The following is a 144,179-nucleotide window of genomic DNA, read 5'->3' as shown; positions in this document are numbered from 1 at the left end:
GACTTCCACTTCACCCTTCTTTTGTAGGTAGCTATGTCTCTTCTGCAGTCATTGGTTTACTGACCCCATCCTCAGCTGTCTTCCTTGTTTGTTGAGGAACATTTGCCTTATAAGAAAACTCAACAAAGATAGTCTGAAATTTAATGTGTGTGAATAGTTTTATCTTTTAATAACACAATGGTGTCATTTTCTTGTACTGGAGAGAAAAATTTTCCATGAAACATGGACGGGAATATTTGTAAAAAGTCATGTACACTTCACAGTATGTCAAAATGCAAGTAGTCCAGAGTAACTGAATTTAAAATGAAGAATAATGGCTCTAGAAAGTATTCAGCCGAGTTGTGAGTTCTGAGCATCTTGTAGCTGTTCTTAAAGTTACATCTGGGTACGCCACAGACAATTTCTAAGGTTTTCCATCTAACCATTTAAATAATACTCATGTTCTTTTCTCATGAATGGCAAGGTAATGAATTTTTTGAGCAAATGATATGTAGGCATTGCCTGCTGTTTTGACCAGCTATTATAGTTTCAAAATATTTATGGAAGTTTTTTCTCTCCCCAACCAACACAGAAGTTTGGGGGATGAAGCCCCTCATTACCTGCTCCCAGAACTAGGTAACAAAGGGATGGCTGATAGCTTTGCATTCCAACTTAAAGGCTGAGGAGAGGACTGGGGGAAGAGATTTTTTCTAAGTTTTTGCCACACTTCTCTCTTGTGGCTGCTGTGTGTGCCAGCCACTGTTTTGCTGGGCTGGTGGAAGCACTGGGATGGAGCTCCTCTGGCTCAGCCCCTCAATTCTGCATGCCCTGTGCCCTTCTTCTAAGAGAGAAGTCACTGCTTCCTGGCTTCACTGCAGACTCCTCAAGGGGCCAACACTCTCTGCAGAGGAGTTGCTGCCCCATTCCGCCCCACCCACCCCCCACCTCCCTGCAACACTTTTTTGTACAAAGGACGGTAGGAGAGGGTCCTTGCACGGCCCACAGGAAAGGTTTCATCACGTCCCTATGGCCGCCATTCCCACATGAGTTTCGGAGCCAGAGCCTCTTCCTGGTTGCCGGCTGTGCCTCACTGGAGCCCTTGAGGGGCTTTTGCAACCCTCCCTCTGCAGGCGTGACATCACCTCCTGCTGTCTGTCAATATAACTGCGCCAAAGGGACAGATAAGGACTTGATTTGTTTGAAAGTTTTGGTTATGGTGTTGCTGTTTGGTCTATTCTGGTTATATATATTTGCAGTAAAAACCTGTTTTCTTCAATGCATTTTCTGATTAAAGTCTCTTAATTTCAAAGGTTGTGGCAGTTTTTGGGAAGAGGTTCCCTTCCCTAAGAGACATCTTAGTTTTCTTTTAAACTGAGACACCAGCTAATGGCAAAATTATTTAAAATATAAGGTGAGAAAAGAATAATATCACCGCTTCCAGAAATTTTTAAAAATATTGCCTGAATGTGGAATAAATTATATAGCAAGAGTATCCACTGTGATATTACTTCAGCAAAGACAGCTTGGGTCATTGTTTTTCTATACTCATGTATTTGGAAAAAAATCAGTATTTTGCTGCTGAGATGGAGTTAGGTCCTTTGCATAATTGACACCATTCAGTCACGAGTTCAAAGTAAAATTCAGATTGGAAATTCATAGTGAGAAAACAAAGATATATACAATACAAAGTAATTGGTTTGACTTGGATCAAGGAGTGTTGTTTTTGTACTTCAGTGTTTGGAAGTTCAGAAAATTTGTTTTCCTTGTCAGTGCTAAAATAACATATGTTTGACATAAAGTACAGAATAGTGGAAAATATGTTCTCATTAGCAGTACCTTGTGAAAATAGAGGAGCAAGTGTCACTGGGTCTGTTATAAGGCTTGTTATTACTTGGAATGTGTGTCCATTGGAAATTTAAATGACTAGTCTACTAATATTTAAATTTGCAGAATTGTCCCTTTAAATTTTTAAAATTCTCTCTCAATTCACCAACAACTTTCTGTCCTCCATCTTTAGTCACAACTACCTTGAATATCTGTGAACACTAGTACTTTTTCAGTGTGAGGGAAGAACAATGCATTTTTTAAATACAACAGTAGTATAGTGATATGGATTGGTGCAGTATACTCAGAAAAGAATCAGGCCAAAAAACAAGTAAGGTTAAGAGAAGGAGCATCTTCCTTATTCCATTGGACAAGATATTGCCCATTATTACTAAATGATTTATGGATCAAAGTATGATAAGATTACTTATGAACCTATGGTGTTGAATCTTTTTGTAGAATTTATGGAGAACTGTTTTACTAGAAAAAACAGAAAGGATTGTAGTAAACTGATACTTTGAGAACTGATCCATAATCTGACTCTTATGGGAGTGACTTGTTGCAAGTGAATGCTGAAGGATATCCTTGACTACAGAACATGTCATTTGGTGGCGGATTCAGACATGAAGAAACATAATCAGAAGGGCAATGAACATCTCATTTCTGTAACTTTTCATGATATACAGCTCTGCTACCCAGAAGGCATTCTTTCTTCCTCCTGCAGAGCTGTTGTTTGCAAACTTTAGTAGTTCCAGTCCCATCCAATTTTGTCAAGTAAGTAAAATATTAGTAGCATTTTTGAAGAAAAAAATTGCTTATCAGTGCTCTGTATTTTAAAAGGTATAATAGTACCACATATTTAAGATGCAGAATTTTCGAGGATAATTCTTTTCATTCTTGGTCTCTAAAATACAATCCCCCCAAGCATCTTATCTCTGTTGGCATTATGGATTCTGCATTTTTGATTCTTTCTGAGTTAGGGTCACAAGAAGCCTTTCAGCCTCAATCACCAAAGCTATCTCCCTGCTGAATACTCTTTACTGTAGGAATATTTTTAAGTGACAGACACCAAACTCTTTACTTTCTCTGACATATATATATTATGTGTATGTGTATTCTAATTAGCAAATTCATCTGTGCTGCACCAAACTAACTCTTATTTCTTTCTTGTATTTCTCTTTCAGCATCATTAGTTGCCTTGCCACTAACCAAACATAGTAGTGGTTAAAAAATAAAAATCCATATCTCACACTAATCAAAAATAAATATGAAATTATCTTGTCTGTGTACAGCAGTTGCAGAGACCCTCAAAACAGAGAAAATAGAATAATTGAAATTAAGGGAAATGGGACCAGCTTAAGTTTGCATTCATCTCACTTCAATGCCACTGGAATTTAAGCATGTTCTTCAGTAGTTTAAAGAAAAAGGTTCTAAACCAAAACTAACTTGAAAAAATTGTAATTGTCTACTATTGCTTGAATGACACTTAGCAGCACCTCTCTTAGCTTATTACTTCTGCTAGTTGGCTTGTTGAAGAACACAGACCAGGTAGAAGTGCTGAGTTATTCTAACATCTATCTTGAGTTAAAACTAGTATCACATGTGCATGACTGAAGGTTTTATTTCAGTCCTTTCCTCAGAAAGTTAAACTTGCAGTTTAACAACTGCTTGTTATCTGTCCATGGATGAAATAGTGAAGGAAATATAAATGCCAAGATGGTCTTTTCTGTGAATTACATAATAAAAGAAGTTCCTTGATCTAGTTACAGAATTTCAGGTCATTCTCAATTATGTTAATTGCTCAGCTGGTAATACAGTAGTAAAAGTCTGTCACTGGACCTAGCCACTAAAAGCTTGAGTAGCCTGAATGCACTTACAAAATAAAAGAGACAAAGAAACCTTAACAACCATTACCTTAGAACGGGTGCACTAATCTAAATAATGAATTTCACAGAAGGTTGTGTTTTCTTTTCAGATTTTATGCAAAGCAAGAGTCACATATTTTGATACAGTATGAAGGAGTTGGGTATCTCATTCCAAGCGATGGTACCCTGCCTTGGGCTGCCACTTTTACCTGTGTGATCTGCAGGCCAGTTCTTGCTAAAAGAAGGTATTGCTGTGGTTGACAGTCACTTTTCCATCCAAATAGTTTCTGAAATGCTGCAGGCCTCAGTCCACCAAGAACCTCTTCTCATTCTCATAAAATCAGGTTTTGGAATAAAAAAGTGAAGGTCTTTGAAATATGTAAAGTCAGATACATTGGGTGCTTAAGGCAATGTTGTCGTTCTATTTCATTATCTGCATAGATATACTTTAAACTCTATAGAATAGCCAGGAAGCTTTCTGTCTTCTTTCTACCTTGTATGTGGTTGTCTCAAACTATGCATCCCTTATAGAGACAAGGTCTGAAGAATGCATTAAAATATATGTGCATAAATGTGATTTTTTTTTTCAATCTCTGTTTGCTTTTTCATATTATTGCATTTTTTTTGAGAACTTGCAGTGAAATGAGCTTTCAGGCTCACATATTTTAGCCTTATGGTCTGTTATACGGAAGATTCTTTTCAAGTTCTGGTAAGAAAACTGCAATCTTTATGCCAGAATGTGATGTGACCATGACAAATACCCACGCTTTAGGTAAATAGTTGTGGTTGTCAAACTTCCTGTGTTTTCTCTGTGAGTATAAAAATGGAAATTTCTGAAGTTTTTGTCACATCTAAACTGTTTAATTTTGAGATTTGGACTGAAGAATAAAGATCTAAAATAGGTACTTGGAAATTTCTAGAAATGCTGTAATGATATCTTGATATGCATTTTTAATACTAACAACCTTTCACTTTGCATCTCAACTAAGACTACATACAAAATTAAATATCTGTAGCTCTTTCTGCAGTAAGTGTGAAAACTAGACTGCACATGGGTGTTTTTCAGGACACAAGTAAAAGTTAATACATACATGACAGGGTTTTTTTTGCTTTTCATATAATTTCCATTCTGTGCACAATCTGGTTTTGCCTTTTGTACAGCTGAGTTATTTGTTAAAACCAAGCACGAGTAAGAGTCAATTCTAACTGTTATGTATGTGCAAGCAATATTCATAAATGGGCAACCCTAAATTTTCTTCTGTCAGTTTCTGTGAAGATGGACATAGAAATGAGCATATCCAAACAGAAATGGATTTAAACCCTCTACCTCCTCAATTTCATTTGAATTTCTCTAGATTATGTTCAGTACATCTCATGGCTCTCCAACACTAAGAAATGCTGTCAGTACCAGTGGAAGAAATTTCTATGGAAAGTGCTGTTTCTATCAAAGATCCTGCATTTAAGTACAGTGATACAGTCCCAAGAAATACTTCAAGCAGAAGCTGAAGTAACTTATCACAGGGAAGTTCCTAGACTCTTTCTTCCTCTCTGAGTAGGAACTGAGATGTGAGCCCTATCAATTCAGACAGACATAAAACTATGCAGACAGATTGTAAATAAACACAAGTACTGTCCTGGAAATGTTTGTACTATGGTGTTCCAGTAACTCTGTCTACTTGGATTTGTAGGACATTGATAAATCAATAGATTCTTGGAACAATGAACAACCATTTTGTGTAGGTAGTAGCTAAACCTCCTCAATCCTTCCAATACTAATAACCTTAAGTGCATGCATAGGACATCAAAGAACAGGTTTTTCAGAGATTACTGTTTTTCTGAATAAAATATAAGGGCACATGTCCCATGGAACCATAAAATTTACCAGCATTGTTATGCTTTGATAAAAATGGTTTTCAAAGGAAGTTGTTTTACTCAAGTAAGTGGGGCTTTGTCCCAAAACAAGGCTGTTTAGTGAGTTTCTGGGCTTTGGTAGTAGTTCCAGTTTGCTTTTGAAAGGCATTCAGGTTCCTAGCAGGACAGCCAGAGGCCCAAGATCTCTTGATAGCATGCCTGCTTAAATATAGGAGAGGTTATTTTTAGTCATGTTTCAGTTATGCAGCCCTCTACTGGTTATGTTTCTTTCTAAATTTGAAATTAAAAACAGTATTGTGAATCTCAAATGGTACATTAGGGCTTATAACTTCTATCTCCTAGTTTCTCCCATTATAATATATAACACCATGATGAATGCGTCTCTGAAGACTGAAATGTTTGAAGGGTGCTCTGGAGCTCCAGGTATGCTGATGCATGGCCAATGCATACATGTTTTGGGACTCTTTATAACTTATATACGTTGACATGCATCTGTACCTTGCTGGCATCACAAAAATTCCCTCATCTACATCTAGGTACCTTCTTTCTACAGTGAAGGTACCTAAAGCTTCCTAAAGCTGCTACCCATGTAGTCCTATGTGGTGAAAAGAGCAGAGACTGAAAGTCAGGCAATGAGAATGAGTTGAGATCTTGATTGTATCCTGATGTCCCAGTCCTGGCTTGCTTATCATCACTGAAAAACACATACTCTGTTCCCTGGATCCACATTAACTTATTAACTGAAGCAGCTAGTCTGTGGTTATGAAGAGTGCTGCTTTTACTGATACCTTAATTAGCACCTATCGCCAGCATAATATTCACTTTATCTCAGTCTAGGTTTGAAGTTGACACATGGTTATACTTCAAGAGAAGAGATGGTTATTTTCTAAATCTATTTTGAAATTTAAAAAATTGCACATTTAAGGTCACACAAGGTTTGGACTATATGGAGGATTTTACTGTACATGGTGCAGAAGGAGAGATTAGGTGCTGAGACCAAGGCAGAATTTTCCCCCTTGTGGAAAGAAGACAGAACTAACTGCTTGACAAGGAACTACCTGTAACTGCCATGAAAGGAGCTTGTAAAGTTGATGGGACTCTGGGCCGGCACAGCTATGGGATTGTGACAGTAAAATTCTGCTGCTTTTGTTTGAGTCATCCCGCATTTGAGATAGCGTGAGTTTCTTTGCAAATGAACAAGATTGGCCAAAAGCACTCCAAACCCTTCAATTAGATGGTAGTAAATTACAAAACTTCAAACCTTTGACTTTCCTCTCCAGCTGAGGGAGTAAGCACCAACTTTGTCTGAATCTTTTAGCAAATGTCCAAAAGTAAACAACTTTCTGGCAGGTATGTGGAAGCAGGCCTTGCCATGATCAAAACTGGATCTAGGAACAGCAGCATCACATGTGCGAGATGGAGAAGCTGACAGAGGTGTGTGAGTTTGCATTTTCTGGGTTATCAAGAAGAAATGGGTACATCTGCTGAAACAGTTCCCTTCTGTATGGATGCTCCCACCCTTACGTATCAAACCCATTCACAGAGCAATTTATATCCGCTGTGAATGTATATAAACCCTGGTAGTGTTGTGTTATGTAATGGTTTGTATTGATACAGCGTTGAACCTTTTTCTCTCTCCCTTCTGTTCTGTGGCTGTAGAAATAACCTTCTAACTGACCTGAATCTGTGAAATAGACTGTTTGCACCATGTATCTCGTGTAAGAATGAAAGTGTAATAATTTAGACCACTTTTTAACAATTCATGTTCTGTTGTACTTCAAGCCTGGGAATTTCTGACCAGATGAACTCAACCCTATGAATCCATGCAGAATGCCTCTTGCTCAAAAATCAAGCTGTGTTTTGTAATCTGCTTACCAGATTTGTTCTAAATATTTGTTTTGTCTTTTGGAGGAAGACTATTAGTTTGAGGTATTTCTTTTCAATCTCATCCTAGACTGCTCTTTTCTAATGATCAGATGCCAAAATGCAATATGCAGTATAAGATCAGAAGGTTCTAGAAGCTATGTTAAAAACATTTGATCTGTTAGAGCTTAAAGGAAAGAACTTGATGGGACCATCAAGTATGGTCTGGTTATGCCACAGTATATTCCCAGATGTACTTGTTGACAAAATGTAATTGTTGACAAATAATTTGTTGCTACACTTCAACTGCACTTCATGTAGAATAATCCAATAGTCTGGGCTTTCAGATGCATTCCTGTGGCTTTCAGAAGGGTGGTGTATTTATCATGCCAGATAGAGCCCCAGTGATTGTTGAAGTGGGACATGGGTGGGTCTCTTCTACTTGAAATAGTGAGCGAGTGGGTGTTTGAGAGTTACTCAAGATAGCAAGAGACACAGCTGTCCGCAGCTGCTCCTGCCTAGGAGGAAGAGAGGAAAGGGGAAACATGCCAACCTGGAGCAGCTATTTGCCTGGCCTTAAGGCTGGTATCTGTTGCTGTAGAACCAAGCTCAAGAGTAGCTCAGGAGTAGCTCAGTCTAAGAGCAAGGGCAGAGAATGGATGGACCAGACATGCCCTTCTATGTTGGTTGTGCTCATTAATAAATACTTAAGGAATATCACTGATCTAATGCCCTACAAGATAACTGTCTGATCCCAGTGTGAATACTTCAACCAGCTAGTTTATCATATCAGGAAATATGTTGCTGTGTGTAAAACAAAAACAACTATTCAACAGTGCTTCTATTCAAAATTAATTTAACATATAAATTTTTTTTTATTCTCTCTTCTCCTTTCTTTCTAGTTCAGAGGGTAAGGTTAATTACAGGCATGTCTGAAGCTGCAGAGAGTACTCAGGGAGTTTGCTCATCACCACTCTGTCTCAGAGGGTGGTCCTGTGGTGTAAAGGAGAGCACTCTGGACTCTGAATCCCAAGGTCCTGAGTTCAAGTCTCAGTGGGGACCGTCTCCTGACAGTGAAATGTCTCCCTGACATCCGATCCCGTCAGATCTCAGATGTTCAGCAGGGTCAGCCCTACTTGGTACCAGGTGCTGGAGACAGTCCTGGGTGCTGGAGACAGTCCCAAGGGCTTCACTGTCACTGTCCTCGCTCGCTCAACTGTGGCAAATGAACCTTAGGACTTAAACGGTGGGGCCAGTTCTGCGCACGCTGTGCCTCACCTAAAAATTCCACTGTGCAGGCTCAAAGGGCACACCCATGTGGGGAGAGCCCTTCCCAAGTCTTCATTCACGAAGTCTGGCCATACATACATACTCTGTCTCAGGTAGGTGATAGTCTCCAGAGATAAACTAAACCACAGTCATAAACATCCCTGGAATGCACAAATGTCCATATGAGATCACAGAGAATGTTGAAGAAAGTTGCCCCTCATGCTAGAATATGGTCCATTGCCTATTTAAATTAAATTTAATTCTGAAAAGAGGATTCATGTGAGATTTAAACAGTTGAAGAAAGATTTTTAGCACAGCCATGAAATTTATCTTTCCCTCTTGACATTGATCTCACCACAACTATTACATTGATCTCCAGGGACATTGTTTTCTCAGTTTATTCCCAGTTTCTTGTTGAGAACATTTTCAGAATTTATGTAAATAATAACCATATTTTAGAAGAAAATACGTTGCAAAATATGTACTATTATGTAGCAATATAACTATTACCCATCCCGTGTAAAATGTACCAGTCTAAGCATTTTGATCAACATGCTCAGAAATTATGATTCTTATAATTGAATATTGCAAGCGTGGACCAGCAATATTCCTGCATTATTTTGCACCAGGTGGAAATCTTCAGCTGGGCAGCTATAGACTACAATAACAGCAAAAGCAAATTGATGGAAGTACCAATGATCAAAAGCAGAATGCTTTTTCTCTTAGGATTCATAACTGCAAAAATAAATGGAAAGGCATTATTTTTACTATGAAACCAACAAATAAATTCACAAATAGTAACTATAAGCACAACAAAACCAGCAGATTCCAGGTCACTTATGAGAAACAATGAAGAAATTGATTTTTTGATTTAGTCATGTGAAAAACCTTTCCTTTCAAATATTAGAATCTGTAAAGCTGTAAACTAGTCAGGGAAATGCTGGCTTAAATGTTATCCCAAGCAAAAGTGGCTCAGGAATTCTGTTATTCAAAATATTGTGGTAAATTTTATCATTTCCCAGCTTCAGGGAAGGCAAGGCAGTAACTAAAGACAGAATTATTTTCTTCTGCTTGCGTGTTTGTTTGTTTTGACTTTCTTCTCCTGTAGATGAATCTGCCTACTTTCTGTGATTGTTAAGATAATTTTTTATTCAAATACCTAATTTAACAAAAGCTGGTGAGCATTCTTTACTATTTGGTCATTGACTATTTTTTAAATTTTCTAATCTTGTTTAGTTAAATCTGCTGAAGTTTAATTCTAAATTGAAGGGTTTATTTGATAACAAAATATAAAAATGACACTTGTGCCTCTCTGGTCACATCCACCCAAGTATCATTATTATCAAAACAGCAGTCATCCCAACATCCTGTAAAGCAGCTGATATGATCGATATTAATTGTACTGAGACAGAAAGCAAGATATTATGGAAGTGTCTGGAAAGGTTGCCTGTGAAATCTGCAGTAGCGCCAGAACCTGAACACAAATGGTTGTGTAATTTGATTCTTAAGCCGATGGTCACCAAACTATGGCTCTGAATGCACTGAACAATAACAGTAAATACAGATAATTCACAAACCCATAGTGTCTTAAAATCTTTCCTGTTGGAAAAACTCATTTAAGGGATTGCAAAATTTATGCTGTCTTTGTCTGAAATATCTGGAAAGCACCATCTTTTCCTGTTAGTATGAAACATAATATAGGCAAAAGTCCTGTGGCTGGTAATTGTTAAATGAGTTTGTGCCTTCATGCATATGTACTTTTCTCTTCAGAGATGAATGAAAAACACTATTATAGCATGGGGTGTTAATTACATGTTCACATCACAGAATATATGCATATTCTAAAAAAAAAGAGGAGAGGAAATATATATTTCAAGAAATATTACATGGTTCTAATACATGAAAAGAACATTTACTTCAAGAAAGATGAAGAAGTTCCATTGCACACATGACAGCAGACATAATGGAGAACATGGGAAGGATGCAGAATCACTACAAGAATCTTCTAGGACCATTTAAAGAGACAGGAATTTTGGCCAGTTATCTTAATGATGTACTTAAATACTCTTGTGCTTTGGTTACTGCACCTATTTTTTGGGGCATGTTCTCCTCTCCTTCTCTGAGAGTCTTGCCCAGGCAGATTATTCGTAAAAGCAATTTGTACCTATGGTTTTAATCTCTGTGAGAGATGGAGCCAGAGTTGTTGGGTGGGAGGGAAAGCAGCAGTACCTGGGCCAGCAGAGCAGAAGCTGAGCAGTAGGCAACCAACTTTTGGACAGAGAGCTTAGGCTGGATTGAGAAGACAAGGAAAGACTGGCAACTCAGGATGAGGAATCTAGGGATACTTTTGAAAGGAATGAGGTGATCCAGAGTGAGAGAAATTGATTTTTTTTTCCTGCAGCCGTATAATTCTGAGTTGAGATACACAAGCAGTCTAAGGATAAGCAGGGACTGGAGCAGAATGAGCTGGGGGCTGTGTGTTATGTGAGGGTCTAGGAGGGATGGGGTTACACTGGAACAGCTTCACTCTATTCCTACTCAGACAACTAGGCATTCTAAGGTTTGTGGACCAGAGACAAACCCCATAACTTGATGAAACACCCAATAAAGGCAGGTGACCAGATACCACCTTTACTTCTTTTTTGATACTGTAAACTTGTTCTGTCACCAGTATATATGTCAGGAAGGAGCCATGAGGTAATTGCAGCACCAGCTAACAGCCACTGAATACACAAAGAATGTTTTTCTGGCTGTTTGTCACGTTGTGGGTGGACCCGGAGGACTCTCTTGCCCAGAAGAAACACTGAGGCCAACAAATAACTTTCAGGGCAACTCTGGTTTGGCAGATGGGGTGCTTCTCTGGTCACCTGATCTGCAGTGCTGAGCTGTGGCAGTGCGAGGGTGTGCAGGGGGTACAGGTGCTGTACTGCTCATTGTTGAGCCCCGGGGTTATCACCACATAAACCCAAGCACTGCTATGCTTACGTCAGTGTGACATCATTCCTTTGGCTGAGCTCTGGCAATTGTGTAGAAGTGGACATGAAGTAGTTTCTTTTGCTTTAACCTGACTGCCTTCATCTAGAGATACACGATTGCTAACATTTTTCTCTCTTTAAATATTTTATACCTGTAACATAATATCCAACAAAATAAAGATACCTATTTTTAAAATATGCTTGCATTCTCCTTTATTGTGCTATCCTGAAAGACAAGCTGCCTGAATGGTTTATTTTTGTGCACACTGATCAGTTGAAGAGTCCTCTAAACTGCCCATCTTACCTTTCCAACAGTCAGTTGCATCTTCCAAGCACTATTTGTTGTATGAACAAGTTGTGGCTCATTCTCAGCATGTGTCCTCCATCTCAAATAACTTGAGAGTTCAAACAAGAACTTTGATAGAGAAAGATTTTACTTAGTCAGTGCAGTTCCTACCAATATTTATACATACACATACATGTGCACACACACACAGACATACAAACACACATATACCTAGGGGAGAAAAACAAGCCATTCTAAAACTAGAATATATGTCCTGGTTCAGCAGGAGGGACCAGCTAACCCTGTGTGGGGGTGATCAAAGCTGTATATTCTACCCCCTCTATTCATTCCCCAAGGTCAATGGGCCATTAGCAGCAGCTGCCCAGGGAGCCATTATCACTTCACACCCAGCCTGAGGGGGGCGGAGCTGCCAATGGGCCATCAACAGTTCAACACCCCCTGGCTCCCAGAGTTAATCACCCATTGTGTGAGTCCCCGCCCAGGGGGAGGGACTGAGAACTCCCTGAGGGTACATAAGTGGTGTGTAAGAAGACCTCGGGAACTTCTCGTGGGATCCAGAGGAGCAGCAGGACCTTGACAGGAGGAGATCCCCGCTCTCGCCCAGACCACAGCCCTCGCCTGCACCAACAGGTTTTTCTTTTCCTTTTGCTCTGGACTTGGGGGAACCACAGGGGTCTCAGCACAAGGGCAAACAAACCCCCTTGGGTTTGTGCCCCAGGACACTGGGTTATACTGCTGGGGTTTTGTGAGTTGAAAGCAATTTCCCTTGTGTGTCAGTGTTGTTATTGTAATATTATTATTAAATTTTAGGTCTGACTTATAATCTCTCTCGTGGTGAGTTCATTTCCCCTGCTGGTTCACCTTTAAACCAGCACATCTTTTGGCGCCCAACGTGGGGCCACGAGAGAGAAGTCAGAATTACAATTTCATTTTGTGTATTTGGATACAGAAACTCCCTGACTGCCATGTTGCTTGATGTATTCATGTGGATGGTGTATCTGGGCCTGTTCATATTTCGACACATGGGGAACCATGTGCCTATTTTGATGCTCTCTTTAATACCAGGGAGAAGGATCAAAATTGCTTTATTAATATACTATGTTTATTTTGTCATAACATCAGAAGCAATGAATTTCATTGTGAATATATATTCAGTCTGGTGTGCCTGTCCTGGTTTGGGTTGTTACCTCTGGGGTCTCATTAAAAATAGCACCCAGACTGTGGGGAAAACAGGTGGAGATGGTTACTTCCACCTTTTCACCTCTGCTTCAACAATTATTGAAAATATTGAGCTTCCTTCTGATGCTAGGGACAGTATAATCCTACTGTTAGTGCTGTTAGTGTTGCTTTGTCTCCTCTGTACTGTATACACCATGTTTAGGGTCAGAACTGGGCTTTCTAAGGAGACTTGCTGGAGGCCTGTCCTGGGAGCGGATGATGTTGAGTGGCACGGGAAGTGGGAAGATATGGGCCAGTATTTGGAGACGTTTTGTCCTCAAATGATCTGGAAATTCACCCCAGAACAACTGCAGGATCCTGCCAAAATGCTAAGCTATGTGAAAGGAAGATGCTGTGGTAGTCCCAGAGATGTGCAGCTCACAGCAACCTGCTGGGCCCTGGCCACTGCCTACCGCACACTGCTTGGTGTGGTACAGCATCATCAGGAGGAGGAGAAAAGGAGCAAATCCACAGGCACCATGTCCACCCAAACCACGGCTGAGCCAGAGAGGAAGAGAGATACATCAACTAGCACCATGTCCACCCAGACCATGACTGAGCCAGAGAGGAAGAGAGGTACATCAACCAGCACCATGTCTACCCAAACCATGGCTGAGTCAGAGAGGAGAAGAGATACATCAACCAGCACCATGCCCACACAAACCACAGCTGAGGCAGAGAGAAAGGGAAACAAATCAACCAGCACCATGTCCACACAAACCATGGAGGAGCCAGAAGGACAACAGAAACCGATAGCAGTTGCCCCTGTCCAGAAAAGAAAATCAAAGACCAAATCAGTTCGTATAGTGAATGACGAGGAAGAGTCAGGACCTTCATCTCAAGCAGAAGAAATGGAGCCAGAAATAATCACCCGGTCCCTATCCCTGGGAGAGCTGCGTGAGCTCCGGAGAGAGTTCACACGACAGGCAAATGAGTCCATCTTGACCTGGCTACTTCGAATCTGGGATGCTGCAGCCAATGATACAATTCTAGATGGGAGTGAGGCAAGGCAGCTGGGATCCTTTTCTCGAGATGTTGTCATTGATCAGGGCATTGGAAAGAGACAGGAAACTCTCAGCCTCTGGCGGCGACTGTTGTCAAGCGTGAGGGAGAGATTTCTTTGTAAGGAGGACCTCCACGTACAGCAAGGACAGTGGAACACGATGGAACAAGGTATCCGGTGCTTAAGGGAATTAGCCGTACTGGAGATAATCTTTTCAGAGGATGAGAGATTCCCTAAAAGTCCAGATGGTGTCCAGTGCACATCCCAGATGTGGCTAAAATTTGCACGACTTGGGCCAGAAATGTATTCTCACTACCTTGCAACATTGCAGTGGAGAGAGGGAGAAGACAAGGTGGGTGCACTGGTCAGCAAACTCAGGATTTATGAAGACACTGTCACTGCTCCATTACGAGCCCACGTCTCAGCTGTGGAAACAAAACTGGCTGAACTGGAAGAGAAGATTAAGGAAGGACTCTTCCATATCTCTCCAGAACAAACGAGAGTCTCTGCCATCAGAAGCAGGCGTCTTCCAGCTAAGGAGAAAGGGTACACTCCACGCGGCAATCTGTGCTTTTTACCTCCATGAGCATGGAGAAGATATGAGGAAGTGGGATGGGAAACCCACCTCTTCCTTAGCAGCTCGGGTACGTGAATTGCAAAGAGGCACAACTAACACAGGGAATTCTTCAAGCTTGAAGGCTGCTCCGGTCTCTCGTGGGCAAGGCTCCAGACAGTATAGAAATGATGATGTTATGCCCGATCCTCTTGAAGGAACCTCCCGGTCATATTCACAGGGAGAGCGCAGTGAATACCATGACCAGAGCTAGGGGGGCCCTGCCTCTAGCCAGGTAGAGGAGAGGGACAATCGGGTTTATTGGACTGTGTGGATTCGGTGGCCTGGCTCATCAGACCCACAGAAATACAAAGCTTTAGTGGACACTGGCGCACAATGCACGTTGATGCCATCAGGATACGTCGGGGCAGAATCCATCTCTATTTCTGGGGTAACAGGGGGATCCCAACAGCTGACTGTACTGGAAGCTGAAGTCAGCTTGACTGGGAAGGAATGGCATAGACACCCCATTGTGACTGGTCCAGAAGCCCCATGTATCCTTGGCATAGACTACCTGAGGAATGGATATTTCAAAGACCCAAAGGGACTGCGTTGGGCCTTTGGCATAGCTGCTGTGGAGACAGAGGAAATCAGACAGCTGAGCACCTTGCCTGGCCTCTCAGAGGACCCTTCTGCTGTGGGACTGCTGAAAGTTGAAGAACAATTGGTACCGCTGGCCACAGCCACAGTGCACCGTCGGCAATACCGCACTGACCGAGACTCTGTGACCCCCATACACAAGATGATTCGTGAGCTGGAGAGCCAAGGGGTGGTCAGCAAGACTCACTCACCCTTTAATAGCCCCATATGGCCAGTACGAAAGTCCAGTGGAGAGTAGAGGCTGACGGTGGATTTCCGTGGCCTCAATGAGGTCACACCCCCCCTGAGTGCCGCTGTGCCGGACATGCTGGAGCTTCAGTATGAGCTGGAGTCCAAGGCAGCCAAGTGGTATGCCACCATCGACATTGCCAATGCCTTTTTCTCCATTCCGTTGGCAGCAGAGTGCAGGCCGCAGTTCGCTTTCACCTGGAAGGGGGTGCAGTACACCTGGAATCGACTGCCCCAGGGGTGGAAACACAGTCCCACCATTTGCCATGGACTGATCCAGACTGCGTTGGAAAAGGGTGAGGCTCCAGAACACCTACAGTACATCGATGACATCATTGTATGGGGGAACACAGCAGGGGAGGTTTTTGAGAAAGGAAAGAAGATAATCCAGATTCTCCTAAGAGCTGGTTTTGCCATTAAACGAAGTAAGGTCAAGGGACCTGCTCAGGAAATTCAGTTCCTAGGAGGGAAGTGGCAAGACGGGCGTCGTCAGATTCCAACAGAGGTGATCAACAAAATAGCAGCTATGTCCCCACCGACCAGCAAGAAGGAAACTCAGGCTTTCCTAGGTGCCGTGGGCTTTTGGATGATGCATATCCCTGAGTACAGCCAGATTGTAAGCCCTCTCTACCTTGTGACACGGAAGAAAAATGATTTCCAGTGGGGCCCTGAACAACAACAAGCCTTTGAGCAGATTAAACAGGAGATTACCCATGCAGTAGCCCTTGGGCCAGTCAGGACAGGACAGGATGTGAAGAATGTGCTCTACACTGCAGCCGGGGAGAATGGCCCATCCTGGAGCCTCTGGCAGAAAGTACCTGAGGAGACTCGAGGACGACCGCTGGGATTCTGGAGTCGGGGATACAAAGGATCTGAGGCCAGCTACACCCCAACTGAGAAAGAGATCCTGGCAGCTTATGAAGGAGTTCGAGCTGCCTCAGAAGTGATTGGCACTGAGGCACAGCTCATCCTGGCACCCCGACTACCAGTGTTGGGCTGGATGTTCAAAGGAAAAGCTCCTTCTACCCATCACGCCACTGATGCCACATGGAGTAAGTGGATCGCTCCGATCACGCAGCGAACCCGGATAGGGAATCCTAATCGCCCTGGGATTTTGGAAATCATCACCAACTGGCCAGAAGGTGAGAGTTTCGAATTGTCCTCTGAAGGAGAAGAGGAGCAGGTGACACGAGCTGAGGAGGCCCCACCATATAACCAGCTACCAGAAGAGGAGAAGCGATATGCTCTCTTCACAGATGGCTCTTGCCGCATTGTAGGGACAAGCCGGAAATGGAAAGCAGCTGTATGGAGTCCTACACGTCGAGTTGCAGAAGCGACTGAAGGACAAGGTGGATCAAGTCAGGTCGCAGAGCTGAAAGCTGTTCAGCTGGCTTTGGATATCGCCGAACGAGAGAAGTGGCCAAGACTCTACCTTTACACTGACTCGTGGATGGTGGCCAATGCTCTGTGGGGATGGCTGGAGCGCTGGAGAAAGGCCGGCTGGCAGCGCAAAGGGAAACCCATCTGGGCGGCTGAGATGTGGCAGGACATCGCTGCCCGGGTAGAGAAGCTGAGCGTGAAGGTCCGTCACGTAGATGCTCATGTACCCAAGAGCCGGGCTAATGAGGAGCATCGTAACAACGAGCAGGTGGATCGAGCTGCCAGGATCGAAGTTTCTCAGGTAGATCTGGATTGGCAGCATAAAGGTGAATTGTTTCTAGCCCGATGGGCCCATGATGCCTCTGGTCATCAGGGCAGAGATGCGACATACAGATGGGCTCGTGACTGAGGGGTGGATCTAACCATGGACAGTGTCTCACAGGTTATCCATGACTGTGACACATGTGCTGCCATCAAGCAGGCCAAGCGGGTGAAGCCTCTATGGTATGGTGGACTGTGGTCGAAATACAGGTATGGGGAAGCCTGGCAAGTTGACTACATCACACTTCCCCAGACACGCCAAGGCAAGCGCTATGTGCTGACCATGGTAGAGGCAACCACTGGATGGCTGGAGACATACCCCGTATCTCACGCCACTGCCCGGAATACCATCCTGGGCCTTGAGAAACAAGTCCTGTGGAGACACGGCACCCCAGAGAGAATAGAGTCTGACAACGGCACCCACTTCAAGAACAGCCTCATAGACACCTGGGCCAGAGAGCACGGCATTGAGTGGGTGTATCATATCCCCTACCACGCTCCAGCTGCCGGGAAAGTTGAGCGATGTAATGGACTGCTGAAAACAACCTTGAAGGCGTTGGGTGGGGGAACTTTCAAACACTGGGAGCTGCATTTGGCAAAGGCCACCTGGTTGGTCAACACCCGGGGCTCCATCAATCGAGCTGGCCCTGCCCAATCAGAACTCTTGAATACTGTAGATGGAGATAAAGTCCCTGTGGTCCATATGAGAGGTATGTTAGGAAAGACTGTTTGGGTTAGTCCCACCTCAAACAAAGGCAAACCCATCCGAGGGATTGTCTTTGCTCAAGGACCTGGTTGCACTTGGTGGGTAATGCAAAAAGATGGAGAAACACGATGTGTACCACAAGGGACTTTTGAGCGAGAAGAGTTTGTAATGTTTCATCGTATATATGTGTATATATATGTATAGGTAAAAAGGGGATTAATTTGGGAATGACTAGATGGAGTAGAATTAGGGGCGGATAATGTCCTAGTTCAGCAGGAGGGACCAGCTAACCCTGTGTGGGGGTGATCAAAGCTGTGTATTCTACCCCCTCTATTCATTCCCCAAGGTCAATGGGCCATTAGCAGCAGCTGCCCAGGGAGCCATTATCACTTCACACCCAGCCTGAGGGGGGCGGAGCTGCCAATGGGCCATCAACAGTTCAACACCCCCTGGCTCCCAGAGTTAATCACCCATTGTGTGAGTCCCCGCACAGGGGGAGGGACTGAGTGCTCCCTGAGGGTACATAAGTGGTGGGTAAGAAGACCTCGGGAACGTCTCGTCGGATCCAGAGGAGCAGCAGGACCTTGACAGGAGGAGATCCCCGCTCTCGCCCAGACCACAGCCCTCGCCTGCACCAACAGGTTTTTCTTTTCCTTTTGCTCTGGACTTGGGGGAACCACAGGGGTCTCAGCACAAGGGCAAACAAACCCCCTTGGGTTTGTGCCCCAGGACACTGGGTTATACTGCTGGGGTATTGTGAGTTGAAAGCAATTTCCCTTGTGTGTCAGTGTTGTTATTGTAATATTATTATTAAATTTTAGGTCTGACTTATAATCTCTCTCGTGGTGAGTTCATTTCCCCTGCTGGTTCACCTTTAAACCAGCACACTAGTTTAATGTATTCTTGTGTAGTTTTGCTGTGGTTGACAGCTACTTTTCACAGTGAATGACAAGAGCTGGGAATATTTTTCTTGTGTTGAGAAGAGAATGTTTATTAATGGTTAACATCCTAGCAGCCATGTTACTGTAACTGTCCTGTATATGGTGTTGTGAGTAAACCACCTGCAGGGCAGTGTGCCTCCTTCATAGAGATACATAGAGATTATCTCTCATTTTTTGCCATTACAACCATCAGAAACATCTAGGCACGGGTAACACACTGCTTTGCTTTAGGCAAAACCAAGCTAAACTGTCCTCTGACTTCCTGTCTTCAGCCTGTCCTCTCCTTCTTGTTTCTGGTCCTTCTTATTCATACTCAGTTTACCAGTTGAATAGTTCATCTTTTGCAGTGTTCTCTGGAAAGATCTAGACAAAAATCTGAATTGGCTTTCTTTATAAAATGAGACTCCTCAGGAAGGTCTGTTGTTAACATCTACAACCATCACAGTAGACCAGTCACCCACTCTATAACAAGTATTTTCAATAAATCGTTTATAAGTCATCTGAAATTAACTCCAACTCACCTTCGTTCAAATATGAATACTTGATGTAAACAGAACAGAAGAGACATTTTAAAGTAAAGGACTCCGAGCCAGATTTGACTCTCAGTAGCATAGTTCTGTGTCATAGTTCTTAGGCTAAAACAGTAAAAAGTGGTGCTTGTCCCTGTGTTCTTCCAGTAAAGAGAATTCTGACCTCAAATATCTGGCATTCACAGGGATGCTTTTGAGCTATAGCCTCAGGGGTATAGCCCTAGCCAAAACACTAAATTTTTTAATAAAGGCTAAATCCCAGTCCTGCACTATGCCACAAATTCTAGACTCTGAATGACCAGAGAAAACGGAATGAAAACGTCAGAAGGTTTAAGAGTTTGCTGTGATGAGACTCGCCAGATTAACAAACCGGGCCGGCGTCAGTGCTGGAGCTTGGCTGCTTTCCACTTCAGCGTTTTCCCACGAGAGGGCAATGTAATCCCTACCTTCCGTCCTTCGGTAGCAGAACACATCTAGAGCTTTGACACTCCACACATTGCCTCCTCCACTGACAACTCCATATTATCTGTGCTGAATTGTTCTTACATAAATAGATCTATTTAACGTTGTGGTTATTAATCTTCAATAAATGGTCTACCACTTTTAGGCAAAGACTGGAACATTAGTAACTGGGAGGCTGCTCGCTGAAGCATTGTAAGATGAAAAATTGTTAGTGCTTATGTGAGCCTTGAACTTGTGTGTTCCCTGAAAATATTTTCATTTACTTTCGAGATATGTTTATAAGAGGAAAGCAGCTTTAGACTTTAGTGCTAGCCTGCTATATTTTATCAACACAATTATTAAGCAGATGAAAGGAATATGAGCCCAACATGTAATTGTTACTGATGGAGAGTTGTAGGGGGAAGAGTTTAAGAAGCAGATAGGAATTACTGTTCTGTGATTTGGCAAGTCATCAGTGCACTGGTACACACTTATGTAAGTTGTCCTGTAAACCAACCTCATGTTTCATTACTCTGCTCTAAGGGCTCTTCATATGTAACAGGAAAAAACTGTGTGTTTGCCTTTTGAATCCAAGGTGAGTTAGTTGTCCCCTACCCACAACCCCCATACCTATCAGTTTGAAGATTACAGTTTTTGGAGCTGGTAAAAACTTCTTTTTGCCTTTACAGGCAGACAGGACAAGATAGCAACATAATCCATCCCAGTGATACCAGGTTTTTTGCCATCTGGTGTGTCAGCAGTGCAAGCACAATATTGCAACATCCAACTCCTCCACATCATTCTCTCCTTACCACAGCAGCAGAAAGGATAAATGGTATTCCAGAAGAAACACCTCAGCAGAAATCCATGCCAGAGTTACTTCTCTGCATCTCACAGAAGTTCTTTAATATCTTTCAGGAACTGAGTGTACATGAATTACCCAAGAGAGTGTGTGTCATGTCCAGCGATAGGTATCAGGGCTTTCTGGCTCCAGGCCTTCTGTTTTGACACAGCCCTTTGGAAAGGAAACTGTAGACCTATCCAGATGGTTAGTCTTCAGTATTGCAACTGTTGAAGCTTACACAATTCTTTTCTTTCCTCAAAACATGCATGCTGCAAGTTTTAAAACGCTGATATCAAGGGAGGGGGGAGGTGGGAGAGACTATGAGGGAAGCATTCCAATTTGAGTTACGGCATTCTCATTATTCTAATTGAGCTACACTTTTTTAATAGCAAAAGCTAGCAGCTCAAAGTGGAGAAAATACTACAATTGGAATAATTTATTTTTCCCTCTGATATTTTTTGGATTTGGTAATTCAGGGATCAGAAGTGATGTTTTGAAAATGCTCCCAGCAGATGCCTTTTCTGCATTCCTTGATGCCTCCTGCCATTGTAAATCATGTTCATTCAATGCAGTCTTGGCTGATGTGTTTATTAACGCTCTGCAGTAGTGATGCTCTCTGAAACACTCAGTTGTTCCTGCAGATGTGCGATGGAAGAGAAACACTGTTGACTGAGCAGGAACAGAAAAATATTGTGGTCTCTTTTGGCTGCTTTGTGGTTTCCATTGTTTGAACATCCCTCTATATCCATCCAAATCCTCTTCTGCTAGCTGAATAGTGTAAAAGATTACAAGGGGGTCATAAACATCCATACAGTTCATGTTACAATTGTCGTACATCTCCCCTCTTTTTTTATCTAGACAGTGTTTGTTAGTTTCATTCTCCAGTATGGTAAAAAACCTGAACATATTTATAGAGCCATTTCTCCCTCCTTTCCCTCCCTTTTTTTAGATTTTTTGCTTTTGAGCATTGTATTTACTAGAAAATGCAAAGGTAATTTTTTGCCACTTACATGCAGTTCATCAGTTGCTTATTAGTTTCATGTTTTGTCCCTAGATGGTTCTGTTTTCATAAATGCCAGATTGTATTGCCAGTGGCCATGACACATGGTCATGAGTCTCCCAGCTAGATTTGGAAAGTCATACTACTGCAAATACACTTAAACAAGAAAACTGAGTAGTCCAAACAGTGACACTCTGGTTTTGTTGAATGTTTTTGAAACCTCCCTCATTTTTCTAGACTGCTTGCATATGCTTCAAAACAGAACCTGTTGAAATGAATCCTAATGTACTTGGGAAAATATGGCCATTGAATTAATCAAGTGGGGGATTTTTTGTTTGTTTGTTTTTTTGTTGGGGGTTTTATTTGTTTGTTTTGTTTTGCTTTTTATTGAATTCTGTAATCATTAACCTCTAAGTTGCTGGAAAAGAAATCTAGATAAAGGTGTCAGTCATCCTTATTTGCATTCAGCTGACAGAAGCTGACATGTTTTCATTTTGTCTTTCATTATAGTAGAGGAATTAAAATGCACACTTGGTTCCGTTCTTTAAACAGACCACGATACTGACCTGGGAAATACTCAGTTTAAAAATAATGATTTTAAAAGAGGTATATATATCAAAAAGGCAAATGTCATTGACAGAAGGTCTGCAAATGCAGCACACTGTTATGGTTCTATGTTTCTGAAGTATCTGAATTTCATTTTTGTTTCTTTTAATTACATCAGTATTCATCTGAGTGTTTGAAACACAAAACCTATGCGTAGAAAGCAAGAATATAAAAGAAGTGTTATTTCTTTAACGTATTTGCAGTAAAAGAGACAAAAGGTGTGTGCAATGGATCATTCAGCCTGGTGACCATAATATGCTGGTTGTTACTGGTGCAATAGTTCTTACTGATGCTGCCATTATCCTTCAAAAGCAACATCCTAAAATATCAAAGTTGTGATAGTATCATAACTCACAGTTTTCCTATCATGGCAAATAAGAGAGACAAGTCTTTCTTGCCAAAACCCAGTCTTGCCTGTCTTCTATCATGTCATTTCCTAGAGCACCAGTGACAGTTTGTTCTCATTGTTTTTTCCCCACTACCCCCTTCCCTATCTTACAATGATTGGGTGTGGCTGCACTAGAGGATACATTCATGATGCTTTTTTTCTAGAGATAACCAGTAAGTGGTTACCTCTGGAGTGATGCAGAAGACATGACAGCATCCTCCTACTTCACTGGCAGCTGGAATTGTGCAAGTCTGACTATTCCCTTTCTGCTGTGTGTCAGATGGAAAAGGTGGTAGCTGTATTTCTCAAAATGGTAAGCCACAGCTCAGTACTGGATAAAAGTGAGTTGAACATAACAGACAGTGCCTCTAAGTGCAAATTAAAAAGCAATTTCCAATGACACTTTTATTGACAAGCAAGATGTTTAGTCAGCACAGATAAGTTTTCTGCCACATGCTGTCAGGTGTTTCTCTTTGGTGGTTGGCCTCTATGAGTTTGTAGCATTTGCTGGAGCCTTGCTTGAATCATGAGCATAGGCTACTTCTCTTCTGCTCTCTACCTGGTCACTACTCTTCTGGTGAAGTGCAACAGAGCAATTTGCCTACAGAGAGATCAGAACTTGATGAGTGGAGGGTGGGGAGCAGGCATCAGGTTCCTGGGGAAAAGAAACCCCAGCAACAAGAGATATGTTAAAGGAGCTCTATGCTTCAGGGTTTTTTGGATGAGGGCATCAGTGCAGAAGGGTTAACACACAAGAATGGACTCAAAGCCCCATATCCTGCAATTCTTGAGAAACATCTTTGTTGTATTCATGCTTTGTGCACCAAGGATCACTTCTTTGCTTAGAGCTTGAAGTGGTGAAGACAATTTTATAAGCCATCCTAATTTTATTGCTAGCCTGTGGAATTTAGATCAGATGGATTACACTTAACAGTTAAAATCAACAGTTGATTAAGACTGTGATTACTGTGATTCAGAGTACCTTAACAATGTAAACTGCCTACAAGATGAAGCCTCAGCATTCTCAAGGAGATGTCTTACTTTTGTCATCTAGCCTGTGTGAACTCTCCAAAAATATAGTGTGAATATAAGAAAGCTGTGTCATGGCCTTTATTATAGCAATAAAGTGCTGGTTTTCACAGAGAGTTGTTTTTTTTTTTTAAGCAGTGCGCTCATCCTATTGTATTGTATGTTCTGCAGTCTGTGTGGCACTCTCAGGAACATTATATCAGGAAGTACAGGTGGTGATTTAAAAGCTATGACTGAAGTGAGATGAAAATAAGAGACAGTTTCCGTTATATATATTATGTATAAGGTATATATTTTATTGCTTTATATTATGAGTCTGTTCTGTGACTGAAGACACAATGAGAGTCACTGTCTCGTAAAGGAAAGCTGCACAAACCAGTGATGAGGGGAAGATACCCCAAACTATACTGGTTTATTTTCTTTCCAGTTTCTAAAATTCACTTGCTCTGTGATCTTAAATGTATCTTCCAGCTGCTGTTTTCCATGAATTCAATGTGGATGAAACTATTTTTCATTAAAAAATGCTTTGGAATAAGAGGATAGAAAAAAATGTGGAAATCATCTTAGGAAGAAAAGGTGACTCATTCTTCTCTGGTATGTACAGTAGCAGTAGTCCTTACCTTTTTCCCTTAGTTTTACACTACTAAAACTTGATAATAGAGTTGTGAGGAGTTTCTTTCTTTTTGTTCCCCAGACTTTAACCCCTTTTATTGCTTTCACTCCCTGAGACCTATTTTGAAACTTCTGGCATAGCTTTAGCATGGTAACACAATTTAAAATTGAAACAAGAAAGCCACAAGAAAAACCGCTTTTGAAATGCACACAATAATACTTGTGCCCCATTGCCTTCTCTCCAACTTGAAGTAAATGAGGCTGAATCTAGGCAGTAAACTTTTTTTCTTGAAGATAGATTCCCTCATCAGTCATAGCCATGCTGTGTCATTCCAACCCTCATAAAATGGGACTTCTTTGCTGCAAAGTAGAGAGATGACTTTGTGCTCTGCCTCTGTTCTTGGGTTCCTCTGAAAGTTATGAACAGCAGCATATGAACTGAGGGGATGGTGCTGATGTCTGCTTATGGCAGGAGTGACACTGCCACTTCTCCTCCCTTTCTGCTTTCACTGTGGCAATAAACCGGGTGCAGGTGACTACTTCCTTGACTGCTAGCCACAAAAGTGAAGCCAGCCCATAGCAAGAAGAGGACTTTTGTTTCTTCCATTAAATGATTTATCTGCTCCACGGAGAGCTGACAAGGGATCAGGCCTTCTTCTGCAGCTAATTTGGAATGTTTACAGGTGCTGGAAAAGATCAGTGTTGTGTCCCATGTTAAAAATTCTCAGTTGATCTCATGATATCTTATATGCACAGAATCAACAGAGATAGCAAACTGACTTCCAGTCTTACTATACAAACAGGCAGAAGTATCCATTTGGTAGCTGTAAAGAACCTTTCATTGCACTTACAAGAATGCCTTTCTCACTTCTGTTTACCTGACTTCAAAATTACTTAATTTCCTTCTTCTTTTCTGAATTTCAGGAAAATGAGTACATTGATTACCCTCTGAAAAAGAAATCTGTGGCTCTAATAAAGTGCAAAATCTGTAATAACACTTTCGGTTTTCCTATTTAGATGACCAGAGGATGCAGAGCTTTCTTCCTTTGATGAGAAGTCTGTCTGAGCAGCTACTTCACTCCACGGTTGTCATCTCTCCCTGCTCTAGTTTTCTATAGCCAGTCTGTCCCTGGTAAGGGCAACCTGGTCCATGCTGTGGGAGAGGGTGTGGAGCTGCACAAACAAAGACAGTCCACTAGAAACCCTAAAAACTGAAAAGCAACATCCTTAATGGAAGGTACAAGATTGGACCATCTCCATGCCTCCATTGCAGCCCAGCCACTACTAATATGAAAAAAAACTAGGGAATTCTCCTTCCTTACTCCAGAATGGGCACCATATGGTATTGCTTTAGGAGAAAAAGTGGGTAAGATCTTATTTCTTGCTAGTTTTTAGGAGAAGAATGAAAAAAGTATTTCTAAAATTTCATCAGTTGGGATGCTTGATATTGCAACCATTCTTTCCTTGTCAGTGCATTTGTATCATATCTTAATATTATCTCTGGCATGTCTTTTCCCCACAACGTGATGGTAAGATGTGGACCATACTTTCAAGGACTATACTCTGACTGAAAAAGAGACCAAAAAACCCTAGTTTTGTGAAATTTCTAATTCTGCTTTGCAAGATGTTGTTTGCACAGCAAGGCCTCTGAACAGCATGAAGTGCTGGAGTTGCTTTGGTCTGGTACACACTGTCCTAGCAATTATAGAAACCAGTGTACCGTGGATTAGAAGCCATGCATAAAAGGAAGCTAGACACTTCAATGGGATGAAATGGTAAGGATCCAAGATTTTACAAGTTTGACAGGTCATGTCATTGAACAAAGAAAAGGCGCAAGTCCAACAGTGATGAAGATGCTTCAAGACCACCCGAGGGATGAAGTCAGGAGACCACTACCCAAATTCCAAGCCAAAAGGAAAGCTCCGCCAAAGATATTGCCCAGTCATTAATATGAAAATTAGAAGGTGTTAATTATGAACTTAAGACTATAAATTACTTATTTTTCACAAACAATTTAGGCAAGCTTTGGTCCAGTATGAAGTGGCTTGCATCCAACATTGTCAATAAATACCTGCTGCTAATGTGTTGTAGTTTGGGATTATTATGTAAATTCTCTCCCCTGCCACTTAACTGCCCAGGCCAGCGGTTAACAAAAGAAGCAATTAACTGTTGATCGCTCGGGTGGGGGCAGGTTTGTCTCTCTTTTTTTTTTTTTTTTTGGATATTCTTCCCAGTTTTGGCTCGGCGGAACGCGGGAGTGGGGGCTCCGAGGAGGCAGCTGCCCTGCTGGTTACTGCTGGGTTTTTTTCCTGGCTGTCTTGCCGCTGCCCACCTCGGACTACTTTTTTTTTCGTGCCGTGCTGCTGCTGCTGCCTGCCTTGGATTTGCTGCTGGTTGCTCGTACCTTTCTGCTTCTTGGACGGGGAACAGAGGGGGAAGAAACTGAGTCCATCTGAAAGCTCACTGCTGGTCTGTCTCACTGGAGAGGGACTGAAACTCACTCTGCAGCCAGCCGGGCTGTGACATGGACACTTAAGTATAACCTTTTCTCCCGGAGAAAAAACCTGCTTGGTTTTGTTGTTGTTTTGTTTTTTTCTTTCTCTTGTGGTGTTGGGGAAGTGGGTTGCACTAGTCTGTTTACATATATATATATATATGTAGCAGTTATCCTTCTTGTATTAAAATTCCTTTTCTTAAATTTGATAAAGAGTGGTGTGATTATCGTGGAGGAGGCCCCTCCCCTGCTTGTGGGTAAAACATTTTGGTTTTTTTTTTCCCCTCAAACCGAGACATAATGGAATACAAAACTTTCCTTAGCAGCTCTTTCTTGCGGCATTTTTCACTATCACTGACTAAGAGAAGTGTAACATACATGTTGAACCACTGCCTGAGGGAACACTCTAGGCCTGTGGCAAAATCAGGAGGAGGAAATTCAGTGGCAGTCTTTTCACTTTGAATGCACGTCAATTCAAAGATAAGAATAAGCTATCACAAAGAATACAGCAGTTCTACTACAGAGTAGTAAGTAATCCTTTTATGTTCTAGGTGTGAAACTGCCCTCAAAATGGCAGCTGCTGTTTGAAGAACAGTTTGAAGGATTCATGAATCATTAATATCTGCATGAAACTGCCTCTACCACACAGAGTATGTTTTAATAATTTTCTTCACACTGTAATTCTTGAGACAGACAGTTTGCAGAAATGACAGAAAGTTGAGTGCCACTGGGCAAGCCAAGCCTTTGTTGACTGGTGGGGTGTTGGGGTTCTCAAAGTGTCTTGAGTATTTATACTTTCATGGTTCACCTCTGAGGAAAAGAGCCTAAATTGAGATCAACTGGCTGAAAGACTTACTTCTGGAGAATTCAGGTAATTCTGAGAAAAATAAAAGTCACAGCCAAACTCACAAAACCTGTAGTAACTACCCAGAATTGCTGGCAACTTTATGTGTAAGATTTGTGTACTAATAGCTCAGTTCATGTTTTGGTTGACTCACAATAGGCAAATCATTTATTTCCACTATTCCTGTGTTCCTGTGTTGTTTTTAGCATCATACAAAATATTCCATGCCTAGGTAATTTTTCTGAAAGCAGACATAAATTTAACAAGAAAATCACATCTCAAGTGGTATATTTGGTTCTTGGAGTAATTTTATTAAAAAAACCCAACTATAAGGCAATAAAGACTAAGGGCTTTGCATAGGGCACACAGTGAATTGGTGATTCAACTGAAATAAGATGATTGACTCTCCTGTCTCTTTTTTACCTGAACTATTAGATCCTCCTGCCAGTACAAGTGGTCTACATAACTTGGTAAGGTTAAAATGTCAGGTCAAGTCCATTTTGACTGAGCCATTCGTGGAATGTAAAATCTACGATGAAGTTTGTATTTTACCATGGATCTTCAGAAGAGTTCAGTACTGAGACAAAAACTAATTGACAACAAGTTATGATAAATATAGGTCAACAGTGTACGTGGAACTTCTAATCTTCTGCTAGAACTTCTAAATTGGTTTACTATCTCCATATAACAGATGTGCTTCATTCTCACTAGAAAGGTTAAACTGAAATGGATGCATCAGGATTAGCTAACACTCAGTCCTGCTAAGCAGGACTTGTTGGAGTATGCAAAAATAAAACTACTTAATCAGCTATTGAGAATGATGAAGAAGCATTCATTATGTTTGTGCAATTTAGCATACTGAAACAATACTCTGTAAAGAAGATACAGGGACACAGGGCATGCCTTGCTCTTAGTGGGAGGAATTGTTGCACCATGTGCATTTCAGATCAATATAGCTTGCATACAGAGCAGCTAAGGCAAGGTGTCATTGACTTTAGTGCACACTAGCTCCTTCAGGCATAATTCATCTCCAGATAATCTTGTTGCAAAACTAAGAACTAAATGCCAGGAGAGGAGAGGAGAGGAGAGAAGAGGAGAGGAGAGGAGAGGAGAGGAGAGGAGAGGAGAGGAGAGGAGAGGAGAGGAGAGGAGAGGAGAGGAGAGGAGAGGAGAGGAGAGGAGAGGAGAGGAGAGGAGAGGAGAGGAGAGGAGAGGAGAGGAGAGGAGAGGAGAGGAGAGGAGAGGAGAGGAGAGGAGAGGAGAGGAGAGGAGAGGAGAGGAGAGGAGAGGAGAGGAGAGAAGAGAAGAGAAGAGAAGAGAAGAGAAGAGAAGAGAAGAGAAGAGAAGAGAAGAGAAGAGAAGAGAAGAGAAGAGAAGAGAAGAGAAGAGAAGAGAAGAGAAGAGAAGAGAAGAGAAGAGAAGAGAAGAGAAGAGAAGAGAAGAGAAGAGAAGAGAAGAGAAGAGAAGGCTGTTACAGTGGCTATGGGGTTTTGAGTTACCCTTCTGTGTAACAGAGCGGCCCAGGGGTACACACTATACAGTGCACTGGGTGTCAACTGCAGCTGAGAGGAGTACGTGACAGGATCCCTGAGTACCCATTTTATTACAAACTCTTTTTTTTTTCTGTAAAGCATTTGGTGTAAGGACGCACATTCTGTTGCTCAATAAGAGATCTAGGGGCAAAGATAACTCTTTCTTTTGGATATTTTTTTCCTTCTCCTGACACCGAAAAACATAAAGAATTTAATTTTTTCCACAAGATCTCTGAAAGGAGACTTTAAAACTCTCCTGACTGCTCTTCGTGTCCTCCAGTAAGTCAGCTTTGCCTGAGTTTCCTCCTCATCTTGACTACAATTCTTATAGGCACCAAGCAATCTTATAACCTCATCCCCACCTTGGCCTTGCTGGCCTTTCAGATTTAGAAAGGAAAATGGTAAAAACTCCAAGCAGCTCTGAAAATAGAAGTGAATAAGAAGAATCCCATAAAATTTCCATGTAAGTAAAAGGAAGTCAATTGGATATGTAAACTAGAGCAGCAGTTTACCCTCCTATCCCTCTCCTTTCACCTCTCAGGATACCCTGTGAGAATGGAAGTTATTCTCCTTTCCCTTTTCTGTTCTTCCCCTTCTTCTGCACAGTCAGATTGTTTTCCTTTGCATGGCTAGAATAGCAATCCTCTCCTCTCTGTGGTTTTTTCTCACTCCCTCAGGTCCGGTCGAAAATACATTTAGATTAAGATAATTAATAAAGTCTTTTGTGTCTGACATAGTGAGTCTGTGTCAGCAAAATTTGGTCTTCAGAAAGAGTTGCAAGAGATGTTGTGACATCAGGAGTAAATTACTCTTTGAAACAATTCTGAGAAAAACAGCCTGCCAATTTATGACTGTTTTACATTTAAAGCTTTAAACTTGATATTTCAGAGTACTTTTTATTTCTGAAAAAATGCAATAATTTCCAAGCAGCAGGAATGTTTCTCAAAAATAAAGCATTTAAAGCTGCAGTTAGTCCCCAGTAAAACACAGTAAATAAACTAAAGCGGAAGTGGAATTTTCCACTTTTGTAACCATCAAGGCACCTTTCTGTCAGACAGACATTACCAAAAAAGTACAATGATGGACTAGGGTGGTATTAGATGTTAAAGAGCACTCCTACCCTTGTAAGCATTGTATCTTTACTTTTTCTATGATAATGGAAAATAGCAAGACATATAGGGTACCATGCAAAACCTGAGGAAAATAGACTGAATTTACCAGTATTTCAAGAAACTAATAACCTGCTGAAACTGCAATGAGTCATTTGTACTGGATGTTAAAAGGTTGTTGTGGCACGAAAAATACATAAACTTGCCTCAGTGTGTTGCTGCAACACAACACTATTTGAAATGATTTACTCTGACCTTGATTTAATCAAGAAGTACTCAAGAAGAAATCCTGGTGGAGTTACATCAGACCAACTGTGTGCTAGAGAATGGGAATAAAGAGTTGTTTATCCTTTAATTTTTTTCAAAATACACTCTAGATTTTCGTAGCGCCTGAAGTAAATGGAAAAGGATAAAATGGATGGCAGTGTGTAAAATACACAACCATCTGAATAATTAAGGCCTAGTCAAGGGAGAAAAAGGCAGACTTGATAATTCTGTGGGTAGAGCAGATCTACCCAGCAGTACCTAAGAGCAGGACCTGGCCCTAAGCCACAAGGTACAAAATGCCTCTTATGAGGATGGGGCAAGACTGCACAGGAAGCAATGCAGCTGAACGTGCTAGGACTTACTGGTGCTAAATTAATCCAGGGAGCATTTGTTTAAGCAAATGTAAATTAACCATGAGGTTACAGCTTTCAACAGCTATTAGCACAGAACATAACTTTATTCAGTGGCAAGAAACAGCAACAGACATGAAATCAGGGATAAAATAGGCCAGTAATTTGCATGCTTCCTTGGGAGTTAATCATAGCAGGCTATCTCTGGGCAAGCCACATCTGCCAGTGCCTAATAGGGATGATATATTCTTACCTCAACTCAACAAAGCACCAAAGGTTTTACTCCCAGACAATGCCCAAATACCTGAGAAAAGGTGTCTAAATAAAGTTCGAGTCATTCCCTGAATGATTTTATACCACATGGAAAGTCCCAGGCCTGTATGCTTTGCTATACCAGAAACATTCCTTTCGCAAGTTATATCCATCTTAAAAAAAATAAATAAAAGTACTTGGCCATCATCAGCCCAAAGAACTTGCAGTTGTTCTGCCCAGGACAGGAATAAAAATATAATCAAAACCAGCTTGACTTTTTCTCCACTCCCTCAAACAAGCTCTTTCTTTAGTAGTTTTGTGCCACTATATCTGATTCTGCTTTCCAATGCTGTGCATTTCTGGCTCTTCGACTCCTTCCCAAGTCACAAACCCAGGCATTTCTTACTTTGCTCTTGTTGTCTGCCTCTCTGTCTCCCTGCCTTTACTGCAGTGTTTGAAATTCTGTGCTTTTCATGGTAGGAGATCTTCTTTTCCTCTCTGAGGACAAGAAATTAATAACATGATGACTGTACTCCTTTCCTGTACAACTCTTACCATCAGTGACATGCTGTGTAAGGGGTTGTCTTAAATGTCTATCATGACATTTCCTAATGACATATATTTTGCTTGATAAATTAAGCCTATTTCCAGTAAGGCAATGAAGACATAAGTCTGAGCAGCTTCTTATTTCATTGCCTGAAGTGCAAAATTACTTTGTAACTGAACTCAGAAAACTTCATTTAGCAAGCCAGGCTATTACAGTGGAAGATTATGAAAATACATTCAGGAAGGAGACAGGGAAAGAACAATAGAAACAATAACATGGGAATATGTTCAGTTTTTAACTCTGTCACTTCCTCAAAGTCCACTGTAAAGACTAACAAAGCGGGTAGTCATACAATACAAGGCTTGGGAAGGCAATCCAAACCTTGGGAAGGGTGAGGATGTTTTCCTGGGGAGCTGAAAGAGAGCCTGTGCAGGCTGATGGGTAGAACAGGAATGCAGCACTGCAAAAGTATTCCATGTTGGGCCCTTTGTTTTTATTATTTACTCATTAAAGCCCTTAAAGAAACTGGAATGTGGAGAAACTTCCACCCTTGCAAGGGAACTGTGGCTTTACTTGTCCATTTCTTCCTCCACATCCGGCAAAGTGTGAGGTCTCCAGGGGTGACTATGCCTATGGTTTCAAGAAATCAAACAAGTGAAATAGATATAAACTCAGAGTAACCTCAGTCAGAGCATGGGAGAATACAAGTGTGACCATGGGCTGGACTGTGCTGAAATCAGTACATGAACTCCATACCAGCACCATTCTTCTAAGATGTCACAGATTTTTAGGAAACAGCAAGTACTTTAGAATGAACATATTCCTTTCAAAGCTGGAAGGTAGAGTTGATCATTTGCCAAGGGCCTTATTCAGTGGTAACTGATAAGTAAATTGTAAATGCACCGACTGCAGATGTGCTGGGGACATGGAAGACAGAAGTGGAGGAGTGATGAGAGGAGAAGCATAAACAAACACGTTGTGAACTGCTACAGCTGGATGAATGTCAGGTTTATAGAAATGACAGATTTTTAACACTGGCTTTTTGTATAACAGTAAAAATACATTTAAGGACAGCACTGAGACATTCACTGTTGTGAACAGTTCCTGATTTAGCTTTTAAGAAGGTATGAAGAAGCCTGATTAATCTTTCTATTACATGTTTGTATGGGAGGAAAATCTCACTGGATTAAGGCCATTAGTCATCTATAGTTGGAAGCTAAGAGCTGAATCATGTGTACTATACTTTTAAAATGTAATATTTACCTGAACATACAAATTTCTCTCTGTTTTCCATTACAAGCAATTTCTGTCCATTTTTTCTGAATCACACAAAGACTTTGAATTTAAAAACTGTTTCCCTAAGAACACAAATTTTGATCAAATGTTGATCAAATTAATTCCTTACATTAGCCAGTAGTGATCAGAGTTATAAATATTAACAGACATTGATAATTTATTTTCATTAGTATTTTGCCAAGCATACTAACCAAGTACAATAATAACTGGGGGGAAAAAAACAAAGAGTAACTACTTGAATTATAACCCAGTATGCTGAAAGATAAGCTGCAATAGATAAATATTCAACTTAGTGTTCTGACAGGAATGTGCATCTGTTTCCCATTAACTTTGCTTGAGACAAGAAAGGAATGAAGGCTTCCCGTGATTTAATTTCAAGAGCAATTTGGATTGCCTGTGCCTCAGCTGGAGGTATTATTGGTATGAAATCAGAAATGCTCCAACTGTCCTAGGAGTTTCATATTTCACAAAGAATAATACCTACAGAAATTCAAACAGGATGTCAAGAAGTGTTGTATGAAGACTCTCTGTGCTCTCCAGTGTTTCTAATACAAATTCACAGAATTACATAATCATGAAGTCAAACAGTATTAAGCCATGAGTTTCATTCCCTCTTTTTGCCACACAAAGTGACAAATTTAGAAAACATAATAAGCTAATGGATGTTGTTTGGCATAACCCACAATGAAATTCTGTCCAGAGGATGAGCTAAAATTCAGATTCCCTGAAAATGACATTACTGAACTGTCCTAGTTCAGCAGGAGGGAGCAGCTAACCCTGTGTGGGGGTGATCAAACCTGTGTATTCTACCCCCTCTATTCATTCCCCAAGGTCAATGGGCCATTAGCAGCAGCTGCCCAGGGAGCCATTATCACCTTCACACCCAGCCTGAGGGGGGCGGAGCTGCTAATGGGCCATCAACAGTTCAATACCCCCTGGCTCCCAGAGTTAATCACCCATTGTGTGAGTCCCTGCCCAGGGGGAGGGACTGGGGGCTCCCTGAGGGTACATAAGTGGTGGGTAAGAAGACCTCGGGAACTTCTCGTCGGATCCAGAGCAGCAGCAGGACCTCGACAGGAGGAGATCCCCGCTCTCACCCAGACCACAGCCCTCGCCTGCACCAACAGGTTTTTCTTTTCCTTTTGCTCTGGACTTGGGGGAACCACAGGGGCTCGGCACAAGGGCAAACAAACCCCCTTGGGTTTGTGCCCCAGGACACTGGGTTATACTGCTGGGGTTTTGTGAGTTGAAAGCAATTTCCCTTGTGTGTCAGTGTTGTTATTGTAATATTATTATTAAATTTTAGGTCTGACTTATAATCTCTCTCATGGTGAGTTCATTTCCCCTGCTGGTTCACCTTTAAACCAGCACATGAACCAAGTAGACAAGACTGTTGTCCACAGCAATGGATTAGAGCCTGATAGACAGCTCTCAAGGTCCGGTTGTTCATGGTGTTCAGAAAGGGCTGAACAAATTACCCATGGCATCAAGGCTCTGTGACTTTTTTCAGGCTACGTACCTAGAAGGAGAGACACTGCAGGCTTTTACTTGCCTATTTAAACCATGGCCTTTGTTCCTGTGACCAACATAATGCTGATGGTATTAAACATTAAACAATAATTAAACATTATTAGGAAGATAATGGCCATCAGTTACTCCTTTTAGTGTATTTTTTTACAGAGTACGCTTCACTCTATTTTACTTTTGAATGAGCAAAGCAATTATTTTGAACCACACATCATCAAGAGGTTAATATATCATTACCTCTATGACTCTCAGTCTCATTGGAGTCAGCTCTGGAATATGCCATAGGGCTTGATATAACTGATGTTTTCACTTCTCGTTGTCCCTGATAACTGAGAGAGGCCTGGAGAGTCAAGTGGAGAAACTGGGATATTTAGAGCATCCTATGTCCAGGTGTCCTACTTCAGCAGGTGGGACCAGTTAACACTGTGTGTGGGTGATCAAAGCTGTGTATTCTAACCCCTCTATTCAATCCCCAAGGACAATGGACCATTAGCAGCAGCTGCCCAGGGAGTCATTAGCACCTTCACACCCAGACTGGGGGGCGTGGCTGCTAATGGGCCATCAACAGTTCAACACCCCCTGGCTCCCAGAGTTAATCACCCATTGTGTGAGTCCCTGCCCTGGGGGAGGGACTGGGTGCTCCCTGAGGGTACATAAGTGGTGGGTAAGAAGACCTTGGGAACCTCTTGTTGGATCCAGAGGAGCAGCAGGACCTCAACAGGAGGATATCACTGCTTTTGACCAGTCTAGAGCCATCATCTGCACCAACAGGTTTTTCGCTTCCTTTTGCTTTGGACTTGGGGGGAACCATGTGGGTCTCAGCACAAGGGCCAAGAAACCCCTTTGGGTTTGTGCCCCAGGACACTGGGTTATACTGCTGGGGTTTGTGAGTTGAAAGCAATTTCCCTTTGTGTCAGTGTATTTATTGTAATATTATTATTAAATTTTAGCCTCTGACTTATAATCTCTCTCATGGTGAGTTCATTTCCCCTGCTGGTTCACCTTTAAACCAGCACACCAGGTAAATTTGATTTTGTGTATTCTTGCATACAGACAGATATGTGTCTATGATACTCATCCACAAGACACAGTTTTAACTCAGTTGCCTCAAAAGGGGCAATGCTGGTTATTATTTGCATTTTTTTTCTTTCAAGCTTGTGGTGTTCTCAAGAACTTGCTAAAAATATCCTAAAATTCAGTCACTGTCAGTTCTGAGTAAAAATTCGCACTATTTCTTTGGCAGTGTAAACTATCATTATTGCTTGTTTCTTCTGATTATGGTTAAACTGTTCTGGATTTTGTAAGATCATACCATGACAGGATATTTAAGGAAGTTTTACATCCTTCTGTTTTTAAACAGTCCAGAAAAAGAAATTAGTCTGAAAAATAATGGAAAACTTTTTGCCTGATTGTAACTGCAATACGTAATTCTCCATATTGAGTAGAAAACATAAAAAGACTTAATTTAGGCTATGTGAAGATTTAAAAATTAAAATTTCTTGAAAATTCACATTTCCCCCCTCTGTTTTTATGGTTGTTTTTGTGTCTTTTAAATGTTGACTTGGTATCCAGGTATTGGAATTACTTAGGTGAAACTCAAAAGAGTTTCAGTAGAGCAATTTGCTCATATTCTGAAGGTTCTGTTGCTCTCAAAATACAAGAAATCAAACAAAGTATGGTACTCTGCTACTCTATTAAACTTGTTTCAGGTTATTCCGAGCTATTCCTGCAAAGTACACTTTCTAGTCTTCTTTTTTTTTTGTCATTAGAATTTTCTAGAATATGAGATGCTCATTTTTCACATTAAGACTCCTCAGTGTTAGTGATCCCACAGCTAAGACAATTTGTGATTTATTAGTCTATATTTGTAGCTGATATGTGATGTTTGTCGTATCATTCCATATAAATATTTTTTCACCACTGCAGCAACATTACCTAATAAAAACATGTTTCATGATAAACAGAAATTCCATGCAGGCTTCATGATTTTTTACTAAGATTGGAGTCACATGCTTACACGTTTCTAGTCATACAACTGAAATTTGACCTATGACATTCAGTAATAATTATTCATATAGAGACAGAATTTTATTGCTACATATTGGGTGCAGTGGTCTGGATACAAAATTTATGAGTTATATTATCAGGTATGGAAGAATTGCACAAAGAGGTTTGCTTACAGTTAATAACTATTGTATCATGTGATCATGTGTGATGTGCAAACTAAAACAGGTTTGCATTTTTTTTCCCCGTCAGATACTGTATCTCAATCTAATGCTTTAGGGATCTGTTACAATCAACATAATATCATCCCTGTCTGAAGCTCAAAACAATTATGTAGCTAGCATGGGAAGATCCTCTCTAGTTTTATAACTCCCAGGTCCCAGCAGGATATTGCAGTGTCAAGATGGACTATGACTTTAGTTCTGTATGAAAAACTGCTCACTTCTCCTCATCTAGATAAAGAGGTTATGGGAATAAAATGCTGAAACAGCAGCTAGAAGTGTGACCTGGCCTATTTTGATCATATTCCCCTCTATAGTGTCCAAGTTTGTAGCGTTTGTTGCAGTTGGTACTACTCCCTACAGTTGAAATATGTTGAAATCCTCAACAATTTGCTTTGCAGATGTAACATTTGACATTGAAAACATGGACTTGGTTTGGAACAGAAGAAATTCTTTTCTTGGCTGCTACTAGAATGTATTTTCTGGATCTCTCTATAAAGCCCTGGCCATGCCAGATTCTGAGAAGTCTCTTGGTGACACAGAACATCTATTGATGTCCATGGAAACCTGGGCATTGTGTCCTTTGTGTAACCCAAGAGCCATATGGGTAATGTTTACACAAAGTCATTTTTAACACTGCTGTTAGCACAAGCGAGTGCTGTTTTTCATATGGGTTTGTACATTTTTTGAGAAGTCAGAGTGGCACATCCCTCCCCAAGCCATGCTTTGGAAACATAGCCTGTATATGCTTGACTTCAGCCAAAGCTTTTCCTTTCCTGGAATGGTTCCAAGGCTTCCATATGTTAAACAGTGTTTTCCCTAACTAAATAAAAAAAGATTGATTTAGTCAGTTTTCTCTTACTAAATCAAGGATTGAAATGAAAATGGCCAATAACCAAATGTACATTGAATGACTAATGTGAGAAAATGCTTTTTTTAACATTCCTAATCTATTCCCATAGCTGTGCTATAATTCTGAGAAAGTTCTGGCAACTGAACTCAAGAAATTCAATACTTATTCTTTATTACATTCTATCTTTCATTAAGACAGGATTGATCTCTGACCCAGAAAGCTGCAAGAACAGCCTTTCATGGACATTGGTGGACTGTGGATCAGTTTCATGGGATTTGCTTGGAAAGGGAGATGTTAGATTTTGTCCCACCTAATTTAAAAATTTTTATATAAGCATCTATGAAGTCACACTAGTCAGGGGAAAACAGAACACAACTTTCAGTACTACTTTAGTGTCTGCTTCAGGATGAGAGGAATCATGTTCAATGAGGTCCTATATTCCTCTATACAAAGAGGAAGTAAGATCTTGACAGACATAGACATTTCCATTTAGTTATTTAGTCAGATGAATCCCAGCAGAAAATTCAGTTCTCAGTTCTCCTGCTGTGAGTTCCCTACAAGTACCTAAAACATCTCTTCCAAAGATGAAGCATTTATCAAAATAACGTATGGTACAGAAGTCAACACTGTAATTCTGGTAATAGTTCCAATGAATCTTGGTGCTAACCACAACATGACAGTAGGAACCGATGCCATAGATCTGTGTGGAGTACATGTCAAGAGTGCCTATAACTCTGCTCACTGGTTGTCTGTGATGTGGGACTGGTTTGGCGTTACTGCTCTGAACTCCTCCACACCACCCAGCTCTTGCATAATGCCAATCAGAAATGTGCCTGACAAGTTCCAGGTGCTCTATGAATAAGGAAATATAATTTTAATTTTTAAAAGCAACTAAGAATACTTGCTTCTCTATTTTTAGGTTAAGCTTGGTTAAGGAGTAATTTTTCTAACTATTTTAACAATAAAAAATAGACTGATTTTATCAATTAGCACTTCAAGTTGCACATCTAAAAGAGGGGAAATTGTTATGATGTGGTTATCGACTATGTGGTTTGAAAAAATTGGACAATTACGTCTTTTCTTGCACATGTAACTCTCCAATATGATCCTGCCCCAGCTTTAGAATCTGGCCTGAAGAACAAAATAAATCAATGTAATGATGATTCAAAACTACTTTGCTTTATTTAAACCATGTGATATTATTTATGCCAAAGAAAAAGTTAAATCATATTAGTGTTTAAAAAAACCCCAGACAATGTTTTCTAGCACACAGCTTCATGATGACTGTGATTTACAGTCTCTGAGGAGTTTGGATGATAAGTGTCCAGGAAGAAAAGACTAGTAGTTATGAAATTCACAAGCAGATAGTGATTTTATAAAACTGTGTCACCTTTACACATTTGGAGACTATGACAAACTCAGGTATTTTCCACCAGAAATGAAAAAATATATTAAAAAAAAGTAAGATAGTCAAAATATTCAGTATTATTAAGTATAAGGTATTACAGATTTTTCAGAAGTATGGAAGAAACACAAAGATACTTTGGAGGGCTTTAAATGCAGCCTAACCTCTTACTTCTCATTCATTCATCTAGTGTCAGGAACACTCATTCAGCAGCAGGAAAGCTGGACTGCAAACTTGTCAGCCACAGGGATGTGAGTTAATATTTCTCAGCTCCTAAGAAAATGAGTACTATAATTAGCAGGCTGTACACCAGCCAAGCCTATGGTTGATGCTGGAGCATTGTGCTGCTAAGAGCACAAACTCAAGAAGTAAAGAACTAGCCAGAATTCATAATACAACATTATTGAACTTAGCTAGAGGGATAAGTATTTGTAAACCATCAGATGTTAGGCATGCCTGTTGCATCTATTAGAAGATGTAATATATGTGAGTTACTTAATTACTTGCTCTCCATTTCTGAAAGTACATAAAGTCTCACACTCTGAAATTCACTAGAACACCATATGCTTCAGAAATATTTTAACAAAATCCAGACTTCTGTTTCAGGAAAACGGGAAGCTCAGAGCAAAGGCTTGGGAATCCAAGAGAATTCTAGCAATTAAGTTATTTTTCAAGCACTATAACAGGAGGCTCAGAGGGAAGTGGCAAAAGAGTTTGTGTAATGTATGGTCTCTGCTACACTTGTTAGCATAAACCAAAATGTCCTCACAACAAAACTATGACAGTAAAAAAAAAAAAAAAAAAAAAAAAAAAAAAGCAAGGTCATGTTACAAATAGTTTAAAATTTGTTGCATTATACCAATGTGTTAGTGAGGGGGAAAATAAAAGAATATGAGAAAAAATTATGTTGTTTTCCACAGGTGTTTCAAAAAGGTGACAGAGACTGTCAGTATGAACAGTCATGAAATTGTTTTTTCATTGCTTTCAGACTATTTCCTAAAGTGATGTGAACCCCCTTAAATCAGTTTTACATTATAGATGGCATTTGTTGAATGGGCATCAATGGTCTAAAAGTTAAATGTCAAACTTTTTATCTGCAGCAATGGATGGAAAGCTCTTGATGCTCTCTACTGACCATAGAAAAATCTTAGACTATCACACAACTGCTGAAGCCTAAGAATAAGTGAGAAATTCTGATTTTGTCTTAGTACAACTGGGTTTTGAAATGATGACTGCTGAATATGGTCATTTTAGTGACAGTTGTTAGAATTCTTCCAAACAGATCACTATAGGGATGCTGAGGCAACTGATTTATTTATTTGTAGAACTAAGAGACAGCAGAGAAGTGAATTTTGAAAGGACAGAAAAAAAGTCTTCATATATTCAGAAAATATGATCAGGTTTTTTTAAGTAATTGAGTCAGCTCTATAGTCACTGAGCTATAAAACCGTCTGAAAGGGGGAGTACAAGTATTTTTTCTTTGACTTCTGCATAATTATCATGAACAATTTATGCCATTAGTTCCAGCATAGAAGATGATTCACCAATTTGAAGCATTATAAAATTTCCAAGCTTTATTAGGCACTTGATTTCATTGTCAAGCAACCGACAACCTACTGTCTATGAAAAAATAGTGGCCCCAAGTTTTCCTTTGTATGTATGTGAATAACTTTTCACTATAAATAAGCAAATACAGATAATACAGTTGAGTGGGAGAAATATGAATAATAAAGAAGTAAGAAAGACTATAGTAACAATGACACTTAACAAGACTGGGAGTATTTTCTGACAGATTTAAAAAAAAAAAAGAAAACTGTGACTTGTCAGCCTAGGAGGAAGAAGTACCAGCCACCAGGCACTTGGCTATGTCCAGCTCTTGTGAAACAGTTTTCAGGCACATTTTCAATCGTGTGAATAATTTGCTAAATAATACAGGATTATCTGATGATCACTTCTGGATACGCACCTAGGCCAACACAAGAAGAATTTCTGGGTTTAGAACAGTTCTTTATAAAAAACTGCAGAACTGTCAAAAATAAAATGAAATTTACTGATGCAATGGAAAGTATTTAATAGCTGATAGAGCTGTCATTTAGCAGAACCTAGTTAAAGAAACTATTTTCTTCCGGTTATTCAAGATTGGCCAGAAACAATACCTATTTGGAAGTGAGGAATTGCAAATGACTGATGTCTGGCATTTCAAGGGGTTCTTTCCAGACAACCACACATGAAAATATGAATAAATATCTGTACCTCCCATATTTATTTTTGAAATAATTAAATCTTTGTCATCCGTGACAGAACAGTAACTTTCCCACCAGATGGAGTGATAGCTGTTCCTTCTATGGTATACCAGACCTGTGATCTTTTCCTACTGTGACAGTAAGAAGACTTTGTCAGGAAGTTTGTGATTTATGATTAAGATCCACTGTAATAGATTGTTTGTGCTGGTTTTAGCTGTTATTCTCCAGTGAGGTTCATTTCAACCAATGACCTCAGAACAGCAAAGGAAAATAGTGTGCTGTGAACCAGCAGGAGCTGTTCCTTCACAATTATATAAACCCATGGAAATCTGCTGATCCAAGTCCACCACAGAATAGATGACTCACCAAAAATAAACCCAAAAACAAACCCCCAAACAAAAAAAACCAAAAACCAACAAAAACCCCAAACAAACCCACAATTCTTTTCTGTCAGTAAAATTGTCTTTAAGGTCACACACACTTTTTCTGGTGATGATAAAATACCACATTAGCATTAGTGTGATTCCTTTTGTTTTTTCTTTTAAGAAGGGAATTTTTTTTGATAAGTTGGTACTAAAATTAGGGTAGTGACCAGGTTCTGTTCATCTACTTTCTTATTAGCCCATTTGTTTTCCCTCCTGACATTTTAAAATTTATTTCTGCACCTGTAAGGCCATCAGATCAATATTTTCTTCTCTACAAAATAAGTGATACTTGTATTAAACAGTGATCTGTATTAAACAATTTCTGATTATTTGTTGTAGCTGTGAAATAGGTACCAGTCATTAAATCATCATTCATGACATCTTGTATTGTCAAGCATCACACCAGCTATTACTAAAACCAAGCTTCATAAAAAAGCTCACAGTGTTAGTTTGCAGAACACTGGACAAAAGTTGGCAGGTTTTGGTAGTAGAGAGAGCAGAACAAATGTTTGGGACATTATTCTCTCAGTTTAAAACTTGATTTCTACTGGGTTGCTCATGGATGACTGATAAATAAAATTATGAGAAAAATGACACTAAAATGACACAAGTGCCTGGTTTTACTTGGCTTCGATAGTCAAATTCAAAGTGAAAAAAATTAAAATTCCCATGATTTGGAAGCAGAAAGTCACTGCCTTGTTCTGCAGCAGGCAGTGACCTCCTGCTGACAGCAGAGGAAGCAGCACAAAATGCTTCCTCCCGTTTTCTAATTCACTGCTCTTAGAAATCTGCCATGCTCCCCAGACTTTTAATCGTCACTCTCCCCTAATATTGTATCTTTCTGTAACATTCAAAGCACAATGGTACATTTCTGGATAGCATAACTAAAACATTTGCCTATGTGTTTTTAGCACAAAGCAGTGAGGTAATAGACCAATTAAAACATCCTGCTGTGGATCCAAGGGAGTCAGTCTGCAGTTGTGCAGTAAATACAGATGCATGCAGTATTTGGCTTTGTAGAAAGGAAAATGAAAGACTAAAAGGATGCTAGTTATATTGTCTGCTTTTGTGATGCTGACTATACTCAGAAGTACAGGTAAACTCAGAGGTTATCTTTGCTTTCTTACTTAGTACATGGACCTCTACCTTTGATTTCTCTATCTGCAGATGCTGATCTTTTTCTGTTTCTCAATACAAACCAGACAAATACAACTTCATAGAATTATACAATCTTAGAATATGCTGATTTGGAAGGTACCATCAGGATCATCTGTCCAACTCCTGGACAGGAGATCCCCATGAATCACATCATGCACCCAAAAGCATTGTCCAAATGCATCTTGAACTCAGACTTGGTGCTGTGACCACTTCCCTGGGGAGCCTGTTCTAGTGCTGAGCTGCCCTCTGGGTGGAAAACTTTTTCCTAATATCCAACCTGTATGTCCTCTCACACAACTTCAGGCCATTCCCTTTGGTTCTGTCACTGGTCACGAGAGTGAAGAGATCAGTGGCAGTCCCTCTTCCCCTGATGAGGAAGCTGCAACTGCAATGAGGTCTCCCCTCAGTCTCCTTTTCTCCAGGCTAAACAGACGTGACCTCAGTTGCTCCTCATACAACTTCTTCTGCAGATCCTTCCTCACCCTACTTGCACTCCTTTTGACACTCTCTAATCGGTTATTATCTTCCTTATATTGCAATGCCCAAAACTGAACATAATATTCAAGGCGAAGCTGCCCCAGTGCAGACCAGAGCAGGACAGTCCCCTCCCTCAACTGGCTGAGGATGCTTTGCCTGGTACCCCCAGGACACGGTTGGCCTCACAGCAAAGAAGCTGGGGAATTTAAAGGGAAAGAATTTGTTAGATAGTGAGAAAGCTCCCGCATACTTTCCTATCTGAGGATCTGTTTCTGCCTGAGAGATTTCCTGAAGACTGATAGTAGCACAAGCAAAATTTGTATTATATTTTATATCTTTTAATAAGAAAAGCCAAATAGGATAACTCTAAATCCAGCATTGTGGGTACAATGAAAGTAATGACACACATTAAGTGTTTCTACTAAGATCATATCAAAGTATAAGAACCAATTAAAAGTTACTAGACCAAATGATTTCAAATGTTAGAAGGAAATTCAGACTGCAAAAATGGGAGAATTCATTTAAGATTATCTTCCTGTTTGTGCAACAACCGGCCCATCAATACTGTTGTCCTAGTTCAGCAGGAGGGACCAGCTAACCCTGTGTGGGGGTGATCAAAGCTGTGTATTCTACCCCCTCTATTCATTCCCCAAGGACAATGGGCCATTAGCAGCAGCTGCCCAGGGAGCCATTATCACCTTCTCTCCCAGCCTGAGTGGGGCAGAGCTGATAATGGGCCATCAACAGTTCAACACCCCCTGGCTCCCAGAGTTAATCACCCATTGTGTGAGTCCCCGCCCAGGGGGAGAGACTGAGAGCTCCCTGAGGGTACATAAGTGGTAGGTAAGAAGGCCTCGAAAACCTCTCATCAGATCCAGAGCAGCAGCAGGACCTTGACAGGAGGAGATCACTGCTCTCGCCCAGACCACAGCCCTCGCCTGCACCAACAGGTTTTTCATTTCCTTTTGCTCTGGATTTGGGGGAACCACAGGGGTCTCAGCACAAGGGCAAACAAACCCCCTTGGGTTTGTGCCCCAGGACACTGGGTTATACTGCTGGGGTATTGTGAGTTGAAAGCAATTTCCCTTGTGTGTCAGTGTTGTTATTGTAATATTATTATTAAATTTTAGGTCTGACTTATAATCTCTCTCGTGGTGAGTTCATTTCCCCTGCTGGTTCACCTTTAAACCAGCACAACTGTGCAAACTGAAGGTTGTGGAGGATTTACAACTGTCTAGATGCAGGCATCTAAATTAAGTGCTCTGAATTAGGTAACAGAGGCATGTATCTCTTCACTGACTCCACAGGACACTGAGGGTGCTTAGACTGAAACTTTTGATCTCCTAAAGTGACTAGTGTGAATACATATTGCCCACAAACTTCAACATATTCACAAATTCCAGTTTCTTTGGCTGTTACTTCACTTGTGTGTTAAAGAATTCCCTAAATATTTAGAAAACATTTAAATATTCTGAAAGTACAGATGACAGAAAGATGCAATGAGTGTCATTTATTTAATTACAGCAATTAACAACTGGTGATTCAGGTATACTTAGTAATTTGGCTATCATTTGAAACACAGCAATACTGCTGAAGTTTACATTAAGTATCAGCCCTAAAATTCAAAGCTTCTCCTTCAGCCAGTGACAGTACACATCCAGCTCTGATGAAAGGAGTGCCATTGCATGCACCTGCTAGTTAGGAAACTAAGAATTTTATCACTTTATTATCCCCAGACTATGATACATTACTCACATTTTTATGCATCACTGAACACTCAAATATGGGGGACTGGCTCTAGCATTCAGTTTGATATTTTAGATACTCATTTAGTCCCTGAAGGGGAGCTTCAATCTTGTCATGAACTTATTGGAAAATTCAAGTATTGCTATAAGTGTAAATGCACTAGAGTAGTTACTCTCCAAAGTGTGGAAAGTGTTTACCCTATATTTACCAAATTAATATAACCTTAAGAACTAAAAAAAAAACCCAAACATTTTCAACATTTCTGAAAAAAATATTCACTTTACTTCAACAAGAACTTATGAAAGGTTCACTTCATTTAAGAGAAGCTGCACATAAAAGAAAATGACATATAAAATTGCATTAGGCAAATTACATATTGATAGATAGCAATATATAAATATATGTACATATATAGAAATGACAGCAAAATAATGTGCATATTTAACAAGTAATCCAGAAGCATCTAAGAAAAAATCTAGGGAATTAGTCTGGACAATGATTAGAGAAGCAAAACAATGAGGCAGGGTGGTTCATTTATTTTCCCCTGAACAGAAGACATAAGTGATCAATATTTGCATATAACCTACAACCACTTGGAAAAAAAAAACTGCTCTAGAGAGGAGATAGAACTTTCTGGGACTGGTCCATCTGAGAAGAAGATGTAAACTGCCTTTGATATCATGATACCTTAACTCTGGGATGAAATAAGTTTAAGGGAAGAGAAAACAAACAAGAACTGTTTCACAAGTTTCTTCCTGATTATACAAAGAACAAGTCCCCTATAGGTTAAACAGCTGCCACAGGGGAGATTTCTGCCTGAGAAATTGCTGTGTTTGTTCAGCCTGACAATGATCTCTCTCCTGTCTACCTTTAGCCCATTGTTAATCAATAAACTAGAACTGAAGGGAGCAGGGGAGCTCTAACCAGTACTACAAAGACTGAGCTGATTAAGACATGCTTGCTGCTGTTAACAGCAAATAGGCTTTGCCTAACTTCGGCAAACAAGCTGTAGTAAAGCTGGTCTGGTCAACTGGATTTTCCAGAAGAGTCAGAGTCAACCAAGTAAATCAAAGAAAAAAATTAAGTTTTAGCCTTCTTTTGCCAGTAAAGACAATTCAGCTCATTCTCATCCACTGGAATCATCCTTCAAAACTGTCTACTCATGCTGATATCATCGCAGATGACATGCTCTGGATTTTATTGACACAGGAAGAGTAACTGAGATTTCCATACATAGTAAGTGTGCCAGAAAAATTTATGTGTGTACAAAAGCCACTATAATCAAAAGAAAGACTAGTACTAGAGTCAGCTTTACTGTTTTGAAAATAAAATACAGAGTAAAATGGAATGCCCACATGGGGGAGTTATTGCAGAACAGTTAGGCCAGCTTCCCTGTTGAAGCAAACACTGCCAGTTTTTGTAAAGAACAATCAAACTGACAATGATGTGAAACAGAACACTATTATTCTCTGTAAGCAAAGCACTGAACACCTCATTTATATCTTCTTCATATGGTGGTTTTGTCTAGATCACTCTTTTTTCCACACAGGTAAATAGTAATGGTGAACATATAGTGTAGAATAAAAATTCTGAATGTCCAAAAACTGTTTGAATATGCTCATGAAAATTATTTCACACATATTGAAAACGTCACTATACTTTAAAAAATTATGTGCAGGCAGCTTTGGATATCAGTTTATGATTAAGCAAGAATTTTGAAAAGAGCTTAGTACCATCTATCATTGTTAAAATTTCAGACAATGTAAACTAGAAGTGACATGTAGCTGAAAGGAACTTCACAGGGTTTGCTATGAACACAATAGAGCTGGCTGTAGTTGTTCAAACAGCTCTCTTTATATCCAAGAGTCAGAAGCATGCATGCACTCATCTGCTAGGGCACTTTGAATGCCCCAGGCAAAAGAGCAATGCAATTCATATCGTACATCCTCAAATCAAAACGTCATCTTTGGTGCTTAATCTCAAACAGTAATAAAGGTGTGCAGCAAGAAAATGCATAACAGAAGCAGATTTTAAAACATCACTGTGGGAGGAAAGAGAAGACTCATAACTAATGAGAACTAGAAAACAATAGGCCATGGAACAGTTCTACAGTGAATTACAGACAGACCCCTGAAGAACAGGATGTTTTGGAATAAGCAATTTCACAAAAGAAGAGTTTAAGGCACTCAGATCTTACATTTCAGGTATTATAGATCAAATTCATTTCAGCATTTATATGATATTCCACAGATGAACAAGGTTTTTTGGCCTTGTGAAGAGATAAGTCTACAGTTTAGTGTAATCTGAAAGAAAACAAACAAGTGAAGATACTGTGAGAAAGGCACGTCAATGGGTAAAGGATGCCTTTGAAAACAAAAACAAAATCAAAATTTAATTTTAAATGTTTAATATTGACATTTGATATTCAAAATTATGATAGATATTTAAAAAGCAAATGAGTACTTGCACTCCAAAGTGACAAATTACCTGACAGATAAACTGCCAGCTTTCCTGATACTACCAGTAGTGACTTTGTGCTGTGTACAACTTTAGTGTTCTTTAAGAGTTGAAACTATTCTTTATAAATCATGTAAATATGTTTTGCTACTAGATGGCAAGATTTGTGATTTCATTAATTTGCATGATGCAATGTATTGCATTGATCTAACAAAAAGTCAGCTCATTGCTTAGATTTACCTTAGTCCTTTCCTGAATAAAAATTGGGAATGTATCTTTAGCAAGAATAGAAGAGAAAGTTGTTATATGCTTTGACATAATCAATCTGTGTATAAAAAGAGATTATTGAAGTAATGCAATTTTTAGACGAAGAGGGTAATCACTGTTTTGAAGTGTCAATCACAGAAATACATTTTAAAACCAGCTCAAGGGAAACTTACACAAATACAAGGCCTGAGTACAGAAACATTTCACTTACATATCAGATATTTAGTGGCATATCATTGTCCAACCATTCTCTTCCTAGGGGAATGGATCCAGGTATATGCTTCTGATCCCATTGTTATGAAGAGATTTGTCATTCACTCTTGATAGACCAGAGCTCATCTCAGACCACTCACTGTTTCAGCAGAATGCTGCGTCATAAGGATCTCTGCAAATCCCCAGGTCATATGACTTTGATATGTGCCTTCTTTCTAACATGATGATAGCCCAGTTAGACAGATAGCCTAAATCCTATATACATCTATGCATAAACTAAACCCTCAAGAAATATGAGTCCAGCTCAGTTTACATCACAGAAGTCATCCAAACAGAGATAAAGTCAGATGTCAAGGGTATATGATAGCACATGTAGGCAAATGTCTAATGATAGCCTGATTCAAAAATAAAGTCCATGAGTAGACTTATATGGCTTTGGTAGGACTTCAGTAGAGGTACTATTTTGTTCATATTTTCCTTCTTAACAGGTATGACAGAGCTTTCAACTATCGGTTAAAAATAACAAAACTGTTGATGCTTGTACTTTTTGCTGCTTTTAGCAGAACTTCAAGAACTCTGCCTCAGTTGTCAGTGAAAATTTCTATTGTTGTAGCTGAGGAATAGATGTAAGATTTAATTAACTTGTGAAAGAAGGAGGGAATGGTGTATGTTTGCTAATGAGCTGTTAAAATATCATTCCTACTCATATGCCATCCTAAAAATAGCAAAGAAAGCAGTATAGTTAAACCAACCTTGTATTTCCAAGAATGCTCTTTTGCTTTGTGGGTGATCATGTTTTTCAGCTATAAGCTATGTATAAACAGGAATAATACTTCTTTAAAAATTTTGAATGCAAGTTTTTTAATGTGGAGGAAGTTAAGATTTACAAAATAAAGATCTGTCATTTTAGCTAGTGATTGAAGGGCAGCAACTGAACCCATAGGAATAATGAATTTTAAAGAACGTGACCGCATAGCTCTGGCCCACCTGGAGGACTTCCAAAGGTTTGTCTCCACCCAGAGGATTTGCAAAGATGTCACCCTGAGTCTGCTGGTGGATGCTTTTTGCTAGATGCTGCTCCATTGCCAATACTACCAAGGCTTCAGTTTAGCTTGATGTCAATGTCAGTGTGCATCAGCCAGTGCATTATGGATTTTTCATGGGAAAAATACTAATAAAAACACTGCTGTTACTATTAATATCAAGATTGCCAGCTGGAAACACACGGTGACACTGCTAGTCTTCTGGAACTGTATGGGACAGAGTTTTCTCTTGCAGAAATTTAACTGCTGCTTGTATACCAGGGTGTTTTCTTTCAGTCAGGTGCTTCAAGGTTAGGTTGTGAAGCTTGTACTACTCACTAGTAGTCTTCTTTTACAGGCAGTAGGAAGAAGTGAGCAACCCTGAAAGTAGCTCATCTCTTTCTAAGACAGATGGCTAAGAAAAGTTTTCTTGTTTAGGAAGAAGTTCTTTACTTGGTAGGAAATTTTTACTGTGGTGAGACACTGGAACAGGTTGCCCAGAGAAGCTGTGAATGTCCCATCCCTGGGAGTGTTCAAGGACAGGTTGAGGAGCTCTGAACCATGTGGTCTAGTGGAAGGTTACCTTACCACTGCAGGGTGTTGGAACTAGATGATCATTATGGTCCCTTCCCACACATACCATTCCATGATTCCACGATTCATGTAAATTCCTTTCTCATTCTCCCATTTGACTACAAAAGAAGCCAGGGTGAATAGTGCCAAAGTTTAAACTTTTTGAAACTTTAATTTCTTTAGTTGGATAAAATGAATCCCACATGATAAAATATGATAAAAGCCATTAGTGCCACAGGTCATTGTGGCTGAAGGGATTTCTGCAGATTTAATTTGAGTTTCTAAAACGATTAAATAGACTCCTCTGGTATTCAATGTGAGTGTAAACAAACAAAAACGAGGAAAAGCTTCACCTTTAAACAACCTTCCTTATATCAGCATTTGGGTTAATGACTGATGTCCTTCGTGGGCTGTCACGGTCTGATTTTCTTTCTTATCAGAAAGTGCTTGCAAGCCCAATTTGCTTACACGTGCACAGATTAGGCCACAGGAATTGCTGATGACTCTTGTCCTCATTTTTTGTGGATGCAAAGTAGTGAGCAGCTACAAGCACTTTCTTTCCCAGCATGCCTGTTTAGGCTGAGAGACTTTTTCTCCTCCTCTTCTCAGAGCCCTTTCTTTGTTTAGGCAGTTTCTTTGTGTGTTTAATCTTCAACATGCTTCATCTGCTTCCCATTCTTCTGCCTGCAGCCTGAGGCAATTACCTCAACTCAGCTGGGATAAAGAAAGCAGAGGTTCTTTAACCAAAGGAATAGCTTAGTAATGATCACATTTCTTCTGAAATAGATGATCGTTTGTATAATATTAACCCTCAGGCCATAAATTAAATCTGGGTAGTGAAAAGAAGGAAAACAGGGGAAAAAAAGACAAATGCCTTGTATTCTGTTTAGTAAACAACAGAATATCCAAATATTTATACATCTTTTATTATGTTGTTTTTAATCTTACTAGGAAGACCTTTAAAATGGACAGTAAGGCTCCTTTCAGTGAAATGATGATATACATTAACAAAAAAAAAAGAACACAGCTCCTTCATGGCCACTGGAAAAAATGTATTAAGAGCACTTAAATGATAATATATAATCTTTTTCCTAGAGAAGGAGATTGCAGTGCAAGAGAGGGTGGAATAAATAAACAAAACCGGTCAGTTTTGTTTTCTCTGAAGGACTAGCCAATGATGTCAAAAGCCAACATTCGGAATACTGCAAGTTTGTCAGTAACTAGATCAGTGTGTCTTGTAAGGGAGAGGAAATCTTGAAAACAAGCTGTTAAATTGTGTAGTAAATGACTTGAGAAATTAAACAGCAATAAGACAATCTTCATTCTTTCTGATGTTCTCTGCAATTGATGCCTTAATATTAGTGCTTGATATCTTCTAAAAAGTTTTTCTCTGCTTAACTCCTTTGCATCAAAAAATAAATGAATGCAGAGAAAGAGCTTATGTTACAACCTTCTCATAGTAGTTAAATTACCTTTAAATTATCCTGGCTTGAAGGTAGCAGAGAAAGGGGTTCAGCTGCAAAGTTCTGAAATATGACTCTTTAAGCAAAACTAAACTTCAGAATCATATGTTAGATTGATTTTCAACATTCCAAGCCCTGTCATGTGGAACTAATTAAATAGCCCAAATCTCAGAAGGGGGCCAAAGGCAGAGCACACTGGAGATGGCTACTGTCTCTGGTAGTTAGATGCAAAAAAAGTAAAGATCTCAAAGTTAAAGTTGCATGTTCTATATGATTTTCATTTAGTGGTGGGAGTTCAGTTTAATAAAAGCCATGAAGTGGTCTGCTTATAGTTAAATGCCTTAGTGTATAATTCTAGAAGACTTGTTTCATTACATTTTAATCTCCACAATGTTCTCTTTGGAATGATGCCCTTCCCCCATCCCCTTTCATATTTAATCCTGAGGACCCTCTCTGAGGATTTTAAAAAGTCAAAGCAGAGGAGGAATCACAGCTGGGGGAAACCAGACTGCTGCACTTGTGAGGAAAATGCAAGAAAGATGGAGAAAGAGAGTGTTCACTGTTAAACAATTTACATAATTTGTCAGGATAGGTAGTTGTAGTTGGTTTGATCTTTTGGAGTACACAGGGTATTTGATTTTCATGCAGCTGAGGAAAGATGGCTTTCAGAGAGATGGCCGTGCAGTCCAGAAATGCTTGGTGACCTCTACAAACAGTCCCAGATTACATGACTCGACTATCATTATGAAATCCCATTTTTTATCTTTTGCTGAGTTAGATGTTTCAGTTCCAGCAAACTGAACAAAACATTTATTTATCCTTTTAAAATATAGCTTAAAATGGTGCAGATTGTTAGAGTTCAGCTCAATGGTTAGAGAATGCTCTTTGGTGGATTCCTGACTGTTTCTTTCTGAGGAAGTTCAAACCACTACTGTCCATAAATATGCCCAAATCATCACACAACCTGTTTAATGTTGTATCACTGCAACAGCTTCAAATAATAAATTTTTTGAGAGGATGAAATTTGGGATACATTTGAGTGCCCTGGGAGTCCCTACAATAGCACTCTAGGAAAGAGTATCATACATGCCCTGGGATTTCCCAAAGGAACAGAACTGTTTGAGAGTGCAGGAGAGAAAATGTAGCATAACATGTACAAAACCTGTACTTAGGAGGTGTGTTAAAGTGACTAAAGAACTAGTAATTTTTAAAGTTTTTTTCTATCTCAACAAAGTAGAAGATCTCATTGTGGTGAGACAGGGACACAGAGATGTGGTAACTGTGTGGCTGAGTGGAAATTCCCAGGTTTCAGGAACAGACCTGTCTTTTACAGAGCCTTTAGAAGGCAATAGTACTGCAAAATCAAGCTTAAAGCTTGGATTTCAAGCTAGACAAGCTCAGTCTAGAAGTAAACCTCAACATTTTTAATGGAGAATAACCAAAAAAAAGATTTTTTATCTTTGCTGTTATGGTTAGTAAGTGTAATGCATTTCTAAAAAAAATTAAGTTTTTGCTCAGTTCAAGAGATCTTTTCTTGCCTTTAAATCCATAACTTTACAACATACAGGGGGAAAGCATGGCATTGTGACTGGTACTTACTGAAGTTCTGTTTAGCTAATGGAATGCATAGGTTTTGACAAAATAGCAAAGAAATTTTTCTCTAAAAGCCACCTTTTCTTCTTATTTCATTAATCTGATCATCTAACATCATACTAACAACCGTACTGTGTTTCATATCACAGTTATTTGCTCTGCAGGAGCAAGTAATTTCTGGTATTAAAGTCTCAGGTAAACTCAGTAGGAAATGGGAAAATGGCATTCATGTCATTAAAGAGCCTAGTGGAGAGGAATGAAAAGGAAATAATAAAATCAAAAAGTAAGGGAATTATCACTTTTGGTTAAGAATCCATTCATCAAAATATACTCGGTTTGCTGAACATGCAAACTTGTATGCTTTTATATGCTGATGGAGGATGACAGCCTCATGTTTTAGTAGCAGCTAATATTTCTAGAGCTCAAATGGGCGTTTACATATTTTTTAAATTGTCACTGAAAATTAAATATTATAACAAACCCATTTTGGCATCAAGATTACAAGTTTGTTTCTCTATACTTGTTGGTTGCCTTTCCAATGAGCAAAGTAGGGATAACTTGCAACATCTGGCACCTTTTTAACAAACCTACAAAGATAAAATCTTTATATTTTTACCACCAGGTGGAACTGCATGACTTAGTAGATTAAGCAAGATGCTTACAGTAATCGAACCAGTTATCCTCTCAGCATATGGCTATGCTGGTCTCGAAAGGACATGGATAGTGAGTCCCTTGAGGGTACAGAAAATAACCATACACTGAAAAACTGTAGAGATGGGCTTGCTGTTCTGTTCTGTTTGTCTTAACATTGGGCAACATCAAACTACATTTCCCCATCATCCAAGGAAAAAAATGCAACTTTAACCCAAAATCTTTGTAATGTTGTCATATGCATAACTTTATGTCATTTCAGAACCCTCTTACTCTCTGCAAATCTGGGTCTTGGTCACAGATGGCTGAACTCCTTGGTCTGAGGTTACAATGCAGTGCATTATGCTGGGGAAGTTAACACTGGGAAATGAACCGCTTGGGGATTTTAAAGCCTTCTACATTAAACAGGCAAGTTCCACGTCCCTCAAGTTGTAAACTCTCTTTGAGCGAACAAATATGTTTCAGCACAAAATTTTCAAAGCAAACCGTGACACAGCTGAAGTCTGTGGGAGACCTGCAGTGAAGGTCACTGCAAATGAGGCTACGAGTCCTCATTAAAGAAGAGAGGTTTTAATCCTGCTGTCCCCCCAAAATTTTCTTTCTTCTGGAAAAACCCACTCAACATTGACGGCTTACTCAGCATATAAATCTGTAAATGGGAGTCAGATATTTGCTCAGGATTAAAAATTAGTGTTCTCTGCTAGCATGTATGTCTGTGTGCAGGTGTGATCTGAGAAACAGACCCTCAATGGACCAGGACTCCCACATCCATGGGGAAGCATGATCCAGAACTTCCCCTTTTCTTCAGGTCATGAGCTGCTGGCATATGCTGACCAACTTCTGAACAGCTGCTTAAAAAACACAAGCACAGAGAAACACATCAACAACACATCAAACCTGAAAGTGTCTTGAATAGCAGCTTTCAGGATGTGGACTGGAAAACTTGGGGACTAGACTCTTCTGTTATGGAGGCAGTGAAAAGTGACAAAAGAAAGAAAATCTGCAAATATTTTACAACAATCAGTGTAGGGAAAATTGGTCCATCTTCCCATTGGGAATATTTCTGGCATTCATATGTTGGAAGGATATTGAAAACTACTGAACTAGAAGACAAAGACTTAAAGCAACGATTAATAGTGTATTTTTGAAATAATTCAAGCATGAGTTTTACTCCTCAGGCAGTGTGTTAACCTAGGATAGAGAGCAGAAAAAAAATCTAAGTCTCTTTTCATTTGTCAGGACAGCCAAAATTTCTTCAAAGCTATGTCTATGTGTCAGAGCAGAAGTGGTCCTTTTCTAGATTGGTAGGGTTATTTTTATTTTTATGGTGTTTTCTGAGTTCTTATATAAAATAACCCAAAGCCAAAACCAAAACCAAAGCAACCCAGCACGTTTTGTCTCATGTCACATATTTTCACAACTGTAATTATATGAATGGTAGCACTGCAAGTAATTATGTTTGGGTCTTTCTTTCTACATGAATATACACAAATCTTCCAGAAAGAGTGCCCTGGTTTTATGCAAGAGTGTAATTTCTTTGTAGGGTATGGAGATGGTTTCTTGGGTTTGACTTACCTGTTTCATTGCCCTCCTTCTAAAACTAGAGAATGTAGCAATTACTGAGCCTGGAGACAAGTCTCTCCAACATAGGCCAAAACTGGCAGTTTATCTGATGCCTTGGACTCCTTTCCAACTTATATTTTGGTGATTCTAGTCCTTTTTTTTTTTTTTTTTTGTGGTTTCTCTTAAAAGAAATACGCAGGATATTTGCAATGTCTTGTCTGCCAGGAATTTACAGTCTTTCTAATTTCCTCGTGAATAAACTGCTCCTTGGTGTAGCTTACAAGATTCTTCCTTTCTTTTCCCAGGTACAAACAAGACCGTGTAACATGAGCAGTTTTGAACTCCATTTCTAGCATAATGACAACCCATGTTTCCTTTCAGAGGTGGAGTCACACAGGGACTGATTCCTAACCAAATGCTGTGAAAGCTGGGGAAGGACTGCATTTGTTTTTACTAGAATGCTGTATTTTCTTATGCAAATGCAGTAGTTTGTGTTCCTAAGAATTCAAATACAATTCAGAGGGTGTAGAAATGTATTTTCATAGAGGTCCGATACTGCTGGCAGCAGTGTCACTCATACTGATAAGAGAACACAAACACTGTGTGATGCTCAGGGAAAAATCATCCACCCAGAGGAACAACACGATTTAAAGTGCTCAGATGAAGATAAAGGATACAGGTTTTAGATAAAATAGATTTCAAACAACTGTGTATGGGCAACCTTAGTGTCATACCTTGTAGACATTTTGAGATGGGTGACACATATATTAGCGTAATTGTACCTTATATTTGTACAGCATTAAATGTAATGATTACAAATTCTGCAGTATAAACATTAGCTAGTACTTTTTCGATGTTCAGTGTTTATTTTTAATGGCCTGTTGGTTGTTCAGACAGATCAAGATTGCAGTGCTAAATCATTTGGCCTCAGATCCAAGACAGATGGGAGTAAAGAGGATCAAGAGTGGTTCATATAATTATTTTATTCCAGTTCAACTTCTTTCCAGGCATGCAGATCAGCCCTTACCTAGCATGCCCTCCCATTTGGGATCAAACACCTGCTGTAGACAGCTCACCAACATTTTTTCACATAAAGAAAAACTGAATATGTGTAATTCTCCCTTTAAAAGTTCAGTGAGTTACTCATGTATTCCCATTTTTGTGAGGCATGATATTTGACAGAATTCATGATCTGTAGAGCAATGAAATGATGAGAAAAGTAATAATGAAAATGGCACTTGCTTCATTCTCTTTTCTGTTCCTTCTTTGAGTGTGCCACTTTAGTTATGTCTGTACTTGAGCTGTGTGAGGTTTTAGACAGAATTATTTGAAAAGAGAGAGTTGGTATTTCATCCAAGGTTAAAATATCATCATTCAGAATCCTTAATTGCCAGCAAAGTGCCTTGCTTCCATAATAGGAAGATGCCTGAAACATTGAACTACCTTTCTTCCAAATGACTCCTATTGTTATAAGTATAACCACTAACACACAATATGGAGCACAACCTGCACTGAAAGCAAAGCATTTATACACAGAAAAAAGATCCTCTTCAGAGTAAATTCTTACCAAGGGCAATGTGCTTCTTGAACTCTTAAGTAATTAAAATGAGAAAGACTAAAGGTATAATAATCTCTTTTAGTTCTGATCAATCACCCTCCATATCCTTTGAAAGATTTAATGAATGAGTGGGGAACCAAACTGTTCCAAACCTTTCCAGTAGTGCATTGGATGTTCAATCTAGATTTTTTTCTTACCTGTCAGTAGCTTGGATACTAGCTGTGAGATGGCTCTAATGGTAAAACTGAGGCCAACTCTTGGGACTACTCACATGAGTAAGGGTAATTGGACACCTCTTCTTTAAAGTACAAGTAGCATGAATAAAATGTCTCAGACCTTGGTAGTCCACTAGACATTGCCGAAGCTGTAACTTTCTAGTACAGGGTGCCTTTTCTGTGAGCTGTTTTGGAAGAACAGCTTGGTATACAAGAACTCTGCACATTCAAAGCAATGAGAAAATGCCTGAAAAAAAGGACATTCAAACCACTGCTCTATTTTAAGAATTGATTTTTTTTAAAAAAATGCCACTTAAATTCAAAGAAAGAACATACAAAGGCCTCTGTGACTGAATAAAGGGCACTGACAAGCTCTTTTTCCCAGACAACTGCAATACCACTCTTAACATTTATTCAACCATCAACTTTCTTCTCAGGAATTCCAGTTCTCAAGATCCAACCTCTGAATGAAGAAAAGTTCTGCATTTTTGTCTCAACACATCAGCAAAGTATTACACCATGAGCTTCACAGCAGAGGCTGTTTCAGTTTTGTGTCTTGTGCAGAACTGCAGAAAGGTGCCCAAACACATTTATTTGTGAATTTATGTGCACCTTTGACAAGCCTAAGGGCAAAACCCCCACAAAACAACACTCATTAAGGGACTGCTAAGTGGAAATCAAACCTAAGCTCTCTAGTACTAGTTTTTAATATGCATTTTCAACATGGGAGGTAAAAACAGCTTCACCTGTGTAGAAAGTGGTTCTTTGCTGGAAAAGCCAGTTCACCTAAGAAAAAGAGCAATACTTAAAACCAACTATTACTGAGAGAATTTTTAAAAATAGATGTATAGTAATAGGGTCATTAAAGTGTTCTAAGATACAGATGTTCTCTAATGAAATAGGGATAGGATATCTGAAAGAGAAAAATGAAATTGTTTCCATTGTATGTTTTAATTGTTCCTGCTTTAGTTCATGATTTATTCAAGCTTTATACGCTCAGACTATAAGAAGGGGGAAATCTGACTGAATAATGCTTTTATATTCCATCATTTCCTGATAAATATATTCATGCCTTATTTTTTTGTGACACCTGGGGTGGAATTAAAATTATTGTGAGCTCATGAGGAGAAAAATAACAAAAGGAATTCTATCAAAACTACCCTAACAAGTTCAGAAAGTGACATGGCCATTTCTACCCCTGGAAGGAGGCAAATTCTCCAGAATTTCAGTGGAGAAATAGAGGAATTAAACACCTTTCTTATTTCACATTTGGGAAGACTTTTTGAGAATGGTATGTTACGATAGCAACATACCAGATGCTGTGTGTCTTTCTTACACTGAGTTTGACTATGCCTGTCTTTTGGTTGCATACTCTGTTGCGTTAGTGAAAAGTAATCCTGTTTTTAAGGGCATGAGTTTAGAATAAGGTTCTCTTAATAAATAAGGAGCTGCAAACTTGTTATCTGTCATACAAAGTGGTCAGAGTAGCAGACACATCTCTTGAGTCACATTACTTCATCTTCAATGAACCAGCTGGCAAGACAGGTCTAGGGAAGAAGCTGAAAAAGGTATAGAGAGCTGTGGCTAGTGCCTACTTTTTCAGCATACCAAAGGTTTCTGATCTTGTCTTTGAAATCATAAATTTTGAACTTTTAAGATTTGTAGTAAAGATCTGCTAAGAAGTGGAAACTTCCCTTTTGGTTTTGCTTCGTGAAAGAAAAAACAAACAAACAAACAAGCAAACAAACAAGAAGTTTAGATGTCCGGGATTCACAGTTCTGGAAGAGTGAAAATTCCAGGAAAAACATGGTTCAAGCTTTGCAGGAGTGGCAAGAAAACCCCAGAAAACCTGTGGGAAGAAGTGAGGCAAAAGGCAAGTTTCACAGTGTGCAGAAGAAAGGCAGATTTCAAATTAAAATACTTACCAGGTTATTGCGATATTTTGCCTGAAAATTTCAATAAACATGTCCACTGAAGAGTACCAGCTGTGTCTACAGTGGCTGGTGTGAGACAAAGAAACATCTGTTTTGTATATGTTTTGGAGACATAGAAAAGCTTGGAAGCAAGACTAAGGGTCAAGAATGCTATATATACAGATATCTAAAAAATATTTCTCAAATGTAAGCATAGTTAATGTTCTTTTTCTTTGATAACATCCTCTGCAGTGAAACTACCACCAAGAGTGAGTTTGCAGTGCATACACAAAAAGTAAAAGGTGGCTCTGTGCAAAATCAGCCCAGTTAAAAGAGAAGACTTCAGCCAGCCACAAGCACAAGCTCGTCTAGCTGAGTAGAAATAGCTATGCACTTAGCTTTGGACACAGTTTAGAATACAAACAAAAGCTGCTTCTTCACCCCACAAAACTTGTGACTATAACAACTATGATTATTTTCCCTAAATAAACCCCAGAAGTAGAAACATAAATTGGTTATTTATAGTTAAGAACTGTTTACTTTGTTTGAAAGAATAACGACACAGATGCATACACACATGGTCAGGATTTCATGCAGTCTGTGATATTTCGTATTTTGGATATCTTGTTTTGTGTCTTTCCATGTAGCCATCTCTACATCCACTGACTTGAAAATAGCAAGACAGAATTAAATCTGTGGAAGGAAAGAAAATATGGGGGGTTTTTTGCTAAGTATTGTTTATCCTGGATAAAATTCAACATGGCTTTGTCAGTCAACATACGTCAAAATATTTTTATAACCAAGTTATGTTGACACAGGATGATTAACCAAAATAGAAGGCCTGCAGCTGGACAATGGGATTTTCTCAAAAAACTTTGTATTAATGGCATAGCAGAGAAGGAGCTCAGGAAAATGAAAGCATCAAGGGGAAGCAGTAAGCTTTAGGGATCTGTAGGATGACTGGTTAACGAGACACTGTCTGTGCTTGCACCCAGTAAAGCCAGTCTGGTGTTGCAAAGGTGAAAAAGATGAGTAGAGAGTATCTTGTTAAAAGCAGAGATGAAGAGGGAAAAACATGATTCCCTAAACAGTAAAACTCAGATGATTTTACCCACTTTGCCACCGAGGTGTCAGGGCAAAAGGTTAATAGTTGAGGATGATGTGGGTGCACAGTACTTGGAGGTTCCTCAGTCTGTCTTAATTATTTCAACAAACCTATCTCACCATAGAGAGCCAAACCCCACAGCACTGCTGCTAACAGACACTGCCTTCAGAAACCATTACCGAGGTCTGGCTGGCATCTTCACGCACAGCATGGGTTGCCAACTGTGACACATTCAGTAACAGTGTAAATAAATGGCAGCGTAGCAAGAGATAATGTCTGTTTGAGGCATTTCATCTCTAAAACACAGGAAAGAGGGGAAATAATCCAAATCTTAATCTATACAATGATTTATCTAAATGACAGCTGTTCTGTCCAGCTCTGAGACCAAGATAATTAATCCATGGAGAAGAGGGTTTCTGCACCTCTTGACACAAATCTTAGAGTAGTCATGTCAATGAGTGAAATAAAATGGATATTAAGGGATAGCCTTTTACCTGAAAGGGACTGGTGTGACCAGTGGCTTCTCAGTTACAAGCCAGCTCATCTAAAAAAGGAAGAATCTGTGTTTCCCAGAGAAGTCATTCTACTGTGGAAGCTTCTCCTCTGTTTTCACAAATGTGTTTGCTACATGCTCACAGATGTCTTTGGAAATGTATTTCCACCCTGAGAACCAGAGGGATCAGCAGCATGAGGAAAGAACATATGGTAAAGTCTTAGCCCCAGGGGGTATGCAGATTGGACTTTGCTCTGCATTTTTCATGATATATGATTCTTCCCATAGATATGTTAGATTTAGGAGAAAGAAGGTTTTGTATTAAAATTTCAGAATGAGAATGTTCTGAAAAACAACTACTTTTCCAGGAATTTAATATTGCCTCCAACAGCACATATCTGTGAAGTCCTTGACTACAGTGCAGAAAAGGTCTTATCTTTTTGGAAACACTGGAGATAGATCAGTGAACAAGACAAATACATGCCAGAGGAAACAGCAGTAATTAGAAGAAGGTTTACCTATGGAGAGACTCCCTCTGCTAGGCAGAAAAATTACAACTGTTCCAAAAGTTTTACAGTAAAATCTGATAGAAAGTTTTTGGTACTGTCTTATCAAATTGCATTCATAAGTTTTTTAAAAATAATAAATCTTTGATTTTTGCTCAACTTGGACAAACCCTGTGTCTCAAGGCCTGAATGTAGCCATCATTGGGATAGCCCTTCTTAAGCTCAAAACCCTGTGAGGGACTACAAATGCTCCTTCAGTGCCATTGCTCAGTACTCAGCATCTTTACAGGCATAATTGTTTAAAGGCTTCAGGCGTGTGGAGGAGGACAGCACAGCACCGTTCTATGTATGACAGCTAAATTCAGAGTTTGTTGCAGTGAATATCTACAAATTGGTATTCCTTAAGGTTTGTTACAGGGCAAAGTTCAAATAGATTTTTCCTTGAGGCAGATAGATAGCATGGATTCTATTTACTATTGATGATTTTCATTTTCTAACAAGGAGACTACTGCTATAAAACCTCTTGACATTTCTCATTCATGTCATTCAGTATTAACTTCATCCAGTGTCCATGTTAGCCAGATCACAGCAGAGATTCTCTCTAATTTACTTGGTTCTTAAATGCACAAGGCAGCAACATGGATGAACACTAGGGAGATAAAATTTACATTTTATTTAAAAATAAGTGTTAAAACCAATATATTTTACGCAGACCATAGGAACACAAACCGGTGAAGAGAACATAGGTAGATGGATCTGTAAATTAGATTCTATACGTGCAAAAATTTCTATCTTACTTTAGGCCTCATCTAAACCTAGAGGGACAGGATTTCACTGTTACAGAGCAGAAAGAAGACAACACTAAATTTACCAGATAATCTGGTGGTTTGTATTAATAAAGTAGTGCTAGTAGGTAACTACAGAATCTTCTTCTGAGTGTTGTACATGCATCCATTGGACTAAGATGTTGTAAATTTGCATTTAAAAGTTAAACCAGAGCTTTAAATTTACTTGGTTTTTAAAATATCATATGTTACCAATGCATAAAGAGATTAAGATTTTGCAGCAGAATAGCAGGCATTCTTCCACAAGACATTTCAGTATAATTTTTGAGTATTTAATGTACTTCCAGGGGACAAAGTTATGTGTACAAGTTTTCTGAGCATATGTCAGTCATCTCAAGAACTGCAAAGTAGTTAAAGTTCTAGATTTATAGTAAAATAGTTCAATATTGTTACTAAGCAAAACTGAGAGTTCATGGAAAGGTCACATACAAAACACATGTTTGCAAAAATTGCACTGGTAGAGAGTAACAGTATAAAAAAGATGTCCATAAGATCTTTAATGTTTGTAAGATGCATCTGGCAACATGGAAGGCTAATGAGATTTCAAACTACAATATCTCAAATTTATGAGGTGTAGAAGGACATGTCCCTTACGCCTATGTAAAATATTGGGCAATAAAGAAGTTTAAAACATTCCTGAGCTGATTTAAAATTTAGAGTTATGCCCTCACTGGACTTTTGAGAAAGTAGGTTCTCTTTTTTCCCTGTCTTCAAAATCCATTATGCTTAATATTTTCACAATGCCAGTGTCTGGAGCAACTACTGCCAATGTATCTTCAGCAGCATGAGTGTGCCACTCAAGTGACTTGATATTTACAACATGAATCTCAAGTGAGCTTGCAGAAGTGTCTATAGACACAGAGTTATAAAACTGCAATCATGACATATTCTTTGTCCCCTAAAAGAACAAGAAAAATGAGCATTTTGTTGTACATGTGAAAAAATGATTTTGTTTCTTTTGTTTATGTTATGCACTTGCTGGCTGTACATTGTTACATGAACAGTTAATCTTCATTTTAATTTCAGTTAAATTTAAATATAATTTCAGTTTAATTATGAAAATTTGGGTTATTGAAACAGGTTTGTTCTGCCTTAGGCACTATTTCAGGGATTGGGAGGAATCTGCCTCTATAATTGTTTAATCTAATTTAGGGTTCTGGAGACTAAAATGGTTTAATCATAACCATATGATAGTAACCACGAAGTATCACTACCTATAAGAGTTATCTGAATTTTATGGGCTTGTAGTTTTCGCTAGTCTTACATGATTTGTTTATCTTATACTGATGACAGGTACTCTCAAACTTAGTCTTCCATAGCTTTTGTCTGAGATTGGAGTACAAATTTTGAAAGTGGAAGAAAGATTTCACTTAAAATGGTCTTTTATTCCCTCCTCACTGCAAGATCAAGCATGCCATGTTGTTCTTGAAAATATCAAATATCTGTTTACAGCCTAAGAAGGCTCACTTCCATGAAGGCATTCCTGGCAGGGGCATTTTTGTTCTCGTAGTTCAATTCTGTAGTTCTCAATTTCATCCTTATATAACATGATAAGTGGCTGAATTCCCTGTGTTGGTGTGCAGCTGAGGGCGGTGCAAATTTTATTGACTCCTGGACCCTAAATTCCATGGGAAGGAACTGGAAGTGTTTGGATGTCATAGGAAATGAGGCAACTGGCTCATGGGATTGCTCTTGGGGAACCTAGAGAACTCTTCACTTTATATGCAGACAGCAATCAATAGCATCAATAGCACAGACAAATGCTAGCTGTTTTTTCCTGGAAAAAAATGGAAAAGGACATGTCCCTCATGCAATGGCTGCAGGTCTCTAACTTTTAGTTGCCAAAGATTTACACGTTCCTGAGCCTGTGCTGGGAAGCTAGCAAGGCATGATTCAACTAATCAGTAAAAAAATAGCAAAGCCATAAGCAAAGACAAGACCAGGTGTTGTACATAGGTGTCATGCCAAGATTTCAGCTCCTATTGCCTCTATCTCATCTGATTCTTTAAAAGTAAAGGGAATTGGCATGGGTGTGTGAAATCCAGTTGCTGACTGTTGATTTATTGTCTCCCTTATTGTGACTGCTGAATACCAGCACAGCCTTCAGAAACTGCCTTTAATCTTTTGTACACTTATCTTTTTCCTGGAAGCTTCTCCCGTCATGTGTTCTGGGAAACATCTGATGCATTAACAACAAGCATAGCTGACTTGAGCAGTTCTGAAGCTGAGCACTTGTCAATTTTAATTTGGGGTGTTATCATAACAAAATCCAGCCACACTCTGCTAGGAATGCATGTATTGCACACTCTATTAAATCGTACTCTTTGTTCAAGGTAAAATACCTTACAGCTTAAGACTGATAACAGCAAAATATTAAAAAAAATGTCCAGGGTGTCTTAAGGCCAATATCCAGAATGTTTAATACCAGGTTTTGGCAGCATGCAGGGAGGGATAGCAGGAACTGAAGCAGTGGCAGTGGAGAAAGGGAAGGAGACAGAGCTTTCTGAATGGTGACATTTTTTTGTGGAAGCTTGAGATTTTTCACTCTGATGCTAACACAGCTCTGAATTGTGGAATGGAAAAAAGAAGCTGCTGAATGAAACACAGCTCTGAATTGCATAATGGGAAAGAGAAGCTGCTGAATGAAAGCAAGGATTCACAAAAGATGGATCAGTTCCATTACAGTGTAGGAGAAGAGAGTGGGTATGTGTAGGTTTGTATCTCAAAGCTCATGCACCAGCAAATATATATATTTAGGGACATGTGTTGGTAAGAGAGATAGAGGCAAATACATCCTTTGGATGTGAGATGCGTGCCTCTGGATGCACACTGACACAAAGCTGTGCTTTATTATAGTATTACAGCTGAAAATGACAGCTTCAGAGGAAGGAAATGAAAGACTTGCTAAATATGAAGAGTGCTCCAGTGATGATAAACCATTGGATAAAGGTTGCACAGTGATTTTGGATCTCAGAACTGTGTTCCTGGATATGCTGTGCAGGTGGTGGCTCTGGACACCCTGCTTCTTTATCAGCCATGTCCTGAGGCAGCAGGAGAGGCTCCCTGCCTCTTCAACTTCCTGTCTCCACCAGCCAAAGTAGCTTGGAAAGGTGGTGTGAGATTTTCTCCAAGGGATCCTTAAAATAACACTGTAAAAACTTTGATGATGACTGAGTGATAGATAAATCCTTGAGAGGTTTTTTCTGATGAAAGGCAACTATAATGTGGTGAATCTTGATGTTGCTGATAAAGTTGCCTTCTTCAATAAGATAAAATTTTGTTTAGTGTCTAGATGAAAATACCCCTGTCATTTTAGGGCTGGTTTTGCATTAAAAATGCCAAGAAAAAGCAGAGTAAATGGACACAGTGGAGAGGGGACAAGAGATCTTTTGGTTTAGCTACATACAAAATTGAATTGAAACACAAGACCTGAAACACAATAATTTTAGCCAAAACAATACAGCACGTGTTAAATAGAACAATCTAGAATGCTGGTGGAATCAATAAAATCATAACACTTTCCAGAAAAGGCAGTTGCTGCAGTTTTTTCAGTTGGCAACTCTTCAATGATATATTAGGATTTCAGGGGGTTTTAAAATTTATTTGGGTTTTTTTATGGCCAAATGGTAATTTTATTTTTTTCAAATTGCAGTATAGGTAATAGCTGAATCAGCTTAACAAAATATACAGTAAATTAAACTTGACAGCAAACAAAACCACACAACAAGGTTACTCATGTGAGAGCCCAGCAAAAAGATTTAACTTCCGCAATGTGATAAACAAAGGACTGAAAACCCATTATAGGTGTGAAGTCAGAAAACAGCCCTGCTGCTTCTCCCTTTTTTGAGGAGCATTTCAGTCATAACAGAAGATTTCTCAGCATTTAATGAACAGAATAATTGAGCTTAAGATGGTCCGATGCTTGAAGAAGCCTCAGAGAATACAATAGTTGCTAACAGTCATTGCTGAACTGATAAAGAACCCATGGAGTAAAGCCTTGACACAATTTTCACAATGAGATACTTAGTAAGGAAACAGGCATCCCAGGAGCTGTTTTCTGAGGCTGTTCTGCTGGGTTTACCTGCCTTTCCCTTTTGCAAAACATGCCACCAGTTCATCAGCCAAAGAGGTGACTGCCACAAGAACAAAGATCAAATTGGAGAGAGTGATTTCTGTGTCTTATTTCAGATTTATCAGTATGAGGTTTATTCCCACACAATAATTTCTCTCAAACTTTGCAAAGGCCTGTGTTCCTTTTCCCAATTTGCAGATGGCAAAGGTTCAAAAAATGTCTGACTGAGTGCAATTACGTGCTTTTCTTAAACACTGTGATCCTATTCTTATTCTAGTTCCTATTTACTTTGAACAATACTTTTTGCAGAGTTGAATTTCCTGGTCTAAGGGGGAAATGATGTACAGATGATGTTTTGTAGACATGGTTTCAGAAAGGCTGGATCCACAAAGCTTTCCAGGCACTCTGCAAGGAGTACTGAGGCTGTATGTGGTGCCAAGTGGGAGTTGTCAGTACTTCTCATAGTGTAAGCTACAAATAGAAGTCTGTATTAAATTTAAGTTTAAGTGCATGTTATAAAAAGGCATAGGACCTAGAACAAGCTCATTTTTATATCATGTCTCTTGTTCCATTTCATGAGCTGCAACATGTGCCATCCTTTCTGATCACTGAGCTTATGTTGTTTCTGATAAAAACTAGTTAGGAAAAGTATGTAGGTTTCTTGTCAAGCCCACATGTGATTTGAAACTGAAAACCTCAGTCTTTGGTCTGCAAACTGAAGTAATCCATCACAGAAATGTTCAGATATGCATAAATTTTACTTCAGAATATTATTTCAATTACTTTGCTTAACTGTATTTTAAATGTGGTTAAGTATTTTCCTTTTCCAATGTTAAAAGAGTTGCACATAGCTTTCTGCTTTGCAATGGTTTAAATGCCTCCTGAGATAAGCAAGTGAGGAGTTTGGAGCAGACCCCACTGAGCTCACTGTGCTCATCACCACAGGATCTGGTTGCCCCTGTGGTTCCAGCTGCAGGTTCCCACCAATGGTTCTCCTCCCTTGTGTGATTCCCTCTATGTGTCCTGAGCTTCTAACCCACTTCATCTAAATGCACATTTTTTATTCCTTTGTGAAGCAGTAGGTACCTTCTGCAACCTGAGTCTTTGGAAGGTGGAACAAAGCAAACAAATACCCTTCATCCTTTTTTTCTGTAGCACAATGACAGAAGCTAAGCCTTCAGGTTTCCACTGGTCAGTAGCAGTAGAAGAGATGGGTGAAGACTGGCACACTGCATCTTCTACAGCCTGACAGAAGAGGAGAATCTGGGAGGAGAACAGAAAGCCAAGCTTCAAAATACATCAAAGGTAGAGCCTGTGAGAGAGAGGCCCTGAAGGATCAGGTCAGAAAAATTTCAGCCCAGTCTAATCAAATTAAATATTCTGTTGCTCAGTATTTCCAGGCCATTTACAGAGACACTAAGTACATTTTTACTAGTTTTCTGTGGCCTGGTTTTGGTAGTGGGGGGACTACAAAGGTGGCTTCTGTGGCTTCTGTGGCTTCAGGCCCCCATGTCCTGCACAGCCAATGCCTGTTGGGTGGACCTGCCACTGGCCAAGGCCAAGCCAATCAGGAATTATAGTAATGCCTCTGTGATAACATATTTAAGAAGGAAAAAGTATTATTGGGCAAATGAAAATTGCAGCCAGAGAAGAGCAGAGTGAGAGTATGTGAACAATTCTGTAGTCACCAAGACCAGTGCAGAAGGAGGGGCAAGAGATGCTCCAGGCATTTGAGCAAAGATTCCTCTGCAGCCCATGGTGCAGCCCATAGTGGAACAGTTGTGCCCCTGCAGCCCATGGAGGTTCATGGGGAAGCAGAGATCCACCTGCAGCCTGTGAAGGAACCCCACACTGGAGTAAGTGGATGACTAAAGAAGGCTGTGACCCTGTGGTAATACTGGAGCAGGATCCTGGCAGGGACCAGCTGACCCACAAAGAGAGGAGTCCACACAAAAGCAGGTTTCCCAGTAGGACTTGTGGTCCTCTGGGGGGCTCACACTGGAGCAGCCTGTGCTTGAAGGACTACACTCCATGGAAAAATGACCCACGCTGCAGCAGTTCATGGAGAACTCTTGGTCATGGGATGGACTCATGTAGGAGAAGTTCATGGAGAACTGTTTTCCATGGCAGGGACCCCACACTGCAGCTCAGGAGGGACTTCTCTCTGGGCAGTGGTGGAAACAATCGGTGATGAACTGACTGTAACTCCTGTCTTCTTGCACCACCAAGAAGGGATGGGTAGAGGCATGGTGTTTTAAAGATTTATTTTACTTCTCGTTATCCTGCTACAATTCTGGCAGTTATAAATTTGATTCATATCCCCACTTTGAGTTTGTTTCGCCCATGACAGTAATCAACCAATGATCTCTCCCAGACCTTACCTCAACTCATGAACCTTATGTCACATTTTCTCTACCTTATCCAGTTGCAGAGGAGAGTGAGAGAGTAGCTTTGATGAGTACTTGACATCCAACCAGGGTCATATATTTATGATTTATTTGAATACTGAGGGTTAATCTCTCAATGATGTTAAAAATGTTGGTGGTCATGTTTAAGCAAGAAAAGGTAATTTTTCTTAAAATATATTAAATATATGCAATGTTTTACACTGTTGCATTATTAATTATTGTCTTAGTTCAGAGGAAAACTAAGGTGTCTATATGAAATAGGAAAGGGGCTTCTTTCCCAAAAATGACCACACCCTTTAAAATTAAAACATAGATAAGAAAATGCATAGAAAAATATAACAGTTCTTAACTACAAATACATATATAACCAAACCTAGAACAGAACAAACAGCAACACTGTAACCAAAACCTTTAAATTAATTAAGTTCTGTCTCTGCTCCTTTTGGCGCATTTCTATTTATGGAGAGTGGGGGATGCTGTTGTGCCTTGGGAGCCCACGGCCCTAAAAGTCAAACCCATGCTCCGGGGAAACAAATACGGGATCAGAGGAAGGTGCTCATGCCTAAAAACTCATGTGGGAAAAAATGGCAATCACAAAAGGTGGGCCGAAACCTTTCCCTTGAGCAGTGTAGAGACCCTTCTCCCATCATTTGTCCGAAGCATGTTAAGTGTCATCCTGACAGTCAATCCCGTCAGATCTCAGAAGATAAACAGGGTCAGCTCCAGTTAGTTACTTGGATGGGAGACCTCCTGGGAACACCAGGGGCTGTAGGTTATAGTCCTGAGGACTTCACTGTCACCATCCAAGCTCACTCGGCCATTGCAGATGAACCTTAGGAGCAAAGGGTGGGGCCAGACTGCACAGCTTCAAAGGGTTCACCCATGTGGGTAGAGCCCTTCCCAAATCTTCGTTTGTGAAATCTAGCCATGATGATGATATGAAGGGGTAGGGTTTAGCGGCTCCTATGCAGATGATGTCAGCACTCAGGAAGGTCTGTAGCAAAAACCCAGGTAGTGCTGACTCTCTCTGCCTGAAGCACATGGCACCCAGATTTGGCCAGTGCCGAGTCAAAGGAGCTCCCTCCAAGATGCTTCCACCAACCCAGCAAAAATGGTGGCTCTCACCCACACCACAGCTGGCACAGAGAAGTGTGTCCAGCAACAGGAACAAACCTCCCTCTCCCCACCTGCCCCACCTCCCCCAGTCATTAAGTTGAAATGCGCAGCAATCGGCCACCCCTTTTGTTAGCTACTAGTGAAGGACTGGGTGTTAGCTCCCAAACTCTATGTTGGTAGGGAGAGAAAATTCCATGAAAGGTTCTGAAACTGTAACAACTGTTTGTTACTCCAAACTAGAATTCATGTGAAAATCAACAATATTTAGGTTAAAGACATGCACAGATGAGTGTGCTTAATGGCCAGTCTGAGATCTACCACAGGAATAACTTTTGAGGCCCACAGGAATTCTTTAAATTTGTGGTGATGGAATGGTTCGAGGGTATAAAATATCTTTATGAGTCCACTCTTTTACTTCAGAAGGTAGTTCAGTAGTCTAACTGTATACAACAGAAACAATTTAAACCACCACAGATTTTAAACTTTCTTTCTCTACAAAAAAAAGATGAAGCATGGAATACTGGTGTATTTTAGAGGATATGGCCTCTTTAAAGGAGAGAACTCTGAAACAACAAGGAGGACAGACTCTGCCCAGGAGACTATAATTATACAATACCTAAGTAAAATATACAATGGATACAGAAGGACATTGGCTCAAAAAACATTAAGGAGAAGTTGTTCTGGCAAGAAGAACTAATGTACCTGATGCTTATCATGTCTGTCCTTCTATATTTAAATCTGAAGATTGAAATCTGACCACCCCACACGCATGGGGGCTGCATGGGCAGATGAAATGACAGTGTGAGCAGCCTTGGGCAGAGTGCTGTCACTGCACCAATAGCAGACCTCAGAGTCTCCAGGAGCATTCCCATACCACCTGAAGGGCACATGTACTTTAACAGTTACCCAGGTGCCCCAATTTTCTCCCCAGAAAAGATTAATTTCTAACTCTGCTCTAAATCAAATAGACAAGCTTTGCTCTCAGATGTGTTCTGTGCTACGATACAGCAAAGGACCTTTCTGCTTTTTCCTCAAAATGCCTCTTGGATTTATTCTCTGTGAATAACCTTTTCTTTGTATCTTGTTGGAAGATAATGGTTTGATCATATGAGAGAAATAAATCTCTGAGGGTAGATGAGTTTTTATAATATCAACTATTACACTTGATATGGTTGTGTCACTGATCTATCTGATAGATGGTTTAGCCCACTGTGATGCTTTAAAAAAAGTTCTGCTAAACCATATAAAGCCTTGTCTCTGTAAGCACATTTCCTATTTAAGTTGTGGCTACCTTTAAAAGTACACATTTTGGTATATTATGCAGACATACTTCCCTCACAAACGGCTTTACACGAAACCAGACTCATTATACCTTGCTAAGCAGGATTAAAGCAAACTTTCCATGCTTTCTTATTTGTTTTCCAAATAGAAAATCATATATTCAGCCAAATCAAGACTACCTGTCAACTCCACTTTGCAGTCCTTTTATCTATTTTCAACAAGTACAAGGTGACTTTTGATTCAGGATAGTGTTTCTCTTCTCTGTAGATTACCCCAGACTAGCAAACCTCACACAGTTTAATGTAGTAAACTAGAATGGAGAACAAGAGTAAAATACTGTCCTTCTGTATCTAAGGTGTTACTTTCTTCAGTTTACAGAAAGTTTAAGCTGCCCATGTCAAACATGTCCTCACTGGAAAATGTATCACAACTCTTTCAGTAGTGATGAACTGAGAATAGGTGATGTCATTTTCCTGTTTCAGTTCCTGAAGAAGGACAACATTTCTGTACAAGTCCTGGCAATACTGGATATCCACTCTGTGTGACTGTGACTGTGACTGTGACTGTGACTGTGCAAAAAAACCCAACAGAGACCTAAATTCAAAAGACTAGAGGAAGAGTAGAGGTCCAGACTTAAAGATGTTTTCCAAGAGGATGAGATGCAAGATGAATAGATGATTAGATCACTAGATGACTGTTATTCCAGGAAGTTGTGAATGTCTCCTGGGTGGAAGTTTCAAACCAGGTGAGATGGAGGTCCAAGAACCTGGTCTAGAGGAAGGTATTCTGTCCCACAGGCAGAAGTGTTAGAACTACATGATCTTTAACTTGCTTCCAACTAGGCCATGGTTCTATCATATGACTGAGAAGAAAGCATATAAAACCTCCTACACAAAATACTGACTAATCTAGTGTGTTTTTCTTTAATTGTCTCTCAAATTAACTTTCAAAATAATTCAGTAGAAAGCTATACCTATTTGGAATCTGGAGTTTAGAGTTACAACGATTAATAACTCTACTTGATGAAATTTAATTTTTCCCTTACGGGGTATTGCATTTCATCTCTAAGTGGATCTGCTCTGTTCCTTTATACATACATAATGCTTTCTAGTTAAAGAGATACTTGTTTAAAAGATAACCACATTTCGGTAACAGAACGAGTGTTGAGGAAAACCAGTCTCTGATTGTTAACAGTTGTGTAAATACTAAGTAAAACACGGCTTCTCCACCATTTTTATTTTAATTACAATCACACTAATATTTTATAGACATTTACTGAAAATTATACTGGTGGGTGTATGCTAACTGCAAAGTGACTGGTCATTCTAGTTACCCCACATGAGTTAGCACAAACTCTGATTTCTAGGAAGTGCAGTTTGAAAGTATAGATACATTGATTGCTTCCCCTTCACTTGCTTGATGGAAGTCTGTCCACATCTAGCAGTCCCTAAAGACTTCCGAAAAACCCACTCATGCTTTCACTTCTATTTTTGTGGCCCCACATGTTAATGAGCCCTCCTTCTACAGTGAATTTGTCAGTGGTCAGTGGTCAGTTGTGTTGACCTGTCAGATCTTCAATTCAATGACTGCTCTTGGCAAAGCTGGTTAACGTATAAGGTTGTGTTGCCAGTGAAAGGTCAGCCTTATTCAATGTAATTTCTGCTTCCACAAACATAGAAGCATAAGGGTGACACCCTTCAAAGATGAGGAAATCTCACATACAGTGGCAGCATGGTCACTGCCTGCCAATATCAGCCTCTCTGCAGATAGTTGCTGCAGTAAGGCTAGGGAGAAAAAAAATTGTAGTAGAGACATTAACTGTGCTGAAAAAGTTGAGAGCATATGTGTTAGAGGTACAGGTCTGAGACTGACAGTTGTAAGGACAGGTTGTGAAGACATTCTCCTTGGCTTTGGAAAATATGCATTTTACCTTTGTGTTTCTCTTGCCTTTAGTAGATTTGGGCTTTTGATGAATTGCCTCTAAACAGTTTGTGGGTATTCGTTTCATTCAGTTTTAAGGAATTTTGCTGCCTAAATGAATACCTAGGTCTCCTAGCAACATAACTGATGCCACCCTGGCTAGCAGTAGCAGTCCTGTTTCTTGAAATAGAGTAGCTATTATGTTCCCCTAGAGGAAGAAATTGTGCAATAGGTATCCAAGTCAGGAGCTGGCAGCTCATCACATGTATCAAAGGACACACAGATTTTCCACTAATTTTTGAACTTCAATTCAGAATTATAAACAGGAACACAACTATTAATATATGTTTGTCACCATGCTAAAGTGCTCTGTAATTTTAGGTGTTAAGGGCTGGCTTATCCCTTGACTCAGAAGAGTTTCTGCCCCTTTCAAAACTGTGGTTAATTTTTCTTAGCATGTTATAAATGTCTAATTCAAGCTTTGCTTCTTCTGTGCTCTTTGTTTCAGTGCACTTATTAGAGTTCATGCATTAAGTTTGACTTGTGAGAATTAAACTCTTTTTTATAATTTTGCAGTTTGTTCAGTTATACACATAAAGTAATCATTCTGACCACAGTGATATTACAAGAAAATGTGGTGAGAACTTCTGGCTATGTCTTCATTAAGCTATTTATTAGTTCCTGTATTTGGTCCTGCTTTCTGCTTCCTTAATATTCCTCAAAAGCTCTTGTGTTTTGTCTCAACTGACTTCATGAGAAACTAGGAGGTTCCCATGGTGCTGTTGGGAAATATATATTGTAGAGGCTCATTTGAGTGATTTAAGCAAGTAGGAAAAATGTACAAGCAATAGCTCCAGGTCATGCTTGTAATAAAATCCAAATGCAGGTAATGAAGATGTATTTGAGATTAAAAATTTTGCATAGCTCATCTTCAAGCAACATAAAATGAAGCAATTCCAAACTTGCTTGGGAAAAGTGATATTAAAATTAAAGACAGAGGAAATGTCAGATAGATGCAACTGCCTATGCAGTCCCATAGAACTGTAAGAGTTTTCTGTAATCTGTCTCATCTGCCTCCATGGGGTGTTTTGTCACAGGGTTTGATAAGCTTCATTATGGTTGCTTCAGACCTGCCAGAAAGCAGGAGTGAGTGTGTGTGTGTGTGTGTGTGTGTGTGTCTTTGTGTGTGGAGTAACAGATTGAAAACACATATCAGAAAGTTTCCACTCAGACACAAACCCACAAATTAATTTCACACAAGATGAGATAAAAGCATTCTGAGGAGCAACCAGTCAATACTTTACTCAGAACTTTCCTGTCAGACGGAGTCAAAGATACAGTATTGGAAAATTAATGAAAAGGAATACCATTGAAACATTTCTTCATTCAGGACTCAGCTTTCTTTCTCTACATATGCAGTTTAGATCGAAGGAGTTGTCTGGGTCTTGTTTTCATATTAGTAATGCAGTGGACTAATTGGGCTCAGATTAAAGGTTCCTAAACTCAGTTAGAGAATTTTATTGCCACTGACATAGTATCTCTACCAGAAACGAAAGATTAGCAATATCCTACCCAAGATTATAGTACTACTAATTTTTAAAAATAGATAAAAATGTAAGATTGAAATGTGAGCAAAAACTTTGGATCTAAGAACCTTAAACATAGACAAATGTCAAAAAACCAATGATGTTAACAGCAATCTAACAGCATGTTTAAATGTGCTAAGATAAAAGAGCAATATGAGATGTAGAACTCTTAAAAGAAAAAGATGAATCATTGCCATTGACATGTTTGGGGGGGGGAACCTCTATTATGAAATGTTGTAGTCTGCAGAGGTTGCTGGGTCAGTCATGTACTACTGGCAACAAAGGTAGCTGAAATAACCTTGGTAGTTAAAGGGCATTTTAATAAAACTAGCAACTTTTAGTATTGTGCCCCACTAGAGACTTCCAGGCCACAAGCAACCATTGGGCTGTTATTCTTTCTAATTTGTTCTTCTAATTTGTTCTCTTTATTAATCAGCATCTCTGTCAGAATGGTCTTACTATTTTGATTTTTACTGTTGTTATGCAGTTTGTTTTAACACCTTCCTAACAGATTAAAGATGCATGTAGAAACTAGTATTTTGTCAGTTCTGAAAACAGATCTTAGCTTGGTTGTTTTGGTTATTGCGGGGTTATTCTTGTTTGTTTTGGTTTTTGGTTTCTTTTATTTTCTTTTTTTTTTTTTGGTGTTTTTGTTGTTTGATTGGTTGGGTTTTTTTCATGAGAGTATTATGTTTTTCTTTTTTTTAAAATTAGACTCATGTTTCACCAATGCCTAAACGTAGTTGAGCTAATTGTCTATTGCTAATATTTCATTGTCTGCATTTTAGACATACTTAACATGATTGAACAGTGGGAAAACACAAGTACACTCTAAAGACTTTACTCGTAAACTACCACCCAGGAAAACTTGCAGAAGGTGCCACATAGCTCTATGGCATAATGATGGCAACTAAGCACTAAGATGAGAAACAAGTCCTTAACAGAGGACCAGCCCCAAGCACAATCAGCAGAACAAGTCTCCTGTTTTATAAAGCCAGTGAATGACATGCATTCATCCCCTGAGGGAACTTCACATATGCAGAGAAAATCCCCATCTCTGAAGACATAATAGAGTGGTGCTATATCAACCTCAAAATACTTAGGGTTTCATGCAAGATTTGTGCTTTAGATTCAAGGTTATTTTTGCCATCATTATTTACAAGCAAGAAAATTGTTCTGCTTCAGTCCAGCTCTGACCTTTCTAATTGACAGTAGAGCCCTATCATTTGCACAAATATTGTTCATCACATAATCAGATTGTCTCTATCACCTACCTTACCTTTTGTTCCTAGAATCTATTTATCAATTGACTGTATCCATATGTCTTTTCTGTTTTCCTATAATCAGTGCGTGAGGAAAGCATGAAGTTTTTGGAGGGGAGGGAAAGGCAGAGGAAGGAGTTTTTCATAAGTTTATTTGCTTTCTGTTGATTTAAGCATAGTTGTGGCCTTTGTCCCACATGGCTGGGCTGCTGTCCCTTGGTACATCAGGAGCAGAGAGGAAAGTAGTCTGCTGCCAGAATTGTAGCAAAGGAAAAAATATCTCCGAAGCAGCAAGGTCAGTGCCTCTGATGCTTCCCTTCACACCTCAGAGTTCAAACATAAATAGTCTCATCTACATCTCTGTTGTATAACCTTAACTTTGCAACCTGCCCCTGCCCCAGTAGATCTCGTAATGACAGTAAGTCAGCAGAGTGAAGCCATTAGACTTCTGTAGGGTTGACTGAGAAGCACAGTCATTTCACTATGTGCCATTTGAGACAGCGATTTGTTTTTGTAATAGACATTCCCAGTTGAAGAATCATTTCCTGTTTAAACATAGGATTTATTACCAACTTGCTCATTTCTTGAGGTCTGTAATAGTGATGGGATTGTATAGCAGATGACAACTAAAAAGTGAATCATCTATTTCTCTGGAAACACATGCTAGCAATTCCAGAAGATTTGCTGGCTGGAATGTCCCCATTTTCCCCAGTTTCTGTTTTTCTGACATTTTGCAAAAGCTTAGTTCCTAGAAATTTACAGCATTTGGAATTCAATCCATTTGGCAATTTTGGTTTTGATGGTGTGTCATTTTACGGTTAATGATTCAGTTATAATTAGCCCACATAGTTCCTTGGTAACCTGTGCTTTAGCTTCCAAGTGGTGCTGCACAGATCCCTTCACATGTCACACTCCCTTCACTTCCAGGCTTCAGCATATCAGTTCTTATATCACCCTCTACAAGTGAGTAGAGGCAGTTAAATGCCTCCCTGACATCCGATCCCGTCAGATCTCGGAAGCTAAGCAGGGTCAGCCCCGGATTAGTGCTTGGATGGGAGACCTTCTGGGAAATGCCGGGTGCTGTAGATTCTAGTCCTGAGGGACTTCACTGTCACTGTCCAAACTTGCTTGGCCAAGGCAGATGAACCTCAGGACTTAAACGGTGGGGCCAGTTCTGCGCACGCTGAGCCTCACCTAAAATCCACTGCACAGGCTGGAAGGGCACACCCACATGGGGACAGCCCTTCCCAAATCTTCGTTTGGGAAGCCGAGCCATGCACACAAGTGAGTAAAGGAGGTTGTAAGGAAGGGGAAGTTGGTCTCTTCTCCCAAGTAACAAGAAATCCTCCTAGAATATATACTAAGGTACATAAAAGACAAGAAGGTGATCTGAGGAAGCCAGCATGGCTTTACTAAAGTACTAATTGTGTCTAGCCAGTCTAGTGGCCTTCTATGATGGAGTGACAACAGCAGTGCACAAAGGAAGACAGACAGATGCCATTTACCTAGACTTCACAAAAACTCAATGAAGTTTAACAAGTCCAGGTCCAAGTTCAAGGTGCTGCACCTGGGCTGGGACAATCCCAGACATGATCACAAACTGGCAGTAAAAGTCACTGAGAGCAGCCCTGCAGAGGAGGACTTTCACATGGATGAAAAGCTGGACATGAGGCATCATTGTGTGGCTGCAATTCTGTAGACCAGTTGTGTCCTGTACTGCATCAAAAGACAAGTGGCCAGTAGGTTAAGAAAGGTGATTCTGCCTCTGTGTGACTGTACCTGGTGTGCTGCATCCACCTCTGGGTCTTCAGGACAACAAAAAGGTGGACCTGTTAAAATGGGTCCACAGGAAGGCCATGAAGATGATCAGAGGGATGTAGTACCTCTCCTGTAAAGACAGGCTGAGAGAGCTGGGGTTGTTCACGTTGGGGAAGCGAAGGCTTCAGGAAGACCTAACTGTGGCCTTCCACTACCTGAAGAGGGTTTATAAAAAGGATACAGAGGTACTTTTTATCTGTGTAGATAGTGACAGGACAAAAGGCAATAGATTTAAACTAAAAGAGGGGAAATTTATGTTAGAAATCCTTCACTAAAAGTGTTGTCAAGCACTGGAACAGGCTGCTCGGGGAAGTGGCTGAATCACTATATGTGGAGGTGCTTAAAAGATCTGTAGATGTGGCACTTTTCTGGGGACACTGTCTTGTTGCCAGGGAGAAGCTTGCATGCCCTCATGAGGTTGTGTGCTATGCTGGTAGTGGTTTGTGCCTCTGGTAGGGTCTCCCCATGCCAGACAGGTCTCAGTTGAAGGGTCAGACAAAGTGTGTCCATGGGCAGGATGGGCTCACTAGCCCTCTGGCAACCATCCTAGGAGAAGGACAACTCTAACACAAAAACCTGAGCAGATGGAGATCGCTTAGTCCTGTAAGGCCATCCATCTAAGAGAAGGATACTCTAACCAAACCTACGTCCTGAGGTCTTCGCTGTCCCCATCCAAGCTCGCTAAGCCGTGGCAGATGAACCTTAGGAGTAAAGGGTGGGGCCAGTTCTGCGCACGCTGTGCCTCACCTGAAAAATCCATTGCAGAGGCACAAAAGGTCCACCCACATTGCAAAGCCCTGTAGCCATAGGTGAGGGTCAAAACGGCAGGTGAGGAAGCACTGGAAGCTGCAGCCCCAACCCCTCATGCAGCCAGTTCAGGACATTGGTCATTCGAGACTTTACCCTGGCAATGACAGTCTCATAGGGCAGCATTCTGAATGACCAAGCAGCCTTTTCTAAGGACAGCACTGCTTCCTCCACATGGAGAGGGGCCTAGAAAAGGTGGCCTAAACAAAGTTCATCTCCATACACAGTTTGATAGCTGCAGCCAACCAGCATCTTCCTATGCGGTCAAAAAAAACAAAGACAAAGAGAATTGAAAGGCACACACCTGCCTCCAAAGATGTGTTCAAATTATCACTCACATGTTGGAACATCAGAACCATGCTTGATACTGGGGATAGTGGACATCCTGAGCACTGTTCTGCTCTAATCTCCCATGAACTGTCAGAACTCAACATCGACGTTGCTACTCCCAGTCAAGTTCATCTTCATGAGGAAGGCAGCCTTAAAGAACATGGTGCCAGCTATGCACTCTACTGGTCAGGCAAAACCACAACTGAAAGACATCGTTCAGGAGTTGGCTTCATGATTAAAAACTTAATTGCCTCCAAACCTGAAAATTTGCCAACAAGTCATTCCGATTGCATTATGTTCTTACGCCTCCCACTACTCAACAAGCAACATGTTCTTTTTAGAGTATATGCCCAAACTCTCCAAGCTGACCCTGTGGAAAAAGACAAATTCTACACTGACCTGCACCACCTACCCAAAAGATTCCTGCAGATGATAAGATCGTAGTCCTTGGTAACTTCAATGCTAGAGTAGGAAAGGACTCTGAAGCCTGGAAAGGAGTACTGGGCAAGCATGGCATTGAAAACTGCAATGACAACAGACACCTCCTGCTAGAGTTTTGTGCAGAACAGCAGCTCACCATCATCAACACTATCTTCCAACAGAAAGACAGCCTGAAGACAACCTGGATGCATCCTCGATCCAAGCATTGGCACCTCATTGACTTTGTCTTACTGCAACAGAGAAATGTTGGTGGTGTCTGTCATACCTGAGTGCTGCCAAGTGCAGAATGTCAAACAGACCATCGCCTTGTGCGTTGAAAACTTAACCTCCACTTTAAGCCCAAACTTAAGAGAGGCAGCATTCCAAGGAGGAGACTCCAAGTTAACAATCTACAAACAGTGAGAGACAGCTTCCAGGTGAACCTTCAAACTAGACTTAATCCCAGAGATCCCTCTCCTGAAGCACTTTGGCAACATATTAAAAATAGCATCCTGCAGTCCTCTGAAGAGTCCTTAGGGTTCTCCTCTGAGAAAAACAAAGACTGCTTTGATGAAAACAATCAAGAGATCCAGGAACTGTTGAAGAAGAAGAGAATTGCTCACCAAGAACACCTTGCTCAGCCATCTTGCATGCAGTAAGCTCCAATGGAAACTTTGAGACATCCAGAACAAATGGTGACCCAATCTAGAAGAAAAGACCCAACTATGCACAGATTTGGGGGACCACAGAGGATTCTATGAGGCCCTGAAGGCAGTGTGTGGACCCACACACCAGGTTCAAAGCCCTCTACTGAGCACAGATGGTTAAATGTTTCTCACAGATAAAACCTCTATCCTGAACCAACAGTCTGAACACTTTCAGACTCTCTTCAGTGGTAACTGTGTAGTCCAAGGCTCAGCAATTCAGCACATTACACAACAACCGGTGAAAAATGAATTGCATGTAGCCCCTACTATGGGAGAGACACTTAAGGCCATACAACAGGTGAAAACTGGCAAGGCAGCTGGGGTTGATGGAATTTTCCTGAAGTCTGGAAGCATGGAGGTTAAGCACTCCATGCCAAATTTCATGAGCTTGTTGCTGGGAACAAGGCAAACTACCACCAGATCTCTGTGATGCAGTCATCATCACCCTGTACAAGAAGAAAGGAGAAAAATCAGACTGCTCAAATTACCAAGGTATTACTTTGCTCTCCATTGCTGGTAAAATCCTTGCAAGAATACTTCTGAACAGATTAGTACCACTATTGCAGAAGATCTTCTTCCTGAAAGCCAGTGTGGTTTCAGAGCCAACAGGAGCACCATAGACATGGTATTTGTTCTCAGACAACTGCAAGAGAAGTGTAGGGAACAGAACAAAGGACTCTATGTAACCTTCATTGACCTTATCAAAGCTTTTGACACTGTGAGCAGAAAAGGCCTGTGACAGATCTTGGAACATTTAGGATCTCCCCCTAAGTTCCTCAAAATGATCATCCTGCTACATGAGGATCAGCGTGGACCAGTCAGATATGGTGATGCACTCTCTGAGCCGTTTCCAATAACCAATGGTGTGAAACAAGGTTGCGTTCTTGCACCAACTCTATTCACAATCTTCTTCAGCATGATGCTCCAAAGAGCCACAACAGACCTTGATGAAGGAAACGGCATCTACATCCGATATCATACCAGTGGAAGCCTATTCAACCTAAGGCGACTGAAGGCCCACACCAAGACCCTGAATCACCTTGTCCGTGAGCTGCTTTTTGCTGATGATGCCGCCCTCGTTGCTCACACAGAAGCAGCTCTGCAGTGCTTAACATTCTGCTTTGCAGAGGCTGCTGAGCTTCTTGGGCTGGAAGTCAGCTTGAAGAAGACAGAAGTTCTCTACCAACCTGCTGCTCAGGAAGTGTTCCATCATCCCCACATCACCATAGGTGAATCAGATCTTAAGTCAGTGCAGCAGTTTACCTTTCTAGGAAGTATCATTTCCTCAGACAGTAAGTCTGACAACAAGATAGCCTACAGGCTAACAAAAGCATACAGAGCCTTCGGAAAACTCCATAAAAGAGTCTGGTCTGATAAACACCTGAAGAGAAGTACAAAGATTAGTGTCTACAGAGCCATTGTACTGTCTACTCTTTTATATGGGTCTGAATCATGGGTTATCTATCACCACCACCTGCATCTCCTCAAATGCTCCCATCAGCGCTGCCTCCATTCAATCTTAAACACACACTGGTCTGATTACGTGACCAATGTGTCTGTTCTTGAACAGGCAGGGGTCACCAGTATCGAGGCCATGCTGATGAGAATGCAGCGGTGCTGGGCAGGGCACATCTCCAGGATGGAGGATCACCGCCTTCCGAAGATTGTGCTCTGTGGAGAACTTCCACCAGCTGCCACAAGAGAGGAGCTCTGAAGAAGAGGCACAAGGACTCCCTGAAACAACACCTCAGCCTTGGCCATATTGACTCTGGCCCCCAGCTGGGATTCATGGAGACACACCATTCATGATGCTGCTGCTTCCTTTGAGAACGCACACACAATCAGTCTCGAGGAGAAGAGAGAATGCAGAAAAAACTGTTCCTCACCAATATCACCAAAGGCGACCTTCCGCTGTGCCTTTTGTGACTGGACTTGCCTATCTCATATTGGCCTTTTTAGCCACCAGCATGTTTTCAGTAAGTGTGGTGTTATGGGTTCACCTAGGTGGGCCTAAATTTGGGCTCTGAAGTTTGGATTAGGCCGAAGCTGTCAGCTGACTTGAGCTGGGCTGAGCTGACAGCTGACCTCTTCTAGCCAGTAACTTTGTATTCCATACCACATTATGACATCATCTCCAGGGAAGTAGGAACCAGTGTGGGAGTGGTTAAGGCAGTCGCTTCTCAGCCCTCCTCTTGGGAGGACGCACGATGCTGTCCCAGGGGGGATGGAGAGGACCAGGCCCACCACTGGCTCACAGGGTATCTCAGGAAAGTAAAATGTGTTGTTCTGGGTCTCTCCTTTCTGCTTGGGTTTGTCTCCCTGGGGAATAAGCTTCTTCTTAAGTAATGTGTAGTTAGGACAGTAGAATTTGTGTGTTCGTTAAGAAGTTGAGGTGGGGAACTTGTTGTTGTAGACTTGTGTGAGTGAATATTTGTACTCTCTTCTAATTTTTATTGTCTCTTTCTTTCTGTGAAAAATATATGTAGATTTAGTATAAATGCAGTTTGAAGTGTTTTTTTCTTTCCCCTCTCTTTTCCTCCCTTTCCCTGGTGTTAGGAGGGAGGCTTTTCTCTCTGTGCTTGGGGGGGTTGGCAGTTGCTTATCTCAAACCAAGACATGTGGGTAGTGCCCTTCTCAAATCTTGGTTTGTGAAGCCTAGCCATGATGAGATGTGGTACCTAGGGACATTTTTAGTGGTGCACATGTCAGTGTTCAGGTAGTGGTTGTACTTAATGATCTGAACAGCTTTACCAACCTAAACAATTCTGTGATTCGATGATTTTTCTCCTATGAAAAACTAGGTATTCTGCCTCTCCACAACTCTACCTTCAGCTGTCTGTTCCATGCCAGTTTTGAGGATGATTGAAAGATTTCTGTCAGAGGTAAATGGCATTTCAGGGTCTCAGTGGTTCTTCCAATGGGCCTGAGTGAATTGGGATTTCTTTAGGCTTCACTGGGGGACTCATCTGGGCCCTACTGTAGCACTTACTTCTGCAAAGTACTGAGTATTCTCAGTTCCCTGGAGTTTATGAAAAGAGCTGATGGCAGTTGATAGCTTGTTGGGCTGTGCCTGTTCTCAGTATTGAAATTAATGGACTTCTTGAATTCATTAGCCTTAACAAAAATACATTACCAAGTATTCCTCTCTAGGACGTAGTCTGGAAAATATTTTTGGGTAAAAGTAAAGCACATTATACCATAATGCTGTCAATGTTGTCATCTTTTCAAGGCTGCACATCAGATCCATATGTCTTGTATCACTGTTCTGAGATATGAATAGCAGACCTCAAGGGCAAAACAAATATAAATCTCTTAAAATCAAAGGACAGCGAAGTCCTTGGGATCACCATGACTGTTGTGGGGAACAGGCTGGTCACTTTTAACTCTTCCAAACACCAGTGGTGTAGCTCTGTTCCAGGTGCAGCAGTGACACTGAATCCACAGAGAGAAAATTTCATCACAACTGAAGATGTTTTTGGGGGATGAGGCTTTCACAAGGCCCCTGACTGACCAGGGACTGACCAGGGACTGCTGCAGGAGGAAATCTTTGATCCCAAGTCACCTCCCAGCCATTCCCATACAGATTGCAGGTGATCTAAACACTGCTTCTGCTACAGAAACTGACCAGAGTGAGAGACATCCTAGCTGCAGGCTAGAAAGAAACTGACTTTTTCAGATTTTGAGCCCATGACTCCTTCAAATATGAGCAAGGGAGGGAGGGAATGATGGAGGGAGGAATGGATATAGATAACTATGGGGAGAGTGGTTCAAGGATTCTGCTAGGGGGGGGGTTTATTGATAATCTGGGGTTTTGTGATGGGTTCACCTTGGCTTAATGCCAGGTGCCAACCAACTCACTCTATCACTTCCCTCCCCAGATGGACAGGGAAGAGAGTAAAGTGGAAGAAAAAAACAACACAAATCATGGGTTGTGGTAAGGCAGTTTATACTTAAGGAAAAGAAAAAGCAAAGACTGTGTGTGCATACACAAAGCAGGAGCTGTCAGTTAATCTCTGCTTCCCATAAGAAGTGATGGTTGGCCACTCCTCTGAAAAGCAGAGCTCCAGCACACGTACCATTGGCAGCAGGCAGCCATTGGAGAGAATGAATGTCTGCTGTTTCTGCTCCTTGCCTCAGCTTTTTTATGTGGGTTGATGTCATATACAATCATAGAATCAAAGAATCGGTTGGGTTGGAAGAGACCTCCGCGATCATCATATCCAACCCTTAATCCAGCCCCATTTTGATCACTAGATCATGGCACTACATGCCACATCCAGTCTCACCTTAAAAACCTCCAGGGTTGAAGAATCCACCACCTCCCTGGGCAGGCCATTCCAATGCCTGACCACTCTGTCTGTAAAGAACTACTTGATATCCAACCTAAACCTCTCCTGGCAGAGCTTAAGCCCATGCCCTCTTGTCCTACTGTTGGTTGCCTGAGAGAAGAAACCAACCTCCACCTGGCTACAACATCCTTTCAGGTAGTTGTAGAGAGTGATAAGGTCTCCCCCGAGCCTTCTCTTCTGCAGGCTAAACAACCCCAGCTCCCTCAGCCTTTCCTCACAGGACTTGTGCTCAAGTCCTTTCACCAGCCTTGTTGCCCTTCTCTAGACCCGCTCCAGCACCTCAATATCTTGAACTGAGGGGCCCAGAATTGAACACAATACTCAAGGTGTGGCCTCACCAACACTTAGTACAGGGGTAGGATCACTTCCCTCATCCTGTTGGCCACATTGTCCTTGATATAGGCCAGGATCCCATTGGCCTTCTTGGCCACCTGGGCACACTGTTGGCTCATGTTGAGCTTCCTGTTAATCCAAACCCCCATATCCCTTTCTGCCTGGCTGCTCTCCAGCAACTCTGTGTTCAGCCTGTAGTGCTGCATGGGGTTGTTGTGGCCAAAGTGCAGAACCCAGCACCTGGCCTTGTTAAACCTCATCCCCATTGGAATCAGCCCATCTCTCCATCCTATCAAGGTCCCTCTGCAGAGCCCTCCTTCTTTCCAGTAGGTTGACACTCCCTCCCAACTTGGTGTCATCAGCAAATTTGCTGATGATGGACTCAATCCCCTCATCTAAATCATCAGTAAAGATGTTAAACAAAGCTGGTCCCAACACTGATCCCTGGGGGACACCACCGGTGACCAGCTGCCAGCTGGACACAGCCCCATTCACCAGTACTCTCTGGGCCCAGCCAGCCAGCCAGCTCTTAACCCAGCAGAGGGTACACTTGTCCAAGCCACGGGCTGCCAGCTTTTCCAGCAGTATGCTGTGGGAGACAGTGTCAAAGGCTTCGCTGAAGTCGAGACAGACCACATCCACAGCCTTTCCCTTATCCACCAGCCAGATCACCTGATCGTAAAAGGAGATCAGGTTGGTCAGACAGGACCTGCCCTTCCTAAATCCATGCTGGCTGAGTCTTAGCCCTTGCCCATACTGTAGGTGCTGTGTGATTGCACTCAGGATGATCTGCTCCATAACCTTGCCGGCCACTGAGGTCAGGCTGACAGGCCTGTACTTGCCTGGGTCAGTGTGGGTTAGCTGGCCTACCTGTGTCCCCTCCCAGGATCTCAACCTAGACTGAAGAAGGAATGTTACATTGCTGCACTCAGCAGTAGCCAAAACATGGATATGTTATCAACTCTCCTCTAGCTACCAATGCAGAGCACAGCACCTTGAGGTCTACTATGGGGAAATAAATTCTGGCTCAGCCAGACCCACCACTACAGTCTCCACCCTTTATTCCATACTGTTTACATCATGCCCAGATCACATATCCACCTATTTCCTGTGCTTGCACAGATCTTCTTTTTAGGGCTGTCTTCCAGCGCTGCAGATCTTGGACTTCATTCCATCAAGGTGGATACTCAGGGCAGGAGAAGCAATGATTGTTGGGCATCAACACCAGCTTGGCTCAGGTCTTCCTTGTCCTGTGACTTATTTCCTGCAACATACAACTCAGAACAAAAACTATCTTTCCCCTAAGGTTAAATTTCCTTCAGACACACATGGGGCCTCTCCATCTTCCCTCATTTTCCACCAGGTACATCCTGGTCCCTGAGCAAAGGCAATCCCATAAATCTGTTTGCCTTTGCTCGAGTCAGGGTTAATCCAAATTGCTTTACCTAACATACCTCTCAATTGACTTGCTGGGACTTTGTCTCCATCCACAGTGTGAAGGGACTCTGATTGGGAAGGGTTGGCTCAATTGACGAAGCCTCTAGTGTTGACTAGCCATGTAGCATTTGCTAGGTGCTGATACCAGTGCTTGAAAGTTCCCCTCCCCCAATGCCTTCAGAGTAGTTTTCAATAGTCCATTACACTGTTCAACCTTCCTGGTGGCTGCTGCATGGTATGGCATGTGATACACCCACTCAATGCCATGCTCCTTTGCCCAAGTGGTAACTAAACTGTTCTTGAAATGAGCCCCATTGTCTGACTCAATTCACTCGGGAGTACTGTCACCACAGGACCTGTTTTTCAAGACCCAGGATGGTTTTTCCAGGCAGTGGTGTGAGGCACTGGGTGTGTCTCCAGCCATCCAGTGGTTGCTTCCACCATGGTAAGCACATAGTGCTTACCTTAGCTGGTTTGTGGCAGTGTGATATAAATCAACCTTCCAAGCCTCCCTGTATTTATACTTATCTCAGCATCCACCATACCACAGGGGTTTCACTCTCTTTGCTTATTTAATGGCAGTGCATGTCTCACAATCATGTATAACCTGGGAAATTGTGTCCATGGTTAGATCCACCCCTTGGTCTCATGCCCATCTATAGGTGACATTTACATGACAGACTGTCACAGTCAGCTTCTGTACCCAGGCAGTATATGTGGCATACCTTGCCACACATCAGCAGCCCAGCCACCCCCACAGAGCATTTGGTATCAGCCACGAGTCAACTCAGAGCTAAAGCCTTGGCCACTTCTCTCATTCAGACATATCAAGAGCCAAATGAATGCCTTTGAGCCCTGCAAATTGACTTGATTCACCTTCTCCTTAAGTAGCTTCTGCCACTTGTAGGGTGGAACTCCAGTGGCACAGTGGCACAGGACCACAATGGAATTTGTTCTTCTTACAGGTCACTAGGTAGAATAGGCTTACAATTTGGCTGTACTCGGGGATATGCACCCTCCAGAAACCTATGGCTACCAGGAAAGCTTGTGTTTCCCTCTTGCTAGTCAGTGGAGCCATCACTGTGATCCCGTTGATGATTTCTGTTGGGATCTGATGACATCCACCTTGCCATTTCACCCCCAGGAACAGGACCGCTCTGGCTGGTCCCTTAATCTTACTTTTTTTGTTGGGAAAACCAGTTCTAAGGTGATTCTGGATGATTTTCTTTCCTTTCTCAAAAACTTCCTCTGCTGTGCCCCCCGCATACAGTGATGCCATCAACATATTGTAGGTGCTCTGGGGCCTCACTCTTCTCTAATGTAGCCTGAATCAGTCCATGGCAAATGGTGGGACTGTGTTTCCACCCCTGGGGCAGTCAGTTCCAGGTGTACTGCACAGCCCTCCAGGTGAAAGTGAATTGCAGCCTGTACTCTGCTGCCAGGGGGATGGAGAAGAACACATTAACAATGTCAATAGTGGCATACCATTTCAATGCCTTGGATTCCAGTTCATACTGGAGTTCCAACATGTCTGGCACAGCAGCTCTCAATGGTGGGGTAACTTCATTCAGGCCATGATAGCCTACAGTCAATCTCCATCCTCCATCAGACTTATGTACAGGCCAGATGGGGCTGTTGAAGGGTGAGTGGGTCTTGCTGACCACCCCTTGGCTCTCCAGCTCCCAGATAGTTTTATCGATGGGAGTCACAGAGTCTCTGTTTGTTCGGTATTGCCAATGATGCACAGTTGTGGTGGCAATTGGCACTTGTTGATCTTTGACTTGCAACAATCCCACAATGGAAGGATTTTCTGAGATGTCAGGCACGATAGATAATTGTTTGAGTTTCTCTGTAGCCACTGTAGCTACACCAAAAGCCCATTGACACCCCTTTGAATCTTTTCAGTATCCTCTCCTGAGTTAATCAGTGCCGAGGATGCAAGGAGGCTTGGGTCCAGTAACAATGGGGTGCTTCTCCCATTTGTTCCCTCTTAAACTCACTTCAGCCTCTAGCACTGATAATTCCTGGCATCCCCCTGTCACTCCACACATCCAGATGAGCTCTGCACATCTAAGCCTTGATGGCTTCAGTGTGCACTGTGCACCTGTATCTATTAAATCTCAGTACCTCTGCAGATGCTATATGCCAGGCCATCAAATCCACACAGTCCAGTAAACCTAGTCACTCCTTTCCTCCACCTGGCCGAAGGCAAGGCCCCTCTATTCCTGTTCCTGGCCAAAGTATTCACTGTCTGACCTTTGCAATTCCAGACCAGAGGTCCCCTCATCAGGATCAAAGGAGTTGATCTCAGTCTTTTTGCATCTCAGAGGTTGCTGATTTCTTTCTGAGGTCTCTGCAGCAACTCTGTGGACAGCCTTCTTACTAGCTCTCTTTCATATTAATTCACATACATGGGTTTCAAGCTTAGAGGTGGGTTCACCAACCCACTTCTTCATATCTTCACCCTGATCATGCAGAAAGAACCATAGTTTCTTTTGTGGCCTGTGCTTGGGGCTTCCTTTCCCTTTGTATGGGGCAGGAGGACACCAGTCTCTTGGACTGTCCCTAAGATCTGAGTTGCTAGCCTGTGGAAGTGAGGAGGTTCCCAAAGTGTCCTCTACATTCCGCAGCCAGGAAGACACTATCTCCACGCTTGGTGGATCCATCTTTGGAAAATATAATGCCACCAGGCTATTAGAACATGATGCAGAGGCACTCTGAACTATCTTCCTCCACATGGCCCACATACAAGGGTCATCCTCTGCATCATTGAAGGTGCCATCCCATTTTGGATCACTATAAATGATTTCCAGCACTGCTAATTCCCACAAGTACTGGATCCCTTCATCTGCAGTGGTCCACCTTCTTGGAGAGCTCATTAGATCTTCCTTGAATGGATACCTTTCCCTCATGCTTGAGAGGAGTTGTTTCCCTATCTGCTGGGCTTCATGACTTTGTAACTGTTGACTAACAGCTCCATTATCCTAGCATCAAAGCAGCCAAGTAGGAATCTGTTCACCAGGCTGGCAGCTGTAATCTATCTGCAAGTCCTGGAGTTCTGATGAGCTCAGGGACCAGGTAACCTGAGTTTCCTGTTTATTTTGTCTGACTTCCTCTATTGAAGGACCAGCTTTTTGATCTGACCCCTCTCCTCCTTCTAATCTTTCTCCTTCCCCTTCCCCTTCCCCTTCCCCTTCTCCTTCTCCTTCTCCTTCTCCTTCTCCTTCTCCTTCTCCTTCTCCTTCTCCTTCTCCTTCTCCTTCTCCTTCTCCTTCTCCTTCTCCTTCTCCTTCTTCTTCCTCCCTCAGTAATCACTGATATGGACCTGTAGCTTGCCTTATCCATTTCTTCTTTTTCACTACTGGGGCAATGACTGTAGGTGTTATGGTCTGGGTCCCTGTCTCAGCCATAGTGTCCTCCATTATGGTTTGGGTTCCTGCCTCCACTATAGTCCTCTGAGAGTATTGAACTGTGTCTCGATAAACACAGGCCATGCTTCAGTACAGGGCAAAATGCTGTTGGTTTTGATTGGGATAGGCATAGCACCCTTCCCTCAGGCGACATGTCAGTTTGCTAGGGTTGAATACCTGTTCTGGTGTGAAGACCCAGTTAATGGGAGGTGTCAAACGCCCTAGGAACCTGCCCAAATCCTTCCGCACTCCCTGCCACCCAGGAACTGGGCCTCTCAGGGCACATCCCAATATATTAGCATCTAAAGTTTGTTTTCTCCTACATCAAGATAAAACCACATTCCATAAACTCCATAATGTTCTGACAATATTGGTTAGCAGCAGTAACATTACTAAACAGCTCACATACAGATTAGCAAGGAGCATTGGTGACTTCATTATAAAGCCATTTACATCAAACTCAGGAAGGGGTAGAGGGTTGTATTCCTCCATCAGTCTCAGACAGTTCCCTAGAAGACAAATCCCCCCGCACAGAAAGGCCATTAGTGTAAAAGCAGAGCACAAAGCGATTGTTTATATAAGTATGTTCCTGAGACTAGGAAAATAAAGTGATATGTGATGCAATGCAATGCAGCGTGTGTATATATATATACACAACTGCCTTTCTTGTGCCCCACAATTGGGTGCCAAAAAGGGTTTTGGGTGGATATATCTTGGCTGAACTCCAAGTGCCCACTAAGCTGCTACATCACTCCCCTTCCCAGCTGGACAGGGGAGAGAGCAAGGTGAAAGGAAAAAAACAACACAAACCGTGGTTGTGATGCACATTGCAGTCTATATTTTTGCAAAAAGAAAGAACAAAATGAAAGCAGTGTGTACATGTGCAAAGCAGAAGCTAGCAGTTAATCTCTAGTTCCCATAAGCAGGGATGTCAACCACTCCTCACTCCTCTGACAAGCAAAGCTCCAGAATGTGTAGTGGTTGTCAGCAGGCAGCCTCAGCTTTTATAAGTGGGTTGATGTCAAATGATATGAAATATCCCCTTGATCAATGTGGGTCAGCTGGCCTACCTGTGTCCCCTTCCAGGATCTCACCCCTGACTGAAGACGGAATGTTACAGCACTGCACTCAGCAGTAGCCAAAACATAGGTGTGTTATCAACACTTCTCTAGCTACCAATGCAGAGCTCAGCACTGTGAGGGTTACTATGGGGAAATAAATTCTGGCTCAACTAGACTCACCACAGTTTTTTAAGGTTTAAATATGACTAAAACCTGGTCTGTAGGCTTTAAAAGAGTTTTTCAGTTTTTCTTTAGCCCTGTCCTTTGAAATAACAATTTCAGAAGACACACACTTGATATAGAGCCTAAATGGTGTTCTTCAAACAAACAAACAAACAAACAAACAAACAAACAAACAAACATCACCCTCCCAGCGCTTTTGCACTACAAATGCATTGAAAGCGGAACTTTGGTACTGCTATTAACTTCTAAGAAGTTCTAAGTTCTTTAAACATAAGGGAACCTGCAAAGAGAACAAAAGTGTTAATAGTGAGACCCACTCCCTCCTGTGCATCCCATTTGAATTTGAAATTGCATTACTGTATTTCTCTTTGCAGTTAGTAAGAGAAAGTCAAATGCTTCTCTTCAAACATTGAAAACGCTTGGGCTAGCATATAGCTTCTCACTTTCTGCATTGCAAGAGACAGAAAAGAAAAACATCTCATTTTTGCTAGGTTTTTATCTCATTCCTTAGAATGAACTGCAAACACATCATCTGTAGTACACATTTGTCTGCTCTTCTGCATTGAAAGAACTGCACAAGACAACAGATTTCAAAAATTTGAAAAGCAGAAACAGAGGGGTTTAATACTAATGGATTAAAAGCAGAAAAAAAAAAGAAAATATTTATTTGGGAAAGTAACATTTTGCTGTATAAACTGCAATAATAGCTTGTGTCAATCAGCCAATGTATTGTTTATTTCTTTCATTTTCTACCCTCATATTTTACTTCCATGTATTTCATACTTAGGTGAGATAATATCTTTTTTTTTAAATTTAATTTAAAAATTATTTTTATCCTAAAACTAAATTATGGGGAATTTTTCAGTCAACTTTATGACCTATGGTAAATAAACATAGCTGCATGTTAAATTTAAATACAATAATAGGCACACCATTTCATGTAGCTGTTACCATAATCACAAACAGTCTGGGAATGTAGGAGTTTAGTTTCTCAGCAACTTACTGCAATACAGAAATAAGCCTGTCCTCATCAGGGAAATATTAGAGGGCAATTGGCTTGTGGATTGATAGTCTGCAAAATAAGCAAACCATTAATCAGCCTTTCCATGGCTCCAGTGCTGAATCAGCTGAATGGTTCAAACACAGCAACAGTCCTACATGGAAATATTTTAAAATAATTTAGCAGGCTTGGGGACTTTAGCGGCTGCTGCTGCAAAGTGCCAGCTGTTGGACACAAGTCTGGACAACTTTCTATAGACAAATATCCCTAATAAGATGTGTGTATATAAACAGCCAAAGGTGACAGTTCAAGCCAGGTTATAACAAGACTTGAGATAATATGTCTGATGACTCCTGACTGTAGTAAGAACATCTGCCGAGGTATTTTCTTATGCTTCGTCTTTTACAATAATGTGAGTCTGCATGTGGGCCAGGCTGCAGTTTACAGTCGTTTGCTCAAAATTCAGAGAACGAAGAGCATGGATGACCATAGGGAAGTGCAGACCCAGGAGATAGGGAGAAAGGAAAGGAAAAGGAAAACAGAATTTAGTGGAGATCCCAATGAGTAAAGAAGGGAATTTCTCTGGAGTACACAGGGCAAACAGAGTATGCATAGTCCCTTTCACAGGATAAAAGAGGATCTAGCAGTTCCTGATGCACCACACGTGTTCAGTCACCATTTCAGTGACTGCTCCTGGTCCAGAAACTGCAGTCTGATGCTCATTAAAAGGTGTGTCCCCACATAAAAACACACAATGAGTGCAAGGAACTTGTATCCCTATGTGGTAGCTAGATTTGCTGTATAGAAAAGACAGTAAGGGTTAATTAAAAAATTATGAAAGAGGGCCACTTCTTTTTGTGGTTGAATCTATAGAGCATTAATCTTCAGTAAAGAACTGGCATTACTGGTTTTTTTCTTTCTGGAAGAAAGAATTGGTCCTAAGGGGCTCCTGAAGAATGTTGTGGACCTTACAAATCAGACTGTAAAGCACATAGGTATGTCCTTTGTTTTGTTTCCTGAATGTTACTACAACTTCCAAGATAAAAATCAGAACTCACGTGTACACAAGTAGAAGTAAATCAAAATAAGAGCTCATGTGTCAGAATTTCCTGGCTGGAGAGCAGACTATGACATCAATAACAACATAGTATAGTGTAATTTTAGTATTGCTGTGCTTTTTAAATGGACTGCTAGAAAATTCTAAAATCAATCTTTCTTCCTCTTGCATGTGTACACACAGAAGAAAGTAAGAGGAAATAATTACCCTTGCAATATTTTGTGGTGCCTTAAGATCTTGGTGTGCTGGTTTAAAGGTGAACCAGCAGAAGAAATGAACCTAACTCAAAAGAGATTCTAAGTCAGAGTTACAATTTAATAAAACTATTACAATAAATGCAATAATAAAAAGAGAAGTTGGTTTTAATCCAAAAAACCCAGATGCAAACCCAGCACCCTGGACCACAAAGAGAACAGTGTTCCTTAACTCCTGTGCTGAAACTTCCACGGGTTCCCTTGAATCCAAAGTAAAAGGAAGGGAAAAACCTGTTGGTGCAGATGACAATTACAGTCTAGTCGAGAGTCGTGGTTCCAGTCCTGTTGAGGTTCTGGTTCTTCTCTGGATCTGATGAATGGTACCAGAAGTCCCCATACCCCAAGATTATATATGCTCAGGTTCAAATGGGAATGCTCAGTACTTCCCCCAGCGTCAGGAGTTTCACAATGGGTGATTTATTCTTTGGGTCATGGGGTATTCCTGGAATCCTTGATGCCCATTATCAGACACGCCCCCTCAGGCTGGGTGTGAAGATGATAATACCTCCCCGGAGGGGAGTTATCAGACCCGAGTCATTGGTGTGAAGACTCTATCTCACAGGGTTCTCTAACACCCAGCTTACAGCCTGAGGGGTCAGGTGTGCCCTGGGCAGCTGCCGCAAATGATGCATTGTTAACAGTTCATTAGAAATTACATACACAGCGTAGAATACACAGTTTTGGTTACACCCACACAGTAATAAGCTGGTCCTGGTTACTCTAACTAGGACACTTGGACATTAAGATTGAGTAATATGCCTCTTGGGAGTTTCTAGGTCTGCTCATAAGCTGGGATTCTGCTCTTTGTTCTTTTTTTAAGGTGTTGTTTATTGTTTTCATTGCTTTTTACAATGGAGCTGCTATTTTATGTTATCTATAAGTAGTCCAAAATTAGGCTTCATGGATTGGCATGAAAAGTTCTCATCTTCATGGACACTTCTTAGAGAGAATTTTGCTCAGTCTAGAATTGCGTTTGGGAGACAGAATTTTTACCCAGTCAACTTTGCAGTATCATGCCTTTTATTTCATAGAACTGTCATGAAGGCTTAAGTCTTGGAATCTGGTATCAGAACTCAGTACATCACAGGCTTGAGTCTTGGAAAGATGTTAAGCATGATATTTTCTGCTTCCTAGTGGTAATTATTCGCTGTGAAAACTTGTGGAAAAAATTTTCTTAGCTCTGTATTGGGTAGGTAGGAGTTAACAAGGACTTTTGGTAACTCTTAGAAAATAAATCAAATGAGAGATTCTTTGAAAGGTGAATGCATTTTAGTGCACTGTCAACTACTTCTACATTTCTTTGATCAAATTTTCTATTAGCTTACATGGTTATGAAAGCTTTACACTGTAAATGAAAGTTCCTTAGTTTATATTAGCTAGAATCTAAAATATGATATGCTCATGCTCAGCAACATTTGCTAATGCAGTAGTACCTAAGAAACCCGCAGGGAAATAATATTACTGGGGTATTAAAAAATAAACTACTCCTCATATTTAGGAACATATCAATGACTAGGTTGTTTTATGCATTTTTGACCCATGTATTTGATTATAATCACTGGCTACATTCCAGCTGCTGCCCAGGGAGGTACAAGCAGCTGTGCATCCACCAACCCCAAACACCATAGGCAAGGAGGGGTTGAAGTATGCTGTGGCTTCTCTGTGGGTTACCAGCCCGTGGCTGGGTGTCTGTCACTCCCACGGAGGGTCAGGGAACACCCACATAGCACCTGGATGCACAGCCAAGAGCATCCTCAGCTTTGCATGGACACAGTTCAGGCATAAAAGCACCATCTTCCAATCTGTAACAATGGCAGTAGTGATATCTGGAAACTCATGCTTGGAGTTTGTGTAACTCTAATAGCAGTATATGAGTGTCCCAAGAAATAGATACTTGCATTTTTTCCTACTGTCATTACTACTTGTTGATCATTTATATTCCCTCCAGCTGCTGAAGATACCTCTGTAAAACTAACTATTTTGAAGTACAGTTGACAGAGAGGTATAAAGCTGTAGATTATGCAGATCTCAGTTCCCTATTCTGTTTTTAGATCATGCATAAAATGTTGTATGGAAATAGTAATTGCTGTAGTGCAGAACAAATAAGGCAATTAAAAATTCACTTCCTAAGGACCCACAGATTTACAGCCTTACAAGGCTAACTCTGTGCTTTATTTAATTTTAAGTTATTTAGAAATTCAGGCAGTTAAATGCCTCCCTGACATCCAATCCTGTCAGATCTCGGAAGCTGAGCAGAGTCAGCCCCGGATTAGTACTTGGATGGGAGACCTCCTGGGAAATGCCAGGTGCTGTAGGTTCTAGTGCTGAGGACTTCACTGGCACCGTCCAAGCTCGCTCGGCTGTGGCAGATGAACCTCAGGACTGAAACGGTGGGGCCAGTTCTGCGCACACTGAGCCTCATCTAAAATCCACTGCGCAGGCTGGAAGGGCACACCCACATGGGGACAGCCCTTCCCAAATCTTCGTTTGGGAAGCTGAGCCACACACACACACACATTTAGAAATTCAGATGCTAAGCAGATGTGCTCATAAACACACCCCCCCACACACAAAACCAACAAAACAAAACAAAAAAACAAATCAAACCAAAACAAACACACATCAAAACCCAGCTATTTCCTGTGAGAGCTGAGAAACTCAAATAACAAACATAATCTTCCTGAAGAAAACTGAAAGACTTTTTGTACTATGTACTATACTTGTATCCCCATGACATGTACTGTGACCTATGCCATAGAAACAGAGGCAGACTGCTGTCAGATGTCCATGAGAACAATGGGAAGGAGATGAACATACTAAAACTCAACCTCTCTGAAAAATTTTAAGGCAAAACTTAGTACATGTATTCCCACCGTGTGAGCAAACTGGCTGTCCCCTGCCCTCTTGAATTGTAAGTTTGTGAGACAGATCATCTGCCTAATGACGTTTCAGTTCCACTGCTCACCTTCCTCTGCACTTCTCACTGGCTCCTGTGAGAAGAACACAGCTCTTCCCATACTCCACCCACAATGCCCATGGGGATGAAAGGATAGGCACATGCTTTTGTTATGAGGCTCTGGCCCTCAACTGCTTGCCTGCAGACAGCTCTGACAGAATATTTGAACACTTCATGGCAATCTGCATTTGTGTACCATGTCAAGTCCTCACTCAAGTGCACTTAATCCTGGGCAGCCATTGCTAAATATGTGCTGTATACTTGGGGATTTCAGTATCTTGGTATCCAGTTCTTTGTCAAAGATATGAATCTCCCATCTTCACACAGAGTACTTCACTCTGCCAGTAAAAGTTTATCCACCCAGTAAGTGGGAATGCAAACACCAGGACTGTGTAAAAGAAAATAATATACGAAGACATGATTTGTGACTGCCAGCATGCCTTCACTTAAGGGTAAATCATGCCTGACTAATTTGGTGCCCTTCTACAACAGGACTGCAACATTGGTGGATGACAGAAGAGTTACTGACATCATCTACCTGGACCTGCGCAAATCATTTGGCACTGTTTTGCAGAATATCCTGATCTCTAAACAAGAAGGCCATGGATTTGATGGACACACTGTTGATAAGAGATGGCTGGATGTTCACAAAGAGGTGAGGTCGGCAGCCTGATGTCCAAGTGGAGATCACTGATCAGTGATGACCCTCAGGAGTCAGTATTTGGACCAGTGGTCTTTAAAATATTTGTTGATGACAGGGACAACATTGTCCTATGAAGACAGGCTAAGAGAGTTGGGGTTGTTCAGCCTGGAGAAGGCTCCAGGAAGACCTTACACCATCATTCCAGTACCTAAAGGGGGCCAACACAAAAGCTGGAGAGGGACCTTTTACAAAGGCATGGGGTGACAGGACAAGGAGTAATGGCTTCAAACTGAAAGAGGGTAGGTTTAGGTTAGATATTAGGAAGAAATCCTTGACTGTGCAGGTGGTGAGGCACTGAAACAGTTTGGCTGGAGAAACTGTGGATGGCCCATCCCTGGAAGTGTTCAAGGGCTGTGAGCAACTGATCTAGAGGAAGGTGTCCCTGACCAAGGCAAGGGGGTTGTAACTAGATGATTTTTAAGGTCTCTTCCAACCTTTACTATTCTATGATATGATTCTATGATGATAAGTACTGCATACTGATTAAAAAATATTTTATGCCACCTAGAAATCCAGTACTTGTCACTTAATTAGGAACCATAATAATAACTGTAAGTGTTCCCAAGAGCATGAGAATACAAAATTAAGCCACTGCTCTTGAAACATCATAGCCTTAGGCATAATGAGGCCAAGCTGAAGAAAAATTGTTTCACATTGTAATGTCACACCATATAATTGGACTAGAAGCCAGAACCAGTTTTCAGAAGGGTATACAGGAAGACTTGCAGCTAGACAAGCATTTGGTTCTCTACATTTTTTAAAAATTAAAAATCCTGAAAAACTACAGTAATTCCAAATTACTTTTTGTTTCATTATGAGCAATAGCCCTAGGAAATCAAGTCCATCAGATAGCAGATGATCCCATTGAGATATGTGATACTCTGGGAGACTGTTATCTGGTTCATGTATTTCATCATCCCCTAACTTCTTTTTGACTCAAGGCTTATATTTGTGCCACTTCTTGGCCCAGAACAGCTGAAATTACATGTGGTTTGCCCTGAATAACAGAATTATTAATAACTAAAGTGCGACTGATTTCTCTGGTTCGCATGATGATAGATGATGTGTTATCTGAAGAAGTCAACTTCTATCTACAGCAGTACATGCCCGAGTGAAGTGCAAGGGTGACTGAGGAAGAGGGAGACATGTTTTCTAAATCCAGTAACCTTCAGATAACCTTTCTTTAACAGGAGGTTTTGCAGCTTGTGTTGCTGCTGCTGCCGCCAATCAGTTAAGCTCCCAAATAGATCTTGTCTAAACCTCTACATCCTTTGTCTGGTAAGATTACTTTCTGCTGCTGCTTCACACACAAAAGGACTCTCTGAAGAGGCGCAGCTTCAGTATTGTCAACAGTAAGAGAAACAAGACAAAATCAGAGCTTTGAAAATATTTCTCTTTAATGGAAAGCAAGTTTCCAAACAAAAAAAAAACAACATTGTATTTATTTAGAAGATTATTCAGAATAGTTATATTTCCAAAGTAAACAGATTGCATCTACAGCATGATAAAATAAATTTGGAAACAAACTCTGTCAAGTACCACATTGCTCTAAACTCAGAGGTGTGCCAGCTGGGGCTTTCAGTTACACTGAATTAATGTGAAATTGCTGCATTACACTTCTGCCTCCATCTGACAGAGAGAGATCAGGCTTTCTGTCCTAGACGGAGCTTCTCACAGCTACCCTCTATCTCTTCTGTCCCCATCTTCAGTCAGCACTTTTAGAAGCAGCCCAAGAAATTCCTGTGATGTTTCTGGAACAAAAACAAATAAACAAAAACACCACAGGCTAGAGCAGGATATTATAGTATTTGAGAGGAAAGTCTTTAGAAATGCATGGGGGGGGAAAATTGGAGGAGCAGTAAATTATCAGTAAAATTTTTCCAGTAAAACTGTAAACACTTTTTTTTTTTTGTTTGGAAATCTTGTAAATTGTCTGTTTGGTTCAACTCTCTTCTACATCAAGTTTGTCTTCTCTTGTTCTCCAAATACAAACCAAGGGTAATCTATCTAAATGAGAAAATCTTCACTTATTTTAACACTAAAAGTTTCACATAACTAAATAGAACTTGTTTGTAAGAAAAGCTTAAACTTTTAAAATGTGGAACAAAGCAGTTGCTGTCCCACAGAATATGCACAGAACTTCTGTTCTGGGCAGGGAGATGGGCCAGGAACTTTGTCTTTCAAAAAGTATTTGGGAAAAAAATCTGCCTATTTCTTGACTCTTTCTTCCAGAATTCCAGACAGCAATACTTCTACTGAAGATAGATGTTGCAGAAAATGTTTTAGAGATCTACTGGAGAGTACACACCATAATACAACAAAGTGAAAAGTGCTGTCATTTACAGCATCACATGTGTGGGTGCAACTTTGTTTAAAAAAAAAAAAGGGAGCTCCAAGAAGGCCCAAGAACAAAGTTTTGTGATTTTTTTTTCATATTTGGAGATGGCTAAATGGACTGGTAAATTTATGATTGAGACAAGAAACCTTTTCTGACCTAAATGAATTTGCACATGTACACTTCTGACCTCAAGGAGTGTGGAATACCAAATTTTTAAATACTTACTGTTAATTTGTTATGCCACAAAAATTAAGTTCTCCTCTGTGCATTTGTTCTTCTAATATGTTTTCTACATTCATTGTTTATTTTTTCTCCCTCCTACTTTATCTTCTCCCACATTTATTTCTTGCAAATCAGTCTTCCATCCTTCTCTTGCAACTGTAGATTTCTCTCTACACTTTTCTCTATTTTGTGTAGTCATTGTTTCATTCTTACACTTTTAGGGTTTTTTTTCTGGTTTTAGCTGTTGTTTTTAACCTCTATTAGCCACAATCTCATTTGTTTTTAGGTTTTGTTTTTTATCACCATAGCCTCATTTTAACCCCTCCGCAGTTTCCCATAATCAGAAGGTGAAAGATCATCATTACAGACCAACATTTAGTACCATAGGTCCTGGCTCTTCATATCTTAATTTTATTTCACATTCTTAAAACTTTACTGCTGTCGCTGCCAAAAGTCTTGAATTCTAAAGTCCTACTATAATTAGCACAATAGTTTTAAATTGACGTAACAATGCTTGCCTGAACTTGTTGAAAGTCTCAATTACTGGTCTGGAAAATTTTCTTTTGCTCCATGCCTTCCCTCACTATTGCTCTGTAGGAAGGTGAAAAGAAATAATGCTGCTTTTTGCTTCACTTCTGTCCATCTTCATACCCTCCTGATCAAAACCACAGAGACTCTTCTCTATCTTGCTTTCTCCAAGACCTCTATCAGAGGTGCACACACACAAGTGCCTGATCTAAGAAGACAGCTGTACTTCATACAGAGACAAAACCTAGGAAGCAGGCAGAAAATTTCAATCAGAGAAAAGTGTTCAGAGAGGTTTTGGTGTGAATGCAAGACATGTGCTTAAACAGATGTGTTAATGGATATTTAGGAGACAGTAGATGGTGCTTCAGTATGAATGTCACTGTTACTGTGTTTTGTAGAAGCAGCTTTTCTGGACCACTACCTTTTGTTGTCTCTCAGTCTAGCCTTGAAAAAATAAAAGAAGCAGTGAGATCATCTTCTTGGAGGCCACAGGTTGGTACAGGATGGAATATTATATTTGGCAGGGGGACACAGCCACAGCTGTCAGAGTCAGGATCACTGGGGAGCTTTTCATGTGCATTGCTGTCTTAGCAAGTGAGAGACAATTGCTGACCTGTATCCCTTACCCCAGCAATGGGTTCTTGGGCCTATTTAGTCCTAGCTGTCCCAGTTCTTAAGGTTGGAGCTCAGGCACATCTCTATATATTGTGAGAGTAATTTGTGCTTTTGCAATTTATTTTATTGTGATGAACTAGGGAGTTAGCAGACTCATATTTTTCCTATATATACACTTAGCTAGTTGTGATCTGTGTACTAATAGTCGTGGGGTGACATGTCAGCCAGGATGCTTCATCATGATGTAATTAATGCATTAATTAATGTCTTGGTTTGAGATAAGCAACTGCCAACCCCCCCAAGCACAGAGAGAAAAGCCTCCCTCCTAACACCAGGGAAAGGGAGGAAAAGAGAGGGTAAAGAAAAAAACACTTCAAACTGCATTATACTAAATCTACATATATTTTTCACAGAAAGAGACAATTAGAAGAGAGTACAAATATACACTCACACAAGTCTACAACAACAAGTTCCCCACCTCAACTTCTTAACGAACACACAAATTCTACTGTCTTAACTACACATTACTTAAGAAGAAGCTTATTCCCCAGGGAGACAAACCCAAGCAGAAAGGAGAGACCCAGAACAACGCATTTTACTTTCCTGAGGTACCCTGTGGGCCTGGTCCTCTCCATCCCCCCTGGGACAGCATCGTGCGTCCTCCCAAGAGGAGGGCTGAGAAGCGACTGACTTAACCACTCCCACACTGGTTCCTACTTCCCTGGAGATGATGTCATAATGTGGTATGGAATACAAAGTTACTGGCTAGAAGAGGTCAGCTGTGAGCTCAGCCCAGCTCAAGTCAGCTGACAGCTTCGGCCTAGTCCAAACTCCAGAGCCCAAATCTAGGCCCACCTAGGTGAACCCATAACATTGTCCACCCCTTATTCCATACCATATTATGTCACTCATATCTTAGGTTCTCATGCTTAAACACTCTTTTTTTTTTTTTCAGGGCTGTTTTCCACCCCTCCATAATGTGGCTAAGAGTCCATTAGGATGGGGTAGATATTTCATACGGGAACACACCAGTTCAACTCAGGTCATCTTATCTGATGGTTCATGTCTTTCAGTAGGGTTTCCATCCTCTCTTCAGGAGTCTCTAGTTTCCCACTGGGGTTAAAATAGTGTTCACAGTCAGATCCACCCCTTGGCCTCATCCACCTACAGGTGGTCTGAGGCATCATAGGCCCATTGAGCCAGGAACAACCCTCCCCCAGCCAGTCCAGGGTGTGATGTTCTTCATCGGCTCGGCTCTTGGGCACATCAACACTCACACAACGGGTTTTCAAAGATTCAATTCAAACGGCAGTGTCCCACCACACATCAACAGCTTACGCAGGCTTCTCTTCATGTCTTTCTCCTCGGTCACACAGTACTACAGTTCACCATGTGACCCATCCCCCTTAGCAGCAGTCCTAACAGCTTTGGCAGCCTCGGAAGCAGCCCCGACAGCAGCACAAGCAAGCAGCAGAGGCAGAAGCAGCCCTGGCGGCTCACAGCCCTGGCTCGCTTGCAGCCCTGGCTCAGCTTGCAGCCTCTCACGGCTCACAGCCTCTCACAGCTCACGGCCTCTCACGGCTCGTGGCCTCTCACGGCTCGTGGCCTCTCATGGCTCACAGCCTCTCACGGCTCACAGCCTCTCATGGCTCGTGGCCTCTCACAGCTCACAACTTCCCTGGCACACTCGCAGCCCTGGTGGCAGCCCCGCCAGCGACAGCTCTGGCTCCTGCGGGTCGCTCAGCACTGTGGGCGCTGGTTCCGGGCGCTGCATCTGTTGGGTTCTCTGCAGGGGGTTCCGCAGCTCCTCTTTTCCTCATTCACTGGGGTCTCACAATGGCAAGCACACTTCACAACTGTGGATAACCTTAAGAATAGTGTTCACGGTTAAATCCACCCCTCCACTTTATCCACCTACAGGTGGCCTGAGGCACCATGGACCCATTGAGCCAGGAACACCTCCTCCCCATGCCAGTCCAGGTGAGATGCTCCTCATCAGCTCAGCTCCTGGGCGCATCAGCATTCACATGATGAGCCCTCAGGGATTCAAATCAAACAGCCATGTCTTGCCACACACGAACAGCTTACATGGGCCTCTCTTTTCTGCAGTGGCTGCATTCACAGCAGGCACCAGTCGAGCTGTTTGAACTCACAAAGACAGTGAAACAGTGAAAACGAGCATTCAACAGTAAGGGAGAGTTGTTTACATTTTCTGTTCTGGATGTACTTAAACAAGGCAGTTACCACTCTATGTTTCTACAACAATCCTCCCGGGAAGCCTGCCAAGATCCTGGGACACCCGCCAAGGTCCTCCATCGCTCCCGGGTTTCAGTGCCAGTAACTGTCTTGGTTTGAGATAAGCAACTGCCAACCCCCCCAAGCACAGAGAGAAAAGCCTCCCTCCTAACACCAGGGAAAGGGAGGAAAAGAGAGGGTAAAGAAAAAACCACTTCAAACTGCATTTATACTAAATCTACATATATTTTTCACAGAAAGAAAGAGACAATTAGAAGAGAGTACAAATATACACTCACACAAGTCTACAACAACAAGTTCCCCACCTCAACTTCTTAACGAACACACAAATTCTACTGTCTTAACTACACATTACTTAAGAAGAAGCTTATTCCACAGGGAGACAAACCCAAGCAGAAAGGAGAGACCCAGAACAACACATTTTACTTTCCTGAGATACCCTGTGAGCCAGTGGTGGGCCTGGTCCTCTCCATCCCTCCTGGGACAGCATCGTGCGTCCTCCCAAGAGGAGGGCTGAGAAGCAACTGACTTAACCACTCCCACACTGGTTCCTCCTTCCCTGGAGATGATGTCATAATGTGGTATGGAATACAAAGTTACTGGCTAGAAGAGGTCAGCTGTTAGCTCAGCCCAGCTCAAGTCAGCTGACAGCTTCGGCCTAGTCCAGATTTCAGAGCCCAAATCTAGGCCCACCTAGGTGAACCCATAACAACTAGCCCTACAGACCAGCAGTCAGCTGTGGTTTATCAGAATCTTGGCTGAAGGCTGCATTTCATTTATTACCAGTGTTCAGACCTACATATCTGATCAACTTGTCCTCATGAAAATAAACCTCAGCAGCATAATCAGTCACCACATGTGTAGTTCTTGGATCAGCCAGTAACACCAACCAAGTGCCCTGGTATGAGTGCATAGACCCTGCCATCTCAGTGGTGTGAGATATTCCCTGAAACATAAGCTTTCCACCGATGCTTTTGTCAGCAGTCACTGCACTGTCTCTTCCACAATTGTTTTTTTGTGAGGAAGCAGATCATTTACCCTTTTGTCCTAAGATCTTTTGTATGCCAGTGACCACACTGGTAGAGCTGGAAAAACTGGTGTCTTGCTCTTTGCCCTCATCTGCCAAGCATGCCCTCCGTGCAGGTTGCCATGGAGAGACAAAGTGCAGTTTGCAATGACCCCTTGCAGCCATCACTGTACAGAAGACCCCAGAGAAGGGCAAAACAAGGAAAAGCCCCTTACTCAAGCTAGTGTGTGAGTGGCTGCATAGGAACTGAAAGCCATGTTATCTTAAAAACTGCACCAAACTCTAGCAGTGACTCAGCTACAGGTATAAACCACTGGAAATTCCAGCCCTCATAGGTGGGATAATGGCTTCCCTAGGTAAGAGTATGCAAAACGGTTCATCTTTCCAAAAGTGCTCTGACTACTGGGCTGCCCAGTGTTTTCTATGGGAACTACATGCAAGTGGATTTCCTGCACAACTGCAGCCTTGCAACTGCAGTCTGAAGGTTCAAAGAGGATTTGATTTTTTTGCTGGAATTTCTCCAGCTGAGATTAGTAAGTGCGATATTCCTTTATCTGCAGTAGGGCACACTATAGAGTATCATTAAGTTTATTCTTGAGTTGGAAATAGAGGAAATGGAGCTGTTTAAGCAAACAGCCAGTGTAAATAAATATCAGCATACACAGCAGATAAAGCCAGGCAGTTGTGTTGCTACTTTCTAGGGAAATAGCAGAAATAAGTGTGAAACTACCCTATCCCTTTAATAGACTTTTAAAAATTATTCCCTCAAGCTGCATATGGGCAACTTTGAATCCGTTGTTAACATCTTTAGAGTGTGTTCAGTTTCCTGGTACAGGAAGTAATAACCATAAAGCAAAGAAATGCCTTAATTAAACCAGCACATAAGAAGAGGCAAAGGTAATGTCATAGTACTACATTCAATGGCACTAGAAATCTTAATGAAGCAGTAGTCACTAGTAAGTACTTTTAAGATGTGGCAACAACATATATGTAATCAGCCAGGGTTTTGATTAAAAAAAAGAACATATTAAAAGGTAACACTGCAAAGTTCCCCAGGGTGTACAGGGTGCCAGATGTCTTAGTTGAATAGTGTTGTGGTAAAGGGACAAGGACATGGAAGAAAGTCCTGCTCCATGTGAGAAAGTGCAAAAGAAAAGGTGTAAGGCATTACTCAGGAAGTGAATTCCTGACTGCTATGCATAGCTGTACTGTGCTACTACCTGTCCATAGGTGCAAGGGGCCAGGGGATAACATGTTTATTTGGTTATGTTATACTGTATGTGATACCTTAATATATACTGCATGTACGGTCTCATATATACAGATCCTCTGACCTTGGCCCAAGGTAGGTGAGAAATACCTCTTTTCGGCTCAACAGTTTCTCAGTCATAAGCCAACCACCAGTTTATAACCACAGCTAAGAAACCAGCTGTGAAAAGCCAAGCAAAATGAGAAGAAAGTCCAGCTTATAGAAGTGAGAGGCTGCCATGTCCTATGTGACATTTGTTGGGGCTGTGACTTCAACAGCGCATGAAGGTCCTGTGGTGGTCTTGTTCAACAGACTGACTCCGCTGTTGATGTACTTGTTCCTGTGCAAATGACTGAAGCAACATAAGTCTGCACTTCTTTTCCTGACACTGTGTAGAAATAAATCCTTTACTGTGCTTTTTTCCATAGCAGTCTGTCAGAGATATAGGAAAATAATGATTTGTTAGAACAGAACCTAAAAATACATCAGCAGCATTGAGAACAAGACCTTTACAGGAGGTTTCACAGTGGCTGGCATGTCCTCTCCCTTCCTGCATATGTGGGAGGACAGGAAGCATCACCTCCTTGGGCAGCAACAGCTGTGGTTCACCTACTCCTGCCCTCCACCTGTCCCTGCTGAGTTTCATGGTTAAAAGTCTGGTTTAGTCTGAAAACATCACAGATAAACATGAAGTTTTTATTGGCCATGGTGCTTACTTCATGGCTCAGAGGCAGCAGAAGTGTTTCAGTGAATTCAAACTTCTCTGTTATGAAGGAAAGTAGAAAGAAATGTTAGAAAAGTGAATCTTTTTAATGGTGTGGTGAATCTGAATGTGGTTTTTGAATCAATAAGAAGCATAACAAGCACTGAAGCAGAAGCTAGAAATCACTCTCTTTCCACATCTTCTGTATACTGCTCTCTATTGCAATTAGCTTCATGTGTCAAGCTGAAAAAATATTTATTCTCATGGTTTTTATCTTGAATTGAAACTGGGCCTGATGAACTGTGCCAGTAAATCAAAACTATATCACAATATATTTATACAGAGAGTCTGGATTTCTCCCATAACAGTTTGAAAACTTCACTAATTCTTTTTTTTTTTTTTTACAATTTGGTTTTTTGGGGGTTTTACGTTGTTGTTGTTTTTGTCCCTGCATGTTAGAAAATCAAAAAGATCTGATAAAATGCAGATGCAGGCAATATTTTTTTAAATTCAGACCACATGAGCCACTAGAAAACAACAGATAACTATTTGGAAATGTAGGATTTTTAAGTAGCTTTAAAGACAACATATACCAGATTGTACTATATGACTGGCTATTTTTGACTTGCTAATTGATACAGTTCTGAACTCATCCTCTCTCCTTAAACTGGGAATTGTAGTGTGAACTGTCTCAGTGGCTGGTGTAGTGTTGGATGAAAAAGGTCAGAGTACTTGAGTTACTAATTTCATTTTCTTTCTTCAATAGAATCTGCTCTGACTTTTTGTCTCTTGCATTAAGCTAAAATAGTTTGGTTTTTACATAATATAGTTCCCTTAAAAGACAATTGAAAATACTAAAGACAAAATAACCGGATTAGGAAGAAAGTCTTATTGAAATATGAAATCAGGTTTTTCATACACACAGGTGGAGATGTTACTATTGCAGAAGTAATATCAGTAAGAAAATCACAATTCTGGGAAATGCCATGACTGTTGCAACTTTGATATTTTTTCCTAATACAAGATCAGTCAGTGTTTGGATTATGATTCTTTTTTTTTTTTATCTTGAAAGAAAGTTTAGGTCACATTTTCAGAAGGAGCATAGAGCTTTCCAAGCACATATACAGGTCAGAAATACTGTTACAGGAATTTATTACTGCAGGTGTGTGTCCTTGTGCATATGCAAGTTGCTGAGAGCTGAATTATGTGGCTTACCATTAACTACAGAGGTTGTAATACAAGGCTTTTATTTCTTCTCTTCTGAATAAATTGACTGGTAAACAGTACTCCATTGGGCTAAATTGGAGAAAGATACTGGTCCAAAGCAGCTCTAGATCATTTCAAGTAGAGGAAACACTACAGCAGACCTTTTGTGTTCCTGCATATGGATGATAAAGAAATGCAAGAGGAAGAATAACTGTTAGAATACAATTTGAAAAGAAAGAAATCTGAAAGAAACAGGCACCATATCATGTCATGAGGAAGTACTAGTTTTATTCTCATCAGCAGTCAAATAACTTCCCAGAGATGCCATATAGATATGAAAGAAAAGCAGAGTGAAAGGGGAAATTCCTGATCACATTTATACCACTCTGGACTTATTTTAAAGTGTTGAGGTTGCTTACCAGTTTATTTATCTGTGTCTGTCTCACATGACATAGAAACCTAGAGCTCATGTGGTATGTCTTTATGACACAGTATAAGGTCTCATAGAAGCTCACACTCATGATCACAGGGACAAGGAAGGATGTATCTGTTGGCATGCGGCAATCATTTGGATGGGTGTCACCACTGTGAGGAATTAGATAAAAAACTCTTGCAGAAAGCACAGCAAAACTGAGACAGCTGGACTGACTGGCACATAAGGATGGGGACCAGCTCTACATTACTTCTGCCCTCTCACCAAGACTGCCAGTCTCCTTCCCAGGAGAGTCCTTTCCTGTGTGTCTAATACCTGCCTAAAGATTTGTACTCAAATTGCTGTACTGCTGAGGTCTGGCAGAGCCATCTAGGGAGAGGGAAGGCATGAAACGTGCTCAGCATGAAACATCAGGCTGGTGTTTATTTCACTAGAAGCTCCACTTCAATTTTGACCGACAATAAGAGTCTCCACAGAACAAACGAGCATTTCTTTAGAGATGCAGCAGAGCAGAGCTGCGTGTGTTGGCTGGTGGGAAGTGCTGAGCAGCAGGGCAAGTTCTGTTCTCTTACAGGGCTGGTATGCGTCATCCCCCATGACACATGCTTTCCCTGGCACCCACTCCACCATGGACCATCCCCCCAGAAAGGCTGTGTGAACTCCACCAACACAAGCTAGGAGCTGCCAAAAAAAGCCATGAACTTCTCACTTTGGGACACCATCTGCTGAGTATTCTTGATTCTGAACAATGCAAGGTCTGCAGTTTTTCAACAACTGTTTTATTAGAGGAGGGAAAATTCTTCAAATCTTAGGGAAATCTCCAGGCAACAATTTCCATTAATATTTTTTAAGGAAGTCTTGAACTCCTCATTGACTAGGATAAAACTCCCATAGTGTGTTCCAACTTCTGTAAAAGCCATTAAGACAGACCTCTTTGAGCAGCATGGCTCTTTAGGCTAGAATACAGCATTTGCTATGCAGAGTACCTAACTGAATCCATGTAACTTAATGTATCCTAGAAGAGTTAGAAGGAAACTGAAATCTTTTACCATGCACTTTACCTTTAGATATGAGATCAATGTGAGATGTAGTTAACTATAAAATGCTGCTATCTTACCTCACATTTCAGCAAGTACCTCAAATGTTGTAGGGAAAAAAAAACACAACGAAAAAACAACCTCAAGGTAACGTGTTGCCCATACTCTCTTCCCTGCAGCAAAACAGCAAAAGAATAATAGGCAACTGGAGCTTTGTCACAAGGTGGTATAAAGGCCGTAGGTGAGATTTCAAATATTGCAGCCAGGTATTCCAGAATGAGTTGTAATTTGGTGGTGAAGTTTCTCAAGGTATCACAGATAACTATGAAAAATTACATAGAAACTGAGGTATCCAATATGATGGGCTACTTTCAAAAAATCTGGATGTGTTTTCTTTATTTTTGAAGTTATAAAAGTTCCTGAAGTGAAAAAGGAAAGGGATAATGGAGTCTCTCTGATCACCACCACACCCTCACAAATTAGTAAAATAGAAAATGCAGTGGAGTGGCACAAAAGGGAGCTATGGGACAATATGCCCAACTGCTATTCTTGATGGACCCTGACAGACGGAAGTGAATGAAAATATAAATATTTCTATTTATAGATATGCTATAAATGTTGCAGTTGTTAAGAACTTTCCCTTATGACAACAAATCATTGCATTTGAAAATATTTTGTGTTACCTTAGGTGTACCAGTTGTTCCTGAAATTTAGTGCAGATTCACTGGATTCCCAAAGCCTCTCTGAAAAAGTAAACCTGATACAAACTCTCCAAGGGAGATTAAAAAGATCTTTGCTCTAGAGACTGTTGATGGCAGGGCCCCTCACCTGTGATTCACAATAGTGAACCTAATGGTGCAATACACAGTTTAACAGCAGCAGTTCACAAAGACATTACTTAGTTGACCCAACTAGAATCCATTCACTGTATCTTGGCTATTGGATCCATTACAGAGAGGAGGCGTATCCATCAGTTTTCAGATTTTGCTCACTATCTACATATGGAGACACAGTACCTCATAAATACTTTTTAGTGTTTTTAACACTGTTCTCATATTTGTTCTTAAACTTAGAAAACTGGTGTTAAATGTGCTGTGGACTACATGCAGACTGCCTGTGTAATTTCATTCCTTTCACTGCATAAACCCATAATCACGTATGTTTTACTTAATCCTATTAGTTTGATGAAACTCATTAAAAATAAATTAGATTGTTGTCTACTAGCTTACTTATTTTCTAATCCAAACATAATAATAAGAGACAAATTCAAATCAGATACAGTTTTGAAAGATGTTTACAGGCCAGATTTAAGAGGAACAGAAAGTAAAAATATAAAGAATAATGGCATAAATTGTATTAATTTTTCTTATTTCTTAATGATAAGATCTAATTCAATATGGTTTCATGTGTTTAAATCCAGAGAAGTTATATTAAAGTCAAAATACCAGAGATTTTTATTGTACTTTCATCAGTTATGTTTTGGAGTTTAAATGTTTCATCTGTGTAGAAGGCAGCTTTCACAGTATCTAAGTGCCTGCTTTGCACAAGCAATTAGGATAATGTCTGAAAGTGCTGTTAAAGGCCACACTTATCTCTTGGAGCAATTATTTTAGTTTAATGCTGTCAGTATGTTGAAATCTGTGAAACAATGAACTATACATTCTGTACTCTCCAGCAGTCTACCAGTAGATTGTATTTCCATTAAGAATCACCTGTGATGATTAAGTCTTACACAGGTTATTCTTTCAGAAGCAGTAATTTTTCAAATTCATGGTAATGTAACGTGATCAGCACAGTATTCACCTCACATAGCCTTGCTGCTTTCTGTTTCCCAACTCTGATTAGTTTTCTGGACAGGACTGCCAATTCTGTAATGACACATGTCTCCCTACGTTACCACTGTGTTTTTTGTGAAATCTGTTTTAATCTCGAGGAACAGGGAGGTACAAGCAGCAAACCACAAAATCTTCCAGCAATGTGTTGTTGAGTTTTCCCCTTAAAGGCTGTAAACCTTGAAAATTACAACCTCTGAGAAGAACCAGGATCCATTCAAATACAGTCTGATTTGTCAGTCACAGTTTTAATTAAATCCTTCTGTCTCTGCTGTGAACTGTTTGTCTCATAGGTGATTTCTAAACTTCTACATATGAGCTTTAGGCAGTTAAATGCCTCCTTGCCACCCAATCCTGTCAGATCTCAGAAGATAAGCAGGGTAAGCCCTGGTTAGTACTTAGATGGGAGACCTCCTGCAAATACCAGGGGCTGTAGATTCCAGTCCTGAGGACTTCACTGTCACTGTCCAAGCTCACTTGGCCATGGCAGATGAACCTTAAGAGCTAAAGGGTGGGGCCAGTTCTGCACACACTGTGCCTCACCTAAAAATTACACTGTGCAGGCTCAAAGGACACACCCACATGGGTAGAGGCCTTCCCAAATCTCCCTTCGCGAAGTCTGGCCATACAAATGAGTTTGTAAGTATTGCAGAAGGTACAAGTGGACACAAGACCAGTGGACACAAATGGATGTGAGACCACCTGAGTTCATGAGCAACTTGCCAAGGAAGAAACAGATAGAAGCTGCAACTGGGGCTCAGTTCCCCCATGAATACAGCCAAGAACAGTGATTTGCCCTGTGAGCCGTCACTGATAAGCTCTAAGGAATATTTTGTGAGCTGTTCACACTGCTCTTTTCCCTGTCCTTTCTCTCTGTTCCTCTTTTGAGAGAGGTAAAGCACCAAATTTCAGCACCTATACTCATTGCCTTCTGGGGTAACCTCTCTTTTCTTACTAGGCTTTGAGTTAAATGAAAGCATAGCCAAAAAAAAAAAAAAAGTAATGTCTGCATCTTATTGCTGCAGACATGTAGGAACCCAAGTAGAAGTAAGAGATTAAAGAAAACAGTATGACAGGGGTCTGGTTGAGATTTACAGGTATGATGTCTAAAAGGCAAGATCAGACCTTTAAAAATTAGTTATGGATAATAACAGTTTAGATATTAGTCATCAGGGAGATAAAATGAACTACAGGTCCAGCAATGGACCAGTAATATGAATATTACGTTAATATCAACTGTCAAAATCCATGGGAGGAAGCAAAGTCTCGGAAAAACATCAGCAGTTTTATCCAGTTCACATCAAATATAATCTAATACATGGGTATTGAGAAAGACATGTCAGCGAGACCAAATGGAGGAAAGATGTCAAGGGCTGTGAATTAGGGGGAAAAGGCATACTTGTGAGCCACTTGTGATTGACACTCGGTAGTTAATCATACAAGTGGATTACTCAATTCAAAGAAAGACAAAGGGTCAAGGACATAGATGTTATGGAAAAAAATGTTGAAGGACACTCCAGAACACAGAATTGGGGATCCTTTATAGTTAGTTTACAACAGAACTAAGAAGATCCAGGAGAAGACATGTGCTTTGAGTGAAAACTGTATTGGAGGTTCTCCCCTTGTATCCACCTGGACAGATCATGCTCTAAAGTCTACAAAACCTCCACACATCTTCCTACCTTATTTCTCTCACACATTTTCCCAAAAATAATGCAAGTTTTTTTTCCTGGCACCCTTACAGTGTCTGGTAGAAGTTGTTTGTTCAACATACTATCTTGTGGCTGAAAACTCTTGCAATTTTTTGTATACATGGAAAATCCTTGTTAATGGAGTGGGGACAGATCTATCAATTTGGAAGATTGTTACAAGTCCTAGCTCATGCATGCCTGTCTCATTATTTCTGAAACACCAAACTGAACTGTATTGCTAATTTTTTAAAATAAGTCTAGCATGAAGAATACAAAGCAATAAAATCCTACTGTCCTAGTTAGACTAACAATCACAAAGACCTTGGCGTGAGGTTTACAGTGACAGATAATACATTTTGGTAGCTAGTGAGTCTCTGTCCTCTCAACACAGATCCATGGTCTCTAAGATAATTACTCAAAGCCTGTGGAAGTCAAGATGACTCCTTTTACTGTCTTCAGCTCAGGCTTTGTTTTCCATGATATAAATGCAGCAGCTGGCAAGCATATGCAAACTCCTGTAAATTGTCAAGATTTACTATCTAGCTCAGAAAACCAGGTGAATTATACTGTACAGGGAAATATTCTGTGCTGATTTGTAAACTCAGACCAGTCAGAGCTGCATATGTGCCATTGCTTACCAGGGAAATAATTAAAACCAGTCTACAACATTTGCTGAACTCTGTTACCAAAGAGTTCATGCTTTCAGTTCTCAGCATATCCTGCATTCATGGGAAGAAGTTATTTGAAACAGGAAAGTATTTTTTCTCACATAATTATGGTGACAGAGAAGCATATTTGTTTAGTTTTGTTTTCTTCTGAAAGCTGTTCTACACACTTTAATATTATTGTTCTAAATATTGACATGTCTATCAGTCTTTCATAATGTGTCAGTAACACATTATTTCCTAAATCACAAGTCATGATAAAATCATGATAAATTAGCTTCCAGCTCATAACATGCAAGAAACTCAATGTTCCAGTTCTCAGCAACATAAAAATAATCAGCGTACTATTAGAGGACAAAAATTCCTCTATCTCTTAAGAAATTCTTCTCTTCTTCATAATGGTGAGCACTCCAGTCTGTTGCCTGCTGGGAAAATTGTTGTTCCACACACAACCTATATCTCACAGTACTTACAGTTTCACCTTGACTAAAAATTAAATATTGCCTCAATGAATCTACAGGACTTTAAACATTGTATTTTTGTGATGTTGATCTCTGTCTCAATATGGTGCTGCATTCCTCATAGAAAATGTCAGTATTGGCCTTCACTGGGCATTAATGGCCTTTGGTACAGTTTCTCAAAAGTCAAGGTACTGAGAAGTGGGCAGCTTTCAAAACCTCCATGTACTATATCAATCAGCATCAAGTAGGCTTAAGTGGCTTAGGCTGGATATGTATTTTTGTGCCAAAATGTCCCTGGAATTTGAACCTATGGTCCTGAGAAGCTTTTGCCAAGCAGAATCACTGTACGAGGCTGTTGTCCAAGTGTGGACTCTTTCTTGACCTTAACTTGGCTGAAATGTGGCTGAAACATCTGTGAACTGACTGGTGCTTACCCAGCTCTTCCTACCACACTGATCTTCTCTGACCTTGTCCAAACTGACAGATGCTGTTTTTAACTCTTCCTTAAGCCACCATATCAACTTCTTAGTGCTCATTCCTTTTCTTGAATCTTTATACTGCAAACCTTTTCATGTAGCCCTTCCCTGCCAAGCCCTTTCCTTCCTTTCATTATCTAAAGCACTTCAGAATGCCTTCAGGCTCCAGCATCTGTAAGGATAATTTGGCAGAAAACAGAATTCTCATTTCACTTCAAGCTCATTCCTCTAAAATACCTAACAAGAAAGTAAAAATTGGTACAAAATGAGTTAAATGTTGATTTTTGTTATTAGTACAGTCACAATGGTGAGATACTGAACAGACCTGTAAATGTAAAATTGAATCTTAAATTGTAGGATATTAATCATTTTTAAAATTAGACAAGATGCTTCCAGTCCATTTGAGAACTGACAACTGATGACTGAAATCAGGTAAATTTTTTTCAGGTAGTGGGACACTTGGACTCTTTATCTCTAAATGTAAAATAACTATATCTCATCTGAAATACAACTGTATCTTATAACAAGTCTGCTTATATAAAAATAATTACCATTTCATGAAACAGGAACCTGGAATCCAAGCACATGGTTGTCTTGAGAATTTCAGACTCTTGCACTTATGCTGATAATGCAAGACTGGGAAGATATCTGCTCAAATGTTTGGGAGAAGGTGCACAAACTATACACACATTACAGAAAATCAAGTCCAGTCACCAGATTTCAAGAAGGATATATACTACTCCCAATTAATAAGTAAGGTGGCATTGTTCTAAACATTTAAAAATGTATTCCCAATGGTCACATAAGTCTTTCAAGATAAGTCAATTCTTCAACTTCTAGATCAGTATAAATTTATATTTAAATTCATATCATGTTGCATAAATGTATTTACAGCAATTAGCAGCAGTTCTTAATACATATAGTACATTTATATGTTTAAATCCAACATGTTTTCTTAGTTGTTAGCATTACAGGATCTTATTCACAATCGAAAATGAAACCTACTAATTACTGGATGTCAAATATCTCTTCTGTCAGTTTACTTTGTCTTTCAAATTCTGCTTAAAAGTAGAGACTTACTCATTAACTTCAGCTGAAAAGTTGCAAAAATCCATTAAAGTGTCTGATCAGTCCTCAATGAAGATAACACACATCCCAGAAATACAAGAACAGCTAACCTTGTGTTAAAAATAATGTTTAGCTGGAACGGATGTCAACTTGCACCTAAGTTTTTGAGGTACAGAAATGTGATTTATTTAGAAAAAAATCCAATTGGAAAAAATAGGCTGGTCAGTCCTATGATGTGGCAGATTTGCTAACTCCATCTCCTCTGTTATTGAGTTCCAAAATTATTCAGTAATTCCCAATTCATCCATCACTATTGTTTTTGAAAACAAAAATAATGTCATATTGCAAATTACTATTTATTGCATTTCCTTAGACTTCAGAAAAATGTGAAAATCCTCCTTGTAATTATCAGGTAATGTATTATGATACAAGTGGGCTTTTCTACAATACCCCAAAGTTTGGTGAACATGAGGCATAGGGAGTGCCTTAGAATAATAAAAATCCTTCCTATACCCAAAAGTATGCTAGGAGACTGTGGAGTCACTTCTTTGGCTGATGAGCCATGTGAGGAAACCTCTCCTGATAGTGCACCTCAATATTTGTTGGTGGTGGCTTGCAATGCAGAGACATCCTGCTTTCCCTGGCCACCTCTGGCTCACCGTGGCACTGGGAATGAAGTAGTGTCAAGGCTGCTCTTCTGTACCCGTCATTCAATGCAAACCATCTTTGTTGATAATCATGCTTGTAAAGCTGCTAACTTCATTACATTGGGAGACAGTGCAACAAACATTTTCCATCATTAGAAGCCCCTAGAGGAAAAAGAAAGATCAGCTCAGCTGTCAGAAAAATCAGACTCTGTTGCTTATGTGCTCTGAACTGGCCTCTCTCCCCTCAGGGGACTTAGTATTCCTAGTCTTGCAGTCCTTCTTACACATACAGACAAAGTGGTTTTCTAATAAAACTACTGAAGTTGCAATAAGTTCTCGATGCTTCAGAATTCATTCATCCCAAGATTCATCTCTTTGAGGGCTGCACTGCTTCTCTCTGTATATGCTTGGCTTTTCGATTTGCTGGAGTTTTCTATCCACAGTCCTGGGAAAATAAAGGAACTATTTTTACCTCACAGACAGTTTCCAGGAACCTGAGCATCTGTCTTGTTTGAAAATTTGCAAATCTCTACTTTCTGAAGGAAAAAAAATAGGGGATGTTTGCTGCTAACAGAAGCTGTTAATTTTCCAAAGTCAGATTAAACACCTTGTCTTAAATCTCTATTATATATTTATTATTAAAAATGTTTTTAATAAAGCACTAAACTAAGCTTCTGAAAACAGCATTTCATTTTGTTTGATGCAATCAGATATCTTTCAAAGTTAGGCTGTGACTGTACATGGACAAGTACAGAAAGGATCCCAGTTGCCCAGAGTAGCACGGGCTACTCAGACCTATGCACATGTAAGTAACCAGGTGTAACTATTGGTTTTATTCCTGCTTCTTGCACAGATGCATAGAGAACAATCAGGGAACAAGAATTACCTTTCTCTAAAGGTTTAAAGTTGAAAAAGCATAAGAACTACAAGAAGAAAAAACAGAAAATATTTTCTTTTTATACACTAGTCCTGCACTTGAAGCATACCTTCAGTGCACTTAATGAGTGGTAATAGCAAACACACATACAGTGTGGAAAATGATACTCTGAAAAACAACATACAGAGAGAATAGGGAGATTACCTTCTCTACCTTTTCTGTAGCTTCCCTTTGAGAAGATGGTAAAAAAGGAGTTTATGGAACTTTTCTCACAGGAAGGATATTTCCAGTTCTTAAGGGAAATCAAAGAGAAGATACAGAAACATGGACAGTTACAGTTTTGCAGAAACACTTCTTAAAAGGATATTAAGAACCAATGCAGTTGTTTAATTCTTACAAAACTCATGGAAATTAGTGTTTTCCTGAAGACTTCATGACAGTTATTGGCAAATTATTAAAGGCCAAATCAATGCAGTAGATAAGTAGATTGGCAAATATCAACAGCAACTGTTAGAAAGGTTGGTTAAATTCTGGTCTCATTTGGGCATTTATGAACATGATATTGTGTATCTGTACATCCTAGTAAAGTTTTGCTCTGTAATTATGCTTACATAGTGTACTTCACAATAGATGTGTGGACCTGAGATCTTGTAATTCATTTGTGAATGTTACAGACACAAATTCAATAGCATGGAAATGATTTAACAGTTTCACCTCTACTAGGTGGAAATAAAGCCCTTGCAATCTGGGCTCTTTCAAGTACATTTTAGCAGCTCATCTCATCATTATCCTACCAGTCAGCAGTCAGTGACAGCCATTATCATGGTAACCATATATCCCCTGCTTTAAATAAGCATTTAAGGAAATCTTCAAGAAGCTCTCTCTCTAGGCAGATGAATTTGGTTTTTTTCCAAATGACATAAGACATTGTGGAGCTTTTAAATAGCAGATGGTCCAACATGATTTGTTACTGACTAAGTGCATCTGTGAATTCTAAAGCACATATAAAAGCACATGGCCCTTTGGTTAAAGCACAAATATAACCCACGAACTTATCTCACTGTTCAAGCAGCATTTAATGTCTACTAAACAACAGATGTTGAAACATATGGAGACATGGCTAAAGGCCATAAAAATATAAATAATCTTCATTTTTTTCTGTTATTCTTTAACTATATTTGTTCCATCTGACACCCTGAGAATGTCTGTTTGGCACCATAGGGAAACTTGACTCCCTAGTATCAGCTGTGTGAAGAGGTCACAGTATAAGTTGTCACCAGAAACAAGAAAAGCAAGGACTTAAGAAAGAAAATAGGAATCACATACTTGGAAAGAAAAGGCATGGCTTGAGAGGGATGAACAAGAAACAGGCTGAAAAGAAAAACTGATGTAACGAGTCAGTGAGAACACAAATTTAAAGACCAGGCACTGTTCTTTGAGTATCACACTTCTTGCAAGAAGAAATCTAGAGCAAAGTATCTGTTCTGTTTGTCTCTGCTTCCAACTAATTTTCTTTATTTGCTGCAGTTGCTGGGGAGTGTTGCTGTAAGCTATTCAGTTTAATTTGCTTCGATTTTATTTTTTTTTTAAATTGGGTTCTTCTCTGCATTCTTATTTTCTAGTGTCCTTTCTCTTTCACCAGTCAGTAGGATAATACTCGTTTCTTAGGTATCAAACCTTTCCTCATTCACATTTGCTGACTGTGCTCCATTCCTCATGCAGACAGAACAGATGATTTAGCTCAGGCCTGCATATGTAAGTGACTAACCTGATAGTGCTATACAATGATAGTGGTTACTTTCAGGGTACCAGGTTCCTCAAAATATTTGTCTGCCTTTGAGTCCCTGAAGGAAGACTGGTGTGAGGTAGGATCACACCACTATCTCCATATGTAAAATTACCTCATTTGCATTGAATAGCAGGAGCTGAGACAAGTCAGGGAAGGTCTGGGCATCATCTGACTGCTTCTTTTGATGTTTCAGCCTTGCCTGCACATGTTCTTGCTGGTTAATGTTTCTCATATCGCATGTGATGTGGTATGGGCCACAGACACAAAAATTAAAAGCTCACTTTTTTTCTCACATTGTAATTTGGTGCCATATGCTGCATTGGTCCACAGAAACAGCTCATTCAGGGCAGAAACAGCTTAAAACTAGATTGGTTTTGGAGTGGAGAACAGTGCCTATGAGAAAACACTAAGATCAGACCACAGAAAATAATTACCCATCCTTACTTCAAAGAAATAGGACCTCAGTGTTTATGGTATGAGACTTATGGGAGCTAAGCGAATTAGATGCTGTGGTGTGAACAATAGGAGATATTAGCTTGAGTTATTGAATCAGTATAGAATATATTAAATGTTGAAGTCAAGCTGGAGAAGGTCCATTCAAAACAGTGGAAGTGATAAGAAATTAAGAAACATGTCCCCTGAGAAAAGGTTGCAGGAAAAAAACCCATTTATTTTATGTAGAAGACACAGGGATATGATAATAATTTCTGGTACCTCAAGCTTTTTTTTTTTTTTTTTTAATATCTGGTGACCTATTGCTCTCTTTTGACCATAGGAGAAGGCAAGAAGTAAGCCTGAATTGTTATAGAAGACATTTATAACAGATATTACATTTTTTTTCTGGTGTCAAGAATATGGAAATGAGCTAGCCAGTTCAGCAGAGAAATCTGGACATATCTGGAGCACAAGTCACATAATCTGGGTTTTTTGATAACTTCTTTAGAATAAGACAAATAAAGCCCTTGGAAGTACCCATTTCTCCCTGTGAGCTCTGAAGCAAGCCTGGAGTGACTAATTCTAAGGCAGTCATCCTCATTCCATCAGATGAATCCCCATGTGAGATGTCCAGCTTGAGCTGATTGTCCCAGAGCACGGGGGCTACCTTGGCACTCTGACAAAAAAATACGGATGTTATTTTTTTCCTTAAGTTTTGTTAGGACACCAGATTTTCCTGTCTCTTCCTGTTGAGCTGCAGCCCTGAGAACAAATTTATTCCCAGCACCATAGCCACAGAGATGTCAGGACCTCTCCTGTCTCAGTTCCTGACTCCTCCATGCAGGCCAGCATAGGACAGAGGCTCTTCCACCTACCTTAAGCCCCTTTAAAAAAAGAGAAATGGCATTGAGTACTTTTAAGAGGTCATCACAGAAGTGTTAATTGGGGTTGGTCTAGGTATGATTCATCCTGCTTCTGTGCTCGGACTACTACTAAGCTCATCAACTGAGATCCTACCTTTTCTGCCATCATAGCTACTAAGACTAAGTATTTAACAAAAGAGACAACAGAATACTGAGTCCAAAACTGAGTAGAAAAAAAAAAAGAAAAAAAGTAAGATCTAGCAGACTGGAGTAGAAAATTATCTCATGGGTAAGAGAGAAACATCAATAACATGGATTGAGATCACCATGGAATACAAACTGTGAGTAATAATCTCAAGAGGACCTTGAGAGTCTGGACCAGAAGCAACCCAACAGGTCTTTTTGAAAGTTAGCATCAAAAAGTTTTAGACTACACTGACACAATATATATCACTCTCCCAGATCAGTAAAAGAAAAAAGACCCTCTTCAAAACAATGATATTCAGCTGAGTAAAAATCCTGGACATAGCTATCCAAATCTATTCATAAGAGGACATTACCATCTATTTGGTAATTAGTGTTACAAATTTTCATTGCTTGCTGCTTTAAATAAAAATTACAGAATACTCTCATCCACTTGCAGATATTGTCCTTCCATGTCTTTTTATTTAAAGCGGTTTTCCATGTCATACTAAAAGCTGTTTTCCAAACCCAGTTTCAAGGCACACCTTTTTTTTTTTTTTTTTTTTTCAGTTTTTCGGAGTTTCAGGTGAAAACTGAACTGTTTTTGTTCTACACCCTTTCAACATTTGGCCAAACACTTGGAGATTAAATCATTGGAAGTCAAGGTGAGCTCTGATGTTCTTCCTGGGTTTCCTCTCTTTCTTGACCCTCATTTGCTGCCTATTTTCCAGAAACTGCTGGTTACATAACTATGGGTACATGTAGTTGCCTCCCAAACTGATTTTGACAAAGGGTCTTTGTCGTATAGGTGTCCTAGGAACAAGACAGAGCCATGATGGTAGCTTTTCATGCTGCTCAATCAAAGCTAGAACACTACCACTAATTCAGTATAACAAGATGCACATTTATGAACTGAGCACGGAGGAAATGGAACTGTGCAAAAACATGAGGAGTATAACAGTGTCCTTGCCCTCCTTACAGCAATGTGCTTGCTACACCTACATTCTGTCAAGAGCTGCCTCCTGAGCTTCCCACTCCCTGTGGGGAAAGCTGCCCTCAGAATCACTTGAACAAGTGCATTGGGATGAAGTGGACCAGACAGAGAGATGCTGCTGGAGGGGACTTTTCTTCAGAGGCAGAGCCCAGTGCAGCTGGTTGAAACAGCAGTAGTGTGCCTTCAGGAAACTGTGATTTTTTTTGCAGGGTGTACTTCTGACCCTTCACACTGACACTAGCAGCCCCGATTCAGTAATGAACAATTAATTCCTCTCCATTCCTAGCTGTTTTGAATACTGTGCAGCTCTGGAACAGCTACCTAAAATCCTGACAGTCTTAGCAGGCACTGAGATATGTTCATCAGTACTGAACTCTGGAAGTAATAAGATGTAATATTACTTAAAATTGTTTTTCCAGAAATGGTCCCTTGCTCTCCTCATGAGGATTTCAGGACTGGTGGCTCAAAAGAGCAGTGCTCCCTTTTTATTCAGATATTGCAGTGGAAAGATTCACATGTCCCAGGATGAGTATGAGCTTAAGTGGTCTGGTGGATGAAAGCCAGTTTGCTCAGCAGCCTCCCTGTTGGATAAGGTGCCCACAAAGCATACTGAGAAGCTAGATTAAAAATCCATCATACACAGCACATTTTACCTATCCAGGATCCTGCTCAGATGCATTAAGAATATATTTTAATTTCTCAGATGCAAAGTCATTCTGCTTTTAGTAATTTCAAAATCACAAAGGAGCATATGCTTTCAGAGAAACTCCTAGTGAGCATAAGATAACCATCAGTGCTCATAAAAGTATACATCAGGAAGAGTTACGGAAATATTAAGCACATAGGGCCTGAGTCAGAGCTCACAAAAGGGTTATATAGAGTCATAAATCTTTGGTCCTGACTCACATATATGAATGCCAGATGAGAACTGCAATGTTTGTATTTGGAGTACAAACACTTCAGTAAAGTGGCAGCTAATGCAGTCATGACAATAACAAGAAAAAGCCACAAAGGAAACAGTAGCAGCACTTTGTACTAAGATGCACTCCTCAACACTGAAATCCTGGGCTAAGCTTTCCATTTGTTTTCCTATGTGTTGACTTTGGATTCCAAATCCCTTTCTTGTGACTTCTCTCAGACATTCTGATTAGTGTTATATTCACATATGGGTTTTTTGCCAAGCAGCACTCATTATCAGGATTTCCTTACCATTTCTGTACAACATGAAAAGCCTAAGTCTTATTTAAAAAATTATTTCTTTGAAATTCTGTTCCATAGTCTCCTGCTTATTTCAACAATCACTTAAGTAACTTCATTAAAAAGTCAGTCTTTCAAAATGTGATCCTTCTACCAACTCTGAAATCCAGAGAGTTTTGGAGATATTTCACAAATGTTTTTGAATTAAGATAAACATAACCGTAAAGCTTTTGCAATGGGTTTTTGCAACAAGAGAAATGGATGTAGAAATGTGTACAACACAGACACATAAATTGAATAACACACTGGTATTGAACAAAGGTGAATTTCTTTTATTTCAAGAGAGATAACTGAAATGAAAACCTGGGAAACTACATCCATTTCTTTAACCACTAAATAAAATTCTCCACATCATCTTTAAGTGGGATATTTTTGTTAGTTATGGGAGCTATAGACTTTACATGAAAATAAGAAGTGGTAGCACCTGAAAATATGCCAAACTGAAGGCAAAAACAAAAACATAGCATCAAACATTTAAAACCTAGGAAAAACAAAACCAAAATATAACAAGCTGAAAATAGTTTGATTTTTCATTGTGAGATAATGGTTGACAATGAAGACATTAAAGTGGACCGAGAATTAATCAAGATTGCACTGTGTTCTACATCCATAGTAGCAGACTTGAGAAAAAGGCAGTGAAGGGAGCAAAGTCACTTCATTCGGTATATGAGTAATGTCAATGTTAACTACAATAGAATAAAGCCAGGCAATGTTCTCAGTTCAAAACAGACTCCCAGACTGATCTTTTTTAAGTCACACCTCAAACGGGAGTAATAATTTTGATAAGACATTTTGCATAAGAGTGTGCAGCAATGGAAGTATATTATTATTCCCTTATCCTATTTCTCATGTATCACTTTGAGCTGAAGGAGGTGCTGGGGTGGGTAAGTGACTGAGAAAGCAAAAAGATATGAAATAGAGTGCTTCAGTGGATGGATACAAATATTTTGGGGTTTCACTCCTTACCTTCAGAGGGATATTGAATTTTTAGTCATATTTTCTTTCTTTTATAATGAAACAATAAATTCTGAAGCCATGAAAACTGAGTCCAAGACTCTTGCAGCATCTGTGTTTCAAAAATGAACTACACAATCAGAGACCAGGCCAAAATGATTGTCTTGCTGTAACAGTTTACAGCCTCCTTACTCCCAGTAATCATCCCTGATGTCAGTTAAGGAATTAACTTTCTTTAAGCAATCTGAACAGTAGCAGTTCTAGATTTCTAGGAGCCTTTCCTGAAATTTCCTAGGACTGCCAAGTATGAACTATGAATTGATATCTGATAAACCCCCCCTTAAGCTAGCCCTGGCCCCATGGGCCTGGTTTTTCCATATGCATATCAAATTTGAGTGAAGGGGTGGCCTTGGGACTTCTATGCACATAGGGACTTTTGCCCTGATTTTCCAAAGAAATAGAACTGAAAACCATTCTCCTTACTGCTTCTGGAGCAATATGAATTGTAAAGGGGGATAGTATATATCAAAGATCAGCCTTCACTATGTGAATATTTTACAGCCCGCTAAGGAGGGTCTTATCAAGAAATTTAAGCTGCTATACATCTCCCTTTTCAGCCTTGCAGCAAAGTGATGCACATCAGAAAAATAACTTAGAGAGACTACAAACTTCAGTGTCTTCACATCAAAGTTCTACCTTTTACATGTTGTAAAAATGGTTACTGCTCTTTTTTGGAATGATAAGATTTGGAAACCCCTAAGTCCAAGACCTCATAAAGCCAAATGATATAAAGAGTACAGAGAAAGCACAAGTCTTCTCATTAACAGCCAGAGGTTTTCTTATCAGACATAAGAAGACTGAAGTCCTTGCAAAGGCTGCTTCACCAGTTACAGCCACTCAGGGCATGGGATTACTCTGGCCATGCAATGCCCACTGCTGGCAGGGAATATCCCTTCCAGCTACACCTGACTCTGATGGGCTGCAAGTCTCAGCCCATGGTTGGCCTTTGCAAAGTGAGAAGCCACAATGGATCAGTCACTTATTTTGCATCATACCAAGGTTTTAAAGCATGGGACAGAAAATAGAGAGATGGTGATATTGGGGAGAAAAGGGTATCAGACTGCAGTACACCAGGTGATAAGGGATGTGGGGCCAACTGTATTTGGAAGGAAATGGTAGAACACAAGTATACAGAATGAAGAATATAATCAACATCTACCTATAAAGAAGACCCAAAAATACCTTCCTGAATGAGACCAGAGCAAAGAATATCTTGAAAACAGCCGAAGTCACATTGTATTTACTGACCAAGACAAAGACAGGGTATTTTCAGCCACTGACGATCTGTGTCAAAGGTCCAGACATCTCCAAATTTATCAGATCAGGAGAAGCAAAGAACTGCATCCCCACTACTTAGAATAAAAGGAGTAACACCAAGGAAAAAAGAAGCAGAAGTGGAATTAGCTATTCTTCTTCATGTTCCAAGAAAGAATGATAGAAAGGCTTTTAAAGGTGTTGGTTACAAGTATGCCAGATACCACAAAAAAGAGTTAGAGGCCTCTGAGTAGATGGCACCTTTGAAAAAAAAAAAAAGGACGGTAGGAGGACAAGATAGCAGGAAAAGCGGGAATCTGATAAAATTGTGTTTGGAGGGTAAATTTTCTGAGATATTGAGTGAGTCATCATCACTCAGCTACAGAGAACAATAAATATTAAACTGATTATACACAGCATACTTCACACATCTCAAAATAATGTTCCTACTCCATATGTTTTCCAGCCTTCGATGTTTGCATCTCCAATGCAAGTCAATTATTTGACAAAATATTGAAGAATGCCCTTTCACTTTTAATTTTGGCAAGACTGTTTTTGTTTACCACTTGAGCAATTAATTTTGCACTGAATTTATTTATGGGTTTTATAGAAATTTTTCAAGGAGTAGCTGGTAACAAAAATTCCTTCATTTTGATTATTAGTTTAGATCAAGTACTTCTCTGCAATGTTTGCTTCTTTAAATGGTATTGATGATTCCAAAAGATTGCATCACTGTTGTTTGCACTTGAACCTTCAAGTCTTGGGTAAAATTGACTTGTTCCATTTTATATTGGAAGTTCAATTCATATAGCCTTGTTAGCATCAAAATGGAATGCTTTTTTTGTGTTCAGCAAGTAAGTGAAAGTAAACACCTCTTCATCACAGAGTACTTTTTCTGCTTCATATCCCTGTGTATACAAAGCAAAGGAAAAAGCTGAAACTCAGAACTTCCCTCTAAAGACTGTCTCTTCTTTAACTGAGGAAATAAGTTTATTTATCCTTCAAAAGATTTTGCATTCTGGTCATACAAAAATGCTCTTAGATATTTGTGCAGCAATAAAGATTGGAATGAGTGGGTTTTAACTTATGTCAAACTAGGAGACTTTGACTGCTTCATCTGACCCATGCCTCAGTTTGAGACTGGCCTACTGCTCTGCAACCTGAGTTAGCCTAGCTATGAAATCAGCTAGGAAACTGTAGTTTATATACCATACAAACCCCTTTTTTTAAATATGATTCATCAATCTATTGTAGACTAGCTCTCTGGATGCTGTAATAGCAGTAAAACAGTCACAGATTTGGCTTGATGTTTATCTGAAGAACAGAAATCTATTCTCTACACTTTAGGAATCCCCAAATGTGTATAACAATTTGGATCTTAAATTTGTTATAGTTTTAATGCAATAGAAGCCCTTTAACTGTGATGTTAAAATATTGATTTAAATTATGTACTGCAGCTGCTTCAGCAACCATAATCTCTGAGGCCAATTAGACCAACTGACCAAAACATTAACAATAAAAGAGACCTTTACTGTTTGGAAAAATCTCAGCCAGTTCTCTTTTCTTCTTGTTACTCTGTATGCTTTCAAAAAAGCACTCTAACATTTAGCACTATAGCTCTCTGGGTTTTCCGCAGAGCAGTCTGCTCTAGGATGACGTTTCCTGTAAGGAGACACTCTCAGTTCTTGCTTTAAGTGTAACTACTTCCCTAAATGCTGCAAAAACTCCTTGGGACACAGGAATGTGTCAAACAGAAGATACAGCTATCAAAACTTTTTGCTAAAATCGGACTGAATACTCTTTATCAAACAGCTGCAATGTGACAGGAATGCAGAGAGACAAAACTTGTAATACAGTAGCTACAGCTCCTTGTCCTAGAGTATGTCCAAAGCACCAACCTTGGGGCAGTAAAGGGACAGTGACACTGTTCACTCTATAGGATTTATTAAGAAAGTCCAAGAAATAAGACTCTGTAGCCTGGTGGATAGGATGCTTTCCCTGAGTAAAGACATCCTGTCAGTTCATGAATGAGCACAATTACTGAATATAAAATAAGTTGGCTAAACGTATTTGTGTTTTCTGTCTCTCATACATGAAAGAAATGTTCCTCGCTATGGCTGACAATATGCAGGTGTTAAAGGGTCTCCCAGAAGCATAAGCTCCTTTCTTAGGGGAGAGAAATGCAGAGTCAGTGTCAAAGAGTCATCACCAAGGAAAAACCCAGGAAATTTGTAAGCGTCTTGGTCATCCCTCTTCCACCACTATGATGCCACATGTCTGTATGCAGCACAGCTGACAGACTTTGTGGCTAAGGCTGATTTAATCTTGCAACTACTTGGTATAGTTGGTAGTAACAACCCAACTGACAACAATTTCTTGTTTTCATTCTTTTTTTCCCCTTTGCATGAGCAGCAGACAACATAATTTTCCACAAATGTTTAGCAGTGATTTTCCACTTGAAGAGTCTCACATAGGGCTGTTTTCAGGTGGCAAGGAAGCTACAATAACCATTGCAGAGAGTCCAGCATATAATTGCACTGTTTCTGACACAGAGCATATTGAAACTGATTGCCATCTCTCTTCTAGCTTGAGACAAGGCAGGGGCACAGTTAACATCTATGTGGTGGCAAGAAGGCATGGCTATGGTTGTCTTCTGCCAAGTCAAGCCCAGTAAAGCCCGGTTGCAAGTACCTAGCAGAGGTAGGAATTGATGCCTTGGAGTATGTTTTGTGAAGCTTTGACCTACTGAATAGGGTCTTAACTACAAGGCACATTTTATTTACATTACAGGAATTCAGCTTGATACTTCTTTTTGTTTACTATTAAAGTTATAAGACTAATTGTTTACTAATAATCCATAATTTTTATTTGCCAGGTTGGCCCCTGAGCAGGGAAACAAGAATCTCAAAAACTCTAAACCAGGGTATCAGAGCAAAGCAGGCTTTCAACATATGGGAATCTAAGGCAGGACTCTATTTTATGGAATATTGGTGTTGAAGTAAAACTCTTTGATCCCTTGCTTCCACAGCACGTGAGCTGTCATGGACTAAGCAGACACCAGATGTACTTACTAATTACTACTAATTGCTGCTGTCTAGACACCATGTGAAGACTAAACTACCAGCCTTGTTTACAAACCAGTGAATACCTGCATACTCTTCTCATATTATTCTGTATCACTGTGTGCTAAGTCACCAGTGCTGAGTTTGCGTACAACAGTGCCAGTCAGAAAAAACAGTATACCATTTTTGCAGTAATCTGAACTGCATAAAGTGAACTTGAGAGTCAAACCCTTTATTGCCAACAAAATTTATTTTCCTTTATAAAATCCTTGCTGTGTTTTTATTAGTCTGTACCACAGAAGGAAGTAATTTTCTGCACTAGGCTCCCAGTCAAAGATCCATAAATGAGAAATTCTCACAAAGAAGGCTTCCAGCAGATAAAAAGCTCACACAGATTTTGTGGCACCAAATATTTTATTCAGCCTCTTTAAACAGTAGATCATTCAATTTTGCTTGGTTTCTTTTAAACTGATACCAGTTTAAGTAGAAAATGTCAGTACCTGACATCCTCATCATCCTCTTGTAAAACCACCTCCTAGTGAATGCTTTCACTAAAAAAGTAACCTAACACAGACTTCACAAAGTTGAAAATTTTTTTGCCACACCTTTCTGGAAATAATTTGCAATGCTTTCAAAGTTATGAAACTGTAGCCATTCCACCTCTCCTTATCCTACAGAGACTAATAACACAGGTGCAAGCATTAAGAATCAGCAGTATCAAATATTTTATCCATGGTGTACATAAAGTGTCAACCATATTATCTCCACTGCATGTTAGTGCATCTATCTTTGTTCTGCCTCATGGTGTTTTATCCCTTTTTAGCTGCCATGAAAGCTAAATGCAGTATTTCATGCACTGGATTAACAACATTTTAAAGCATCTATTAATGGCATCTGCACAGGAATTTATTACCTGCATCATGCTAGTCTTGCACAGGAAAACCTTCCAAATGAGGCTGCACAAAAGAAAAGGGTTAAAGTGACCAATGGAAATAGCAAATGAAATAGAAAGTGTGGAGGTACATGGAAATGAAGAAAGTAGAAAAGAATTTTTGGAGCAGAATAAAGGTTATCTGAAGGGGCTAAATTAATGTAGGGTACTTTACATGAAAGGAGAGATTTTTTTAATTTTACTTCCCTAAATGAGAAAAGAACTGTCATCAAAAAGTGGTACCAGATGCTCAAGTGAGCCTGAATTTAAAATGGAGTTATTAAACCAAGGTCTTTCTTAAAACGTTAGACAGTTGAGACTAACAAGCAGATATTAAAGTCCAGAGAACTGTATGTGACACTACTGTTTGAATATGGTTATAAACTGATTGGTCTGACCCAAGGCTGAAATTATTTGAGTCAGCATAGATTGAGTCAAACCAGCCAGGCATGCACAGATAAACCCTGCCTTGGGAAATGGTGCAAGATGAGCTGTAAGGCTGCAGGTAGCTGCTTTTCAGATTTCCCAGGAGAACCAGGAGAAGTAGCAAACTGGTGTAACCAGTGACAGTCTCTGCTGTCGGTACCCCTTGGCCAAAATATCCTCACTGTATATGTGTGAGTGCATTAGTTAGCTTTGCCTTGCCACAGCACAACTGGCAGCCCTTGGTTCAGGCCACGGATGGAGGCAGGATCTGCACCCAGATTGGCACAAGGCATCTGCATGCAAACATACACTGTGTGCAGAGAGGGAGAAGGGGGATCCAAGGCATCAGTTACCCCTACATGCTTCTTTTCCCTGCTGTCATATATTCAACACACTTGGTTTTTCCTCTCTTAGATGCAGTATAATAATTGTGAAACATCAGTGTTACTTTTCTTGGCTTGGCATTTGGAGTTTTGAGCTTATTTAAATTAGAAAGAAAATTGGTGAAAGGACTTGGGTTTTTTCAGACCAAAAAAAAGCCCCCCTCTATTTACATGAATAAATTAAGTCATGCTTTCTAAGGCACACAGGGGACCCAACATTCAGGGACTGCTTCCCAGCTGATCACTTTCTGCCTCCTGAAGACAAATCTGACCCAAATGTCCTTTGTCAAGCCTTTATTTACTGTTTTTCCAGAAGCTGTGAAAAAGTTTTCCCTGTCTGAAACCTTGTATTTTCTGACTTTTATCCTTCTCCATTCTCCAAAATGCTTTGTCCAATCCCTTCTGCCCAGATCATCTGAGTTTGTGAGAAACTTTCTATTCAACCTTTGTTTTGGCTGGAATTAACATATTTTATTCTTCCCTAGAGCTCCCTGAATTACAACACACACACAAAAACTTAGAACTTCAAGAAAAATTCAGCCTACTCAGTTATCCTCAAGACCCTTCTACTTCAGACCAAAGTGCATTCTCTCTTGTATTTTCAAGCCTTAGCCAACATTTCCTTAAAAGCAATGGAAGAAAGGAAAAAACCCCAAAGAATATGGGTTGATGTTCAAGTTCACGTACTCCCTCTCTCCAGAGAACTGGAGTCTTTCCATCTCTCACAAGTCCCAAGACGCATCTTACTCTTGTTCTTAATATTTCCACTGATGTCAGGTGGCTGTTCTGTGTGGCTCCTTGGGAGAAATGGGCTTTCCAATACATAATTATGTGCCTTCAAAGTAAAAACTTTCCTCAGCAAAAGTCATAAGGAGTATGAGAGGAAAAAAGCCAAACAAAAAAAAAAAAACAACCAACCAATCAACCAACAAACCAACAAAACAAACAAAACAAACAAAAAATCCCCGCACAACTAAAAAAACAGGTCAGTCTATACTCAGAATCTGAAATGCTAAAGGATAACTGCTTGTGAAGGACAGAAAGCTGGAGAATCTTCTCCACTTGTTGTAGAATGGAGCATGTATGGAACTTTCAGACAAGTTTCATACTGGGAGAATTCATAGCACAACCAAAGTAGCTCTGCAGAAGGATATGTGAGAGCAGTGCTGATGGAAAGTTCTAAAAACTGATGCCTCCCTGACATCCAATCCCGTCAGATCTCAGAAGCTAAGCAGGGTCAGCCCTGGATTAGTACTTGGATGGGAGACCTCCTGGGAAATGCCGGGTGCTGTAGGTTCTAGTGCTGAGGACTTCACTGGCACCGTCCAAGCTCGCTTGGCTGTGGCAGATGAACCTCAGGACTTAAACGGTGGGGCCAGTTCTGTGCACGCTGAGCCTCACCTAAAATCCACTGCGCAGGCTGGAAGGGCACACCCACGTGGGGACAGCCCTTCCCAAATCTTCATTCTCGAAGCCGAGCCACACACACACTTGTCTTGAACTCATAGTCAACAACAAAAAGACATGATGAATTTCTGGAGAAGATTGAAGAGGTTTTTTTTATGAGCCTCTTGGCTGAAACAGTGCCCAGTCACAACTCAGTGCTAGGACTGACAACCTGCCATTGCAGCAGCCATCATAATTAAAGCAGCTGCCAGAAGAGGACAGAGAGTGGCTGTGTCTCCCAAGGCGTCTCCTTTCTGCACCCACTATGCCCAAACAACTGCCTTAATTCACAAGTGTATCAGGGCAGAGATGACTTCTGTTACAAATGTGTCATTTGGAGCTCACTTTTGTAGGCAATTCAAGGAGCATCAGTGTCAACACTGAGGACAGTCAGCTCAGGTCAGACTTGTGCTGAGCAATTCACCATCACCTTTTCTCAAATTCTGTGGAAATAAAGGTCCATTATAACTGTGCTTTGGTTTCTAAATTTCTGCAAGCAGAATGACAAGGGCCTTGTAGGAGTTAAGTGAAACATGCCTTATTGGTGGCTGTGTTAGGCTGAGTTAGCCAATAACTGGCTCAGAGTAGAAAATACTGGGAGCTGAAGACACTGGGTGTCTGCCACTAACTCTTTTGTTGGTCATACCTAGGGGCTGCTGCTATATATACTAGGGAACACACTCTCTCTTCACCCAGTCTACATCTAAGGGGGTAACAGCTCTTCATATCTCTTTTTGATCTCAATACACTGTAGAGGTCTGCAGAAGTCTCTGCCTCTCTCCACTGTCTGTCTTACGAAATTACACTCTTATTTTAAGAACTTCCACCAGAGGATCCCCAAAGTATATGACTATCTGTTAAGGTACAATCACCAAAAGAAACCTTTTGGTTTAATAATTAGCTAGGGTAGAACCTAGCCTTTCAATACTTTATTGACATATGTATGTTATAATTTGACTCCCACTAAAAAAAAGAAAAGCAGTTTGTAGTCCTAACAGTTTTCTTGTGCAGTCTCAAAACAACAAATAGGCATTTTGCCCTGCTGCAGCTCCTAAACATGATTCTGGTGTCACCCGAAGGTCAACTATCTGTCCTGCTTTTATAATTAAAACACAGTCCCAGGACATGCCCATGACCAGTGTGAGCAGCAGCCAAGGCAGTCTGCTGTGTGAAGGGTGGGACAGAGCTTTATTTTTGGCTCACTTCATCTGGGTCATCAAACACCTGGCATTTCATTGCAAGATGCCATCCTCAGAGCAGTGTGGTGTGTTTCTCACACCCAGGTATCGATGGATGATTAATTGTCCACCGATACGGCAGGTTGGAGTGGCGCTCCCAGGAGAAGGGCTTGAAGAGCAATAGCTTATGCTCTCGAGGGACCAGCTCCTTGGAAGCTCAAGGATGGCTCCTCCCGCTCCCAACCCGGCGACGATCCCCCAAAGGAAGAGGTCCACACGAGTCGAGAGTCCACGAAGAGAAGCAAGGTTTATTGGGGTGCCCGGACTTATATAGGGGAGCATGGGGCTTTCTGGAACATGGGCGGAGTAAGGGGAGGAGACAGGGAGGAGCGAAACATCGGATTGGTGGGCATGCAAATGAAGGGGAGGAACAAGGGGAGAACCAATCGAAGAACATAACCATATAAGGGAAATGGTGCACTGCACCAACCGGGGACCAATCAGGAGAAGCTTGGCGGGAAAAATGCCCTAGGGGTTTGTGGGAAGGAGAAACCTGGACAGGGATGACTAAGGGAAAAAGAGAAGGGTAGTCATTTTGGGGTATATAACAATTAAACTGGGGAAATGTCCAAATATCTCTTAAAGCCCTCGCGGTCTTTATCGAGCTTGTTCTGAGGTTTTCCCGGTTCTTGCACTTCTGCGTCTTCATCCACCCAACGTTTATAATACTTTTGCCACTTATTAAAATCTTCGTCCACCAGGTCTCCTCCGACACCCAGGTGCTGTGGGATGCTCATCCCTCTCCTCCAGAGACTGTGGGCAGTATCTGCTCTAAGGACGGACCTAATTCCTGGGATCAGTAGATGCTAGTATTTATGAAGGGACTTTTTTTGGCAAAAACGACTTTGAAGGAACCATAGTTAATGTTTAAGTAGTGACTTTTTACCTAGGCGAAATGGAAGTCTTTTACACTCTAAGCTAACACCACAACAATGTGGAGGCAGGGTTCAATTAGTGCCTGATTCCCATCTTCAGCCACCTTCCTGATGCAGCTGTCCCTGCATCAGGAAGTGACTGGTTTTGCAGAAATGCCAGCCACCTGAAGGTCAGCCAAGCTTACCTGCCACATGAACTACCCTGGAGGGGAGGATAAAGCCACCAGAGAGTCACAGCTCTTGCCTCAGGGGAAATACTGACCCTGAGGCAGCACAGACCAGTGAAGAACACTAACAGGCAAGGAAATGAAGGTCTACCTGATGCCATGGAGATTTTAAAAACATACCTACTGAGTTAGATAAGTGCAACCAGGTGTGTGCAAATCTATTCTATCTCAGATGCTCACTGCAAAAAAAGTGCATTAGTGGTAAATATCCTTCTTTCTTCTTTTTATTTTGGCCTCTCTGAGGTGCTTTGCACATCCCCGCAAAATGCAGAGCTCATAGAGTCCAGGGAGCACAATGGGAAGCATAGCACAGGCCCAAAAAATTATAGTCATGGCTGCTGTTCCCACCATGATGTTAGCCAGATGGTGTAGATATATACTCATGTAGATACACAGATTTAGAGAAAGCAGTAAATCAAGATCTGCTCTAGCTAACCCTAGGCACATAGAAATCATGAGTCCTGCCCAGAACACCTTAGAGATTAGCTTTAAAATTTGTGGGCTTTGAAAAGCATAATGGATGCTGTATTGCTTTTATTTTCCTGACCTTTTTTAACATCTCACATGCACTCTGATTGGATTTCAAATAACCATTCGAGTTAAAACCGATTTTTTTAAAAGCTAAGTCTGTAAAGACACTATAAGCTTTCTACAAAAAAACCCCCCACTGCCAACAGGGGGAACTTCAGCACAATTGCTGAAGAGCCTAGCAGCATTGAAGGGCCCCCAAGCTCACCCTTAATGGGGACCAGGACAGTAACAGCCTCACTGAGTTGAAGTCAGAGTAAATATCTTTGGAGAAATCACGATGTTACTGTTATTTCCCTGCAACAAGAAACTTCTAATATGTCAACAACTTGAAAAGACCCTTTCTCCTCCCGGCAGCCTTTACCTCTTTATCTTAAAATAGGGCTGTACATTACTGTGTTCCTGGCTTTTTGGGAAACACCAGCCTGGATTTTTAATCTCCCTGACCCAACCTTCCTAATAGTTTAAGTGACATAAAAAACCCACATGATTTTAATTCATGACTCCACCGCTTGGCTTTTTGTCTGTTCTACAGCTAAGCCATAGCTGAGAAAGCTGAAACTTAAATAAATATCTGTATATTTACTATGCTGCTGCTCTACTGACGAAATCTTAATACAAGGGAAACTTGGACAACTCTTGAACTGTTGAGCCACCACTACAGTGAAATTAGATACAGCAAATGAGTTGCCTCAGGCAGCCATAAAATAACTGGCATCCCAACCATTTGTGGTTTAGAATAATGAGAGTTTGGGTTTAGCCACTCCAGCTGAACCAGTCCCTTTCTAAATTTCCCATGTTTTTTGTATTTAAACAAAGTCCAACTCTCTCAGGCTCTGTAAAGAAAAGAAAACTTGAAGGCCCTCGTTTTCTGTTTTGTTTTAAAAGCTGAGACATCCCTCTGTTTTCTCTGCACTTACTTTGCAGTCAGAGCTGCCTCAGCTGTTGGTCCCAGGGAAACTTCCTCTGATAATGCCCCTGGGAATAGAAGAGATTTGTAGACAAACTGGTAGTAAGGCTGTGGCTGTATGCATGTTTGCAAAGTTTGTTTTGTAAAGATTTAATCTGAGGCAAAGCCACAAGATGGAATTTGCTGCTACTTTGAACTGTGCACAGATGTTTTGTCTGAGGTCTCCTTATCTTTGCCTGCAAATTCCATTCCACGTGAGTTTCCATTCTGAACCAGTGTGATATATACAAATTGAATATTCAAAAAAAGAGGAAATGTTTAAAGGTATTTCAGACTTTTTAAACCTTTTGGACTCTGTAAATCTCTAGCAAAAAAAAAAAAAAGACTTATGTGTGCTAAAAGAGAAAAAAATCTAGTTCCCTCACTCCCTCCTCCTCCCCCCACCAGCTTGCCCTGTAGGAGGGGACCTCTGTGCACATCTGGCAGAGGGAGAGACATAGCTGAATGGAACCAAAAGCCAGACTCAAAGCTTTCTTATTTTTCAGAAGCTGCTGAGCTGAGGTTGGGAGGCACTTCTAACCAAGGAAAAGTAGGGATGTACACCAGGAGCAGTGGGAAATTTACAGTCAGAAACCTGGGCCACCAGTGGACGTGCACATGTGCCCCATGTTAGTGGTTTCCCTACCTGGAGAAAAGCTCCTTGCATTATCTTGAGGCCCAGAGGCTAAAACTGAAAAGAAAATAAACTCAACCAAACGAAAATGGAATACATTTAGGAATCTTCAGAGGACTGAATAGAGAAAGGGATTTGGTGCTGCAGGGAGTTCTATGAATGAAATTAAATAATTGGACAAAAAAAGACACTGCTAAAGCAACCGAGTGAGGTCTTTTCTTTGTAAATTGGGAGAATTAATTAACTAGGCAGCAAGTATTTTAATTTTCTTAAACATCTTCATGAAAGCTTGAGATAGTATTATATTAGTGGTGCCTCAAATTTGACCCTTGTGCTGATAAACCTGGTAGCTGAGTCACAACACGGGATTATTCTATCTGTGAAAGTGCAGCTAGTGTCTGTGAACTGTGTACAGAGTTTCCAGCTGATCATTGCTTCATTAGCATGTTGTTCACCACTTTTATACTTTGTGATATCTGATGATGCAACACTCCAGTCTTTCAATAAACTTTGATCAGATTAGTTTGGGGTTTTTTTAATCTTCACATCTTTTTCATGCTTATTTAAGTCTTCCACTGCCAGCTTGCAATATCAGTTTAGGGGAGTTCTGCTGCTTTCCAACATACTGTGAGCTCAGAAAATAATTTCCTCTCATCTTTAATTTGATGCATTATGATGGTGGTTTCTATTGCTGCAGTAGCAAGGCTGTTTTTATCTCATGCAGCAGCACTGGCTCTGTGCAAATATCCACCTGCATGCTTCTCCAGAATTGAGATGGCATGGTATATAATCAGTTAAAGAGAGAGTAAGATCATGGTGAATTTCAGACACATAACCCATCTTTCTCATGTAGTGCTCCCTCTATTTACATAAATTTCTCCCTTTGTCTGTGAACCACATCCTGCTGTTTTGCAACAGAGTAATTCCTCTGACCTCAGCCTTATTGTAATATGGAAGTCTATTTCATATTACATAGCTTTCATGGAAAAAACCCCTCAAACAATAACAAGTATTTAAATACCTCTCAGTTTGTCTCTCCTCTTAGCTATGTGCTAATTACATACTTATTACAATATATGGCCATTTATATTGGCTGTAGGTCTATAGGAAGCTCTAGTTATACATGTATTTTGGCCCTCCTGGACTGTCCCACAGCTGAGGCACAATGCATAATGGAGTTCATTGTAATGGCAGTCCTTTGCCTACAAGCTGTCCAACTGTTGCATTTGTCAGCTGAGCTCTCAAAAAGCTGTTTTTCTGTAAGATGGAAAAAAGCAAACAAAAACTGGTTCACCAAACTTTCAGGCCAAAGGTTGGGCCTCTGTTTTTTCCTAGTGTAATGGCATTCTCTGTTTCTTTGGAATCTTTAGGCATTACTGCAACATAAAGTGATTATAAGAATACAATAAGAGAATTAAGAAACAACCACACATAAGTTCTTCCCCCCACAAAAAATATTCTTGAAACACTGTGAGAAAGACATTTTGCTACTAAAAGATTCCACAGGAAATAAAAAAAATCATCAACATTTTGACTTGTTTGTCTAATCAAATTGTTTCCTTTTTGTATGGGAATTTAAGGAATATGAAAACAATTTGGTTGGTTAGTGTATAACAGATAACACTAAGGACATTTGTGACTAGTGCTCAAAGCAAATATTTGCAAATTTTAAGGCAGCAAAAGTGGTGTTACTTAAATGTAGGCACTCTAAAAAGTCTTCTTAAGTCATCTACCTTTCCAAACCCTCAGTCTGAGGATTAGCTTGAATTCATTATAAATGTTTCGGTTTTTTTTCTTCTTTCTTGTGATGGATTTCTGTGGAACCTAAGAGGTCTTACATCCATTCCCACTAACTCCAGACTCTGCTTGGCCCTGTGTACACTGACAACCAGACACATTGCAGATTTGCTCTTGGTTCATGAGAGCTCAGGAGAGTAGCCAGGGAAAGTAGGATCTAATTTTCAGAACCATGGAGCCCTTAGGCTTTGGCCACTCTTCCCAATGTCCTGCACTTGGGTCAGGGTGCTCCTGGATAACACTAGTCACTCTAAACCACTTGTAGCACAGGGTGCTGTGCATTCACAACTCCTCTACAGCTCAGTGGAGGAATGATGTGTTTCTTTTAATGCTTAAAAAATATACAAGCACTGGAAAGTATGCAGGTAGTCCTATCACTCAAAACACACTTCAGACAAAGTAAAAAACAAATTCACTTAAACAATCAAAATACAGACAACACTGACAAAAGTTTTAAAGATCAGTAAAAATAAATAAACTGATAATTATACATATCTATACTTCAGATCAGCTCCAGAAGACCTCAGCCCTCTGCCTCTCATAGCATTTGCCTGAATTGATTCCTTACTTTTTGCACACTCTTCTCCTCTGTACCTTTAACGAGATGAATCAGATGCAGGGAACATTTAACTGTTATGAAAACTGATGTTGCACTCTTCTTTAAATCTGTCCTTCCTACCCCTATATGAAATAAAACATATTTCACTCAAGGTATTCATTTTAACCTTTTGCTTATGGCTAAACACCTTTCTTCATCCACAAGTTTTATTCAAATACCTTGGGCACAGTTGTCCAAAGCCACCTCCTGCCCAAATGATAGCCTTCTGATTCAGAGGGAAACTGTGAAGCACAACTGAGCTCTCTGGGTGCTGTCTTTGAAAAACAATTGTATTAAAAATAACTCTTTACCACATTCTTTTTTACCCAGATAATTTCCACAGTGGGTTTAATGGTCCCAGCCACACAAACACGAAGGAGGAGCTGCTCAATCCAGCCCTGAAGCCTGAACAAAAGTTTACAGGCATGGCCTCTGGATGCAAATGACTGAAACATCACTTTACCCACAGGTCTCCATATGCTCCACAAGCATAGAAAAAGGAGCAAGGTTTGCAAATCATTTTTAGCACCTGGCAGAGAGCCCACAGAGGTGCTCTGGCACTCTGAGTTAGTGTCTTCATATCTCCTGCTCTAGGTCATGAGGACCCTGAGACATCGTGCTTTTCCCCAGTGGAGATTTCAATGCCATGGTTGCTGCATATGAAGCTCAGTCCTGCAGTGAAATTTCTGTGTGGCCTCTCCACTTGACATAATGTGAGACACTGAAATGGTTTATGGCATTGTTAAAATCACTGAAGGACTTTTGTCCACTGTAGCAAACTGTGCAAAGCAATCAATCACCAAAGCCCATCCCTCCCTAAACAAGTCCACTAATTTGGACTATGACAGAAACTTGAGATAAGATACAGGTGGTACTATTTTCCAATTATCCCAAGGGAAGAATGTACCTACAACTGTGAAAGACTGGAATGCTTGTGGCTCAGACAATCAAAGTACAAGCTGAAGATCTACCAACTAACCACCTCAGGCTATGACCTGGGTAAAATAAGGAGGGAGGCAAATCTTGCTAAGGGAGGCCAGGTGGAGTAGTGTTCCTTACACAAATGACTCGGCTGGGATAACTTCCTGGGGGTAAGCACTTGGACAATTCAGAAATAGCCTGAAGATATTCATCTCTCCTGATGGGTCATAATGGACCCAATTGGGCTGACATAACTGGCAGCTGTAACAACTTAGAATGGGTCAAAAATTCCTGAAATGTCCCATCATCCATTATGATGTCATCCAGTGCAAAACACCCAGCTCCTGGGGAGGTACAGGAGACACTCCCACCTAGCTTAAGCCCAGTAAAAGAAGGCAGAGATTTCCCTTCGTACTTGGTCTTCCCTCACCACCTGGACTTTGTTCACCAGTGGGTTTTCTTCCCTCACCAGAGGTGCCTTTCCTTACCACCACAGGCTTCACATACTTCACTCACCCCATGGACTTCTTTGCTCACATTTAGGCTTCTTCCCTCATCACCCTGGGCTTCCCTTGATGATCCAGACTGGAACTATCACTTCAAGACTGGGACTCTGACCATTCAGGAGACAATCAATGGGACATCACCAGGATCCACAGAGGTATGATATTTTCTCTATTTAATTTGTCTTTCTGTCACTCTCTGTCCTTACACTCTCTCTTTCCTCTCCCTCACATTTACTGTTAAATCTGTATTATTGACTTTAGCATGTGGTCTCACTTGTACCTTAATTCAGGCAGAGGCATCTTTCTAATAATTTTAAAGAACATGATCATAACACATAGTATGGTGTGTTTGTATTTATTCATCAAAAATATTGACACTCCAGGCAAGACATCAATGAAAATAGTGGTTAAGCCAAAACATTTGTCATTTTAGAGGCCCACTGTTTCAGTTAAAAGATTTTATTAACTGAACAAACCACCAGCCATTAATGAAGATAAAAACCAGCTCAGATCCGAGCACTATATCCAAATATGGTATTGGTGATAATGAAAGAAAAGATATGGATAGATGTAAAGAAGGACGAAAGCATGGGGCTTGTAGAATTAGGTGGGCTGTTTCCTGACGCTTTTTATGCAGCAGAGTATTCACACTTACATGGAACTATTATGGGTAGTATCGCCTTGGCTTGGATACACACAGATGTTTGTGGCTGACTTATTTCACTGTCACTCAGTGACAGCTTCATTAAAGCATTGAAGGCTATGAACTGCATTTTGAAAATAAGTATAAACAGTGTCTCAAACTAAAATCTCAGAAAACAGGGCCAGAAAGGATTTGGTAAGCATCTGGCAGCCAGTATCCTTTTAAAAAGTACCCAGGGGAAGTACATTTCATTAGTGACTCTGTATAATTATCATAGGCTTAACCTTTTCATTGAAAAATTGAGTATCCTTCATATTCTGAACCAGAGGAATGGTTTGTGAGAGTTGTTAGGGAGATTAGACTGCTTATAAATAATCTTGGCATCTATTCTGTTCTCCTGTCTAGAAAAAATCCCAAAACTAATCAGTGAGGGAAGATCACTCCAGAGGCACCTGCTTCAGAGCAATGGTTTATGCATTCACAGTTGTGCTGGGGATGTTGAGTCACTCAAGGAACCAACTAGTTGGCAATGACTGAGAAATATGCCTTATATTTATTTCAGAAATTTTGGGGCAACATAAGCAGTTTTTTCTTTTCTCTCTTCCAGTATGACCCACTGCATATTAAAAAAAAAAAAAAAGGAAAATAATTATTTCAAGAACAATATGAAACATGCCTATAGGAAAAGACTAAGGTCATTTGGATTTTCATTAAACCTAATATAAGCTGAAAACTTCCTGTCTATTTAAAGTATTATTATTATTTGAATGAAACATTCCATAATATACTTTCCTTGAAATTGTGTATATAGTCTCGAGCTTGACATAATTTTAACTTTGTCTTTGAAAACTGAATGAGGCCATACACCAACAGGACAGAGGTACATATCATTAGATGTTTGCAAGAAGGGTAAGAAGTTGTGCCAACCCTATTTGGTTTGAAACCAGCTATTTTAAAAGATCTTCTGCTCTATTGCTAGATGAAGAGGTCATTAGTGAGGGGCAGGAGAGGAAACCAGCACCTAAACTAGACCTCACATTTTGTATAATTTATGTTAAGGTTTTCAAAATCTCAGAGAAACACAGTTTGTACTTTTTGGACCAAAGAAACAAAGAAGCAGTATTATTACCCAATCAATTTTTTTTTACAATTAACTGAATCTAAGGTAGATACATCTTCAACTAGATTGTCTTAGTATGATTAGTATAGAGAGAAGTCCTAGAGGAAGACTCGTTGACCAGCTCTTGGGACAGGGATGTGTGCATGTACATGTACGTGTGTCTTCAAATGTCTGTCCTCCCAAAAGAGCCAACTCAGCTAAATGCCTGCAATGGCAGGGACAAATTCACCAATGTGTTATCAGTGAATTCCCTGCACAATAGGGCTAATAATTGTAAAGAAGACTTGGATTTATATTTATATACTTGGCAGTTACTAAAAGTCTGCACAGTTTATAGGTCTGTATTTATTCCTCTTCAAGAGTAAAAATACCAGATGGACCCTCATCACCCTGATGTATGGTTGCAAATAGCATGAGGTCAAAGAGTCTTGACAGGAAAATTTGACTGAATGACTCGTAGACATTTTGTAAGTAACTAAAATTTTTACTTCAGTTTTGCTGTTAGAAACTGCAGTGTGATGAAAGGTAAGCCTTGTTTCTCCATTCAGGTATTCTGACCTAACCTGTTGGGCATTTCTGTGAAATATGGCAAGAAGTATAAGATTTGATTCTTTTCAAAATCAGTAGTAAAAATCTGATCATTAGGTTGCAAGTGTCTATGTTATCCCCCGTAAGTATATAACATGATTGCTCAAGGAGAATTAGAAGTGGCTGGATGCCCTGCCTGACAAGTTAGACAAAATATTGGAAGTAGAAGAAAAACCTAGAATAAATAAGGTAGAAAGCTTCTATGATTTTGCTTTTGCAAGTTACTGCTGGCATGAGCTAGATAACTCTGGTTATCAAGTGATATCTTGCCTCCACGTCAAATGAGTATTAACAGTTCTTATGCAACAAGGCAATTACCATTTTCTGACATATGTGTTATATTTTCATAAAATATAACCCTATTATACTTTCTACAAAATAGGTAGAAGGATAGTAGATATTCTATGCTACTAATTTAATTATTATGTTTAGGGTGTTTGTTGGTTTTGTTTGTGTTTAGTTTTGTTTGGTTTTAGTTCTGCAAGAGCAATACGCCTTAAACTGTTGAATATCTCAAAAGGAACATCACCATGTAGGAGCAAGTAGTTTAGTTGTATTGCAGGATGGAAATGCTTCAGTTCAGACAGACCTGGAAGCAATGTAACCACATCAGTGCCACTGCTCAGTAAGACTGATTAGCTCAGCAAAACAGACACAGTTTTTCACAACAAGTCCGTATTCCTTCAGTGCAGACATTCCAATTTAGATTACCACTACTTACATCTTATATATAAGTATGTCCTAAAGCCCAGAGTCATCCTGCCTAGCTCCAGGTAGTTAAAAGAAATATCTGTTAGAAGCATACTTACTCTAGCATTATTGTATACGGAATAAAGATAGACAGACACTTTCTATTACCATTTACATATTTGGTGAATTCTAAGACACAAGATCCTGTTATAATTAAGTGCTTTGAAGTTACTGTTCTTTCTTTCCAACTTTGCCAGCTTTCAATTCAGACTCAAAGTTAGAAGTTGATTATAATCGCTTCCATAATGTCTCTTTATAAATTTGACACTTTATAATATATAGTAGTCATCATCATCATGGCTAGGCTTCGTGAACGAAGATTTGGGAAGGGCACTACCCGCACTTGCTGCAAGCGAGCTGTTGGCTAAAAAGGCCAACGTGGGATAGGTGAGTCCAGTTGCAAAAGGCACAGCGGAACATCTCCTTAGACAATATTGGTGAAGAATGGTTGTTTCTGCCTTGTTTTTTCTCCTTGAGATTGATTCTGTGTGTGTTCTCAAAAGAAGCAGCAGCATCGTGAATGGTGGATCTCCATGAATCCCAGCTGGAGGCCAGAGTGGACTACTGGTAACAGTCAATACAGCCAAGGCTGTGGTATTGTTTCAGGGAGTCCTTGTATTTCCTCTTCGAGGCTCCTCTCTTGTGGCAGTCAGCGATAAGTTCACCATAGAGCACAATCTTCAGGAGGTGGTGATCCTCCATCCTGGAGATGTGCCCTGCTCAGCGCAGCTGCATTCTCATCAGCATGACCTCAATACTGGTGACCCCTGCCTGTTCAAGAACAGACACATTGGTCATGTAATCAGTCCATTGTATGTTTAGGATTGAACAGAGGCAGCACTGATGGAAGCGTTCGAGTGTAAAAAACTTTGGTGAAGTTTAACATAGAGTCCTTTGTTCTGTTACCCACACTTCTCTTGCAGTTGTCTGAGAACAAATACCATGTCTGTGGTGCTCCTATTGGCTCTGAAACCACACTGGTTTTCAGGTAGGAGTTCTTCTGCGATAGCAGGCATTAATCTGTTCGGAAATTTCTTGCAAGGATTTTACTGGCAATGGAGAGCAAAGTAATACCTCAGTAATTTCAGCAGTCTGATTTTTCTCCTTTCTTCTTGTACAGGTTGATGATGACTGCATCACGGAGATCTGGTGGTAGTTTGTCCTGTTCTCAGCAATGCACAACCAGCTTTTGAAATTTGGCATGGAGTGTTTGACCTCCATGCTTCCAGATTTCAGGGGAATTCCATCAACTCCAGTTGCCTTGCCAGTTTTCACCTGTTGTACAGCCTTCAGTGTCTCTCCCATAGTGGGAGCTATATCCAATTTGGTTTTCACCAGTTGTTGTGTAAATTGTGCTGAATTGTTGAACCTTGGACTACATGGTTAGCAATGAAGAGAGTCTGAAAATGTTCAGACCATTGGTTCAGGATGGAGGTTTTATCTGTGAGAAGCATTTGGCCATCTGCACTGAGTAGGGGTCTTTGAACCTGGTGTGTGAGTCCGCACACTGCGTTCAGGGCCTCACAGAATCCTCTGTGTTTACCCAAATCTGTGCACGTAGTTGTGTCTTTTCTGCTAGGTTGGGTCACCATTTGTTCTGGATGTCTTGAAGTTTCTGTTGGAGCTTACTGCATGCAAGACAAAAGGCAGATTTTCTTACATGGTGGAATGGCAGAGTAAGGTGTGCTTGGTGAACAGGTTTCTTCTTCAACAATTCCTGGATCTCTTGATTGTTTTCATCAAAGCAGTCTTTGTTTTTCTTGGAGGAGAACCCTAAGGACTCTTCAGAGGACTGCAGGATGCTATTTTTAATATGTTGCCAAAGTGCTTCAGGAGAGGGATCTATGGGGATTATCTTTAAGTCTAGTTTGAAGGTTTAACTGAAAGCTGTCTCTCACTGTAGCTGTTTGAAGATTGTTAACCTGGAGCCTGCTCCTTGGAATGCCGCCTCTCTTAGGTTTGGGATTAAAGTGGAGGTTAAGTTTGCAACGTACAAGGCAGTGGTGTGTTTCACATTCTGCACTTGGCATCACTCGGGTATGACAGATATCGTGAACCTTTCTCTGTTGCACTAAGATATAGTCAATGAGGTGCCAGTGCTTGGATCAAGGATGCATCCAGGTTGTCTTCAGGCTGTCTTTCTGTTGAAAGATAGTGATGGTGGTGGTGAGCTGCTGTTCTGCACAAAACTCTAGCAGGAGGCATCTGTTGTCATTCCAGTTTCCAGCGCCATGCTTGCCCAGGACTCCTTTCCAGGCTTCAGAATTCTTTCCTACTCTGGCACTGAAGTCACCAAGGATTACGATCTTGTCATCTGCAGGGTGAGGTGGAGCAGGTCGGTGTAGAATTTGTCTTTTTCCACAGTGTCAGCTTGGAGAGTTGGGTCATGGCATATACATTAAAAAGAACATGTTGCTTGTTGAGTAGTGAGAGGTGTATGGAGATAATGCAGTCAGAATGACCTGCCAGCAAATTTTCAAGTTTGGAGGCAAAGGAGCTTTTAGTCATGAAGCCAACTCCTGAAAGGTGACTTTTGGTTTTGGATTTGCCTGACCAGTAGAGAGTGTAGCCAGCACCATGCTCTTTAAGGCTGCCTTCCTCATGAAGATGAACTTCACTGGAAGCAGCAATGTCAATGTTGATTCGTGACAGTTCATGGGCGATTAGAGCAGAACGGTGCCCAGTACGTCCACTATGCACAGTATCAAGCATGGTTCTGATGTTCCAACATGAGAGTGGCAATTTGAGCACACCTATGGAGGCAGGTGTATGTCTTTGTCTCTTTATTTTTTTTGGCCACATCAGAAGTTGCCCATTGGCCCTGGTTAGCCGACCGGATGAGGGGTGTGGAGATGACCTTTTGTTAGGCCACCGTTTCTAGGCCCCTCTCCATGTGGAGGAAGCAGTGGTTTCCTTAAAAAAGGCTGCTTGGTCATTCAGGATGTTGCCGAACCAGACTGTCATCTCCAGGGTCACCCTTGAACAACCAATATCCTGAACTGCCTGCACGCAGGGTTTGGGCTGCAGCTTCCAGCACTTCCTCACCTGCCGTTTTGACCCTTGCCTCTCACTACAGGGCTTTGCACAATATTTTTTAGGTGAGGCACAGCGTGCACAGAACTGGCCTCACCCTTTACTCCTAAGGTTCATCTGCCATGGCCGAGCGAGCTTGGACAGTGACAACAAATACCTCAGGATGTAGGTTTGGTTAGAGTATCCTTCTCTTAGATGGATGGCCTTACAGGGCTAAATGATCTCCATCTGCCCGGGTTTGGGGTTGGAGTTGTCCTTCTCCTAGGATGGTTACCAGTGGGCTAGCGAGCCCATTCTGCCCGTGGACACACTTTGTCTGACCCTTCAGTTGAG

The sequence above is a fragment of the Pithys albifrons genome, chromosome Z, assembly GCF_047495875.1.
Source record: "Pithys albifrons albifrons isolate INPA30051 chromosome Z, PitAlb_v1, whole genome shotgun sequence".
Classification (NCBI taxonomy): domain Eukaryota; kingdom Metazoa; phylum Chordata; class Aves; order Passeriformes; family Thamnophilidae; genus Pithys; species Pithys albifrons.
Note: the sequence above shows the minus strand (reverse complement) of the source record.